We start from the raw sequence: 143,118 nt of genomic DNA on the forward strand, positions 1-143,118 counted from the left end.
AAACTGGAATATAACAGTGATTACACATCCGTTTTATCTTGAGAATAGAGGCCTTACTAGAGAGTTTGTGTTAGCAGTGTCTGTTAATAAAATCTACTTGGCTAGGTGTTGATGAAGGTTTAGTTAGCTGTCTAAGATACAGATTTGGACAACAAGAACTTCATGAAAATGAAACATCAAGATAGACTTACTTATTAAAAATAGTTTATTTTTCCACCTTATTTTCTCCACAATTTGTTCACTTGCCAATTCCCACCCACAAGCCAGCTCTCCCCGATCATACAACAGCTACCAACTGTAGAAGGCGAAGGCTAACACGTGCCTCCTCCAAGACTTGTGAAGCCAGCCAACATGTTTTTAAACTGCTGCTCATACTGCATCACAATGCACCGTAACACACTTGGAGGGAAGCACTATCTGCCCCATTCCACATACATGAGCTCACAGACGTGCATGATTGCCCAGTGTCATTGTGATTGACAGGGAAAAGAGTGTATGCCATGCCTCCCACCCAGACAACATGGCCAATTATCGATCCTTTGGCTCTCAGCCAGGGATAGCTATGGCATCACTGGGATTCAAACTTGCAATCTTCTGATGCTAGGGCAACTAGCCAAATGTTCCCACAGTGTCAAAACTGTCAGATATTCCCATCCTTGTAAGGACATCTGGTTCCCACCAAAATATAACCCCCCCCCCCACCCACCCACACACACACACACACACTATAACCCCCCCCACACACACACTATAACCCCCCCCCCCCCCCCCACACACACACACACTCACACACTCACACACTCTTCAACATCTTCTTACACATACACTCATAAATGCCTCGAGGAATTAAGCAATATGTACCATCTGTTACATTGTAAATGGATATTATAGCGTTATGAGTCAGAGTCTGTGATTCTGATGTGTAAGACCAGAGTTATCTTGCCCAACTACAGGACACTGCAGGAAACCAGTTGAGCTTTAAGGAAGATAAGTAAACACTGGGAGTCAGTGCTATACATGTATACCTTTTTAAGCAGGTAGCACAGGTGCTAGAAAAGTTTTACATGTTGTAGCATAGTTTAAATTATGGCAGTGTTACTGTTACTGTTACTATGCTACATTTTGTGAAAACTTAGAGTGTCTATTTTAATTCTGTTAAAAAAAAAACCTAGGCTACTCAGATGTGAATGTTAAATCTAGATTTCTTCATTTTATGACTCAATTTATGACTCTAAACATGACTCACTGTCACCGACGTTGCCATGTTAATTCCTCTTTGCCTGGACTGATACAGAAAAATAATGTTTCATCTTTTTAGCTTTATAAACACTGACAGGGACATTGAATTTGATTTCCAGCTTAACTTTATTTGCATTTAATTTGCCAATTGATAACTGATTACAATTACAGTAGGCACTAATTTTTTTTAATTGCATTTGGATAAACACATGTACATCACACACATACACACACATCAGAGTTTCACACAAGTCCTAAAAGTAGACAAAGAGAACCAAATTAAACAAATAAGACAAAAATATTATACTTGGTCATTTATTTATTGAGGAAAATACATATCTGTGAGTAGCAGAAGTATGTGAACCTCTAGGATTAGCAGTTAATTTGAAGGTGAAATAAGAGTCCATCTTATTTCCATAATTTCCATCGATCAGGTGTGAGTGAGCGCCCTGTTATATTGAAATAACAGGGATCCTATCAAAGTCTGATCTTCAAAACACGTTATGTGAGCCTTCCCCAATCCGTTGCCATATAGGTGGAAGCATACAATTGTATAGGTTTATCTTTGTATGCTGTAGCATTACAATTTCGCTTCACTAGAACTAAGAGGTCCATACATATCTCAGCATGACAGTGCCCCTGTGCACAAAGCAAGGTCCATGAAGACATGGTTTAGAGGTTATTATAACAGTAAATCTGGAATGGGATGTTCAGAAAGCACATATAAGTGTTATGTTCAGGTGTCCACAAACTTTTGTCCATATAGTGTAGGTATCAGAAGTCTGTACAACAGCTACAGAGATAGAATAATTATAATGTAAAAACGACAATTATAATTACTTGAATTCCATCCAAAAGAACTAATAAAATAAATTTTAGAGCATTCACCCTGTATGGTATGCCAATCCATTGCAGGGCACCATTCACACACATTCAAACAGTCATTCACATGTAAGGGAAATTTAGTGTAGCCAATCTGCCTATCTGCATGTTTTTGGACAGTTGGAGGAAACAGAAAACCCTGATGAAACCCACACAAACACAGGGAGAAATCCACTACTTTCTAATAGCTATAATGTAGAAGTACAACACAATTTCACAATGTTACTCTCATTAGTAAAGTTGATATGGGCAGCCATGGCTCAGGTGGTAGAGCAGGTTGTCCAGTAATGGTTGGAGGTTTGAATCCTGGCCCACGTGTCTCCACATACCAAAGTGTCCTTGGGCAAGACACTGAACCCCAAGTTGCTCCCTGTGGCAAGCTAGTGCCTTGCATGTTTGTGAGTGAATGGGTGAATGAGAAACAGTGTAAAATACATTGTAGAACTGCTAAGGTTCAGAAGCACTATATAAGTGCAGCCCATTTACCACTGTCATTTCATTAACATAGAGAATGTTAGACAAGAAACCTGGACTAAACTTTATGCTAGCTATGACTAAACTCCTGCTAGCTGGACTGCAGCATTAAAGTTTTATATTTTTGATTGTAGGCTGATAATGTCCTAACATTGTCACAGATACTCTTAAGTCAGTTTAGGAATGTGCTAGGAATTTGAGCTACCATTCTGTTACAGTAACTTTACATAATGGAGGTTGCAATGATGTGCTATATTAAGAGCTTTGTGGTTACAGTTACCAGACGTGATTCTCTCCATACACTGGGGAGAACATGTGCACCCTCTTACTCCACAAATCTAAACCCATTTTAACAGTGTCATAGAGGCTTAGCTCTGTATCACACACTCACAAGCACTGATGATGTCTGACTGAGTGGAAGTTTTCAGATGGGCCCACTCAGACAAAGCAGAGTTTTATGAGACGTTGACATGTTTCACACCTGATAAGTCAGTGATTATTTTATTTGCTTTGGTTTGTTAGGTCTGTATTTCAGTATTTGTCCTCGAGTGCTCAGTTGCTGTCTCGCAGCATTTGTAGGGGTACTGTTTGTTAAAAGGATTTTTGCCTTTGTGCTGCTTAGTCAGTGGGAATCTTTAAGACATTTGGGCATTATGTATAAGAAATCTGTCCATTTAAATATCGGTAAAGTTTGGTGAATTACAATGTATGATACAAAGAATGAATTTCATTCTCTCTTTTTTCTTTCATGTGGACAAATATGTTTATAAGGTGTGTGGTTGGCAGAGCTAGTTTTTAGTCTTACTTTGTAATACATTTGCGTTAGTTGTGGTACATTTTTTGTTAGTAAACAACTAAATATATTAGCTAACATTTATAGTTAACATACGTATAGTTAACATTTATTTGACCAGACTATTCAGTCAAGGGCAGTGTGTATGAGTGTTTGTGTTCTGGCTGAATCACTGGAAGAAGGCGGTGCGACGGGTGTGGTAAGGACAGGGTCATTCCAGTTATTATCAATTTAGTGAAGCTGTCTTAGACTAAGTGTCTGCTTACAATGTGTGTGTCCATCCTATCTGGCTTAGCTGATTCATTATACCTTTAAAAGGTAAGCCTACTGCACTTCCGAGAAATGAATGAGTGCCAAAGAATGGCTCTGCTGCTACCGGGCAATATTGCTCAGCAAATTGCCAGGAAATCTCTTTCTCTCTCTTCTTGTTTCTGTTTCTCTTTCTCTATGTTCTCTAGCAGCACACAGTCAAAGAGAGACCAACACCCACATACACAAACTCTATAATCAAGAGAGATGTCTTTGATGATCTTTTTTCAACATTGTTGTGGAGGCTTAGCGGTGAAGGACAAACAAACTTATGACGGCGCACAGGCATACTTGCATGGATTCGGAATTGGACACACAGACAAATAGACACATACACATGCACTCACTCACACACTTGCCCTTTTCCTCTCTACAAACACAACCATTTATGGTAGGCTCTCTCTCTCTCTATCTCATTCTTTCTCCTGAAGAGAGAGAGAGAGAGAGAGAAAGAGAGGGGTTGGGGTAGGGGTTGGGGTGGGGGTTGGGTGGGGGGGATGGGAGTCACTGATCTCCATGCACCAAACAACTCTTTATCCAGAAAAATTCAGTACGCATAGATTGCCTCACGTTTTCAAGTTTTACTGAATGGTAACTGAATGGAGAAAAAAATACATCTTCCTGTAAAACCATCTCTGGCCTTTTTTTGTTTATGTTGCCTATATGCCCCGAATACATGCAGTCCTGCAGTAAATGATCCATGGGTTCTGTTGACATCATTTATGATATGGTCAATCAGACAGCAGTGGAATGAGGAGAGAGCTGCAACACACTCAACACAGTAGAGCAACAGAGCCTCATCGCCCTGTGTTGTCGAAGGATCAGGCTAGCTTTAATCTAATCAGAAGATTCGCACACGCACACACACACACACACACACACACACACACACACACACACACACACACACACACACACACACAGCTGCATTGTGCACAGGACACTGTAAAAGCATGAGAATTTTCTTTAGTTGCCAACACACACACACAAACACTCTCTCTCTCTCTCTCTCTCTCTCTCTCTCTCTCTCTCTCTCTTGCTCTATCTCTAACACACAAACAGACCCACACACACTCTTGTTTGTCTTACTATCATTATAAGGATAATTATTAATGCACCCAATTGTTCATATACCTACACCTAAATTTAACTCAAACCTTAACTTCAGTATCCAAAAGGAAATCTTTTGGCTCTTTTAGTTTTTCCGACAAAAGCTGCCATTTTTGCAAAACAAAACTCATTGGGACAAGCCAAATGTCCCCACAAGGGCAAAACGGTCAAATATTCTTATTCTTGTGGGGACATTTGGTCCCCATCAAGATATAAAAATGAACACACACACACACACACACACACACACACACACACACACACACACACACACACACTAATGACTCTCAGGCCTTATGGGGGATTCCAAAATACAGATGAAACAGTAAAAGAGACAAAGAAGATTTGAAGGTGTATGCCCAGTTATGAGCCTACTGTTCTTCATGAGCCCTTGTTCTTCTGTGATTTGCCCCACATAATTGTTGGTTTCAATTGCATTCCTTTAATTGTGTCCCTGAAGTGCTTTGTTTACTGAATACTCTGTTCTAAAACAAACTCAGAGGGTGCAAAACACCACTTTGTATGCATTTTTTTTTTTTTTTAAATTCACTAAAATATGGGTTTTTCCTTATCACTATGGTGGAATCTTTAACCTTTGTTAAAGTAAATCTTTTGTACATTTAGTTAAGTAAATATTTTATATCTTTAAAACTAATTTGACCTTCCCAAGAACATTTATTTGTAGTTTCACTTTCCTAATGCTAGTTGGCATAATGTATTCCACTTAATGTATTTCCGTCGGGATCTAATTGTTTTAATGGTCTAATTATTTCAAAGAGTCCATTTATCGATTCAGTTAAAATCCCATACATCCAGTGTTACACAATTTAGTCTTAACAGAATTGTCTATTAAATGCTACATATGCTATTTCAGCATTTCTTCTTTGGTCTTTCATGCAAGACCATTACAGATGTCAATATCACAGTCCATTAGGTGCATTAAAACAGAACTCACAGATTTACAATCAGAGACAGGCCTGTGGCCATAGAGGACAATTAGGAACATTGGGCCAAGACATTCACTTACGTGGAGGTCTATTTTATTAAAATATTCATTAATTCATCTGCAGAATCCAGCATGATTTATCTCCAGAACCAGTGGATCTGGAGATTTTCAAAGGAATATGCATGAGGTGGGAATAAAACCTGGATGGAATGCCAGGCCATCATAGGGCATCATGTCGATATATTGTACTTTCATACATTCATGCACTGCTAAGGGCAATTTAGCATAGCCAATCTTCCTGCTACCATGTTTTAGGAGTTAAGAAAAAAATCAGAGAACCCAGAAGAAACCCATGTTAAAATGGGAAAAGCATGCAGGTCTCCACACCGATAGTAACCTGAGCTCAAGATCAAACTGGGTACCCTGGAGCTTTAAGGTGGCAATGCTACCTGCTACACTATCATGGTGCCCTTTAATCAAAATATGTTAAGCATGTAATGTGGAATTTGCCTGCAATGTGTGACAGGTCAGTTTTAAGACCGTTTACCGTATACCAGTTCTAACTAACATACTTTAAAGCAGGGCCACGATTGTACCTGACATACTTGTACCTTGGGGAATGAAAAAGTTCATGATACATGAAGTGGTGGGAAAAGAGCAGGAGTAATTAGAGTCACTCCATGACTGAATGTCATGACAGGATCAGCAGACTAGAGTCTTGGCCTCCCCTCTGAGCTCCTCACATCAATGCTCATGTCTTCCTAGACTCAGACAGAATGCGGCTCCACTCTTCTTTGCGCATCTAACATCAGCGCCCAGCCATAACACCATCTGTATATAAGCCTCCGGCCAGAGAAAGCCAACACAATAACAAGGGCTTCAGCTAAACAAGCAAACAGCAGTCTGCAAAATGAAATGGAGGCGCAGAGCTAAAATTTAATGAGAAATATCTTTTCAGTTGAATACAACAGTACTTATAACAAAAATGAGCCAATAATTACTCAGTTAATAAAACTATAAGGTTATTCTCTCTCACAGAGGGGGGATTGAGTGGGTGAGAGAGAGAGAGAGAGAGAGAGAGAGAGAGAGAGAGAGAGAGAGAGAGAGAGAGAGATCCAGTATTTTTCTCCTTATTTGGGAGGAGGAATGTGGAGGGGTTGATAGCAGTGCAGCTATGAATGACTGATCCCCTTCTGTAAAAGAACTGTCTCTCACCCCATTAAACAACCCAAGCACAGGCACACACACTGATACACTGAGGAATGTGGATAAATATGTACCCGTTAACCATGTATAACTGCTCCACATCTCTTTGGACCACAAAGCAGAAATAAAAAGATGGACTATTTTAATACACACTGAAGAAAATAATGAAAAGGTCTGATAATTCTCTGTTTGAATGTTGACTGTAACTGCAGATAACTATGACTGTAAATTATTAATTATAATAAACAGTGTAGAGGTGGATCTCATTATTATGCTTTGAAATGGTCCATTCACAGCTATAAGTGGAATGGAACAGGTAGTGGCACCTGCATCCGGAGAGCATCAGTGAAAACAGATGTTTAATTAAAACAATGATGTCAATTTGTATGACAGCGTATCCTAACACAGCTTGTTTATTTGGTATACCGCATGCACACCTCAGCACAGATGATCCAAGTACTCCAGCCTGCAGGCAAAATCACCTGGATGGGTGTATGTATGTATGCAATTCACTCATGTCCTTCATGAGAGATATAACTATTCCCAAGCGACTACTAGCCTGGAGTATTTGCCACCCAAGACTGTAATATGCTATTACAATGACCTCATGAAGAATGCCAGCAAGATAATTACGATCACACTATATCAGAACTTCAAGACAGCTCCTCTGTTATAGCAGTACACACGAAGGCTGGAAGAATTGAAATTGTGTAAGAAGGGATTGGATGAGAATCAAATAAGGTGTGGAGCATGAAGGCAGACATATATGTTTGGATATCTTCATTGTGCTACAATACAGTGAAAGATTAGAAATAAATATTTACCAAAAATTAGCAAAACTCTAGCACAAACATTTTTCTAATACATTTAAGTATATTGGTTTAATGTGGATTTTCACTTTTCTATATTAAGCTCTGATCAGGGAATTGTTTTGAAATCAAGGCCTTATTTCTCTTCCCCCAGAACTTTACATACACACACAGACACAGATACACACCGATACACACACACACACACACACACACACACACACACACACACACACACACACACACACACACACACACACACACATATCAATGTATGTGTTTGTAAGTGAACCTGAATGACATCATATGATCTCATGTCTGAGGCAGTCGGCTGTGAGGCACAAACTTGTGCTGACAAGCTGCCCCTCCTCACCTCTCACACTGTTACACAGAGAGAGCAAGGGGTGAAATAAAAAGGAAGTCATGGCAGAACACTTCTTAGTAATGGTTTGTAGGAATTTTGCTAAGCGCTGTGTGTCATCTGCCCATGTCCTACATATATTTCTGTTTACAAAACTGGCACCGATTGGCAGGGTAACGAGTACACATTCATTTCCTGTTATTTGACCACATTACAGTTTACAAGAGGATTTGTGCATACTCTGTGTGTTTATTTTAGGGAAGAAGTAACCACTAGGTGGTCTAAAGAAAGAATATTATTACAACCGTTTTTAGTTGTGTGTTCCATGTTTTATGTTTTACATAGCACTTATAGCTTCAGTGGATTTAAAAAAAATCTAAAGTAAAGTAAGTAAAAGAATGACACTAGGATAACTCATGTCAGATTTGTTCACACTCTTAATCTGCAATTAGAAAATATACAAATAAAGTTCAAAACAATCAGAAACTTTTTAGGGAAAACTTAAAAACTTACAATAAAATAGTTGTATAACTGTGTGAGTATTTAATTTTATTACACCATGTCTTTTTGGGTAAGAGTCTGTCAGCATGGCACATCTTGACTTGGCAATATTTTCCCACTCTTTCTGGCAAAAACATTCTAGATACATCAAATTGTGAGAGCATCTCCTGTGCACAACCCGCTTCAGGTCACCCCACAGATTTTTAGTTGGATTCAGGTCTGGGCTCTGGCTACGTCATTCAAAAACATTGATCTTCTTTTGGTTAAGCCATTCTTTTGTTGATTTAGATGTATGCTTGGGTCATTTGGTCAACGGGCAACTGTGGCTCAGTTGGTAGAGCAGGTTGTAGAGCAGGTTGTAGGGTTGGCGGTTTGATTCCCGGGCCACATGATTCCACATACTGAAGTGTCCATAGACAAGGCACTGAACCCAAGTTGCTCCTGATGGCAAGTTAGCGCCTTGCATGGCAGCTCTGCTACCGCTGGTGTGTGGGTGAATGATACACAGTGTAAAGCATTTTGGATAAAAGCACTACATAAGTGAAGACCATTCATTGTCATGCTGGAAACTGAAATTCCTTTTCATCTTCAGCTTATTAGCAGACACATGAAAATTTTGCATTAAAATCATCTGGTATTTGTAGCTATTCATGATTCACTACACCTTGATAAAACCCACAGTTTTGGCTGACGAAAAGCAGCTCTAAAGCATGATGCTGCCACCACCATGCTTTACCATGGGTATGGTGTTCTTTTGTTGATGTGCTTTTTGTGCACCAAACATACTTTTTGGAATTGGTTTCATCAGACCATAATACATTTTGCCACATGGTTTGGGATGATTAGTTTGGCTTGGATTGAGAAAGGGCCTCCGTCTTGCCACTCCATAGCCCGGACATGTGAAGAATATGAGAGATTGTGACATGCAGAAAGTAATTAGTACAGCTTACTTCCTGGTAAATTCTGGAGGAACATCCTTTTCTTGATGATGTTACTGTGTTGCTCCATTTTCTCCACTTGTTGATGATGGTCTTCACGATGTTCCATTGTAAATCTAATGTTTTGGATTTTTAATTTTTAATTAATTAATTAATTAATTTATTTATTTTTTACCCCTAATCAATTCCTTCGAAAGTGAGACTCTGTCAGCTTTTTGTAGACCGTGGCTTCAGCAGTCAGATGAAATCAAGATGTCAAGAAAATCCTACAGAAACAGCTGGTCTTTATTTTCGGTTAATCAGACTAATTTCTTTGATGACAGCTGTATGATAATTACTTTTGTACATGAGATTGAATGTGATTGGTTCATCCTGAAAACAGCTACATCCACAAATTATAAAAGGGTGTGCACACTTATGTAACCAGGTTATTGTATCTTATTTTTTAAATATTTTTTTTACATAAAATGGTTCTGATTTTGATATGTTGTAATTACATATTGAGGGTTTAAAAAGTACAGACATGATTTATGTTGGGGTTTTTTTTTCATCACAAAAACATAATTTTAACAGGGATGTGTAAACTTTTTTTTATATTCAGTGTATATTTAATCACACATTCCAATTATTCATGATAATATGAAAAAGTAATTTCACTCCAGAGTCCAGAGTCAAGAGTCTCTGTGTAATCATTGATTATAAGCATTAAAAGTTGTGTTTGTGGAAAACCTTAATTCAGCTTATGTGTCCAAGTTATAAATATGGAGAAAATGTAATGGTGACTCAATGACCAAGCACATCTTTATTCATTTTGTCACTCTATGCTTTGTTGTGATCTAAACAACACACAAAGATGGCTCACAAATACAAATTTACATTTTGCTGCTTTTCTTACTTGTTACTTTTGAAAAATATTTTTCTTGGTTTGCATTTCATTCATTCATTCATTCATTCATTCATTCATTCATTCATTCACTCATTCACTCATTCATTCATCATTAGCAACCACTTTATCCACATCAGAGTTTCAGTGGCTTCAGAGCCTATCCCAGTAATACTGATTGCAAGCCTGGGAGTCCACCCCATTTCTTTTAATTTTGCTGTACACAGTTAAGGTGTGTACATCTCTCACCAGATGTGAATGAAACTTACAGAGTTCCTCATTGAGTGATGCAGCATATCTCGATGAGAATACTTCACAGTTTAACCTATTTTTATGCTTTATCCTCTTCCTCTCATCATTCTTCTCTCTTTTCTTGCCTCTTATCATGGGTCTGTGCTTATAAGCTAACCTCTGTGTGACCTCTACCTCCCAATATACATATTTGGAGTCGATTTAAAACTACTCTCTGAGAGCACATGCACCCCCTCCCCAGTACACACACAAATTTACCAGAGACAGTGCAGCACATATTATAATATGCATGATAAGTGCATTTTTGTGCCCTGAACTATGGACTCCAGCTGAGCTAATGCAAAGGGTGGAAGTGTGCACTGCGCTCTACCAATGTGTGAATGGGTGTGGTGCAAATTGTGGCTCAGAAACGGAGCTAAAACTGTGACCAAGTTGAAAGATTATCATTGTAATGTTGCATATATCATTTGCACAATCACAGGTCAAACATGACTGCAGAAGAAACTTTCAAACTATACTTAATAGGGTGGTGCCTATCTTCTGCACACAAGACAAAATGTGTTATATGGGAGAAATGTGTTATATGAGAGACATTTCACAAAAATGTCATGAGACATATTAAAGAAAGTACAGAATCTTGATAATGAATATAACCAAAGATTTTAAATAACTTTTTTTTTAATTAGAGAAAACTGGAATAAAGGAATTCATCTCATTATAGCCCCATATAACGTGCTAGACTATTTAAGCCTTTCACTTGTATGACAAATGCAAGGTCACAAACTTCTAGACAATATCACTGAATCAATTCAGTTTTCACAATACATTAACACAATTCATTTTTGAGTGAACTGAGGTATTAAGAAAATTTATGGGTGAGTATGCTGTTGCTAACTTGATCACAGTCCCATCTAAGGCATGGAATATTTGTTTGCTCAACTTAGGCCAGGAATGCAGCAGCAGGAGGCAAGATGAATAGTTTGTATTGCTTAAAGAGCTTTGGTTATATAGCTCTAGTAAAGTTTGATTAATTACATTGCCTTGCATAAGAATTTGTGCCCTTGAACTTTTGTTAGATATATTGTGTAAATGAAATCGTAATTAATAATAATATATATTAGGTTCAGTGGCCTGTAAGAACCAAGTTTTATTTGCACCTATCTCTCCCTATTATGAGCCTGTTTGGCTTGCTGACTTTTTTTTCATCATTCTTCTTCTATATTATTATTTTTTAAAATTTGTCATAGATTACAAACATTACACAACTGACATCAAAGGTGGGCCAGAGGAAATGTTTGGACAGTCACGTCATTTCTGCATTGACCAAGAACAAATGTTAGTGATACCAGAGATTCCAATGGCCACCCCAACATTTGTTCTTCATTATCCAGAGTTTAGACATGTGAGGTCATTCCTCTTCTAGAAAATTAAGAGGGGAAAGTGTATTTATTTATTTATTTATTTACTTATTTACTTATTTATTTATCAGTGTACCGTTGCTGAAACAAAAGAGACATCTTTTGGTAGGAAAAGGAAACGACTGGCTTGAATTTCTCGGCCTTTGTCGCCCTCTTGTGTGTTGTTTTATAGCTTTCAATAGCCTATGGCTCGAAGGAGGAAAATATATCAGTTCAGATTTTTACATAAATTCAGCACACTGATTTTAGGCACTGATTGTCTTCCTCTAAAATTCTAATTCTAAAATTACATAAACCTATACAACTGGGAAGTAAACAACTGATTCTACAAGTATTCATAAATGGTAATGGATTCTACCTGGGAATTAGGAGAGAGTATAAGTGAGAGTCGACTCTTTAGTGAAACTGAGTAATATTCGTACATAGACGACTTAGAGTAGGAAACATAGGCTACATGTGAGAGCAGACCAAAGAGCAACTTATACCAATAAAGAGAAAAGCTTTTTGACTCTGCTATCAGTATACAGTTAAACCGACATCTTGTGTCTTTCAGGAACATTTGACGTGGTAGTAAACGGTAAACGAAGTTAACAATGTGGGAAGATCCCTTGTTATTCATTCATTAGTATAATTCACTTAATAATGCACCCCTGTTAAAAACAAACAAACAATCAAGCTTAAAAAAACAAAAACAAAAGAAACAATCACAGAAAGTTCTAATGGTCTCCACTACAAGTTACAAACCATCAGCTAACCATTAAAACCATTACCATTACCATTATTGATCCTTAATGGTATCCGCTAGACATAGCATGCCACCAGTAAAAGATAACAAATTACCAGATTTTTGAAGGATGTTGTCCATACTGCAGATTTACAAGACATTAAGAAAGATAAAAGGAGCAAATGAAGCCATGACATAGCAGTGATGATGGAGACATTTTCAGTAGAACATAACATACCAATTGAAGGCAACAAATTATCACAGGGATCATTACAGTTTCGATTAAAACCAATACAATTCCCATTCAAACCATTACAAATTCTATGAGGGTTTCTATTTGTTTATTTATTTTTTGTTGTTTTTTTTTTTTTTAGCAGGGCCATCATTTCGCATTTTTCTGCTGTTATTGTATCTGTATCATGTTTTGAAATTGAGAATCGAGTGAATTATTGTTGTAAATATTTTTGAAACTGACTCCATCATTTGTCTACAGCTAGAAACAAAAACTAAAATCGACGATGGTGGTCTGTTACAAATATAAAAATGCCACATTTGCAGTGCGTGCCATCTGGTGGTGATATACTGAACTAGAATTTGTTCTCTGACTTGAACCTTAATATGTAATATTGGGTTAGTGTATTTAGTAGTTTTTGCTGAGGAAAGTGGAAGCATGGCATTTGTGTTAGCTAATCTTCAATTGCCTGTGTCCATAGGAACATTCTGGGGTATAACGTGACTCAGCCATCTGACTAGGTGAAAATAGACAATGCTAATATGGTATACGTTCAATTTGGTACAAATTATCTATTTGAACTGTTTGTAACAAGAAATTACATTTGACCATATTATTTTGCAAATTTACGTCCCCAATACTAGCTTGAAACGAGAAAGTGTCATACATCTAGTAGCATAGAGTGAAACCAGGCAGGAGATGACTGTTGTTGATCTCATCCAGAAAATAGCACAGAAATCCAGCACCAAGTATTAAACATGGATGTTGGTGGTCCTCTGCAGAAGCCAGAACAGCTGATTAAATTAAACAGATATTTTTATTAAGAGCAAATTGCTTCTGCATGAAGTATGAAAAGTTGTACTGTTTATAGTCAGCCAGCTGAGGCATAGTTAAGATGGTGGCATCTATTTTATGGAGAGAAAACATGCCATAGATGGTAATATTTCCTTTAAGATGGAGTCCAGTGTCATAACAGCAGCTCCAGGAACAGAGCAACAGAAGAGTGTTAAACAGCATCTCTCACGCTGCGTTTTAGAGATCACACTCATTCTCTTTTTTGAAACACCAACCTTCCTTTTAGAATCAAAGCAAAAATTAATGTTAAATCTAGGTTCTTTCATGACATTAACAAATGACCAACACAGCAGTTATAAAATGATGAACATTTCATGATTAAGTCTTAGCCTGATCAACTAAAATAGGCTATAATGAAAAATAAGGATTTTTGAAGGATGTTGTACATACTGTAGATTTACAAGACAGTAAGAAAGATAGCAGTGGTGATGATGGAGACACAGTTTCGGTAGATCTGCCATTTAAATTGGCTTTAATCTCAATTTGAGACAGAATATGGACCACCAACTCCAGAGTCATAACATACAATGCCAGAGAGTGGTCCGAGATGCACCACTGTTAGGAAGTAAATGGGACCTTTCAACTAATCATGTGACCTTTGGCAACAGGTTGCACCTGAACTTATTCAGGGGTTTTACAGCAACAGAAGTTAATACTTGTGTACAACTTTTACTTCTGGTAAATGTAATTGACCAAATATTGACTCCTTCCTTTGTCATTTCTGAATAAACAGAGGTTCTAGAAGATGTAAAACATAGCAGCCACCATAGGGGCAAATTTAGCATGAACCTTTAGAGGCTTTAAGAAGAACCAGTTGGTTTTAAGCACGGTGATGTGTGAAGCAGGCCTCAACTTGTCCTAGTCATGGTGGCATATAAATAAGTCATTATTATGTGTAATGAATGTTTAATGAATTTAGATCAGTGATTCTAGTACAATGCCCTAAGATCTGCTATCTTGCAGGATTTCATTCACTCACTCTTCTACAACTGATCAGATAGAAGTTATCAAAACTGTGTGGTTTTCAATGGTTTTCAATTAAATCAGAAATAAAATGTGTATTGCATTTTTTATTCTTAATTACATGTAACAACAATAACAACAACAACAACATAATAATAACAACAACAACAACAACAACAACAACAACAATAATAATAATAATAATAATAATAATGACACTTGAAGGGTGACTTTGGTATGTTGCTGAACATGGGTTTGATTATCTATAGTTTTGTTCGTGTAACCATATTTAATAAAACATTTTGAGAATTGTATTGATTATATGATGTTATTATAATGTTTCTTGTTTGTTTAACATTAAGCAAAACTTATAGCCAAGGGTAAAAAATTAAGAAAGGAATTTCTTTGCGTTCTTTTCAATGCTCATGATTAGGAAAATAATTATTGAAGTAATGTAATTATTAAGAGACTATTTGTAGGACACATTAGCTAAATATATGAGTATAGCAAAGGTTTATTATTATTATTATTATTATTATTATTATTATTATTATTATTATTATTATTATTATTGTAAAGGTTACCGAAGAAGTGATACTTTAAGTGCTACAATCACCTTTCCCCACTACATTTATATTAATTATATAAACAAAACTATTGAAAATTAAAAAGGTACTTTCCCTTGCATTTGGCAACACCGTTAAGCAACAAAATGAGTTGCATGGAGATCGCGTACATATTAGATCTTTTTGCTTTATTATAGTACCTAAAACATTGTTGTGAAAAAGCAGTCTTATTTGTTTATTTATGGTGTATTAAAGCATTCCATTCGCTGGTAATATATATATATATATATATATATATATATAAATATACACACACACACACACACACACACACACACACACACACACACACACATATATATATATATATATATATATATATATATATATATATATATATATATATATATATATATATATTTACACACACACATATTAATCAGCTGTTCTGGACGACGAATGCGGATGTGACGTTTCTTTTACAATATGACGCGGCGGAAAGGCAAGTTACTTCCTTTCCGCCATTAGGTGAGTGCGTGGAAGGATGGTTTTCTCCCGCTCTTGACAAATTTATCGAAAATCTCATTCGATACAAAGTCTTCGTCGCGCTAGTTTTTTATAGAAGTAACCGTTTTTGTATTTGTTTTAGGTTGCAGCCATGGGGCGCCGTCCAGCCCGTTGGTAAGTCTATTTTTCTTTTATGTTCTCTGTAAAGAGCCGCGAGCTGAAAATGGCAGGACGCGCTAACCATGTGCGGTTCCTGGCCTGGCTATAGCGGCTAGCTAGCTAGTAACAGGCGCTCCTGTAACTGATCATACTGAGGACTTGCGAAGAAATACTAGTGAAATTGAGTAGTCATTTGAATAGTCATTGAATTACAACAATATATGGTCTAAATAATTAGTAACTTCTGCGACTTTCAACTAACTATACACATTGTTAGATGGTTAGCAATGGTGTGTTTGATCGTTTCCTCCATGAGTCTGCTTCAGATCAAATGTTTGTCAGCAGTGAAGAAATATGTACGTCCATCTGTTCGTATCCATAGTCCTTTAAACAGTTGAACTGTTTGACTGATCACTGTCTCCTTACCCCAGCTACAGATACTGCAAGAACAAGCCTTACCCCAAGTCCCGTTTCTGTCGAGGTGTACCTGGTAAGGACATCCACTTTTATTGGAATAAGATTTTTTTTTTTTTTTTTTTCCTCCCTCTGGATGATTTAATGTTGTGCATTATCTGGGGATGCAGCCTAAAGTTGTTTCTTCTAACTGTAGAAACAGATCCATCACAATATTTAATACAACAGAAGAAATTTTAGTTCCATTACATTTAAGACCTTCAGAAAAATGCAACAACAAAAAAGGCATGCAATGCAGAGGTGGCTTACCCACGGTAAAACTTATTTTTGTGTTAAATGTAAATAACCCAAAGCAAGATTTTTTTAAAAACACAAGTTCTGGGTCACCTCTCTATGGTTTTAACGTAACATCAACCTTTAAATGATTGATCAATAAATCCTCTACCTGAAACTAACCACAGAAGGGTCATAACTGAATCAAAAGATGAATGAAGACACACTGTTTGCATTTATTTCACAGAAACCACAAAGGAGGATAAATTCCTAATAAGCTGGACATGCATGACTTGAAATAAATATCTATTTATTGATCTGTTTATAATGAAATCTTGCATATTTTGTACAAACTGTTTGTAAATAATCTTTCTGCCTCTTTCCACTCTCCTCCCCCTTTTATCTTTTGGTGTTGATGTATTTTATTTACTTATTTATAGTATGGCACAGCTGTAGAGTACCTGAACCTCATAAAGTGTTTCAGTGTACAATTGTCAGACATTTTGTGAACATGGCAAAGAACCATGAAGCTTTCATGAATAAAATATTCACATTGTGTAGATAATGTAATTAAAAGTTCCTGTACTAGCAGTGGTGTAAACTAAGTTTATGTAACTGTATGATTGCTATTCTCTCTGCTTAACCTAGATCCCAAGATCAGGATCTTTGACTTGGGCAGGAAGAAGGCTAAGGTGGATGAATTCCCCTTGTGTGGTCACATGGTGTCTGATGAGTATGAGCAGCTGTCATCTGAGGGTAAGTGGAGGGATGGTGAAGTTCTAAGAATTTACCTGTATGTACTCAAATTACTCGAAGTTCACCTGACTGTTTTTGCCTTGACAAGTGTCTTGCTGTTACTTTACTAACGCTAAACTGTGTATCTGGCTTTGTGTAGCTCTTGAGGCTGCCCGTATCTGCGCCAACAAATACATGGTGAAGACATGCGGTAAAGATGGTTTCCACATCCGCGTGCGTCTGCACCCTTTCCATGTCATCCGCATCAATAAAATGTTGTCCTGTGCCGGAGCTGATAGGTGAGTTTGGTCAAGCATAAAACTACCAACTGCAGCTTATTAAGCCGACCAGCTTGGTTGCCTATACTGCTCTGGTGTGCAAAAGCTGCAGACAGTGCATCTTTGGTTGTGTATGAGCCCAGCTTGTGAAGTGCTGGGTCCTTTAAGGGACCATTGAGACAAAACCTCACTACAACTGGAAATGTGTACATGTGTGGGTTTTTTTTCTTTCTTTTTTTTCTCCCCATTTTTTTCTTTCTTTTTTTTCTCCACTTGTGATTTTTACTGTCTTGTTTCTTCTCTCCAGGCTCCAGACTGGAATGCGTGGTGCTTTTGGAAAGCCACAGGGCACAGTGGCCCGCGTGCACATCGGACAGGTCATCATGTCTGTGCGCACGAAGGCCCAGAACAAGGAGCATGTTATTGAGGCTTTGAGGAGAGCCAAATTCAAGTTCCCTGGCCGTCAGAAGGTACATCTCATTCTCATAATGGGGTCGATGTTTCATGTTTTATGAAAAAACAGGAATATTGTTTTCATTATGGTCTGAAGCAATTGTTTGGTTTGTATGTGCTGGGATCTTAAAGGGACTGTTGTGAGACTTCTCAATTATGATCTTTGAGCTAAGCTTTAAATTTCCTAATTTTTCTTCTTTAGATCCACATCTCCAAGAAGTATGGCTTCACCAAGTTTAATGCCACTGATTTTGATGACCTGCTGCAGGAGAAGCGTGTGATCCCTGATGGCTGTGGTGTGAAATACGTCCCAAGCCACGGGCCCCTAAGCCGTTGGAAGGCACTGCATGCCAACTAAGCAACTCCCCATACTTTTGGCTGTGTGAGACTGAGCGCTCAGTTATCTGAAGTAGTAAATAAAATCAAACTGTTTTGATTATGAAATGTGGTTTCAGCTTAATTTGTATTTAATACAATTTTATTTTCCATTTTATTCTAGCTCTGAAGACCAGTTGTGGTTGCACCAATAAGTATTAAAATTGTAGTTTGAAGCTAATCAAAGATGTTGGTCAAATTTAATTTGGGTTATGTTGCCCTGCCTAACTTGGCAAATGAACTATGAAAACTTGTAATTCACTGAATGATTTCAGTCTAAAACTGAGTTATTTTTTGTTATTGATTCTTCTGTTCCCTTTTAAGTGAAACTAGCATCATAATGTACTAGGGATCTCCAAATTGTTCTAAAATGTTGGTGCAATCTAGAGATTTCTTCTGCTAGTTTAGGATTAAACAAATGGAAATCGATGTCAACAGCATCAAGAGGGATATTTCCACCACCATCAAGTCTATTGTTAATAGTTATACCATTACAACCAGTGTGGATACATAACCCAATGTGACTACAGCCTTTAAAAGCCTAAATTTGGATATGTATTTGGCATACACAAAATCTGAAAACATTTGTCCTGCTGTTGGAACAGCTTGAATGTGTTTACATGCATGCAAAATTCCAATTATCTAACTTCAACAGATTATTTAATTGGGTGGGTAGTAGGGGCACTATAACAGCTTTAAATAGCCTTAAATTCAATAAATTAGTAGAACCAGAACAATAATAGATGTACCTTTATTGACCCCTTGTAGGGGAAATTCAAAAATCATCTTTTTGTTTTTCTAGGTCAGTGCACAAACTGGAGAGAGAAATAAAGCTTATTTTAAGCAGAATACAGATGCATTAAAGGTAGACAGTGTTTAAGGTCCTTCGACAAAATATCTGCATCCACCAATAGTAGTGAATTATCGTACAATGTCAGTAGCTGAGTACCTGGACAAACTTTGCATTCAACTGGATTGCTATTGGTACTTGGCAAGCAGTGAGCATGTCACTGATGCTTCATGTTCCAGGGTGACAACTTTAGGGGCCAAATCTGCATGACTGAACACCAGGGTAGTCCCCAATGAATGCTGGATGAATTGTTCCCCTGAGATGAACAAAATATCATATTTATTTCCTAAGACTTGGCTATGCTTTCCCTCACCTCAATAACAGCAACAACAAAAAATTATATATATAATCCTGCACAGATTTGACTTAATGCAATATGTAAGCATTTTGTTTTGCCTTGACATGAACAATAAAAGGTGTCCTCTGAATCTGACAAAAGGGTTAGTCTTCCAGTTGTGCAACCTACTGACACTGTAAAGTTGGATATTGCTGTTGAAGGAATCAGCAAATTTTATTTTGTCCAGGTAGCTTTGCTTGTGCCATTTACAAACCTAAATCCCAAAAACCCCAGTAAAGTGGCAAAACAGCTGATCCATTAGCAGCCAGTTATCTTAAATATACTTTTAACCAAAAAGAAGTAAGACTGTGTGTCCTATGATATTCCAGCATAAAATTAAAAACTTTGGCTAAATAAAGTGGTGTGTTTTTGAGTCTTTGATAAACTCGGTTACTACGTACAATCTCCTTGATTTAAAGGGCATGAAAATTTGTATCACGTTATTGACAAGAAATCCAGTACGTTCTTGTGCAGCTTTGGCTTAGATGATATTCATCATGCATAGTTAGCTTCTCTCAAACTTGCTGACTTAAAAAAGTGTCCACTTTCAAAATGGTGTCATTTCAGTTGGAGTAGCATGGGAAGGCCAAGAGTTATTTGGAACAAGATTATGCTTCTCTGCTCACTTCCTGACTTGATCTTCAGGGCCACCTCTACAGGATAGTGGTCACTCACACGTAAAGCCTGTAAGGAAAATGCTCTGCTCTGTGATTTGTCTTCAGCACAGAAACACTAGATATACAGGTTAATGCATTACCCTAGCTGTAATTCAAAAGTGTGTCTCAATGTGATTTTCAAAAACTAAATGTAATCTGAGAAGACACCGTTATGCAGGAAGGAACCACATAATTAAGATAGGTGGTATGAATGTTTATGTGGGTGTGTAAGATAATGATAATAAAACAGAAATGCACTTACCTCTTCCTCCGTGATCCGGTATGCGGTGGCAAAATTAAATGGTTGTGCTGAGAATGGCACTATAGCTCTGAGGAAGGAATCTCCGTGAACGACTATCCTGTACCATCAGAAATCAACACTCCATAAGACACCCTGTTAACAAGCTGGAATATACCATAAAACACTTAAACAGAACAAGGCTTACCTGTCATATGCACAGTCAGTGGTTCCTCTTACTGTAGTGTCCTGTTTGTCATCTATCAGCCAGCTGAAAGCATTGGAGTAGAGTCTTATGTTCTTCCTGTTTTTCTTGGCCACGTATCCACAAGCAGCATTGAAGTCACCAAGGAACATTATGTCCTATAAGAATGGTGGTAATGATGGAAAATATTTGTTGAATATCAAAAACCTTTAATGGTTAAAAAACAAATCAATTTTGTTTAAGCATTTTCTATACCACTGTATCTCACCTCTGTGGTCCACAAATGTCTAACATCCTCAAAGACATCATAGAGTTTATCGATCTCTTTGGTGGCGTTACTAGGTGAGGTGTGCATTGGGATCAGAACGAACTCGCCAATCACTGTAAAACATAACCAATCACAATCCAATCTTTTACAATGAAAATAGAAGAGTACATATTGAGAAATACAATACAGGGTAACTTTTGCTTTTTAGAACTTTAGTGTTCCTTAATAATAAAGCGACCTCAATAATCACCCAATACTACCACCCAATAATATCACCTAAAATCACCCAATAATAGATTTATCGAGTCTAATCTCACTGAGACCTGATTGCAATAAGTTAAGGGTGTAACACAGTGACACTGCTGGTATCGGTATCTATTTAGTGCTCCAAATATGTTTGTACCTGTAGTTCAACCTTAACTACATCACTTGAGTTTATAATTGTTCTCGACTAGAGATGTGTAGGACTGTTTTTTTTTTTTATTATTATTTTTTTTATACCTTCCTGTGGTATTTTCTAACAAATTTAGTTTGTACTATTTCCCAAATTATAAACAAACTAGTAGCCTAATTTGATCAATCTGATCAAGCAGTTACTAAGGACGAATGAAGAACATGGTCTTTGTTTGTCTCTCAAGCTTCACATTGACTTTTGACTTTTTCGTTTGGATCTCAGTCCTGATATACACCTCTAGTCTCAACAATGTCCTGTGAAACCTTTCAGACAAGCAAAAAATTAAATAAAAAGAATAGTACTATTTGTATCTGTCCTGTCATGTAATAAAAATAAGTACACCCCATGGAAACTGTTGGCTTTTTTGACCTATTTGGACAAGCAAACATTTGATCCTCTTTGAAACAGTGCCTATTAATAAAGTTGATACACTCTATCAAATGACACATAAAATTGACATTTTGTAGTAATGTTCACAATTTAAATTAACATAAAACTGATCAGTCATATGGAAAAGGTAAGTAAACCCCTACATTTATCACATTCATCTACATTCAAATCCATAAAATTCAAATCAGGTGTTCAAGATTGGGTGCCAGTGATGAAAGGAGTGCAGGTGGAACCTGTCTTATTTATTCCCCTCTCATATCTAGTGTCTGGTGTTCCCTTTGCTATTGATGTGTGTCGTGTCATCATGCCAAGAGCTAAAGAGCTCTGTGCGTCCTTCAAAAAAAATGTTGTAGATGCCTATGAGTCTGGCAAGGGATTTAAAAAGATCTCCAGATTATTTGAACTACATCATTCCACTGTAAGGAAAATCATTTACAAATGGTGCAGACTTCAAACGACTGCCAATTTGTCCAGGACTGGTCGTCCCAGCAATTTCAGCCCTAGAGCAGGCAAAAAGAAGTCTCCAAGAACCCTAAAATTTAATCATAGGATCTGCTAGTAAGTCTTGCAACTGTTGGTGTCAAAGTGCATGCTTCTACAATCAGAAAGAGATTACACAAATTTGACCTGCATGGGAGGTGTGCCAGGAAAAAGCCTTTGCAAGACTACAGTTTACCAATGAGCATATAGACAAAGACCAGGTCTTTTGGAATAATGTGCTCTGGACAGACGAATCAAAGATCGAGCTGTTTGGCCACAGTAACAGCAGACATGTTTGGCACAGACCAAAGACAGCTTTTCAGGAGAAGCACCTCATACCAACTGTGAAGCACGGTGGTGGAAATGCTATGGTTTGGGGTTGCTTCGCTGCCTTAAGGAATGGACAGCTTTCATTCATTGAATCAATTATGGATTCTGCATCATATCAAAGAGTACTTGAAGATAATGTGAGGCCATCTGTTAGAAAGTTGAAGTTGAACTGAAAGTGGACTTTTTAACAGGATAATGATCCTAAGCACACTAGCAAATCCACCAAGGAATGGCTCAAAAAGAAGAAATGGAGTGTTATGGAATGGCCTAGTCCAGTGGTTTTCAAAGTGGGGGCCGTCAGGGGGCGCCCGAGGGGCCTGAACAATTTGTGTGAAAAATAAATAAAAACATGATTTTTTCTTTCACACTCTGACAACCACACACACACACACACACACACACACATACACACACACACACACACAATCAATTCCTAATGTAATGTAAAGATGTAAGATGTAATTATTAATAAAAAAAAAAGGGGGATATATTCAGAAGTCTGTATTTTAATGTGTTTTACAGACATATTGCAAAAGGGGGGCCTCGGTCAAATGTTAATGCCATTTGGGGGGTCTTACCCTGGAAAAATTTGGGAACCCCTGGCCTAGTCAAAGCCTGGATTTGAATCTCATTGAAATGTTGTGGGGGGAACTTAAAACGGGCAGTACATGCAAGAAAATCCGCAAACATCTTGCAACTGCAAGAATATTGCATGCAACAGTGCTGAAAAAGTATAGCAAGCCTGGTGGACAATTATACAAAATGACTACAAGAAGTTATTTCTGCTAAAGGGGGCAATACTAGCTTCTATGGGTATACTTACTTTTTCCACAGATGAATAACACATCTATTGATATTTCTGTTGAATAAATGATTGAAATAGGCACTGTTTCAAAGATGATCAAATGTTTGCTTTTCCAAAAATGTCAAAAAAGCCAACAAATTCTATGGGGTGTATTTATTTTTTCACATGACTGTATTTGTATCAAATGAGAACACATTATCTGTTGATTCTGAAAAATGTATTCATAATCAGTTACGTTCCTACTAGTGATAATTTCATGTTACCTGTTTTAGGTGCTCGGAAGTGCACTACAAAAGGCTCCCTGGCAAAAGCATCCTCATCTCCTTTCTGTGTGTCTGGGTACTGATACTGGTTTATTAACCTGACTGAGTCAGTCCTGTAGGAGAGAACAGGAAATGATGGAGCACCAGTTCTAGTATTCACTGTCAGTAGGATTTTTTTTTAAATATTAACTCATTCATACCTGAACACAAAAACATATTGCTCTTGATATGTTTGTGTCCTGCCAAGACGTTCACTGGACACATAGTCATACTGGTGACCCCTTTCATAGCTGGAAAAGAAGAGGTGATGTTATTGATTACATTTGTTATGTGGTTATTCACAGTAAGTAGAGTGTTTGACAGTAGGGAACAGATCACACTCTGTGTATGAGAAAAACTGCAAAAACTGCTCATCTTCAATATATTATTATTCCAAGAAATAATTTGTGTGTAGGATATGCAGATTGCAGGATGTCTATCACATGTGGGTTGGGTTATCTAAATGACTGGAGGTGTAATGAGGGTAATGTTACTCATTGAGTCTATTAAGCAGACGTGGAACGGCTGTTTTCTTCTGATCTCTGACTTCTTGAAGCAAACACACATCACAGCGTGACACAATCTGATCAAAAATAAAATCAAAATGTAAATTTTAATCTAAAGAAGTTAACTGGCTTTTTAACATAATTGGCACTGTATTCAGCCATTAGAAAATCACTGACTGTACTAACAATCTGTATTCATATCTAAAGTACATTACAAGAATAAATAACATAGTTTCATTTAATTTGATTATATTGTTACTATTTGGGTTCCATCTTATGAAATGCCCACTAATGTGATATTTTAAGGCATTAAACATTCACACTTGACATCACTTTCTGTAAAATCCTCCTTACCTGTGTTAAGATGTGCAAAACTGTGCTGTCTGTTGCTTTTGAGTCTCCAAAACTCTGAACATTGAAGGCACAAATCTTGAATGCATGGCAGGCCAGTGGTCCAGAGAGGCAGACTAAAAGGAGCAGGGAATGAGGAAGAATCATAGTGGACCCCTGGAGAGAGCGAGAGAGAGTGAGAGTGAGAGAGAGAGAGAGAGAAATTTCTGCTTTGCTGTTGTTTCCCTTATTCTTTAGGTAACTAGTCTTATGCTTGTGGTTACAGTGGAAGGAGAAGTAATACTGAAACAAATACCAAAAGAACTAAAGTCATGTGATTATGATATGACTGCATGGTGTAAAACATAGAACAGAATACATCCTACATGGATTTCCTCCAGGGTTCTTCGGTTTCTCAAAAACATGTCAGTAGGTTAACTGGCTACAGTAAAACAAAATTATTGTACACTTTTGTGTATATTTACTCACAAGCAGCCCTGCTGTTATGAGAGCCTAATCCAGATGGCGACTCAGGGATCCATTAATGTGTGGAAGTCATATTTGATGAAGATTAATATATTTAAGCAATATCACACAAGTGCGAGTACACAAGAAATTGATTACCTACAGCGACTGACAGCCATGATGATATTTAGTATAACCACACAACTGCGAGGGCGATACTGCTTTTATACAACAAGAAACTAATATCAAGTAAGTGACATTTTGGACACAATATGGCCAAATGTTCTGTATATTTTTGCTCCGCTAGTGGAAATAGGTCCTGAAGAAGCCACACTCAATAGCTAGCTCACACTGATTTGTACATTCACGTTAAGGGTGCTTCTGGTGAAATTTGTGTCCCTTCTTCCTTTTTATCTTCAACTGACAAGCTTTCATATTTTAAGCCAAAAGAATGATGTATACCAATAATAAAACCTGCTTTACTAAACCTATTTTTAAGCAAAGATTAAGCGTGACACACTATAAAAACCATCATGCCATCACCCGACCCATTTGTTGCGAAATTTCCGTTATTGTTGAATTATCAAGTTAAAGGTTAAATGTTATAGATAAAGTCAGCTTTGCAAAGTTTGCTCTCACGACCACACTCAACTGTTATTTACGACACTGTCTTAATAGCAGCGTGTATGTGTAGCCTATGTAATTGGCTGATTATGACTGTACGTCATGGCATTAAGTATTTTGTTAGTCAACTTCTACTCTTCATTTATAGTCAGTATCCATGGTAAAACTAAATTCATTTACAAAATTATTTGAAACACACAGTGAAACTCTTGGAACGCCATCATGTATAATGGTACTTACAGGCTACACATTACAAGATATGCAGTCTTATCTGGCAGACAGATCTCATTATCCTACAGCTTCACTTCAGGCATTGGTGATTAAAAACACAGTTTAGTTCCAAACTTTGTCTCTCTTTCTCTCACAACCCACTCTGCTTTGAAGCATCTCTGAATAGACAGGACAGGAGATTGCAGAAGTAAGAACATGATGGCAACATTGACCATCTGTTGTTTTTTCTGCCTTCATAAACCTCACGAACAACAACAACCGTTTGCCCCTGTTGTACATGAGAAGACATAGGAGAGAAGTACTGAGTCAAAACAAAGAAAGACAGCTAAACAATATAAAGAGTATAAAATACCTGACAGCTGAAGGGGTTTCAACGGTTTTGGGAAGTTCTGAAGAAAGCTTTACTTCCGGAGAAGCGGGTTTTTTTTAAAGTCGTGTTGAGTGAAAGAGGATCCACCCTTTGCAGGCTTTAGACACAGAGGGAGGAGCATTGCTTCTAAAACCGGCCACTGCTGTGGTACTGCTTCTATTCATTAGAGACATATGACACAAACCCCATAGCCTCCCAGTGGAAACAGTAAATCAGTGTTATGTAACGTTTATTGTCAAGCTAACTTTATACCAGGCTGCTATATGACCAGCTTCTTCGTCGTTTTGTTGCATTGCTTATGAAGAAAACACACTGATGATACCAAAATAATACTGTATAGCATATGTGACATGTATTCTGAATTTTCTTCCCGTCTGTCATCTTATTTACACGTGGAGAACAGGCGATATTATCCTTTTCGCTACAGCAGTCTGAAGAGATGGTGTTACAGTAAAGTGGGTCGCTACATTTGAGTGCTGAACCACTTTTACCTCAGACTTGAACAAACGTCGTAAAATACTTAGAAAACCATTTGTGATTATTGTTTATTTATGCGGGTTAGTAGTTTTACCCGGTTTATAGTTAATCAGTTAAGTCAGTAGTTCTTTCACTAAAAAAAACACAGACAGTACTGGGGACTCGGTGTATTTAATTGCTTTACAAATAGAATATGCATAATAAATGGAAAAACTCCGCGTTCCCTCTCCCTCTGTATTTTCTTTTTGATGGGGGGGGGGGCTTAGCCTGCCATTTATCTAGCTGCCAATACAGACCAGTGTTGCCAACTTAGTGACTTTTCAGACCCCTTTAGCCACTTTTTTGCAAAACAAAAAAGCGCCTAGAGAAAAATCTAGTGATTTTTTGGACACACCTTAGCAACTTTCCAAATGTCGTCAGTACTGTCCTGCAAGCGCGAGGTCTTGCTTTCCCGCTGCACTCACACCTCTCTCTGCGTCTGCTCTGTTCAGTGAGGGGTTGAGAGCCGGAGATTTAACAATGTCATGGATAACGAGACGCAGACCTTCCTCCCAATTTACATCATTCTTATGCGAATGTTTTTAGAACGCAAGACGAATGTAATACAACATGTTTTATATGTAAAATAGTCCACGTTATTACAGCCTAGTTCTCATGTTCAAAGTAGTTACAGTGTTCGGAAACATTTTTGATAATTCATATTCCATACCTGTCCGTTAAAAAGTTTTATAAAAGTTATTTTAAAAAATCATAAAAGTTATGAAAAGTAATTTAAAAAAGTACAAAAACACAAAAGCAAACAACAACAACAACAAAACAAAACCTATCCATCTGTCTCTCTATCACATGATGGGGAGGCTTGGGAGGGCTTTAGTTACAAAAGGTTGAGAAGCTCTGAGTTAAGTGATAGAGTTTGATATTACTGGAAGCATTGGCAACCCTGAGAGCTAGTGAGGAGCTAGTGACAGGTGAATTATTTACCTGGTTAGGAGGCTTTGCACTGGGACAACTAGAGAAATAGTTTTGTTATGACGAGCTGGGACTTTGTCCAGACTTGTTACTGCCTCAGAGCTGATAAACAGACTGTAATTACAGGTAGCTGGTTCAAGTCACTTCAAATTCCAGTCCTTCTTTGTTCCGATAATAAGAGAATTCTGTCTGTAAGTCTTTCTTTTCTGAAGCGTTACAGGCGTATTTCCTGCCTGTGGGTTTAATCCATTGCCTCTGCTTTCTTTGTAGAAATGCTGCTCCTGCCAGGTGTTGTGTCGAACTCAGTCTCTCTGTCGGGATAGGCTTCACCTAGCCCCGCCACCGCCCCCGCTGAGACCGCGAAAAAAATTGCGCGTGAACAAAAAAACTCGCGGCCGAGATGCTGTGCTCGTACCAGTGAGGTATTATGCAAAGCCCTAAGGCTCAAGACTAGCGTTTTTAACTCCCTTTATATCTGCAAAATGTTGTATTCCTGAAGGGAAGGACATATTTCATGACTGTCTATTTATATTTTAGTAACAAAACTTTTTGTCGCGTTTTTATGTCTTTATTAACACAGTCACCTACTGCAGTTGTTTTCAAAGTGGGGGCCGGCCCCCTTGGGGGCCGCCAGGGGGCGCCCGGGGGCCTAAAAAATTTGGTGTGAAAAATAAATAAATACATGATTTTCTCTTTCTCACTCTCAACCACACACACACAATCAATTCCTAATCTAATGTAATGTAAAGATGCAAAATGTAATTATTAATAAAAAAAGGAGGGATATATTCAGAAGTCTGTATTTTTAATGTGTTTTAAAGACATCTTGCAAAAGGGGGGCCTTGGTCAAATGTTAATGCCATTTGGGGGGCCTTGCCCTTGAAAAGTTTGGGAACCACTGACCTACTGTACACAATCACCTACTGTATAGGCCGGAGGCCCATGTGCACTTGCGGCCCAAGCGTGGGGAAGAAAAAACATTTTTCTTTTCTTTCTTTCTTTTTTTGACATTGCCGAAAATGCAGGGCAATTTCTGGTTGGGGCACACAAGATTAAAAAAGATGCGTTCCACCCAATGTCTACCCAAAGTGCAGCGCCTGAGAGTAGCTTTTAACATGTGCGACCCAATTTCAAATCTGCCTAATGCTGAACTCTCTCTTCTCCCTTTACCATCAGATCGGATAGGCATTTATTTTCAATAAAAATGAAGAAAATATTTTTAAATGTTTAATAATAAAGTATTTATCGGTTAGGCGTAGTTGTAGGGAGGGCTTTATTGTCCCAATAAGTTGGCATCTATTTAATCATTTTAATAAATATATTCATTTACTCTCTATGTTATTACTGCATCATGTTAATGTATAACAATACTAAGGTGTGAATAGAATCTGCCACTATTGATAAGTATAAATAGCATTTAACAAACAACTATTTGCATTTATTGCAAAGAACTGTTACTTTTATATAGTGTAAATAGCATATCACTAAGAAAATGCTGGTATTGTTACTTAGTATAAATAGTATGTTTGTGTGTGTGAGTTACACTACGCAGGGAAATGTCTCGATATTGTTGCTGTTGGTTCAGGAAACCATTGTTGCAATCATGTTGTGTAAATCCTGTTAGTTAGGTGTAAATCTAAAGTAAATCCCTTAGGATTTTTTTTAGTGATCACTTGGGAAATTTCATACACTGGTGCTGCACTAATCTTGCAGGGGTTTGGTGGCCAAAGGTCACACTAAAGAGACCTTGTAGTTGAAATTGGGATTCTTGGCCAAGGTCATATAACCTAACTTTGTAAATAGGATAATTGACCTTGGTACTTTAAATGAAGGTGAGGCTGCAGAGGTATTCTTACAGTACTGTTTAGACTGGATGATGCTCAGACCAACTGTTCATACAGGATATGTCTTGGCAGAGGCAGGCTCACTGGAGGGTGGATGCCATCACCATGGTCTACAGCTGGGCTGGACGCCCTGCTGTTAGATGCTACTGTACAAATAGCGTCTAAAACAGACCAAGCTATACAAGAAATACACTAATAGGCTTGCCGAAACACTAAGGACACAGTTTATCTGTCTCTTTTGAGTTTCAAACATGCTTTAGTTCAAATAGCCTGCCAGTGTTAATATGGAAATGAGATCAATTTCCTCATTTCCCCTGCTTTACATAATGACACTGAATATCATTTGAGAATGAAAAAGAAAAACTTTAAACAAACTTCTGTAGAGTAAATTTGTCATGCAGAGTAAACATGCAGATGAGCATATAATGCACATCTTAAACGTGCAAGAAATGCATTATGTAATCACCTGTTAAAATTATATCATCCATATTTACTATATAGTATCCTCAAAAGACCTTGCTAAACTCTGTCATTCCTTATATATCAGTTTGAGCATCAGAATCATGCTGAAACAATTAATTCAATCATCAACATATTTGTCCAGGTCAGAGTCACAGTAGTCTCACAAGTCAGACTTTTAGCTAAATCATTAAAAGGCATGATTTCAACTTACCATTGCAGTCATTTGTCAAGCCTTAGGTTGTTACTATTCCTTATATGTCAGTTTGAGCATCTGAATCGTGCTGAAACACTTAATTCATCCAATTTATTTATCCTGGTCAGAGTTGCACAGGCCAGCTAAAATGCTAATACAAATACTAAATAATAAATATGCTAAATAAGTATGCTTTTAAAAAAGCTAAGTATACACACAAAGTTTATATGCATACGTACAAAATAAGTATGCAGACTAAAATTTTAGAGATGGGAGAAAACTAGAGAACCAGTAGGAAATCCACACAAGCCCAGTGTCTCCTAATGGAATTGAGGACAGAATTTGCTCATACACTGCACATCTTGATACAGGAAAATTCTTAAATGTGCCAAATGTACATTAAAGCTAACAATTTTAACTCTAATTAAAATGTTAATAATAGTAATAATAATAATAATAATAATAATAATAATATAGTGCTGTTTTAACAAGAGACAGTGTGCTGTAGTGTGATTCAGCACTGTTCAAAGAGTTTAATAGAAAAAAGACCAGACCTCCTTCATTGGGACTGACAGGCTCAAAGTTAACTAAATTAGGCATAAAGTCTCTAACATTCGTGTTCTGATAAAGCCTCTAACAGCAGTGTCTCGATTGTGTTATAGGTTTATCACACACTTCAAGTCCCGCCAGGCGCGCGAGGCTGAAATCAAGACAACTGCAAAGGAGGTCAACAGCAAGTAGGTGCATGAGAGCCAAGAGCAGGTATACACACACACACACACACACACACACACACACACACACACACGCGCCCGCACGTACGCATGCGTGCACACACACACACACACACACATACACATAGAGTAGATGTTTTGGATGTCGAGCGTTTGCATACATTGTTCTTACCTTTTGAAACCATCATCAATGCAAAGGTCACTGACAATTAAATAATCCATAAAATGCTTTCATTTCCTTATAACATGTGTCCACAGATTTTCCTCATGATTAGCCACATTAGTAGTTTATCCTAATGAGTCTCCCCACTGTCTTCTACAGGTGATGAGGGTCAATGGCTGCTCTAAAGAGGCTTCCCTCTCCAGTCAGGGGACACAGGCTGCCGAAAAGCCTGTGCTGATCCATCATCAACCTGCATAACCTTCTGGCAAAGTCACGGATGCTATTACGATGCAGGTACAAACTAAAATAATTATAAAGCCTTTAGTTTCAATATCATCAGCTTCTAACTACAGACCCAATCTTCTTCTCTTAAGCTACTCCAGCTAGTTAAAGTTACAACAAAAGATTCTTGCTAGCTCATTAGTGTAACTAACTGAAAGAAGGTTAAACAAATGTGTAAATGACTGTGCGTTACAGGCTCAGAATCCCACTGGAAATAACACAAGCATCCAGGAAGTCAAGCCTCGCCCAAGAACACACAGGGCTACGCAGAACTTCCAGCTGTAGAGTGAGTCACATCTGTCTGTTTGTATATCAGTGTGGCACAGTGTGTCCTCCAAACTCTCCACGGCTGCTTCACAAACCACATCCCACTCTACTAATGGGGTGTGTTATCTTGCTAGATTAGGGTTTAGCAGAATATTACTGAATTTGTCCTGTGGCTACAACCCAAACTGCTAGTATACAACAACAAAAAAAGGTGTCAAAACAGATTCCTTTTAGGAGTTAGCATTAGCCTGCTACTTAGCTACCTGACCATTTCCTGTGCCTGTGTTAAAAACGGCATCCTGCTTCTATGCTATGCTGCAATATTATTTATATGTGATTGTATATGTAATGTATATGTAAAATGTGTCATAATTTCCTGAAAAATAAACATATGGCATGTTTCAAATCCTGATTGCAATGTTAGAAATCTAATCCCTGCTGTGCCTTTAGCTCACATGCAAAATGAGATTTAAATAAGTACAACAGTGCATTTTTAATATGGTTTATTTTCATTAGTTTTAAGCTGTACATATTTTCTGCCAAGCACAATGTAAGAAATGGTACCTGAGGCTAAATAAATCACATGTTAAAACCAGTACAGTACATAGAGGTCAGACTGCGGAATCAAATCATCCCATCATCCAAAATGAAACAAAAAATAAGTGACAACTTTGTGCATGTAATGTCAATGGCACTTAAGTTGAGCTGAAAAAAAAAATCATCCTTTAAGAAAAACCATGAGCAAATAATAAGCTGTTTTAGATTTTAATGACATGCATCATAACTATCATCAGACTTTTGCTGCACACACATGGCTCCAACTGCCAATAATCAGATGTTAATTGCCTACTGTGGAAGTGCAAATACACAGTAAATTCTCTTTCACAGACCATTATGGTGTTGCCATGAGCTTTAATGCCAATTACAGTAATACTGATGTCCAGATTGGATGAATAGCAATGTGATGCAAATTACAATAAGGACTTTAGCTCATATGATTGCCTTTGACATTAACGTTTTATAGTAAATGTTATCAGCATATGTAGCAGGCAGAGGCAACGGTGAAATCAATGTTGTTCCGCTATTTGCTTTGCCTAAAGTGATCTTAAAAAGCTTAAACAAGCACATTCTTTTTTTTTTGGGTGGGGGGGTTATAACCTTCAGCCACTTAATTTGGGCTTCACTGTAACCTATTAGCAGTCAAATATAAAATAGAAACTGATCCTTCACAGTGAGCCTCTAATGAGCTCTAATTCACTTTTCAGTTGTATACAAGATGCGCATAATGGTATATGATGCAAAAAGTATCATATTTAAGTGATAATAAATCAGCAGATGTTATTGTGCGGGACTTAATTGGACTGTACACATACAAGTACATGGGCCTGTTTTCATGCATGTTTGGTGAGTGGTTTTGGTGGTGCTGCAGGTTTATGGCTTCATTAAAGAGCGTCACTGCTCAGCAGAGGGAGCCACTGGCCATACAAACAACACTTGAAATATTCAACCAGAAAAAAACAAGCAACTCCAATATGTAAACATTATTGTTGGAGTAAAAATCAATCAGAAAATCAATGAGAACCTCTTGAAAACATTTTTCTAAGTGTGCTTCAGCCTTATCTTTCAAAATGAAAAGACAAGCATAAACACTACCAGTCCCAAAAAGCCCAATCCATAAACACAGTAGAAAGGTTTGTTATAAATCTATGTTTGATATATTCATATGTGAAATATTTGATATTTGAAATTCATATGCGAAATGTGATATATTTAATGAGAAATTTAAAACATAAAATTACTTTAAATTTTGAGCATTAAGTGTCACGTATCGGGAAACTCTGGACTCCACTTCCCATCAGCCACTGCACTGCTCTAGTTGTCACATGACCACCTGCACCTGATTCATGTTTTGGTTAATGAGCACTCATGTGTATATATAGTCCTTGTCTGCACTATTAGCTTGTCTTTCGTTGTCTTAGACCCCTGTGATCCATGTTTCTTGATCTTGTTAGTTTATGTTTAGTTTTGCCACAGTATTCTGCCAGGTAGTCTTAGATTCATGTTGTTTAAGTCTTAGTGTTTGTTTCTTGCCACAGTGTGTTTCCCAGTTGTCATAGTGTATTCGTTTCTTAGTACGTTTCCTTCAATAAATGGCATTATCTGCACCTGCTTCTGGCTCAACCTCGAATTGTGACAGAACGAAAGACCTACAATCAGAAGCAGCAGATCGCCAGGATGGATAACTGGGGCGTCAGGATGCCACCAATGTTAGTGGAGTCCAGAGTTTCCCAATACGTGACATTAAGGCAAATCAGACAGTGAATTAATTAATAATACAAAAGGTTAATTATACATAATTATATTTCTCTGTATATTAGACCTAATATTAATAAAAGAGTATTTTTATATTGTATGTCCCTGCTAAATAAGCATCCCTATTTGGGTGTATTTGTGCTTCCAATATGTAAGAATAAGAGTGAAATAGAGGAGAATAGATACATAATAAGAATTCTTTGGCGTTCCCTCAGTGAACTCCGAGAAATGTGCATATAGTAATATTTAAGATGTTCACTTGCATCCTAACTACACAGAATGCAGTTACTGTCCAATATTTTTGCTGTTTCCACTAGAGCTACTTGTCAAGCTAGTTAAGAAATAAATTGTGATAGTTATATGCTAATCTTAAATCTTTATTTCAATCTGACTAATTTAAAAACTGTTCTACTCACATGATCCAAAGTTTAGGAATCTCTAATGGATGTAAAAAGGATGTGGCATCACTACAGCTGTTAAGGTTAAGCTTTAGTCTATGTATGAGAAAAGTATCCAACCTCCACCTCCATTTAGAGACACTGAAGAACAAAAGGTGAAAGGCATGAAATTTCTACTTAACTGTCCTTCACAAATGCACTGTTTAATTCCCCTACAAATTTACCAGTGGCTGAAATACACAACCAATGCTCTTAGAAATGATACAGTATACTAACTATTTTCTAAAAGCATTTTTTAAATGGTTATATTTCCAAGAGAAAGGACAAAAAGCATGTGTCTAGGCCTGTGAATCACATGCAATTTATAGAATACCTACAGACTTTCTCTGGAAACCTATGTGTTTACTAGAACATTCCTAAAAGGGAAAAAGCATATTTCAGAGGAGCCTCTGTGAGTTAAAGGAGCGTTCTGCTTGTCGAGCTGGTCCAGCTGATTTTGTCGATGATTGTTCCTCCCTTTGCAATTCTGAAGACATTTAATTCTTCTTAGTTGAGTCAGTAGACTCAGTGTGAGTTGGTATCTCCAGCACAAACTGCAACTGTGCCAGGTCCGGTCCCATGAGCCAAAGTCTCATTCAGTTAAAGCTCAAGCAGATGTAGGAGCAAAAGGACAGTGAGCAGAGAAAGAGTCCCTTTAGGACCTGTAGTCCTTTTTACTGTATGGCTTGTTTCCTAGAATACTATCCACCTCATGAATGATTGAGGATGACAACTTTGATAGAACCTGTATGACAAATGATAGATAATAGATTCTCCAGATTTATAAACAGTTCCACATTGTAATTGCTGTGACCACACCAGGAAATAATAATTTGAAAAAAAAAGAAATTGTGAGATCACTGAAACTCTGCTCCTGGGGCTCAATGCTACAGGGGAAGCAGTACGTTTTGGATCATCAAATCATAAACCATGACAAAATAATAATTTACATACCCTATGGACATGATATAGAACACAAAATTTAAATTTACAGCAACACAACGTGTGTTACATTGTCAATAATATATATTGTCAAAAATATAGTGTTCTAATAGTGTGTCCAGTACACGCTAGTATCAAAGAATAAAGTCATTTAAACCAGCTATAAAATAAACTTTACTTAAAACATATAATTTGAAACATTTCCACTGATTACTCTGTTCACTTTAGTTGAATCACATTATTGTGCAAGGCAGTCTCTGAAAACTCACAACATGAAAATCCCAAAATAAACTGAACATATACTCATTTGCAATCACTTCATTTGCATTAATCAGACATGCTTGCAATGCGATTTGTGGCTCATCAATAGCTTGGCACATGGTAATTAGAGCACCAGCTAATTACAAACAACACATGTGGTTTTAAAAAAAAACAGACGACTGAATATTCACCTGGATGGCTCCTATGTTCTCCATGAGTTGATCGGTGCTGGATGCACCTAGCAGCACAGAGCTCACTCCCTCGTTCCTTAGACACCACGCTGTGGAGAGACACACATGACACAGCACAACACAAGACAGCAGAAAAGGGAGACCTATTAGATGTTTTAAATTAGTTTCCTAATCCAAAGGTTGCTAATTTAGTTCCTAGAATCCTAGAATACAGTTTTACTCTCATCCAGCTGAAAACTGGAATACTGATTATGTGACTCAGGAGTGTCATGAACTAGAACTTTAGAAAATAGTGAACTGCTTGAATCATTCTGTCATCTATTTCGACTTTTAAGCAGCAAAAACATTTCGTCCCTATATGCACACAATAAGCATAAACAAATAAATGTATGCTTGTGGTATTAAATGTGTGGTACACACAAAGTACTGGAGATAGCTCTTATGAGTAAAATAGTTTAAATAGTTTAAATACAGTGCACTGAAATGCTGGATAATTTCTAGCAATAGCAAGCTCAATTTCACTAAATTGCCTGACAGGTATTAAGAAGAAAAGGAAAAAAGTCCAAATCTGAAAAATGTTTGGTGTATCAAAGTAGTAGGGAGAAAGCAGATACTAAATTTCTTTGTAATTGTAAAATGTAGTACACTTTTGCAAAGAAAGAAATTTTTTTACATCAGTTTTTACCAAACTTTCTAATACATTTTCTCTAATTACTGTGTACTCAACTCTAAGCCAACTCAGAAAAAAGGTATTTACACAAAATGACTGCTTGCTGATGGACACGTTAAAGACACAATAAAACCATAATAAAATATATATAAAAAATCACTTACAGGTTCAGCAATGTGGTAATAGATGGCTGCTTACTATATAAGCTTTTGTAGCTATATATAACAGCAATTACAGTGAAAGCTAATCTAATTTCAACTGTATTTCCATTAACAGAACTATTGAAAAAATATACTAGTTATGCACTTACAAACTAAAAATGGATAAGTAAATGATAATAGGTTTATGGTTTTTAAGGTTTTAAGTAATACTAAAATAAAGACTCTGTAATTCCAATTTATTTTAAGCTAGATAACTTCAAGTTTACAATACAATTTTACATTCCCAGTTTAATTGCTTAAACATGTAATTATAGTAAAATATAGTGTGAATATACATAATACTTCTTACCACTTTATTAATTACCATATTTTTAAGCTAAAAAATTAATCAGTAAAAAAAGAATCCTCAGATTATTTTCAGAATAATAAAAATCAACCTAAATCATATATTTTGTATGTATTCACATTGTAAAGTCTCAGCTATGCATTTGAGCTTTTTATAGACTTGCAGAAGGAATGACCAATGATGGAGTGCTAAGTAATAACAGACCAGATGCTACATCCAAAAACACCTACTACCATACATTTTTTTTTTAAATACTCTGGCATCTATAGTTACCATGGTAACATCATTCATATAATCTCAGAGACAGCAGTAAGCTATATTTATGTATGTGTGAGCATAAAAAAAAAGATATCACATCTCTTTTTTCTCCTCCTGTGGAGGAGACAGCTGATATTCCAGAAAAAGAGAGAAGTGGGTGACTTTGGTCTATGTGAGCTAAATGCTAGGGTGCACACATCATCTCTGACTGAGCAGATCCATTAAAACCATACAAATAAACAGATTTTAAACCATATTTGGAAGTACACTAAAAAATCTCAGTTTTTTTGCACAACCTTTAACAAACTTGCTAAAGTGAGAAAGGAATATTATAAATAGTATTTTAATAGGCCACATGGTGTGGAGAGAGACATGATTCATTTAACATAACCACAGGGACTGATATTATTAAGAGATTTATACCACGGCCTTGTTCAATTCTCAAATCTTCAGGTCAGAAGTTGTTGATAAATGTCCTTTAATTGAAGGCCTAAGGAGCTGATAAAGATCCACATCTGTGCATTCTGATTCACTTTTACAAATGACCAAAGCCAATTACTTATATTTTAGAATAAGTTTTCCTTGCACACAATTGTGATTATCAACATTATTTGCTATTTTTATCACTTATACTACTTACTATAGCCTACTTGCTACACTTATTGATACTGATACCGATTTTGATTATTTAACTGCAAATCAGTCCTTTTTTAGTTGTTTAAATATTAGGATAAACAGTACTGTACATGTACAATGTACTGTAACCAGATGTGAGTATGATCATACAGATATGCCAAAGATGAAATTGCTGAATAAGAAAAGTGTAGGTGGAATTTGCATACACTTGTTTTATCATAACTGACTGTGATGAATAAGGGCCATAGTCTCATTACAGTCAATGAACAATTTATGTGACATTTATGACATGATGCCAAATGGTAAAGCTAAAGAGAGGACCATTTTTGGAAGAAACACTGATTGAAGATTGAAAGTACTGCCATTAAAACTATATTACCGAGCACCAAAGACTCAAACACCGCATATTGTGGCATCTATACCCTAAACAACAAAGGCTTTACCACATACCAACAGTTCCCTAATGCAAAACCAGGCAAGAACAAATCCAACACCAAGATAAGTCCAGTAGACGCAAAACAAGAATCACTATAAGACACTGGGAATTGACATGAAGACAGTGTGCCCTGAGCTCCAGGCAGGCAGACAGACAGACAGACAGACAGAGAGAGAGCAGCAGAGCCCAGGCTGAATTACCAATGGCCAGCTGGGGTAACGTGCAGCTGAGCCGCTCTGCGATGGCCTGCAGCTCTTTCAGCTTTGCCTGCTGACGCCGGCCTTCCTCACTCAGGATCTTGTCCTTCAACCACTGGTAGCCCTGTTCCAAACACACAGCACACCTGCTCAGAGAGGCTACGTCTGACCAGAAACATAATGGGATTGCCTCAGGAAGGCTGAATGAAACCATAGAGTGAAACACACTCAGAAAATGTGGGACTGGGACAGTAGCTAATTTCTCACAAGGCTGAGAGATTACCTTCAGAGAGGCACGTGAGGACGGGGGCACGCCGCTATCATACTTCCCTGAGATTATCCCACAAGCCAGAGGGGACCATGTCATGGCTCCCACACCTGTGGGGAAACATGGACATCATTGTTCAACTGATCGCACACACACGCGTGCACACACTCGCACACACGCGCACACACCTATCTTGTGGAAAAGCTCAGGCAGCTGAACCTCTACTTTCTCCCTCTGGAACATGTGGTACTCAGCCTGCTCACAGATTGGGGGGATAAGGTTAAACTGCCGTGCCACCGAGTATGCTTCCTGAGAGAAACACACACACACACACACAAATTTCAATTTTACTGTCCTTGTGAGGACCTTCTGTTGACATAATATTTAATGCAGATAATGAATGAGACTAATTTAACCAAAAGTTACTTAAATGAAACCAAAAGTTACTTATATGAAACAGTATACACACACACACAATATCTCACAAAAGTGAGTACACCCCTCACATTTTTGTAAATATTTGATTATATCTTTTAATGTGACAACACTGAAGAAATAACACTTTGCTACAATGTAAAATAGTGAGTGTACAGCTTGTGTAACAGTGTAAATTTGCTGTCCCCTCAAAATAATTCGACACACAGTCATTAATGTCTAAACCGCTGGCAACAAAAGTGAGTACACCCCTAAGTGAAAATAGCCATTTTCCCTCCCAGGTGTCATGTGACTTGTTAGTGTTACAAGGTCTCTAGTGTGAATGGGGAGCAGGTGTGTTAAATTTGGTGTCATCGCTCTCACACGCCCTCATACTGGTCACTGGAAGTTCAAGATGGCACCTCATGGAAAAGAACTCTCTGAGGATCTGAAAAAAAGAATTGTTGCTATACATAAAGATGGCCTAGGCTATAAGAAGATTGCCAAGACCCTGACACTGACCTGCAGCACGGTGGCCAAGACCATACAGCAGTTTAACAGGTCAGGTTCCACTCAGAACAGGCCTCGCCATGGTCGACCAAAGAAGTTGAGTGCACGTGCTCAGCGTCATATCCAGAGGTTGTCAGTCTGTCAGTGACCATACGCCACACACTGCATCAAATTGGTCTGCATGATCAGTATGCAGTATTCCAGCACGATAACGACCCCAAACACACCTCCAAGAGAACCACTGCCTTACTAAAGAAGCTGAGGGTGAACATGATGGACTGGCCAAGCATGTCTCCAGACCTAAACCCTATTGAGCATCTGTGGGGCATCCTCAGATGGAAGGTGGAGGAGCACAAGGTCTCTAACATCCACCAGCTCCGTGATGTCGTCATGGAGGAGTATAAGAGGACTCCAGTTGCAACCTGTGAAGCTCTGGTGAACTCCATGCCCAAGAGGGTTAAGGCAGTGCTGGAAAATAATAATGGTGGCCAGACAAAATATTAACACTTTGGTTCCAATTTGGACATTTTCACTTAGGGGTGTACTCTCTTTTGTTGCCAGCGGTTTAGACATTAATGGCTGTGTGTTGAGTTATTTTGAGGGGACAGCAAATTTACACTGTTATGCAAGCTGTACACTCACTACATTACACTGTAGAAAAGTGTCATTTCTTCAGTGTTGTCACATTAAAAGATATAATCAAATATTTACAAAAATGTGAGGGGTGTACTCACTTTTGTGAGATACTGTATATAAAATGCATATATTTTTAAAATACCCAAGTTCTGAATTGTAACCATTCAATTTGACAATGATGCATTTATGATAAAATGTCGTAAGACACAAAGCATACAATGTCAAAATTTATTTGCAGGTATTTAAACAATGATTTAACAAAGCACCAGTCAACCATATGTTGAATTCTAGACATACTGAAAAATCAGGCCATGACTGGAAAAAAGCCGTTAAGTTTCTTTTTGTGTAAATTGTACTGCCATCGAATAAACATGTGACATTCTTCACCAATAACCCCAAATTCTATCAGTCTGGACAGTGAAGGAAAAGTTTATCACACCAATTTACATATTTTGTGACATCAAATCAAAGTTATTAATTATGAAGGCTAAATTCAAAATAAATTGATAATATTCTTTTTTCTTCAAAACTAGCTACAATTTTTTAATGCATGCAGGAATAAAAGGTAATACTTTTTAATGCCATTTAAGGCCTTAATTTTCACTGAATGCATTGAATGACTTTTAATGCTTTTCAGTGCTTTTCCAGCAGAAACCTTGTGTCAGATATTCCTGTCCTTGTGGGGACATTTGGTAGAAAGCGTCTTATATGTTTGTATTCATCTTCTATCCTGCATGGCTACTAATATGAAAGAATTTTTAGATACATTCAGGAAACTAGTAATAATATTAATTGGAATATTTAATTAATGTTGATATCAGTAGTAAATTCATTTGCATCACTGCACACTCACCATGATCTCCATTGAGCTCCAGCGAGATGTTCCCCAGTACATGGCCATTCCTTGGTTAATCACATGGGTCATGGCTCGGACCGTCTCTGCCAATCACAATATGAACAATTACAATTGATGAATGAACTAAAGCCAATACTGCTGGAAAGGAGAAGGGCAAAGCATGAACAAGCAAAGGTTGAGGGGAAAAATAATTTTTTACCAAACAAAAGAGAATATAAAGTTTGTATTTTGATCACTTTTTATTCTCAGGGGAAAATTGTGTTACATTGGTTACAAATACAAAATGTCAATATGAAATGGTGTAATTTTCAGATAACAAGAGCTGTGATTTTAATTACAGCCTAAATAACAAATAAATAATAAATAAATCACCCAATAACAATACCAACATGAACTACCTATAGATATGTTTAATAGGCAAAACACCACGTGTAGTGAATGTGACAGTACAACCTATTATCCAACCATCTTCAACAAGCAATGTGTGCTAATTGAGATTATGAATCACAAATTTTGCTGTATTTCTGGCTCAGTACAGATCTGCCTCAGGTTTGACTGAGTGTCAGTACTGTCAACTCCGCCACTTCATGCAGTGCTGTTAAAAAGTATTTGCCCCATCTTGATTTCTTCTGTTTTTGTGTATCTCGCATACTAAATAGTTTTAAATCTTCCAACGAAATACAACATAAAACAAAGGCAACCTACTGTTTTTATTCATTTTATTTTTATTGAAGAGAAAAAAAAGTTATCCAATGTGAAAAACTAATTACCCCTTTAAACTTAAAATTTGGTTGTGCCACCTTTAGCAGCAATAATTACAACCAAACATTTCAGATAACTGAAGATCAGTCTTTCACTTACTTCTAGGACTGGGATTTACTCCTATGGTTTGGATCATTGTTTTGCTGCATAATCCAGTTGCGCTTGAGTTTCAATTTACGGACATTCTCCTTTAGGATTTTCTGGTAGAGAGCAAAATTCATGTTTCCCTCAATTATTGCAAGTTGCCCAATCACTGAAGCAGCAAAGCATCCCCACACCATCACACTTCCACCACCATGCTTGACCATAAGTATGATGTTCCTTTTGTGGAATTCTGTGTTTGGTTTACACCAGATGTAACGGGACCCCTGTCTTCCAAGTAGTTCCAATTTCGACTAATGAATCCACAGAACATTCTCCCAAAAGGTTTGAGGATCATCAAGGTGTGTTTTGGCAAAATTCAGAGGAGCCTTAATGCTCTTCAAGGTTAGCAGTGGTTTTCGTCTTGCCACTTCTGGGAAGGCTACTGTGCCGAGTTTTTCCACTCTAGATTCATGACCAGGCCTTGCTTTTAGTTGCAAGATTCTCTATTCTCTATGCAAGATTCCTCTAGTAATCCAGTATGTTTTCCAGTAATCCAGGTTCACCATCTTTTTGTCTTCTGGTTGTGTGCCTAAGGAGCCCAGCATTTGGATGGTTGTTTGGGGGATTCTATATTGTCCATTCAAGTTCTGTCCAAAATGTCTTCCAAAAATTCACACAAACATTTTGACCTTTAGGGATTTCCAATTTCCTATTTTCTCATTATTCCTTGTCTAGAATGCTGTTTCCAGCTGTTTCTAGCATTCCCATATCTTTCTTATTCAGATTTGGCTCCTTGCATGACGTTTTGGTTGTCTTTTCGGCCATCAAAAGCTGCACTGTGCTACACTCAAGTTTCTTGTTTTTCACCTTACTTTTAATAGTTCCTGATTTATAATATGGAGTGTTCTGGTTTTGAATGTAACCTGACGTGGCAATTTATGACTTACCTGCATGTGCCTGTATTTTGACCAGTGAAATAGATATGAACATTGATTCTGGTAAACAAAAAACAAACCCTTAATTAAACCCTTTGTTTATTTTATTACTTTGTTTTATCAAACTTTGCACATCGATACATGTCACTCTCCTCTGTCTTTCAATTTACAGTTCAGGAAAATGCTCTCGGTACAAACGAGCATCTTTTACGAAAATTACATTTTCAGTGGAAAATGTGTTGTTAGATTTCATATTTACTGTTGTATGCTTAATTGTTTAGCTATGAAAAAGAAAATCAAACAAACAAAAAAACAATGCTAATTCTACAGGCAGACAAAAGCAAAATTCACAAACCCTGATATAAAACACTGATATAATCACCAGAATTCATACAGTTAATGTTAATATAGCCTATTTGTATTTTTAAAAAATCATTTGTAAGATTTGTGAACAAGTGCAAAAAAATACTCATTCAGACATGCAAAGGGTAAAATGCATAGTTAGAAAAGTATTCTAAATAAGAAATAAAAACAAAATAAGCATGCATGAAAATCACCCTCAGCAACACACTATACAAAATCATCTTGCAAAAATATTCCGGTGTGTTAACCAAAACTGACCTAAGAAATGAAAGGAGATGCACCAGGTAACAGGGCACATATGCTGGGCACATATGCACAGGTGCTGGGATGTGTAGCTTCTTAGTATTTTAACACAAAGACACAGGCAGACAGAAAGCTTTCTATTATCCTGGATAAATATTATCAATTTAGCATCTATACTGAAAGATGCCAATTAAGTATATTTTCATATATGTGAACTTTAATGACAGACATTAGTATAAATGGTTGCTGGTTAAAATATTCCAACTCAAATCAAATTAAAATGCATGGGTGGGGAAATTAACCAAGGCTCAGATGCAATGAAATTTTCCAAATTCACTTTGCAAGATGTATAGAATAATCAAATAAATCAATCATTCTAAAGCATATTGGTTTCTAGAGGTAATTCTAAAAAAATATATATATTTTTAAAGCATTTTATAGACATGGCCAGATCCTCACACCAAGAAAAACAGGGTGAAAAGTCACATTCATTACAATAAAATGCTTTTGGATACAAGAGATCAGGACTCTGACTGAGGCTACAGTATACCTTCTATGATGAATGTTCTTGTTTTTGAGGTGCTAAATGGATTTCCTGGTGACAAAAAACAAGCAAAATATTGTGAAATAACTTGATAAAATGATGAATGTAATGAACCTATGCAGATTCCTGGAAGGAACCGGCTCCTGCTCAACATGGTCGTGCAGTCATTTCTAAAGAACCTACCTCAGCAGCACCAACCTCAGCTATAAACCATTCTATGATTTTGCATAGCCACACATCAAGCCGGGCATCATTAGAGATTTAAGTAAAAGTGTAGCTCCCATACTACAGTGTCACTAATCAGTTCAGACTGAGAACGAAGTAGTTAGCTATTAATATGGCATCTATATTAGAAAGTAAATTAGTATATTGTGCAGTTTGCTATGGGAGCCATTCAAGAACAAAGTGAACATGCCATTGTTGATCAGGAACAAAAACCACATGACATGCCAAAAGCATGACATTATGAAATTCTAAGGTTATAAACACTATTATGAGCTGTATTCAGAGTTGGTGACTTAAGTCTGCAACTTATGTTGAAAAGTCAATATTTATGCTGAAAAGTTTTACTTATTCACAGTTGATTTAAGCAGGTATTCAAGTAAATTTTCTGAGTAGTCCATTAAGCTTATTAATATTACCCATGTGCAGTTCATGAGACTGCCATATTTTTCTTGTGTATAACTTCTGAGACTGACTTTTTCAGTTGTCTATATACCACTGCTTTAATAAACAAGTACTTTTCATTTCAGAACAAAAAAAATCTGGTGGAAGAAATGTAGACCGATGAAGCAGGTTACTTTTTCCCCGTTGTTGTCAAATGAAATACAATGTAAAATCAAGAGACAATTTTAAAAAATATGATTTAGACTAATATATTATAATATATAAAAAAGAAACAGGCAAATATTCCAATAAACATTCAGTAGTTGTCTAATATATTTGTAAATATATTAAAGAGACTATATGATGGTCCTTGCTATGAACCTAGTCATAATATCACATGCAATGACTGCAAATTTCTCAATGTATCGATGTCAGTTCCACCCACATTTATTGGCTGTCAATACTTTGTCCAGTCAGTGGCAGAATTTATGAAGCTTAGGCAGGAATGAAAAAAAAAATAAGTGACTGAATCCATCACAAAAATATTAATTGAGCTATGACATGACAAGCACAGTGGCTTTGATCAAGGACAGCAGTATTAGCATGAAAGTTGAGACTTTGAAACGGTATCTCTTTGATTCCGAGTGTACAGATGATTAGGTGAGCGAGCCGAACAGACTAAAGTATTAAAGAACTGCTGCACCAGTATGTTTATGTAGAGATGAAGCTAAGAACAAAATCTCACTGGCACCACTATCAGCAGGTAGTTGAATGGCATAGGGGGTAATATAGGAAACTGTTAACGAAAACAAAAACCAAAAATTCACAATTTCATTAAAATAAATATTGAACATCACTGAATATCACAGAGTAATTATAAATATTGATATGCAAGTTGTTCAGGCTGGAGGTCTGAAATGCTATATTAACTCATCACTACATGTGCTTAACTCAACTCTGAATAGGGCCCTAACAACCGTAGGTGCTATGGTAGCATGTGTGAGGTATCTCACTGTGGGATACGCCTCTCAATAGTATGTTTTCCTCAGAAGCCCATATTTCAATTATAATGTCTCTCCCTGAAGAACCTCCATTGCAGACTAGCATCCCAAAATAGTTTGTTGGACCAAGACCTATTGCTGGGGACCACACCAGGTAATTTGATGATGGGTGCAGAGGTTGCACAGACAACTACCAGTGCAAAGGGGATCTGTTGTGGGTTGGTTCAGAATGGACCCAATTGCAGAGTGAAAACCCCTGCTTGTTTATAAACAAATAAAAGCAGGGTTTATATATTGGTGATATAAAGGCTAAGGGCAGGGTTTGGGTGTGATTGGTGATGAAATAACAGCCCTACCAAGACTCAAACTGGGATCACCATACTTTGATTAATTACTCTACCACCATGCCACTTGACAGATTGGCTACAGGTGGGGCAGGCACAGCTACAATGCAAAGTTGGGGAAAAGGCAGGAAAAAACAAGCAAGAGATGCCAAAATGGTATACTTCAACAAAGGAATCTTTTTACTGAACTGTGACAAATAAAATATCAAAATGGGAATTTGCTCCCACAAAGGTAGTTTTCACTTCTTACATATCCTCTTCTTCTCAATTGGGTCTTATATCTTCAACTTACGTTCTCTTTCCAGAACAAGCCTTTATTCTATTTAGACCCTTATTTCCTCTGCTTTCTTTATGATTTTCATTTCAGTTCCTTTTCTAATTGTTTTAAATTAATTTTCTCCTATTTCTTTTGCCCTTCTCACCTTGCCTCAGGCAAAGCACTGACATACCATACAGGTCATCCCCCGACAAATGTGCAACAAAGGGCTGTGTCAAAGGCTGGCCTTATGTATCCTGCCTTGCAGGTGAAGGCAGTCCAGGTTAACCAACCTGGAGAATTCTGGGCAACTGAGTTCTCCTGAATGGCCACTTGCACTATGTGATGCTGCCACCCTCTGCTGGCTGCCAGCAGTGTAGCAAAGCCTCTTACAAGATCAGGTCGATGAAGCCAACCTGATAGTGTAAATGTTCAGCAATGGTTTCCCAGCCAGGGCACAAATTCCCACAGACGCAGAAGACTTGTCTCACTTACTTGGAGTGTGGACACACTTAAATTGAAACGATGACTGTGATACCATTGTCACTATGCCTCTCAACATGGATGTGCAGGATGTGTGCAAATGCAACACAGAGAAGGTGGGCATTTCCTGGCCAAATGCACTCAGAGCTCCACCAGCTCTCACTATGAAGGGAATCAGCTACCTAAAACCAAACACACATCAAGGCAACTTTTACCCAGCTGGAGTGCAAAGAGGAAATCACCAGCTTGTGGAATAAACCTTTTTCTGCCAAAAACCCCATCGTGGGGTTCTCTGCTAGATTGTGTGGACATCTTAGAAAATTTAGTTTATTACCTGCCTACAATTGAGGCAATTGGCAAATTAGGTCTGGGATAGAAGCTGAGTCCTCCTTTCCCTCTAAGTCAGATAACTTCCAGACAGAAAAATGTTACTGGTCAGTCAGCATGGCAGCAAGATCCTCTAAGATCTCCTTCATGCTTATGGCATATCAGGCTGAGCAAGAGGAGGACACTAAGTGGGATGTGATCTACAGTATATCATGACTGATGTGGGTATCATGGTGGCACAGAAGAGAGCATACTGGTTTAACATATCCAGCCTTTCTTACAAGGAGAAAATCCTGTTATTGGATGTTCTGGTAGACCCTAAGGACTTGTTTGGCCCTTCTGCAGCCTCCATGCAACAGCATTGCAAGGAAAAGAAAGGAGAGGGTGAAGCTGCCCTGCCCACTGGCCCTCACCAGACCTATGCACAGGTAGCAAGCCTCCAGTCTCTTTTAGGATCCCAGAATGCCCCATGGTAACACAAGTAGGACCTCTGGAGCCTAATCTCTTGGAGGCCAGAGTAGCATGGTCAAAGAAGATGGTCCCCATCCACCCCAACCCAGAAGAGTCAGCCTGCCAAGGCTTTCTCTCAAGGTGAAAAGAAGAATAAATTACATGCTACAGTGAGGGGAAAAAAGTATTTGATCCCCTGCTGATTTTGTACGTTTGCCCACTGACAAAGAAATGATCGGTCTATAATTTTAATGGTAGATTTATTTGAACAGTGAGAGACAGAATAACAACAAGAAAATCCAGAAAAACGCATATCAAAAATGTTAGAAATTGATTTGCATTTTAATGAGGAAAATAAGTATTTGACCCCCTCTCAATCAGAAAGATTTCTGGCTCCCAGGTGTCTTTTACACAGGTAACGAGCTGAGATTAGGAGCACACTCTTAAAGGGAGTGCTCCTAATCTCAGCTTGTTACCTGTATAAAAGACACCTGTCCAAAGAAGCCATCAATCAATCAGATTCCAAACTCTCCACCATGGCCAAAACCAAAGAGCTCTCCAAGGATGTCAGGGACAAGATTGTAGACCTACACAAGTCTGGAATGGGCTACAAGAACATTGCCAAGCAGCTTGGTGAGAAGGTGACAACAGTTGGTGCGATTATTCGCAAATGGAAGAAACACAAAAGAACTGTCAATCCCCCTCGGCCTGGGGCTCCATGCAAGATCTCACCTCATGGAGTTGCAACAGTGAGGAATCAGCCGAGAAATACACGGGAGGATCTTGTCAATGATCTCAAGGCAGCTGGGACCATAGTCACCAAGAAAACAATTGGTAACACACTACGCCATGAAGGACTGAAATCCTGCAGCGCCCACAAGGTCCGCTGCTCAAGAAAGCACATATACATGCCCATCTGAAGTTTGCCAATGAACATCTGAATGATTCAGAGAACAACTGGGTGAAAGTGTTGTGGTCAGATGAGACCAAAATGGAGCTCTTTGGTATCAACTCAACTCGACGTGTTTGGAGGAGGACGAATGCTGCCTATGACCCCAAGAACACCAATCCCACCGTCAAACATGGAGGTGGAAACATTATGCTTTGGGGGTGTTTTTCTGCTAAGGGGATAGGACAACTTCACCGCATCAAAGGGACGATGGACGGGGCCATGTACCGTCAAATCTTGGGTGAGAACCTCCTTCCCTCAGCCAGGGCATTGAAAATGGGTCGTGGATGGGTATTCCAGCATGACAATGACCCAAAACACATGGCCAAGGCAACAAAGGAGTGGCTCAAGAAGAAGCACATTAAGGTCCTGGAGTGGCCTAGCCAGTCTCCAGACCTTAATCCCATAGAAAATCTGTGGAGGGAGCTGAAGGTTCGAGTTGCCAAACGTCAGCCTCGAAACCTTAATGACTTGGAGAAGATCTGCAAAGAGGAGTGGGACAAAATCCCTCCTGAGATGTGTGCAAACCTGGTGGCCAACTACAAGAAACGTCTGACCTCTGTGATTGCCAACAAGGGTTTTGCCACCAAGTACTAAGTCATGTTTTGCAGAGGGGTCAAATACTTATTTCCCTCATTAAAATGCACATCAATTTATAACATTTTTTACATGCGTTTTTCTGGATTTTCTTGTTGTTATTCTGTCTCTCACTGTTCAAATAAATCTACCATTAAAATTATAGACTGATCATTTCTTTGTCAGTGGGCAAACGTACAAAATCAGCAGGGGATCAAATACTTTTTTCCCTCACTGTACCTAGTATTCTGCAGTGGGGAGTAAATTGTCAGTCTGGCCAAACACTGACACCCTCTTCCCCAAAATGGTCTTTGTTCTGGAGCTTGTTCCAACATGTGCAGTTCCAGTTGGAGTCCAGTTTACACTTCCCTGCAAAGTGTTTCCACTAGCACCTCCAGGACAGGATATGATGGTGCTATTACTACAGTGCCTCCTTGAGATGGCAAGGTATTTTCCTCTATTAACATGTACTTTGTTACAGTTGCCATGTGGGGTTCGATGACTGGATCAAAACCCCCTAATATGCTATTTTGTGAAGAGAGCATATTATCCCCATCTTGCATATTATCAGCATATTATCAGCTTGCTCCCTCAAGGGTTTTATTGTAGGTTTTGGATAATCTGTCATGTCCTCCTTTTGAACCACACTGGGAGGTAGATCTCAAAATATTGTCACGGATACATTGCCATTATTGATGATCCATCTTCAACCGCTTACTCCTTTTCAGGAGTTTTCAGTGGCTTAACCACTAAGCCACCGTGCGCACCCATTATTGATGATAGTCTCACCAAAACAAGTGAATAACATTTATGTTCACTCGGTGTATGCAACTTGCACTCAATTCGCACTACTGTAGGGGATCCTGGAGTTACACTAAAACATAACATGGCTCTTATCTTCAATAATTTTGAATCATTCCTCCTGGAACTGTTGGCTGTCCATCCCCTACAATTTGTTTCAGAAAAACAACAGCAGCCATACATGCTGTATCTGTTGCATGTGCCACACATCATGGACTGGCACAAAGGTATTCAGGAAGGGTGATCAGTTGTTTGTTTCATGGACTTGTCCCATTGGAGCTTGTTCCATTGGTTCATGGATACTCTCGAATTAGCATACACTAACAAACCAGCCCACAGCTGGTTTACATGCGCACTCTACTTTGGAATGGCAATGATTCAGGGTATTTCTGTTCTGGACATTTGTGCTTCAGATAATTGGAAAAATAATAAAATTGGAAGTACAGGGTGTGTGTCCCCTTCTCGATACATACTGTATGTGATGCACATCAGCCAATGAAAATTGGTGTATTAAAACAAGGGCTTCTGAGTACTATGCATAGAGGCATATCCCATGGTGAGGTGCCACATTCATCCTGTCAGAGAACCCGGGTTATGGTCAGAAACAAAAGTTACAACAAATGCAGTTTATGCTATTATTATATTTTTACAAACCATTTAAATCATACATGCTTCATTCCTCTTGTGCAATTACTTTAATGATTAAATGAGAATGCTACCTAAATTTAAATTCAGTCCACATATACAGACGCTAAGGATAATCAGAAAACATGCTACAAACTACACACAAAAAGGGCTTAGAATAATACAATTAATGACACAGAAGTGTAAAAATGTGAGGAGCATTAAGGGGTGGGGAGGGGTGGCTGTTGTAGCCATGCTGCATGTGAGAAGTGGCAGAAACCCTAAGCAAACCATTCTACCTAAGCAGACAGAGAGGCAGGATGGTACAGCATCCCAGCATGCATGCTTACCTTCCATCGGTGTGTTGGGATCCGGTCTATTAGCAAATACCACATCAACATATTCTAGCTGCAGTCTCTCCAAAGACGCTTTCAGACCTACAAAGTAAAGAAAACACGATCAGTTCATCCATGTACAACAGAAGCTCCTCAGGATTGTAAAGATTATTTGTAGCGACTTACCCTCTATTATATGCTTTCTTGACAATCCTCTTTCTGTTTCTGCTCTGAAAAACACACGACAGACATTGATGGTAGTACAATAACTGTGCAAAGTTTCAAAACTTATCAAGGTCAATTCAGGTATACTAATTCTGACAGCTAAATCCCAATCCCAAAATCTGAAATTGTTAAAATGTTAAATCAACAAACACATTGACTGAATAAATTATTTGATTATTATAAATTATTTTGAATAATGCTGCTATCAGTATTAACCTGCATGCCTATAATGTAAAGAAACAAGTGAAAAGCACATGAACTGTATACAGAAAATATACTATTATGGTGATTTTAAAGAAAAGCACTTAAAGAAGCACCCTGATTTACCTTATATATATATATATATATATATATATATATATATATATATATATATATATATATATATATATATATATATATACACACACACACACACACACACACACACACACACACACACATACACATATATAAAAAATTACTAAACATTTTTAAAGTTGAATAAGTTTGCTGGAGCAGAGAAGAATCACTAAACAAAGATCTGATCATTCAGTACATTCAGGCTCTCAGCTCACTTCATTTTATTGCTACATAATGTTGCTGAGCCTAGACCTGACCAATTGAAGCAACCCCAGATCATAACACTTCCTCCAGAGGCTTGTACAGTAGGCACTATGCATGATGAGTGCATCGTTTCATGTGCTTCCCTTCTTACCCTGATGCACCCATTGCTTTGAAATAGGCAAAAATATGGACTCATCAGCCCACATGACCCTTTTCCATTGCTCCACAGTCCAATCTTTATGCTCCCCAGCAAACTGAAGTCACTTTTATTTGATTAGACCACAAAGCTGTTTAGTCCCAATCCTGTAAGTTCACGTCACACTGTGTATGTGGAAATGCTCTTACTTTCACTAGCACACATAGCCATGAGCTCCACTGTCGATTTTTTATGATGTAACTTCACCGAGCGTTTTAAAGATCTCCAATCACGATTTTGAAAAGTAATTTTTTTGACCACAGTTCTTCCTCAAAACTGACAGTTCACCACTCTCCTTCCAGGTTTTAATAATACGTTGGACAGTTCTTAACCCAATTACAGGGATTTTAGCAGTCTCCTTAGTTGTTTTCTTTGCTTGATGCAGGTCAATATTTTGCCCTCTTCTGAAACACAATAACATCTTTTCCACGATCATGGGATACATCTTCCGACATGGTTGTTTAAGAATTAGAAGCTACACAATGTATCAGTGTGTAGCTGCACTGTTGCCAGCTGAAACATATTAATCACTGCAATAATGATCCAATCACAGGCTCTTAAGTATTTGCTTATTTAAATCTAAACAGTGACCTTCTTTTTTGGCTGGGCAGTGTACATCATCATTATTCACAGTGATTTTTAAAAAAAATTTCTAAATTGCTTAACAAATGGGAAATGTCAGCCCATTAAAATTACACCTCACAGCCTCTCATTAGTGTTGGCCTAGGACCTTTAATTTAGGTTGCGGAAAAGAGCAATGCTCTATGGGTGGGATCGATCCAAAGCACATTCAGGAAACAATTACAGCTGTGGTTCTGGTCACCTGGAGAGGGACTACACGGGGGGCAAGGTGTTCTTAAACCTCACTTGAACACACACATACGGTATACATAGTCAGACATTATATGTGAGAGCTCTCTATAATTTGCCAAATTCTAGCTTGAACTTCTAAGTCTTTTCTCAGGCACAAAGATACAGGTAACCTTCACCGTGACACATATACACAAACATACAATGACTCACTTTCCACCCCAGTAGATCTTGGTGGTAATAACCAAACTGGAGCGTCTGTGAAAGAAAAATAGAACAAGTGCAGTGAGACCTTTGTAGTGACATTGTGGAAGATGAAGTTTTAACACATTTTCCAGGACAGGTTCCAGGTAATGCCCCAAGACCCTTATCAATGAAAAGGCCAGGAAACATAATGGGTAATTGGATGAATCCAATGGGTAATTGGATTGGGTAATTGGATTGTATTATTCAACATTATTTCATTAAACCAAGCTGTAATTGTACATAGAGATAAGATTCAATCCCATGTTTCACACTCAACAGATAATCAAATTAAGACAGCAAATGACACCTTTAGCCACATTTAGGTTTCATTAAAGTGTAACTGACTGAACAATCATCAATCTATTTTTTCATTCCTTTTCCACATTGAGATAATGTACATGACTGGAAGATTTATTTGACAGCACCATTATGAAAACACCAATGAATGAATGCCTTATTTTTAATATAGAGTTTCTCATAGATGCTTGGCATTACTGCTTAATATGGTCAGGAAGAGACAACTGCAAATGCAGGTTTTTTTGGTTTTATTAAAACCAGTGTAACAGAAGGGTAGACCAAATGGGTAGACATTACTGAAATGTGCAACAGGATTAGACAAGACTAAATCAGTAAATGTAAACATTTGGTAAAAACATTAATCAAACCAGACAGATAACAAAGGTTTGAAATCATCACAGATACAATGATGGCATGTGACATCACTAAGAAACATCTGGACTGTTTAAAAGGAGTAGTGTGGATGCAAACAGTTGAGTTCCACTATTAATCAGTTGACTTTGACTGGGGGTAGGTGCTTGATGCTTGATCATGTGATAAGGTTGTGGGCTGAAGGTTGTGAGAATTGCAACTTTGGTAGTTGGAGATATATGAGGAATGTAGGTCAAAATGAAAGGAACCACAAGGTACTGTATATACAGTCTCTATTCTCTTCCATAAAGACCATGTCTGCAGTCCTCTTCTAGCAGAAAAAAATATCATGATCCACACTGACATGTCATATTTAAAGACAGTACTGTTACTGAAAACCCCACAGGGGAAAAAAGATAGAAATGAAAGACTCTACCTCCATCCTTTCTTCTTTATGATACTGCCAAGAACTACTTCGGCCCTTTAAGAAAAAAGACAATTATCACATTATAACTGTGAGAACAAAAGGTGCACTAGTTCATTCTTTAAAAGATTTTACTTCAGATATTACAGCATTAGGGACCCCCTGCTTTTTATTCCAAAAAAATCAGGCTAATGAAGCAGTGGGTAAAATGCAGTGATATTAAATAATCTCACAGCATCAAACACAGGCATAAACTGATTGCCTGCTGATCTGAGAGGATATTTTGAGTAAAAGGCAGGCTGGGCTGATGGGGAGAAGCTCTGTGTGTTTAATGACGGATGAAGTATCCCTGTCCTGTAAGGTGCAGAGCGTGTTCTTTATGAATGTGTTCCATTATTTCTGCATTCAGGCAAAGTAAGTTTTTGCAACTGAAGATTTATTGAAACATGAACGGATGCAGACAAAAAATGCTAGCGTATCCGGAGGAAAAAAAGCCCTGCAGTCTCCTCAGACAAACACAAAGTATTTATCTGGACAGTAGTCTGAAATAACAGAATTGTTCTGTAAGATACAGTTCATGGAACCGAATATTTTTTTCATATCAGTGGCAGTAGCAGTTCTATAGAAGCAAAGAAGGGTAATGTGATAAGGAGTGGGTGTCTTATGACTGATAAGGGAGAGGTGTGTTGATCTGTGTTGCTATGCTTACAATGGTATCCGACATAATTTGCTCATGCAACCAGGGAGAGAAGCAGGTGCCTAGCCCAGTATAACACAGATGCATAATGCACACAAAAACACGTGTATACAGTCCCCTCCAAAAATATTGGAATGGCAAGGTTATACACTGAAGATATTTGAGTTTGAGATGAAAAGATGAGTCGATAAATCAGAATTTCAGCTTTTCATTTCATTTCCATCAAATGTGTTAAACAATTTAGAATATGGCACCATTGTTGGCAGACCACTCAATCTTTATGTGAGCAAAAGTATTGGAACAGTCTTAAAGTAAATAGCACATATCCCTTGCTTGCAGTAACTGCATCAAGCCGCCAACCCACTGACATCTCCAAACTGTTGCATTCTTCTTTTGTGATGCTTTTTCAGGCTTGTACTGCAGCTTTGTTCAGTTGCTGTTTGTTGGGGGGGGGGGGCGCGTCCACTCTTCAGTCTTCTCTTCAGGAGGTGAAATGCATGGTCATTGGGTTATGGTCTGGTGATTGATTTGGCCAGTCTAAAACCTTCACTTTTTCCCCCTGATGAAGTCCTTTGTTAAGTTGGCAGTGTGTTTTGGGTCATTTTCTTGCTGCATCATGAAGTTCCTCCAAAATACTGCTACCATCATGAGTTACACCATAAGTAACCATCCCCCTCCCCCTTTATATATTAAAAAACACGCACATTCTGCACTTACACCTCTACTATGCTTCTCCAGAACTCAATTAAAAATCTTGTATGGTAGCACTACTTGTACTGTTCTCCACTTGATATATCGCTTTGCTTGTATTTCTTCATTTGTAAGTCACTGTGGATAAAAGCACCTGCTAAATGAATAAATGTATATGTAAAAGTAAAGATGTGTGAGCCCATTCCAGCAGCAGTCATGCAAGCCTAAGCCATGACACTACCTAAACCGTACTTGACGGATGAGTTGTATGTTGCGTATCATGAGCAGATCCTTTCTTTCTCCATACCTTTCCATCACTTTGGTAGAGGTTAATCTTGGTTCCAGAACTTTTGTGGCTCATCTTTGTATTTCTTTGCGAATTCCAATCCGGCTTTCCGATTCTTACTGCTGATGAGTGGTTTGCATCTTGTAGTGCAGCCTCGATATTTCTGCTCTCAAAGCCTTCTTTGAATGGTGGATTGTGATATCTTCAGCCCTGCCCTGTGGGGGTTGTTGGTGATGTCACAGGTTGTTCTTCACAGCTTTCATATTGTTTCTGTCCTCAACTGTTGTCATTATCCTTGGCCGATCTGTACGATGTCTGGTTGTTAGTACACCAGTGGTTTCTTTCTTTTTCAGAGCATTCCAAATTGTTGTATTGGCTATGCCCAAAGCTTGTGTAATGACTCTGATCGATTTTCCCTCTTTTCTCAGTTTCAAAATGGATTGCTTTTCTCCCATAGACAGCTCGCTGGTCTTGATGTGGGTTTATCCTTTTTTAACAAAAAATACAGCTGAAGGTGAAACCCATGGATCAAACCAAGAGTAGATATTCAGAGTTACTAACAGTTTTACTTGGTTTAACTATGATGACCAGCTTTATGTTAGGGCAAGCACAGAATGGCCGTAGCTCATTGGAACAAAAACTGATCTGATATAAATATCTTGCACATTCATGTTCCTTAGACTTAGAACTTAGAGTAATTCCAAATGTAATGCTCAAGATTGCTTACAGTTCCACCTTTAGGGTCATTTTATAATTGGAAGGGTTTGAGTCTCAATTTTTTTTTTTTTTTTTTGTGCATCCAGAACATTTCAGGTTTGAGACTTATCTTAATTTTTTAATGGAGCAAGGAAGTGCAATAATAAAAAAAAAATTCCCTTACTTTTGGGTTGAATATCTCTGGTGGGGGACCAGATACAAACCTGAAATGTTCACAGAAATAAGTCTATAGTATCATTCTGCTGTAAAATTGTGAGTTTGAGATTGGAGGTAAACTCTGAAGGACAGTGGACCTCAGGGGCCAGATTTGAAGAACCAGCCTGATCCATCATGTTGGTATGCATGAATAGACTTTATCCAAATATGGAATTACAGTGTTCAGTTGGGTGTTTCACAAATGAATAGTGTCATAAACTATGGTATAAGCTATGGTGTTGTTTCTCGTTTGATAAAATCAGTAAGTGGGTATAGCTCAGAAGCTGTCTAGGCATCACATTGTGATTTATACATATATACATTTACCAGCCTGCCTCTTATATTCTACAATTCATAAAAACACTGCTATCTTTGTTGCAATGTACCATTTTAATTTAAGAAAAAATGCATTTTTGTCATTCTACCATTCTTAGGTGTAACTTTTCCCTGAGGTTTTGGATTAAAAAAAACATACTCTTAAATTATATATTTAAATTAAATTATATATTATATAAGTGTCTTGTAAATCCTTTTATATAAAATTCATCACTCAGTGAATTACAGAAACTACATGTCCAGAGACAAAAGAGGATGACAATGAATTACATTGCTCTAAAGGCTTGAAAATAATTAGATTGTCCGCAGATCCTTTCTTCAAAAAACTGCAAGAAGATTACATTCATGGAAAAAACATATTGTGGTGCAAACTATACATAATGACACACTTAACTAATGTGCTAATAAAAACACACCAACATTGTTCATCACTGACGAAGGCATAGTCCATCATGCCTCCTGTTAGAATTACAGCATGTGAGCATTCTGCGCCTTAGAGGAGTGAATGATGAAGAAGATAAAGAAAGCACTCACTTGCCCGCAGCATACACCTCAGCTGTGTCAAACAGGTTGATCCCATTTTCATATGCCAGCGTCATTAACTGCTCTGCTATCTGGGAAGAGTGAGGATAAAAGAAAATGGAACAGATGAAATCCTGAGCAGAATGAATGGAGATAACCATACAGAAGATCTGCATAATTAAAGTAATTGGGAAAGAACTAAAAGTTCAGTCCTTCAAGGCCATATCCTCACAAAGTTGAGTTATTGTGTACATAACTTTCAAGTCTCATGATCACATTAAATTAAATTTGGTACACAAATTGCTCAATATATCAGTAATTCTTCTCAATTGCATGTCATCTTATTGATCTAAACTACACTTTTATTGTCCCTTGATTTTATGCTGTTTTATAGATGACAGCAAAATGATGTGAAGTATTTGCTTTAAATAGGGTAGTCTAGATATTATTGAAAAGCCCCAGCCAGGAAAGAGTTACACAAGATAAAATGGGCAACTTCAAATATGTGAAATGTGCTTACTATGTAATTCTAATAATGTAAATTACAATGAAAATCAAATTAAGTGTCTGTGTACTGCCACTGTGAATCTCTATGTACATATTTACATAAAACTTTAAGTTGCTAACTTAACAGTGTGTAGTGTACATTACAGATTGATGATCATAAAGAATTACACAATACCTCATCTGTGATTTGACCTCCAAAGGTTACCCATGTGCCTGCAAAGATCCCACAAACTGTCAGAACATGGAACCAAACTGTTTTCAGAGTACCAGTTCTACACATCTCCTACTCAATTACCCAAGAACTGTATTTAACTCAGCTCAGTATTACTTGCATAACATCTTCAAGCACAGATATTGGAAAGCTATGATGCAAGACATAAAACAGTATCAGAAAACACACGCTATACTCACCCAGCCCTAGACATGACACCCGTAAGCCAGACTTTCCAAGGTTTCTGAAAGCAGAAGGGACACCAGTCAAATTATTCAAATCAAATCCTACATCAATACTATCATGACACTATATGGCAATGTTAGTCATGGGGCAAAGGGGCAAACTGGGAGTGTTGCCACCCCACAGCTTAAGGGCCCTCAGTTAGATCTTGAGCTGAGGCTACTGTCTGTGTGGTTTGAATGGGTTTCAGTTTCTGTTGTTTTCCCCCACCTCCGAATAACTGGTAGGTGAACTGATTACTCTAAAATGCCCATAGGTGTGAATGGTTGTCCACATAGTGCCCTGCAATGGGACTAGCCCCCCATCCAGGGTGCATTCCCGCATCATGCCCAGTGAATCCCAGGAGAGGATTCAAATCCACCACAACCCTGACCAGAATAAAGCGGTTGCTGAAAACGAATAAAAAATGAATGAAGTATGCTTAACAGTATAGTTAAAGTAATGTTTACATATTGCATAATATAAACAATTATGATGTTTTGTGCATTGTCACCTTCAATGGATTAAGTATCTTGTAGTAGTAGCATTGTGGAGTCCGTTTATATTACATTCACTTATAATAACGGTGCAGTTTGCACACTGTAATCTGTGACCTGTGTTCAATGGCAGTTTAAGGATTGATTTGAGCTCTGTCATCTGAATAATGTCTATAAGCTCAAAGCTACATTTTTTTTTAAACATGGTCAATGTCCAGATTATACCAGATTCTGGTATGGCTACAATCAGTGGCTTCTACTGAATCTAGCTTAGAAACAGAGCTTTTTTTTTTTTTAACCAAGAACAGCCAATCAGAGCTTCTGCTGACTCTTTTGTTCAGCATCCTCCAAGATTCTATGGAGCCAAGGTTATATACTGTATCTTATAAATTACCATGTGACGACACTGCCAAGGGCACAGAAACAGCCGCACAGTGCTTTTATGACTAGTGCTTTTATTCAGTGTGCTGTACCTTCACACATGGAAGATAAGATGTGAAGATAACCTTCACATGCTGAGCAGTTGCCTCGTTAAAAGATTTGAAGTATTAAATGCGTTAGAGCATTTTATATTAGTCACAATGATGTGGGAATAATATAAGCAATTAGTCCCATGAGGATATCTTTAAGTGATATAATTTATGTATAAGTTTCAGTGTTATGTGATCAATAATAAATTACAACACTATGAGGTAATACAGATTAAATAACAGTAGTGAATGTGAGCAGACTGAGGCACACCAACAAAAACCGGCTCTGAAATGAACAGACACCACTTCACTGCTACAAAATATGAATGCCAGAAATGCAATATTCACAGTGCCACTGATTGCATGCACTGGATGGTACTGACCGGTAGTAAATCTCTTTGGCATCAAACTTTAGAAATGGCAATTTTGATAAGCACCATTAGATCAGATACCAGTAGATTTACAGTCAAAAGCAAGTTTGCATCAACCATGTTTTTTTGTTTTTAAATCTATAAATCTTTTAAACATGGGTGTACCCTTCATGAAATCAACAATTCAAAACCGCATGCAAGTTTTTGTGATCATCTTGGTCTTCAGATCTAATCTGAAAAAGGCAGTCTGGCAAATGAAGGATCATAAGGAAGAAATGTCTGTGAATTCATGTGGATTACAGAAGTGGAAATTAAAATGTTGATCAGCACACAAACACTTTTTTCCCCAAATGCATTGAAGAGAAATGTAGCTAGAATTACAAGGATGCTTGACATACTCTATAAGTAATGACAGCTTATCAACATACTCCAAATATTCAATATCTTATATAACCATCTGATATTCACAAGATATTCATGTCTAGTAAACATGCTGTCAGCAATGTCATCTCTTACTAGCTATTAGAAGGATATCCTCTTAAATCATATTATCATTGAGTATGGAGGCCTAGAATACCAGTGATAAATTTTTAACTGGTTAGATGAGATACAGTTACTGGGAGGGAGATCTGTTCAAAAAGGCCAGCTGCTGTATGGACTAAAACTGATGAGCATAGCCTGTTAACAATGCTGTACAGAGCCTTGTGTTCATGTTATACATTTGATCTGATAAAGCACAGAAACAATGGCTCCAATAAACAACAGAAACAATGGACAGACTCATAAGACCTGAACATTTTTGTGTGCATAGTGAATTATCTTGATAACTAAATACTATTTTCACACAGGAAGTAAAAAGTGATGTCCTGTTGTTCTCATATAAGGAACTCATGAGGATATACACATAAAAAATTATTCAGGAAAAAAAGTGATGCCATCATATTAAGACAGTTGGGGTGTCACAGGAAATCATTTTAGACTGTGAAAACATTTGAGAATTATGTGATCTTGTTTGAGAAATGAAAATTGCACCAGTTATGAGAAGTGGAGCCAAACTTTTTGACAGATTGCTTATTCATAGGCTAGAGCTTGGGTACACAGATTATAAGAACTTGGTAGCACAGAGGTATAATGAATGACCCTGCAGAACATTTTGCATACAGTAATATAAAATTTCAGCTTTTCCTTTTCCTTGAGCCAAATTCACTATAATTGATGGCGCTATTATAATTACAGTGGCATCCACATACTGCACACACTGAAGGAGAGTGGTGTGTTTTTCAAGTGGGGCATGTTGATGCCAGAAGATCTTAACTGAAATTCTAGAATGGTGCGACGCACATGGACATCTTCGGTCCCCTTTAATTATGGAAGATAGCAAATAGAGTATCACTCCAAGCAGACTATGTAGGATCAGTTGATTCTTTAGCAGTAATATTGGGTAACATTAACCCAGAAAGAAATAACACCTCTGATTTAAAATAAAGTCCAGTGAGTTATGACATGCAATGAAAATTAGGGTTCCTAGACAAATGTTCAGGGTTGAGGGATGAATGACAACTTCCTTAATGATATTTTCCAAGATGCTGAAGGAGAATTTTCTTCTGCAATGGGAGAAAAACTAGCCCTTCCTGGATTCTTGAGTTAGTCCACAACTTCTAATCGTAACTTCTTCTCACTATAGAAATTAATTCCTACAATTCTCTGCCTCATGTGAAATAACTGTAATATAATTCACTAAGGAAAACAAAAAAATGATGCGAGGAAAATAACAGCCCTAAAAACCCATTTGCTGGCTAAAAATGTAAGACACCTTTTCCCTTGATGGATAGGACAAAATGTTCTTTACAGATGCAGTTTGGTAAGCATCATTTTTTTATTATGCAAATGATTATAAGCAGTCAATTTTGACCCTGAAATAATATCATTACTTCACTCATCAATCAAGGATATAACAACATATCATGGACTGTTAGTCATGCAATTTAAGCTCACACACACACACACACACACACACACACACACACACACACACACACACACACACACACACACACACAAATACTAGTGTATAAGGTGTCTGAGCTAAATTGTGATAATACCACACTCGCACTACCCGATAACATGTGGGAATTCTTCTATCGGAATCAAAGTCCAGAGGGCCCCTAATATCAATAGTGGATTGACATGGGAAGGTCATAATTTATCCAAATATTGATGTTCCCTCATCTTCATAGAATGTCCTGTTACTGCTCATCATTGCCAGACAGGACAGTCTTGACCAGTGTGCCTACCTGCCTCATTTACAGTCATGACTAATTACAGTTTGTCAACATAAAACTGTAGGTGATGATGAATGGCCAGCGGATCATAGAGAATCACACCATCCACAACAAAACAAAAAATATGATTCCGTGCACACGAGGCACCTCATACACATCAATCCTGTCAGTAGTCCACTGTAACCTGAGGATAAGCTCGATCCTCAGGTTACTGTGAATTACTAACATAAATCAGCATATATCATAAATCATCATGGAGCCTCCAAATAGCCTTAAAGACTCTGAGCCAAATGTCACAATTGGCTGATGGTAAATATCAATGCAAATAGTGTTCACTGTATGAGCAAAACAGAAGCAGTGGGAGAATGGCTGTGCAATCTGAAAAATATAGACACTTTGTCTGGACAGACTTTCAATATGACTGACCTAGTATCATGTCTGACCTGTATTCTTTTTCACTACTACTACTATAATGTGTTCCATTATAAATATTGATCCACAACATATATGATCATTAATTCACTGTTACTCTAATGTCCTCCTGTATTCTTGCTTGCCTTGACTGTATAAATCACTAGAATAATAGTAGTAAACTTGTTAAAACACAATTTAAAGATCCATATGCACATAGATGTTTAAACATTATTCCTACCACATAAATGTTTCACTGTTCTGAGCACCATGGCCCTAACAGAGCTACTCTTTTGCATTAAGAGAACTGTGTCTAATCATTTGCATCTACTGTACAAAGGCAACTGACTTGGCTAATAGTGATGCTGATGCTATTTGTCTGAATACATTAATTCATGTGAAGCTGATACACATGAAGTTGTGGTTTCTTTAATCCTTAAGGTTGTTGTGTTATTTGTTTTTTTGCTTTTCAACTTTGTAGTTTTCTATAGGTTTATTTTGTTTTCCTAAATGCTGTGCACAGAACCCAGAAGTATACTTTGGCATTGAGTACAAAACTCCTTCAGACAAATTGAACATCAGCTGAAGTTCACTGCCAAATAATGAAAATGTATTTAAATATAGTAATTATATTTGATTATAGTGCAGATCAAGCTTTTCAGTTTACTGTTTCCACAACTCATTCATTTACACTGGCTGAGACCTCATTCACTGGAGCCTGAAGCTTCATTTAAGGGCTTACTCTCTATGAGTATGTATATACTATATAGTGTAAATTGTCTATTGTGCATTATGTGTATTGGACAATGAATTTATTATAAACATGAATAACAACTGTAAATGATCAATTGATATCTAAGTGTGCACAAATTCACTTTCTGTGCATCATGAACTTAATGAGGCTTCAGTGATTAGATTTTATTCTTAATTTTTGAATCTTTAGTGTCATATCTGCTTGGCTCTGTTGATTATAGGATTGTTAACTTTAGTATTGCTTTAGTGTGTCTGTTGGTAAATTGCTTATTAGTTGTCTTAAGGTGGTAGTCAAGAATATGGGCTCCCTTAAGGTGAGAACTGTGGCAGGGCTTACTTGGAAATATTGAGGATGCATCTGTACCCTCAAAAGAGAAACACTGATTAGGTAGTGTATCCCAATTTACACTTTCTAGCTTAACCCTTCCTAAGCTATCCTTCACATTAGACTGGACTTCTGTCTGACTAAGTATCACCTCAGCCTCGAAGGAAACTGACACAATACAGAGGCTGTACTACCAGCAATGTCATCTACACTATATTGTTGTCTCAGTCTCAAACACTCTTGGTAGGTGGGCTCTAGAACTGCCACTGTCATCCAAAGCTGACATCATCTCAGCTTTAGTTTCCCTTTACACTCTCCACTTTCTGGCACTGACTGAGACCTGGAAATAAACCTGGATCACTTCAGAGAATTCAGCAACACCAGCTGCTTTCTCTCATACTCCACAAGAAACTGGCAGGGGCAAATGAAATTTAATAGAATAGCTGGACATCTTCCATAGTCTCTGCAATTCTACTGGTACCTTACGTACTCTACCTGGAGATTTATACTGCCTTGACCTTCAACTGCCCTTCTGAAACACAAGAGAGGAAAAGTTCAGGACAACAATTACCATGATCCTAACCAGTATGGCTCTATAATGGCACCCTCCACAGAAATTATTCATACTGCTAGAGCAGCCAAACTATCATCAGTCCTCATCCTACTTGACCTATCAGCAAGCTTTGACATGGTCAGTCACAAGACTCTTCACAAGCTATGGAATTAATGCCACAGTGTTGTGGCAGTCTGCTATTTATCTGGAGGGACTGTCAGGAGGATCCAAATCTACTCCATACAGACTCTCCACTGGTTTTCCACAAGACTCAGTGCTTGGTCCTTTTCTGTTCTTCCTCTATATCTACTCTCTCAGTGATGTAATATCCTCACATGATTTTTCATATCACTGCTATGATGATGATACTCAGCTCATACGCTCCCTTTCTCCTTCAGACACTCATGTTTTTGCAGAGATATCAGCCCGAGTAGCCAGAGAATCTCAGTACTGGCAAGTAATCCTAGCAAGATTGAGCTGCTGTATATCCTTGGAGATTAATCATTGTATCAAGAACTTATCTCCCTGCAGAACTCTCAGATCTGTCAATGAACCTTGGGAGTAGTTCCAGACAACAATCCTTCATGTTAATCTGACTCATGAAGGGTTCTTCTTTACAACATTATGATTATCTGTCCATTTCCTACCACAGCGGGAACTCAGATCCTTTTCAATCCTTTGTCATCCTTAGAGTGCTACACTGCAACTCTCTTCTTGCAGGTCTTTCCCTGCATGCAATCCCACCCTTACAACTGATCTAGAATGCAGCTGCATGACTCCTTAAGATTTCAGACAACATCCCCTTGCTTTAATCCATCTTCTGGCATCCTGGAGCTGGCCACATAAGATTTCAAACACTTGCCTACAAAGCCAAAAATGGACCAGCTCCAATTTATCTGAAGGCACTTATCAAACCATGTGCTGCACAATGTTCCCATACCTCAAGATACAAGGAAGGTATGCATCAATCTTCTTCTCTGTACTGGCACCCAGGTGGTGGAATGAAGTTCTCCTGGCTGTCTTAACATGAATATTGAAGGCCTACCTCTTCACTAAGCACTAAATTCTTTCTAACAAGGTTTTACCTTGATAGTATTCTTAGACTCTTAGATATGCTTTTGATGGAGACTACAAAGCACTTCTGTAAGTTTCTCTGGATAAGAGTAACTGCCAAATCTGTAAATGTACATCTGCTCTATAAATGCACTCATATTCATCAAACCTTGTGTCTTATTATAACCATACAACTTATTATTCATAATCGGGCTGGGTATATTGTATGAATAATCGTCTAGTGGAAGATTATTCCACATACAAACAATGCAATAAGGCTGTTCTGCCTGATAGAACAAAAAGTGGGCAATTGATTATTTCCTCAAGGTTGGCACTATCAAAAGCTGGTAGATGTCTTAATTAAGCCCCAGCATGCAAACACACAAAACCTGTCCACATTGCAGATGGCTAAACACTGTCAGCTAAGTTCAGTTGGAAGACATACTGGCACACTTATATTCTAAGAAGAGGAAGACTCAATACAAAATCAATCAGCACTGCATAGCCAGGAAGCTAACCTTCATATGGTTGATTCTATTATCTGGATGTACAGATGAAGAAGTACAGTTAAATAAAAAATGCTTATGATCAACTGTGTGAAGTCTTAATCCAAGTGTTGGAGGGAGGTGTTAAGAGAGCTTCTATCAATGTTTTTTTTTTTTTTTCATTTTCTTGCGTCACGCTTATATTTCTGATTCGCAGTGTCACACACTGCTCACCCACATATTGCTCATTGTGGGAAGAGAAAGTAAAAACATAAGTGTACAAATATGCCATCAGCTTTTCAGACCATCCTCCAAATCACACCATATCCTATAAACTCTAGCTAAACTATGCACCATGTCCTACATACCACCACCGCCGATACAAGCCAAGGATCCATCCAGCCACTGGCCATCCCCTCTCCACTCTGACCCTGCTAACAGAAAAGAACTCCACCACAATCAGTGCCCCTAGCCTGTGGACACTATAAATTTAAAAGGTTGTAATGCTAGATCCCAATGAGTGATCCTCACATTGCCATCCTTAGAATCAGCAAGTTATTTTCAGGTGAAGAAAGCTCCAAACAGATGTAAGCCATCAGGATGTATTAGATTAGGTGCCACCCCAGGAACTGTCTAACCTCATTTTTTTGTGTAGTGACCAAATGCTCCTGTGAAATATCAGACAAGCTAGCCTATTTCAAGAACTTCAGGATCACTAACACATGCTCCATATATAACAGTCAATCTTTAATATAAATGATTTTATATTGTAAATAGGTGTAGAGGGGTGATGGTCCATGAGCTGGTGCTTGAAAAAGTCTAAATAAAAAAAAGTGAAGTGAGTGTTGAAAAAAAATTTTCTTTGAACTTTGGGGACAAAAGTTTAGTTTTCTCCCCTGCTCAGTTCCACCATCCCTGTGCATATGGCTGTGCATAACCAGTAGCCATATAGGTTGCCTAAAGCCAAGAGAAAAGTGGTTCAGGAGGAATTGGGCAAAATTGTTAGGAAGCTAGGGTCAGAGTGCAGGGTCAGTCATGTTAAGCACCCCTGGAGCAGAAAGAGTTAAGGGCCTTGCTCAAGGGCCCAACAGTGGCAATTTGGCAGTGCTGGGGCTTGAATACCCAACCTTCTGACCTCAGTTCTATATCTCATAATTCCTATGTTTCATGTTACTTGATGTCTTCAGTCTGTACATGATTAGTTCTCTGGCTTGTTGCGTTTCTTTTTTCCCTTTTTTGGGCCTTGGCCTGCATTCTTGATCTTCTTATGACTTTACCCACACTAAACCTTGCTGCTTGGTTTTTAATGCTATGTTGAAGTAACACAAAAAAAAACTCTGCGCATACAGCCTCAATGATTACTGAAAAAAACTATTCTAAACAAATAATGTTCTAGACAAGGCAAATCTCCACAGATAGCACTTGTAATAGAGAATTAAAGGGACATATGTGGCCCAGCAGAATCTGCAGTAATGTACTGTATATCTTCTGTTCTCACTAGCTCCAGTCCAAAAAATCTGTAGCCATTCATGCTTGACACAACTGCCTGCTGACTTGTTCCTATTTGTAAGTAAGTGCGACAGAATTCCCCAGTGAATGAAGAGTTTTCTGTTTCAGTGATTTATCTAAATACAATTTATTCCTGGTACTGTGTAATAGGTTTGATTCCACTCACTCAAAATGTGATGTTCAGCTAAATCTTTCAGGATAAAGCATAGACTAGGGAATTGGTAGGTGTAGGTAACCCTAGATATATGTTAACAGCTGCTCCAGGGCCTCAGAACAATGCTACTCCTTAGCTGACAGTCTAAGAGTAGCAGTTCTTCACCAGTATTCTCCAATATAGCCCTTCCTTACTAGGTCACAAATCGCACTCCATCTGCTTGACATAGCAGCACCTCCACAGTGTCATCTTGCACAATGGTCCAATATCAGAACTGATCCAGTTTACAGATATGGACCAAAACAGATTTACAACCACTCCAGTTTAATAAAGAATATTTTTATATATGATCCTAAGTTGGTGCAGGTCCAAATGTTGTTTCTGATATCTTTTCTAAATGTAGCAGTGCAGCATTTAGGAGCAAAATGCTCCTACTGTTCATCATTGCTTTCGCTGTCTCTTTAGCTGAACAGTCATGAGGTAAATGGTAATGCTTATGAGTTCAGTGATGATCAACACTTGGAGCAACTCTGATGAGCAACTCTAATGTCAAGCTGAACTAACTAATGGCATTCTTTTGTTAATATCTTCATTTGTAGCTTGAAAGTCAACTGAGTTTCTGCAAATAGCCTCTCTAGACTGACTCAGAATGTTTGTACACATACAGGTAGCATATACTTGCATCTAGTCAATGGCAACAATGGTGAATAAAAGCTTTAATTTACTAATATATACTGTATATATTGTAATCAGAACATTTGTGTCTTCGTTTTGTATATTACAATTTAGTGCACAAATGTGGCCCAGTAGTGTTCAGTACCATTAACAGCTGTTTGGTGCAAACTTGGTTTAACTCCGCATCATGGATGTGACTGCCAATACTATATATTTTGCCAGTACTATATATTTTGCAACTCTCATGGATGCATGCAGTAGCTCAATATACACTAGAATGATGTAGGCTATAGACATTAATTGGGTAAACATCTAAGGCAAATTAAATTAACAAGTTAATTTAATAACAAAAGACACCTTAGGACTCTAACTTTATCTTAACTTGAAGATCTTTTTCTCTTGTTTTGTCTAACTTGCTATTCTTTGTTCAATTATTGAATGGTCCTAGCACTGCAAGTGGAAGGGGTTTTGTGTAAGAGACCCCTGAAGAGTTTTATTTATTATTCTTCACCAAAGTGCTTATATAGCAAGCTCATGGGCACACTTTTAAAGAACTAAATGGGACATCCTACAGCCTTGCAAGGAATGCGCAAACAAGGCCCCTTAGGACCTTAACTGGTCCATTTGGGACAGGCCATCTGACGCACATATGCCTGTATGTATGTATACCATATGTATCCTTCTCAGACTTCAGAACATAACTCATTAACATCTATCAAAATAAAACCAGTTAGCAATGAATAATTTCTATGAAAACATTACCACCCTAGTAAGTTAAACCAAACAGATCTATGATATAATCTTGAATACATCACTGCACTCATCAGAGTAACTTTATTACTTTAGAACTGATGAAGACGAGTGGTAAAATGTCCCCAGGATTATAATGCAAAAGCAGTCACTTTAACTTACTACACAAAAGAAAAAAAAAAATTTGCGTGAAATTTACTCAAGAAAAGTGTGGTAACAATCTCCACACAAAAGTTTTAACTAAATTTAACTAAGGATATTTTAAGTAAGATTTACATGGCACGAATGATTATTCTCCTAAAAAATATAAGTAAATGTAATTAGTATTTTAATTATTTCATAAGTACATTTTGCTCAGATTTGAGCTAAATTAATTACATAAATCTCAACAACAATTAAAAAGAACACATCACCTAAACATTATCATTACTACTAAATGGTCATTAACACGTTCAATGGTTCCAAACAGATGTAGCAGGCCAATGAGTAAATGCAGTCATATTTAGTCATATTTAGTATTATCCACATATTTACATGAATTAATTTGGTACAGAACACAGCATTTAAGTAATTCTAATTATTAGTTAGTTTTTTTGTGTGTAAAAATCACATTTGTTTTTGTCATATTTACTGAACCACTGAATAATTTTTTTTAGTAGACATTCAACATTACTTGGTTGACTAAAAACCCTGAGAAAACATGGAATTTACTAAATACTAAAGCTAATTTGAATAAATCTTGAATAAATAACACTACTTCCTAATACTTTATTTAATCTCCATTAACCTCCTGGTCTGATATTTTCACTGCCTGAATTCAACTCTTTCTGCCCTAGCACTTGAAATTGATGGATTTGTGTCAAACAGACTGTGAAGGGCTTGTGTAATGGCAGCATGAATCCATCTTCATTGCTGGCCAGTCATATTGAAGTGACTCTACTATTTACAGCTAAAGAAGTAGAAGACAGGAACCACTGGTGTTTATATACTAAATTATTTGGTTTATAGTATGTACTTATACAAATTCCTTCTTAGTTCTACTTTCTCATCTCTTCTCTTTCTTCTCCACTCTTACAGATATAAGAGGTAAAGAAGAAAAGGGGCTTCTTATCATTTATTCATTCATTCCACAGTGGGGAAGAGGGAGCACTACAGAGCACACTTGTTTGCCTGGGAGTTCACAGACACACACACCAATCAGAAAGAGAGTGTGCAGGGGGTACTTTCAAATCACACTGCCAATTTAGGATGGAACACCATGACTGCATACCCAAGAGGGATCTCATTTGAAACTAAAACAGACACTGATCAAATATGCTGCCTGCTCTTCCCATACAAGTTTTTGTGCATATGAAAGAAAGCCATTTATGAGAATGTACACACAGTGACACTGAAAGCTATATCTTCATGTTAGCAAAGCAAAGACATGTACTCTATACTACTGAGGCTCCTGTGTCATTTAGGGTAGCTGTTCTGATCAGATTTCACCAGACTCTTATACATGTAATATTTAACACAAAGGCTGACGAGATAATAAAAAAGAAAATAAGATACTAACCTTAGCTGATTAAAAAGTAGATTTAATGTCCATAGTACCAATATCATAGCTTTAAAAATACATTTAAAGGTGGTGACAATAGATATTAGCACTAAAGGGTGCAAAATAAATGGATGGGGTGATTTAAAAGCTGCACGAATAGTGAAAAGCCACAAGAATGATTCATGTATAATATGATACAATTTGAATGCTGAATATCTGACATTCTGACATGGAAATCTAAAACATAACACTCCATAGAAGTTGAAAAACTGCAATTTGTAGTGATTCTTATTAACTAAAAACATACCATTTTGGAAAATACTGTCTTATTCAATGCATCACTTTTGAAATATGCAATTATGGAGGAATCAATTAGATGTGAAAGTGTGGAAGACAAAAGCCTTTTGGAATAGCAATACGTGGTGAGATTGCCTTTCAGAGAAAGGACTGGTGTTCAGTTACACATTAGGTTAATATGAAGGTAAGATATAGTGTACATTATCCTACGTTCTTACAAAGTGCTTTTGATGTGCTCTTAGTCAAATTACAGAACGGAAGAATGAGTGAGGAATAGATTTAATTTGAGAATGGCACACTGTACATCTATTGGGAAAAGTACTTTTTTTGTTAAGTACAATGTTTAAAAAAAATTACATGTCAGTGGTTGATCTCCTAGACCTTGCATTTTTAATTCTGTCCTATGCAAATTGGGTTTCATACCATTAAAAAGTCCCTTTTTTGTTGCTTGTGCTTATTCCTCTTTAGAGCTTTTGTGTGTTAATTTCATGTATTATATGGGAGGGTGCAGTTTGTGAATTATTTTGTAAAACAAACAAACAAACAAATAAATAAATGAAAAGAAGAAGAAGAAGAAGAAGAAGAAAGAAAGAATTCTGACTGGTTTAGCTTCATCTGTCTGGCAAGGAATGAATTTCCCAGAATTTTTTTTAAAATATATTTTTTAAAAACACTAATAAAATGACACTCTACAAAAAAACCACAAAGGTACACAATCACATCTGCCAGAAACAGCACCCTGTCCTTCCTTATAGTTTACCCTTAATATATATTGACTGCATGTGATTCCTCTTACCTATATTTCATGCCGTTCCGGACGTAGTGTTCACTGGATGAAGGAAGGTTTTGCACAGAGAGCTGGCCCAGGCTGCGTGCCACCATGGCCACAGTGCGAAACTTATTCTTGGTGCCCAGGCTGGGGCTACTGGCGTTCTGCCGATTCAACCGATCCTCTGTACTACGGCTTACAGCCCGGTGGTCTGTGCACACAAAAGAGACCTGCATGGTGCCGATAAAATACAATGGGCAGGCTTAACCCAATGAGGGGGAGCTCAAGATGTCCTAAAATCTCCTCACAGCAGGTACTAACGGGGTTTCCCCTCTTTAAATTAAATATTGTTTCTCCAGGTAATTCCCGTCCTTGTCAGCCCAGATGCTGACAGAAGCAGTTGTAGAGATAGTAGAAAGATATAATTGCTTTCCAGTAGGCAGGCATGACCCAGTGCTCTCTACAGAAGAGCAGTATTGGTTAGAAGAGATGTCATAATGTGTGCATGAGGGAGCGCTTCTGAGCGTGTACTGGAGACTGATCACATCGGAAGAAACTCCTCATTCTACCACGTCACGATTCAACTCTCCACGCGCTGCTGAGCTCTCGCTACAAAGTCAGGGTACTCTGATCCTCTCCGCTCAGCTCTTTTCTACACTCTACTCCCACTTTCCCCAATGGATCTTGCGCTCTTTTCCCCCACTCTCTCTTTCACTCACTGTTCATTTCTCACAGTTTCCTGATCAGTAATATATGTTGAGAGAGAAGAAAAAAGCCCACGAGAGCAGATGGATAGAGAGAGCAAGAATTTGGGAAGGAGTGACCTCGAGCTATTCTTTGAGATCTGTTTGCATCTTGATATTCAACCCTGCCTATGCATGACAAAAAGACTACAGCAGCCAGAAGGACACACATATGCACACACACACAAGCCAGGCATGACATCACAACAGAGAAATAGAATTAAGTACAGTGCAAAGAGGCAGCAGCAGCAGTCATACTGTGCTAAGGCTTTGTTATCATAGAGATTTTTTAGCAAATTATTGTATTATGTTTTTTTTTTTTTTATTCCAGTAGAGAGTTTCAGCTTGGTAATTATGTGTTGCAGATGAATAGAATTTTGAATTAAACAACTGGCAAGAGATTATGCAGCCTGACCTGCATTAAAATTCACATCAAGTGAACAAAAATGCATAATATCAGCCTTTATCTCTTCTTCTTCCCTCCACTTACACTCATTATTATAATCGCAAACTATTACACATCAAATCTATTCATGCACTGTAGCTTTATGAATTTTCAATAAAATAGTCACAGATTCAATAGTCTGTTAGATTTTATATATAATTGGGTTGTGACCAGTAGTATGTTAGCAAACTAAGTAATTAAAGGTTGAATTAAAGTTGGATGAATCTATGTCTTTGATGTGGTTCTGTATTCCCATATCCATATTCAATATTGCACAATGAGCTTTAGAAAGGGTACAAATGCCAGCATGAACGTTGAGGGCACAGTGTGTTGTGTTCTTTTGATGAAACATGGACTTTTATGGCATCCAGACACAACAGACCATAATTCAGTCAGAAAAAAACAGGACAGGGCTGTGCCTCCTAAATTTAGCAGCACTCCATTCACCCAAGGAACACAAAATGAAGGAAAGTGTATCTGGGGAACTACAACCTATAAAAACTTCATGAATTATAAATGCACTTGTAATAGAATTTATAGTAACCAGTTTATGTATTCATAAGTACTTATTATTATTATTATATATTATACGTATATATAACTCTATACAGTGCATCCGGAAAGTATTCACAGCACTTCACTTTTCCACATTTTGTTATGTTACAGCCTTATTCCAATTTGGATTAAATTCATTATTTTCCTCAGAATGGGCGCACAGTGACTTAGTGGTTAGCACGTTCGCCTGTCGGGGGTTCGATTCCCACCGTGGCCCTCTGTGTGCTTAGTTTGCATGTTCTCCCCGTGGTGTGGGGGTTTCCTCCGGGTACTCCGGTTTCCTCCCCCAGTCCAAAGACATGCATGGTAGACTGATTGGCATGTCCAAAGTGTCCGTAGTGTATGAATGGGTGTGTGAATGTGTAAATGATTGTGTACCCTGTGATGGATTGGCACCCTGTCCAGGGTGTACCCCGCCTTGTGCCCGATGCTCCCTGGGATAGGCTCCAGGTTTCCCTGTGACCCTGAAGGAAGGATAAGCGGTATAGAAGATAGATGGATGGATGGATTTTCCTCAAAATTCTACAAACAATACCCCATAATAACAACGTGAAAGAAGTTTGTTTGAAATCTTTGCAAATTTATTAAAAATAAAAAACAAAAAAAGCACATGTACATAAGTATTCACAGCCTTTGCCATGACACTCAAAATTGAGCTCAGGTGCATTCTGTTTTCACTGGTCATCTCAAGGATGACCTTGAGACTGGTGCCTGGTTTCCTCCAGACATGATGCTTGCCATTCAGGCAAGCATCATGTCTGGAGGAAACCAGGCACCAGTCATCACCTGGCAAATACCATCCCTACAGTGAAGCATGGTGGTGTCAGCATCATGCTGTGGGGATGTTTTTCAGCGGCAGGAACTGGGAGACTAGACAGGATCAAGGGAAAGAAGAATGCAGCAGTTGAATGTACAGCGACATCCTTGATGAAAACCTGCTCCAGAGTGCTCTGGACCTCAGACTGGGGTGAAGGTTTATCTTCCAACAGGGCAACGACCCTAATCACACAGCCAAGATAACGAAGGAGTGGCTACAGGACAACTCTGTGAATGTCCTTGAGTGGCCCAGCCAGAGCCCAGACTGGAACCCGATTGAACATCTCTGGAGAGATCTGAAAATGGCTGTGCCCCGATGCTCCCCATCCAACCTGATGGAGCTTGAGAGGTCCTGCAAAAAAGAATGGGAGAAACTGCCCAAAAATAGGTGTGCCAAGCTTGTAGTATCATACTCAAAAAGACTTGAGGCTGTAATTGGTGCCAAAGGTGCTTCAACAAAGTATTGAGCAAAGGCTGTGAATACTTATGTACATGTGCTTTTTTTGTTTTTTATTTTTAATAAATTTGCAAAGATTTCAAACAAACTTCTTTCACATTGTCATTATGGGGTATTGTTTGTAGAATTTTGAGGAAAATAATAAATTTAATCCATTTTTGAATAAGGTTGTAATATAACAAAATATGGAAAAAGTGAAGCGCTGTGAATACTTTCCGAATACACTGTATATGGGCATCCCTAAAATTGAAGATTTAGTAAACATGTAAGCTCTAAAATAAAAAAAAAAAGCACAAGGAGCACTGGTGTTACTAGTCTATTCTAGAATGACAAAATCAACACATTTTGCAAGCAGGTATGTATAGGTCAGTTTAAAATTGACTAGACAGATGAGATACATTTTACAATTTGATGCAAAAATATTTCTGCATTATTTAGTGTGAAATTATATTATGTCATCATTATCACTTAATTTGTGCCAAAAAAAAGCTCAGAAGTAAACAAAGTGGAAGTTTGGAAGTTACATTTTAAAAGGAATACTACCAGTACTTTTTTATTGGGTAATTTAAAATCACAACTTAAGCCCTGTTCACACCGGGATGATTTTCACAGCGCGAAAAACGGTCCGTTTAACACCCTAGTGGCGGTCAATGGGAGTGTTCACACCCAGACGTAAAATGCGTATCATCAAAGCATACATTTTTTTTATGTCGAGGGGTTTTTTTTTTGGCCGACCAATTAGATTTGTGCTTTTGGTCACGTGCCCAGAGCTGCTGAAGTTACATAAAAGTATGACTTGATGGTGCTTAAGTACAAAACTGTCTTACCAGCGAAGAAGAAGCCGAAAAGCAAGACGAACAAGAAGCAAGCACCCACCATTTTAGTGAGAGTGTATAAGTGACATACCCTAAATAAAATGCTCACTGCTAATAAATCCTTCGGCCTACACACATAAACAAGGTGTCCAATAAATACTGTATAAGTGTATTTATTATGCTGTGGCTATTTTTTGACGACACTGAGTTGCAAGTATATATTCTAAATGATCCATTTAATTCTTTCAGTGTTGTTTTCCACTGATTGATAGTCCATTGTATTTATTTTGTACCTGGCATATATATGCATATACGTATTCTTGACCTATAATTCAAATAGCTAAGTGCCCCATTATTGAGTCGTTGTATTATTGTATATTGACCACAAAAAAGACTATTCATATTCAACACTTCATCATTTTGCAGGAACATTAACATTTTGGGGCACAACAATAATACCCTTATACCCACCCCTCTCAAAAAAAATAGATAAAAAAAAAAAAAAACACAATCTGGGTCTTCCCATAAGTATGTGAATGCTATTGATCATTACTTATTTAAAAAAGAGTATACTGTTTAAAATTAGAACTTTAAGGATTTCGTTTTAATGAAGTATTTGCTGCAGTGGCCAAATTACCAAATACCTTACATTTTGCAAAAGCGCATACGTGCTTTAGCGAGTTTGCAAAAAGTGAGTGAGTGGCTTAAAGGTGTAAATACTGGCTCTCTTCTTTTGCTCAATGATAAGTAGTGACAAGCAGGTGTCAGAAACAGAAACTTGTGCAGTGCCACCTAGTGTACCAGGGTATTTCTGCTTTTCAATAAATGCCATCTACTGAATATTTGCACTTTCATTCAGCTCGTTGCTCATGTTTAACGCCTGGGTGTGTACACAATAAAATGTTAAAAATACGGATCATTTAATGCGCTGCGAAAAACGTCCTGGTGTGAACAGGGTTTTAATATTGGAATTAACAATGGCAGCAACTTAATGGATTAAAAGTCATGTTAAATAACATGACAGTTAGATTCATTCAATCAATCGTAATTTTACTTTTCTTTGCAAAACCAATTTAGAAAGGAAATATTGATACATGCATTTAGAATGCACTCTATTTTTAACTTCTTGATTAAAGCTGGGTGCGCACGGTGGCTTAGTGGCCACGTTTGCCTCACACCTCCAGGGTCCGGGGTTCAAGTCCCACCGGGGCCATGTGTGTGCGGAGCTTGCATGTTCTCCCCATGCCGCGGGGGTTTCCTCCAGGTACACCGGTTTCCTCCCCAGTCAAAAGACATGCATGGTAGGCTGATTGGCATGTCTAAAGTGTCTGTAGTGTATGAATGGGTGTGTGAGTGTGTATGTGATTGTGAGCCCTGCGATGGATTGGCACCCTGTCCAGGGTGTACCCCGCCCTGTGCCCGATGCTCCCTTGGATAGGCTCCAGGTTCCTTGTGACCCTGAAAAGGAGTAAGCGGTAGAAGATGGATGGATGGATAGATGATTAAAGCTTTAAAGTAGAGAACATGACTTCGTCTCTCAGATATTATATTAAAGCCAAATATACTCATCAAAAAAAGAAATGTTTTGTAAAATCCAAATAAACTTTACAAATCTTTATTGGAAAAGGTTTAAACAATGCTTTTCATGCAGGAGGTAGGCAATTAAAGTCACAGTTACAATAATTTAGGACACAAAAGAGACTTTTCTACTGACTCTGAAAAACACCAGAAGAAAGATGCCTAGGGTTCCTGCTCACCTGCGTGAACATGCCATAGACCAGCTGCAAGGAGGCATGAGTACTGCAGATGTGGCCAGAGCAATAAACTGCATCAAGGTACCATGAAGGTACCATCAAGGTAAAACCCTGTTAGAGGGCAGTTATTAGGAGTTAGTACAGCAAGAAAAAAAGCAAAAGGCAAAAATAATTATGGTCATTTAAGTGCTTAGTTAGGAGGCATGTCTTATTTTCTTTTGAAGACCGCCAATGACCGAGTTCCATAGTTGGGGTGGCAGTACAATTAAGGAAGGCCTTCCTTGTACCTTGAGGGACGGTGGCGCTAAGTGAGGTGTGCTAGAGGCTCAAAGAGAATGTGATGCAGAGCGAGTTTGATACATGGCTTTGGGTAGTTGGGGGATGTACTTTTTTTGGCTTTGTAAATAAGCATCAGTGCTTCAAATCTGAACTTGGCAGCTACAGGAAGTCATTGGAAGAAAATCTGCATTGGAGTGATGTGGAAGCACTTGCAGAAATTGAAAACAAGTCATGTAGCTGCATTCTGGATCAGTTGCAGAGGTCAAACTGTACGCACAGGAAAACCTTCCATGAGCAAACTGCAGTAGTCCAATCTCATGATGACAAAGTGGTGGTAGCTCAGTGGTTAAGACATATGAAATCATGAGTTCAAATCCCAGCATCATCAAGTTTCCCAACTGGAACCAGTTGTATAAATGAGTTAAACATAACTTGGCCTGGATAAGGGTGTCTGCTAAATGCTGTAAATGTAAATGATGCGGGACTGAACAAGCACCTGTGTGATGTGGCCTGGAGAGAAATGGAGAGAAATGACCACATGCTCCTGGTGTTATAAACCCATTTGAAACACATTTTCTCTCTTTTCTCTTTTGGGGGTAACCAGGCCTTAAAAATGCTATGACTTTACTTCATTGAGATATAGTGGAAAATGTGAAGGGTTTTCCCAGGCCACCAAACATATGAAATGTAGAAAATATGTTCAGGAAGGGAATACTGAATACTGTCATCAGTTCTGTCATCCTCAGAGATTACATCTATCACATAACTATCCATTGTCACAAAGCCGGTGAAGTCCGCATGAATAAGGGAAATTTAGAGATTCAGAGTATGGATTTAAATGTCAATTAGGTCAGTGAATGAGAAACCTAGGTAACTTCAACTACTGGACAGAGAACAGACATAGAGCAATTACATGTAAATCATTTCATTGTAAAAATCATACTCTATGGATGGAATGGACACACCATGAAAGACTTGAACTTTCTGATGGAGAATTGAGAGATGTGTAAAGCGTGAGAGGACAGAAGCTGTTGAACTAAATCAACAGAACCCAATACAAAGACCATGAGAATGACACACACTTCAGCATAGGAGTGTGTTTTACTTCCCCTACCTGAACTCAGAACACTCAGAGCACTCACAGCACTCAGCCATAAGTGCCACTGCAGCCATGTTCAAGCAAGAGAGCTGCTCTCATGGATGTAGATTACAGCCTACAAATGCTTAGAAACTTAGTCTATTGTACCACTGTCAAGCTTAGTGTCATCACTGCTGAGTGTCATCTATAGCATTCCAGTGTGCATACAGTACCAGTGGTTTCATGTTTATTGCCTTTAAGCTAGTGGGTAAAAAGTAGTGGTGTAATCATATACAAATTTCACATTGTGATATGTATTAACATTTCTGCACCAGGATGCAATAAATTTTTAATGGTGTTGCAAATCCCAAGAAGATGTTCAAGACTATTAACAAAATTCTTAAACCTATTAACTCACCTATTTGTTCTTCTGCACAGCAGTGTAATATGTTTCTCAATTTCTTTGTGGAAAAGATTGAGAAGATTTATATGTCTATCAGCTTTGTCCCTTTGTAATTCCTGAGATTCATTCATCCAATTTTCTAGTTTTTCAATAGTTACTATTGATTATATTTCAAAATTAGTGATGAACTCAACTGTATTCTTGACCCTGTTCCAACATTTGTTCTTAAGGGGTGTCTGTCATCAATCACCACTCATTTTGAATATTGTGAACACCTCCCTTATTACTGGTATTGTCCCCCATGCTCTAAAGATTGCAGCTATAACACTAGACCTTAAAAAGCCTGGGTGTGACATGTCTGACCTATCAAATTACAGGCCTATTTCAAATCTTCCTTTCTTGGCTAAGGTTCTGGAACGTGTTGTCATGGCACAACTATATTCTCACTTGTCCCTCAATAAGCTTTTAGATCCTTTTCAATCTGGGTTTAGACCAGGACACAGTACAGACACTGCTTTGGTTCGAGTTATGAATGACCTCCTTGTAACAGCTGACTCTGGAGCCCTTAATATCTTGGTGTATATATCTGAATGCAGCTTTTGACACGGTGTGTCACTCTATCTTGATTGATAATGTTTCGTGTTGCCTTCTTGAGCATCAGTGAATGTTTGCACCTTATGTAATAGTTGTGTACGGGTCCCTCAGTTTTCCTTAGTGTGAAAAGATGGATCTCAACATCATATAGCCAGTTTTGGAAAGGGGTCAAATATGCAGAATATGCTGGAAAAGCAAAGAATTTGCAGGACGTGGAGGACTTTTCTGAAGAACAGTGGGCAGTTTAACTGTTCAGGACAAACAAGGGACTCATGAACAACTATCACAGAACATAAAAACAGTTGTAGATAATCCAGGTACACACAGTATTAAGAATCAAGGGTATGTAAACTTTTGAACGGGGTAATTTTTAGAAATCCAGCTACTATCTTGTCTTGTGGACTATATGTAAACATCTGTTATGTAAAATAGCTTATACAGGACAGTGATAAATAAAAAAAACAAGATGGGATTTTTATGAGCCTTCTAATTTTGTTAATAGTATTAAGGTTTAGCTGATTCTGCAAGGGGTATGCAAACTTTTGGGCACAACTGTATGCTGCACTGCATACTTTAAATCAGGGATGTCAAATTCAAATTCTGCCCAGGTCACAGCAGCATTTTTGTGAGACCCTGAATTGTTTTCAGACGTCACTTTTAAGCGCAGCAAACAGGTGTTGATTTTAACCCATATTTCAGACCACAGTCAAGCCAGCTGTAGTAGAACCCAGAGTGTATGTATATATAGCAACATATGGTAACTGGTCTTAGGATCAGGAGCTCGTGCTGTACACTGGTGGTCACTATGCTACAGATCCGCTGTGAACTCTGGATAATGTGAAAATGTTGAGCAGTAGTATACTATAGGCCATTTCAGTATTATTTTTTCCAACCCCACATGAGCCAAATGATGCATGTACTCTGTTGCCAGTAAAGTACGGTAAAATGTACAATAATATTTTACAATGTATATTTTATTCACTTTCAGCCCTGGTAGGCCATCATAGAACTATATTGCTGTCTATGTGGCTAGAAATATCTCACACCTGACCTATAAAGTTCATGTGCAATTTCTGTAAAGGATTTTTGGGTTAATGTACTCTCTGATTTTTGCATGTCATGCTAAAACAGAAGGGCTGTTTCATTGTCCAGTAAGTTCTTTTCTGAAAGTCTGTAGATCACATCACAGAGTGCAACAATCTCCCATTGTTCTTTGCTTTTTCCTTCCCAGCACTTCAAACACTTCTCCTCCATTTAGTGTGCCAGACCCTCTTTCTTATTTCCTTTTAACAGAAGCTCAAGTTCAGAAGCTGCAGAAAATCCTCTATAGCCTCTCAGTCATTCTTCTTAATTACACATGCCCATTTTTCACTACGGTGAACATGATGACTCTGTCAGTGTCAGTGAACTAATATTGACAAATCCATCAAAAGGTCAATGTGCAAATGTTTTGAAAAATAGTTCAGTAGTATGAAGTCATGCACACATCTCTATTCTACATGAGTTTTCCAAGTACACATTTTTACTGTTTTGATGAGCTTGTGACCAACAAATCAGAATGCAAAGTCAAGATTGATTGTGGAATCTGGGAATGATATTGAATATCCAATGAGGTGTAAACACAAAAATTTGCCATTGTCAAGAAATACTAACCTTATCATGATATCTTATCCTATATATCCTCTTAGTGGTTGTACGACCACAGACAAGAGCGTCTAAGGGAAAGAAAATAAGTGGTGTACTAAAAGCACTTTGAGATTCCATTGTAAGGAACCTAGACGTCGAGTATCCAGACAGGACATGATTATCAACTTGAAACTCAAGGGCTTGGACCAAGATAAAATGGTTACTGAAAATGAATGAATGAACATTGTAAAGTGCATATTTTAGTGACTTCAGCCTAATAGGCAAGGATATTAAAACTAATTAAGGTTGGCACACAAAGAAGATACCTTAGTTATATCTGAAAATATATTGTTAGATACATCAGGTTGCTTCAGAAGACTGGATTTGTTCAATCGTCAGAATTTCAACAGAGTGGAAGAGTAATGCAGTACCAGAGACACAGATGGGCTATCACATGCAGATGCTTATGTGGCAAGGATGCACTGAAGAAGCCATGTCAATAGACTATAAACAGCTAACCTATTAATAAACTTGTTTGGGGTAAGGTGTCCTTTTTTTATATATATATTTCATTAGACTGTACCAACTGCAGCCCCCACTGCTTAACTAAAGACAGCTCAATATTTCTGACAAGGCAAGGACAATAGAGTGATGATAGAAAAAGGACAGCTGGCTTCCCTGTTAGAGAACCATGTGTGAAAAAAAAAAATCACTGAGCTGATATGAAAGTGATGGCAGTAGTTTCACACACATTTTAAGCAAATATGTATGCACTACAGAACGAAGCCCAACTTGATTAGTACATGATTTGTTTTCAGTACAATATTTAATCTTCTTTAAAGAAATGTGAAACTCTGAGAATGTAGTTTAACGCCAGGTGTGCAGTGTGGCAGTAAACAAAGCAAAATGCAAGTCCAACAAAAGGACAGCTGCTGCACCACAAGTGCGTGAATTTATTCAACACAGCAAAACAAAAAGGAAGCAATAATCAACAAATTAAACAGAACACTATGAGAGAAAACACAATCCCATATATTTGCTGACTCCCAAAGATACAAGGGTAAGCAAAAAATAATTCAGCAACTACCATACTTCTGCTTACATATAAAGTGTTCTACTGCTATCAGGAATGCTCAGATTGAGACCATGCCTTTTAAATTGCATACATCACTGCCTTTTCCAGGCCAGTTCCCAATTCAGTGCGCACTCGGGAATAAGGCTGGAAAAGTCCACATAAATTCAGCCACCAAAAATAGCACATGGCACCCACTCATGCCCTCACTGGGGCCAGGGACATGGAGGAAACATTTGTGGCCAGATTGCATGATGACCCTGCTGATTCAAGCTCATAAAATGTAAGCATATTGAGTCAAGTTGTAGAGCCTGAGGTAAAACACTTTCTTTCTCACTCTTCACTCACACAAACACACACACACACGCACACACGCACACACAAGTACATTATAGAGCTCCATGACAACAGCCACTAACCCCTGCAGCACAAGAATGTCTTTCCAAGTAAAGCTAACACAACCTTCTTTCAAATGAATCCACACATGTCTTTAACTGGGTATGGCTGGAAGGGAGTACAGGAAACTGCTGGTATTATTCATAAGGGCATAAAAGAATCCTCTTGATATTACAGACCTCACAGTATATTTAATAAATGTGCAGCATGTCAAAGAAATACAGCACCTTAAACATCAATCATAGCAGACTGTCCCCAGTTAGCTTTAATCAGACATATGAGCCAAGATGAATTAAATAAAGTGGCATGGTGATAGACAACCTATTAACCAACTTTACAAATTCACATTACCCAGACCCTCTAAAGAATATCTGAGTCACTGTGTTTGGTCTGCCTCTAACCCTTTTTTGGCAGTGCTTACTGATCCCAAGCCTATTTCAGAATGTTTATGCAGTTAGCCTGATGGCTTAAATCAGACTCTAACAGTTCTTAGTTACAATGAGAAGTCATGCAAAGGGCACTGATTTCCTTTAGATTTTCTTTCTCTTTATTATTATTATTATTATTATTATTATTATTATTATTATTATTATTATTATTATTATTATTGTTGTTGTTGTTGTTGTTGTTGTTGTTGTTGTTGTTGTTGTTGTTAATTATTTTTATTTACATACTGGTCAGATTCCAGTCTCAAACCAAATTAAATACAGACTTGATGAAAATATATCATTCATAAATTTAAAGGGAAAAACATATGAGGGTAAAAAGAGAAAACAGTAGTTCTTAACTGAGAAGCAAGTAGAGCAGAAAAGCTTTATATTTCATTAGCCTTGTCAAAGGGATGTAGCGCTGAGGGAACAGAGAGAGAGGAAATCCATGGAGAAACTCAATGCAGCATATTACATATTAATTATTACACTTGAGAGCAGCTAGAAAAGCTTCTGTTCTTGGGTGATCGTAGCACTCTAGGGCAAATGGCGCACATACATTATTATAAAAGAAAGTATGATTTTAATAAATTGGAAAAACTGCAAAGCTAAATAATTTGTTTTGGGTTTTTTTTTTTTTTTGCAATTGCAGTAGATACAAATAGTAGAAAAATGTAAATTAATTTGAATAATTTGTTGAAAATGCTAATGAATACATTGTGATTGGCTCTTCTGTGGAGCTGCCTTTAAAATAATATTCAAAAACTGCAGTTAATAGAAGTCCTGCATCATCTGTTTAAAGAATCTCCAGATGCTCTAATTTAACAGTATTGATGTCAGTAATGTGCATCCACCTGCAAAAATATATATGTGATTCTGATACTAGGCTAGACAGTAATTTTCAATGTACATACAACTACACAAATTAATCAGCAAATAAATTCATGTACCATCTGCCAACATTGTTGGGATTGTGGAGCTCCAAATAAGCTTAAAACTTGATGTAGCACTGAAATACAGCAATATCGCTGTCACTGGGTGTATTTAAGAAAGGGGACTTCATTGCAAGAAAGAGACAGAATGTCATCTGTGACAGCATACATATCATGTGTTGTTGATATGTGGATTATCATCCATATTTTCAGCAACATGATTACTGGTGACTTGTGCAGGGAGGAGAATAGTTACGAAAGTAGTGGCACACAGTGGGGAGTTTTGGAATAGCAGGAGTAATAGCACTTCTCCTTGTGTGTGACAGAGCAACAGTATATGTGTTAAGTTACAAACATTAATTGCCTTACCATTAACCATCAATTAACTTCATTGGAAATATCCATTATTGCAATATGCCCACATGTATAGGGTCTTAGCTAAATATAGTGGAATCATAAACAACAACAACAACAGCAGCAACAACCTACTTTACAAAGAGCTAGCTTATAAACAAGAGCACTGCGTTAGCTACACTTTGTAATAACTATCTTTACTAGTACATCCTTATACTCTTTGCACATTTAAATTATTTATGAGCTTGTACTTAAAAAAATCCTGTTATTATTACTATTATTTTTATTATTTGTTATTATTATTATTATTATTATTATTATTATTATTATTATTATTATTATTCATAATTGATACTCTCCCTAGTATAATAACATATTACAATAACTGAAAAGAAAAAATATGATAAAGCAGAAGCAACCTAGGCAAGATAAAACACTTCTTAGCTAGTACAAACAAACAGTAAACCTAGCAAAGCTTACCTACCACCTGAGCTTATCAAGAACAATTAGATACAAATAACTTCAGGTGTGAGACTAGTAAAGATTCACTCATGGGAGAGTCAACCTATAATGTAAGCAGAGAGAAGTTAATAAAAGAAGATCCTTTAATCCAGGCCACAGAGAAAGGGCTGGCTCAGGACCCTGTGATTAGTACCTGCTATTCTCTACAAAGCTGACACTCACATGCACACAGCCAAAATGCTCCATAGTTCACATTTAAAGTGTCAACAGCTGATAAGCAGAAGTATACCCACTGTGATGAATTAAGAACGATATGGAGAAAATATGTCCCAATAACAAAATTTAATGCTAGTCATGAGGATTAAATACTTATACTAGTTCAGCTTTGGATGGTTGACTTGTTTAAATCACTCTAAATATACAGTCAGGTCTCATATAATTTTGTTGAGTCATATTTCTCAGTTAAGTAGGCACATACAAGTTATATGTTGTATTTACATAAAATGTTATGTCGCGATAATTTTAACAAATGAAACATATTTTATGCAAACAAAAGGCTCCATATAAAGCTGACACAAGTCTGAGTTCAATGCTAAAATTTTGAGGCTGTAAAACAACCAAGAGAGCAGTAAAGTCCAGAAACATACTAACCTAAAGATACTGTATCAATTATTAACACCAGCCTTTCAGCAAAAGGTTCCATCCTCTTCCACTAGTTTGGTTTTACAAGCCAGCTTCTTTTCATACTGCTTCCTTACCTGTACTTCATGCCTGTATGATAGGCCACACAATCCTGCAGAGACACCTCATTGCTCCTTAGGAAGTCCTCCAGATTCTTGAGCTGAGCAGCTGCCCGCACTTCTCTTAGCCCCTTCAGGTCAGCGTGATTACTTCTTTGCTGGCGCAGCGGGCACAGACTCTGCTCAGATAGGTAGCGGTCAAATTCACTTCGCATGCTTCCACTGAAGGAGAGTGAAAGGAGCTGGCCACTGCTGCTGCTGCTCCTGCGCCCACTGCTGCCCACCTTGGGCACCTGTAGGGGTTCCGAAGGGAAACTCTGTTGTCGGCTGAGGCGGCGGCCACCATGGCTCACACGCAACTCAGTCAGACTGCTTCTGTGAGTGGCAAACATCTGCCCACCCACCTGGGTGACCTTGAACTTGACGCTGCCCCACAAGTAGTCACAATCAAGCACAAGCAAAGGGAAGAGTGAGGAAAGTACAGTAGCAGGACAGAGACTAATAGAACCACGTGGGCAGATACCCTGCTTTAAATAGCACCTGCCCCTTCTCCCACACACACCACACACACACTCATGCACTGTAATCAGTGCCAACCATAGCTCCCAGCCCATCTGGATGAGCTGGACGCCGCTAAGCAAGAAACACAGTTAAGCATATAAAGTGGCTTGTGGCATAGGGTGTGTAAAATTGTGGACTTTGACAGTTATCTGGGAAAAGACACTCTTTTGCATGCAGACTGTCAAGTCTCTTGTGGCATGGGCAAAGGTGAATGGCTGCCATGCAAAAGGTATGCACTAAGACTGGTGGAGAAATAAATAATTTTTAACACCGTGAAAAAAAGTTCATGTTCAGTTTTCACCACCAATGTGTGACTAAATGTTAACCTAAAACATGCATTCCAGACTTAAACATGTGCTTTTCACTCACTTAAGTTTAGCAAATTCATTATTCCATAGGTTACTTCTAACATTTAATATCAGCAATAAACTCAGTAAACTCAGGCTCAAGTAATGCACTTTAATTAAGATATCCAAATTATTTCTAGGAGCTGCAAATGTTGAAAAGAGCAAATGGGTAAACATTTTTAGTTTTCTATTTAATGTATTGGTAACTAATATTGGTGACATTTTTGTGTACTATTCATAACTATATCATAAATATTTAGCAACCTGACCTTTATCTCCTAAAATTCCTGACTTAATTTGCTCACTCTTATAACTATATACATTTCTTTAGTTTTGCAGTATTGAATAATTCACCGTAGTTATAACATGATTTAAGATGAATAGCTCAATAATTTACTAAGAGTTATGCATCTTGAGATTTTAATTCTGATCTAATTCGCAGAGTGCTTTGATATCAAGTGTTTTCCCCAATCCTATCCTGCCTACATAAATTATTCTACCTCTAAATGCTACCTTGGTCCAAGGTTCACAAGCTACTTTCTTAGATCTGCTTAGATCTTGTGTCAGTCTGAGTCTCAGCTTCTGTTCTTGGTGCTGTCTTAGCTACTGTCTAAGCTCATGTTTTTCCTCTTGTGTCAGCCTGAGACTGTCTCAGATCCCTTTTTCAAACTCTGCATCAGTCACTGGTTAGACTCCACCCTACATGCTGATGTTATGGTGACACCTGGTGTTCTACACAGCATGTTTTTACGCACTACATCATTTGCAATAAGTTTATCTTCTACTACTTCTGGCTCTTAAGTATGACAAATATATGACAGTACATTGCATCTAAAACATTCATTTTAACATGTAAATCAATATCACTGAAAGTGCATGCTCCCATATTATTATTGTTCGCACTGATATGCTGATAAAACACTGTACACAACATAATAAATCAGATATCAATATCACCATATGACAAAGAGAACATTCAGAGATGAACTGTTCCCATCTCTCTGGGTGCATAGGTGATACTGCTATGTGTTAAGTTGTGCAGCAGAGACAAAAAAGTATGCACTCCATACAGAACAGTTTCCAATTACAGTGCAAAAGCATCATGTCTACTAAAAGCCCAGCAAGTCTGCATGAGTCTCTGCTTTTTCATAAACCACTGCTCTAACCCTACTGACAGCAGAAACAAACTCAAATATCAGTCTCCATGGCCTGACCTATGCCACTCTAATCTGAACTTGCCTGGCACAGTACTCTGGGTGTGGGCAGCATGCCCATGCAGCATAACTGAGCAGAAACAATGCTCTTGTACTCACCCGGGTACTTGGCACTCGACCCATGTAGGAGTTTTGCATGACGCTGCTCGTTCAGAACAACAGTAGTGTTCAGCAAAATAGTGAGGACTGGTTTATCTAAGCAGCAGTGAACGTCTAAGAGTGCTTTACAACAATTAGCGTATGACCAGAAAAGCACCACCTCCTCCGCTGATGTGGGTTCCACCTCTCATGGTTGATGTCACAGAAATAAATATCTTTTTGAGCTTACTGCAGCGCAAGTATGTTCTGCTGAGCACAGCAAATAAATCATAGCCTAAATAATTCAAGAGGCTTTTCCCCCTAAAAGCCTTTCACAATTGTGTTTGTAGGACAAGACTGAGTACTACCAGACATTCTTTGTTTGCTATGCTATTTGTTTATGTATAAAACTCAAACATACAGTACAAGCGAGCAATAAAGGCAGAAGAAAACAAGTTTGAATGGCATACTGGAACCTCCAGAGCTACACCGTGGTACGTATTAAGCCACACACAAACCTTGTGCATCACTGGCTACCTCAAGTAATGTTTTACTGTAAGAGGAGTTCGATTTAAGTAGAGGTTGTTCAGGGTATCATTGTGAGGGCAATGCTCACACAGGATATATTTGGCTGTAGATGATCTTACAAAGCCACCATTACACAGTAAACCAGTTTAACCAGATAACATTCAGCATAAATGTGTGTCTTATTGTTAAGAATAAAAGCTGTGATCGATGCTTAATTAATAAGAATGCTTAGTTACACACTTAGTTCCCTTAAATGTACATCACATGTTTTGTTGCCTGCTGATCAGTAATGCTGTCTACTGAAAGTACACAAAGGTTCAAAACATAAGTGCATGTTAAAGCCACTGACCCACACACTGCATTAAAATTAAGCATGTGCCTGTGCTTCACTGAAATGTCAACATTAATAAAGAAATTCTTTTCCCTGTATTAAAGCTTCGTCTCCTATGTATTTTGTAATAACTAAGGACATGACTCGAAAACAGGCATATCTATTATTTAGCACAAACCATTCACCATGGCACAGCCTTTCTAAATATAAAACTCACATAACCAGCCTTGTGTTGTTCTCTCCCCTTTCTTTAATATAGTACTTGCTCATTGGAAAGCAAGCTTAACTGGGCCATCAGGTGGCTCAGGTGAAATTATTATAACGTTTGACTTTATGTCTGATGTACATAAAGAATATGGGATGGGACTTGCTACTTCATTCTACTGGACTTAACTACTTACATGATAAGAGCTATATTGTGGGAAGGAATTCTGTGTAAACTCTAGAGACTGAAATAATTTCTGAAATACTCAAATCAACACATCCAACACCAACAGCTATGACATGGTTAAAGTCACAGAAATCCCACTTTTTCTGCATGATTTTATTAAACACATCTGCGTTATTTTATGCACTGTGCTGCTGCCACATGATTGGCTGATTTGATAACTGCATAAATCAGCAGGTGCATAGGTGTTCCTGTTATAGTGGATGGTGAGTGTATGTCTGGTATAATGTCTGAGAATGTACAATATATGGTGTGTTAAAAGCACATGAAGGATTAAAAAAATAACAGTACCTGTAAAACTGAAGCTGTCTTTTTGGGCTCCCATATCGAGCACTGCAACAAAGAAGGTAATAATTTTAGTTTTTCCTAATTATATTTTTCAGTGATGATGAGAAGCATTAAATCCTCATTTCAGTACATGTGTCTAGCTATTGCAAACAGCCCTTGGCATCACTGGGTGCGAACTGCAGAATAATCAAATTTATAATGTGAATTATAGATGAAGTACAGTAATAAATGATGAAAATTGGGTATCCAGTGTGATTTTTTTTTTTTTTTTTTAAAGAAAGCCAAAAAAATGTAGCTGAAGCACACAACACAGTGCCTGGCTGATACATGGGACATTGAGTCACAGTCTGGAGCTTATCCCAAGAACAGCGGAGTAAAACCAGAGAATTCATGTCAGAGGGGACACCAGTCCATTGCAGAGCACCATGCACACACACTCATTCACAGCTAGGGGCAATTTAGAGTAGCCAATCCACCTACCAAAATGTTTTTGGATGGTGGGAGGAATCCAGAGAACATTTGCACAGTCAGTAACCCAAGCTTAGGATTGAACCAAGGACACTGAAGGTGTGAGGCAGTAATGCTACCTGCTGCACCACAGTAAGATTAAAGCTGTATTTAAAAACAAAAAAAGACAAACAAAAAAATCCCCTGCTGTGTAATTTACACTGCTAAACAACTTTTAGCGTTACAACGTGGTGCTGGGATTACGATTGCTATGTGATCTACTTACGTGTAGATCATAGCCGGGGAGCCAGTGTGTCTGGTGGAGAGACGAGCAGGAGAGTCTGAGTTGGCTTCAGGATACATGGAGCTGTGAAGAAGCCTTGAGAAGGACTAGCCACTTGGTCCTTCTCACACTCTCAGTCTCTACATATAGTAGGAAAAATTAAATAACATATTTAAAATAAAAAAAAAGCTACATATTAATTCAGTAGAATTGCACCTGCCTGTATTTTATTCTATTACATATAATCTGCTGTTTCCCAAAAATGTGTAATTGGTGCAGTGTCCAGGTATATTGACTACTGTCCAAGTATATTTTCTCCCATTAAAAAAACAAACAAAAAAAAAACACAAATTTTATTTATTAATCTATTCTGAGAAATTAAGAAACCTTCATTGTAATTTCACTGTGGCATGAACACAGTTTGGGGTCAGGGGGACAGAGTTTATAAAATGCTTAAATGTTAATTACCCTGTGGGTTTGATTGCTAGCTAGTAACTTCCAACTGTAAAAAACTTTTGTATTAGTAGTTCTGTGTAAATTCACAGTACAGGTAAAGTTTTTCAATATTAGCATGTGCTCAATTTCTACACACTTTGAAGCAACAGGAGGGTTCATGATGATATCCAACTATCATCAACAAAGAGGACATTCCACTAGAGTAGTAGGTTGCTGATAAAATATGGTTGCTTATAAAACAGTAGTGTTGGGCTCAAGACCACCTTAAAATCAAGTCAAGACGAAGACCACAGACAGTGGAGTCTGAGTCAAGACAGAGCATGACAGGGGGAAAGATCAAGATGAAAGCAACACCACACATGGCAAAGTCCATGTCAAGACCAAGACATGTGTTAATTTGCTGGTTGTGATATCTTCCTAACCTGACGTGAGATTTCCTTTGAATTCATTAAAATTACCCATCTACTTTGGTATTATCATTTTGTAGAAATAAACACACAGGACATACATAGGACTTATTAAACACAGCCCATTCTTCGAGCAAGCATTGCCGTGTATTTTAAATGATTGCTACATAAAACACATTTCTATAATTACTAGTTATACAAAATATATTTTTTTAAAGAAATGCAACAGGAAACAGTACAGCACATGTAATGGTTTACAAATCAATGCACATTGTCTTTGATTTAAAGACAGCAGATATACAAAATAATTTTTTTTAATTTTAATTAAAAAGTAAAAGAGTGGTAGGTAGCAGACCCCTTTACAGTTGTAATACTGGTGATGAGAGACAGAGTATAATTGCTAATTAAATCGTTTTTCGGTATATTTCAGATCTATGGAAAACACTGTAATCAAGTTTTAAGCTAAGCTATTATCAGCACCTGAGGATCAACTTTGAGTGTAGCAAACTAAAGTCATTAAATATACATTTATGATACGCTCTGACCAGGAGATGGCATCAAAGTTACATTTTCCCTCTGACAAAAATTCAGTCCAATTGTTAATTTAACCCAACATCAGCAGCTGTGGGTCATTAAACAGGTAAACAGCAAAACATAACAGGGCAAGCTGTAATATTAAAGATGGGGTGGTGTGATGCAAGAATTCAACAGCCCTGTTGTAGAAATGTATAATTTGCTTTTTGAAAGCCAATAAGAAGCAGGTCCACTGTGGGAAGAAGCAAAGTGACATTTAATCCTACATAAGAATACACTTAACAGAACCTGCAATATTTCCATAATGAGTAATGTAATCAATGTACACTCTTCATTTAATCAGTATTTTCCAAAAGTAGTCCTCAGAGGTCCATGTACTGTACTGATATTATTATTCTTGATCACTTATTTTGTGCATCCTGACAAGTTAATGCTCAACCTGGCCACTGTACTCAGAGGTATTTGGAAATATACTACAGTGAGGAAAAATGCTCTGATCTCTTGGACATCCTCAAACACCTGTTTAAATGACATCATAAATTTAGGGCCAACAATAGTTACACATCTATAAAAAGGATATTGTTTTAACAATTCTTGTCTTTACATAATGAATATTATAAGTTCTAATTATAATTTCCACTGGATTTAAAATATTGGATCAAGAAAGTGAATTTTATGCACTTTTGTGAGAATTATTCAGTTTGAAATTATAATCTGAAAATGGAACACATATGCCCAGAGACGATAAGAAATACTAAATCTCATTCTGAACTTAATGGTCATATTAAATCACATTATTGTTTAAGAATGCATTTCAATGTGCACAGCAGATATTTTCAGATTCAGTATATCAAAACAAACAAAGGGGAAATCCACACTGCTAACATGAACAAATTCAGGTCAGTTCTGATTTACTTGATTGTTTGTTTTACTTTTTCGTCCAAGAGTCACTTCACATAATTGTCCCCTAATCTGTGCTGTATTCAGTTGGGGCGAGCTGATTTAATGCAGGCCAGTGCTTTTGGATAAAACTGGGTTATGGCTGTCCCCTGTTAACCGGCAGATGGAGCCCGAATACCATCTTCACTTGAGTCATGAGGGAAATCCACTACATAATTGCATTATCAAATCCCAACAGCAGAAGGTCTATACTGCAATTGAGAGCTTAAATAAAAGCTTTATACATATGGTTGACAATGATATTAAAAATAATGACGTAACAATGATATGATATGAAGATGGGGCCAGTCAGGGGACAGTGAATAAGGATTCCACAAAATGATACATTCAGTTATGACTGTATCACTATATCCCAACCCTCAGCACACTAACCATGAAACACAACTATATGTCTTATTCATCCAAAATACTACCAGAAAAAGAGTTTCCTTCCAAAATTTCATCCCCAATTCTTTTCACTAGTGAGATTTTAAAACTAGCAATCTGTAATAAAACATTAGAGAAGGAAAGGGGGCAAAAAGTGAAGCGTCAACACAAGCAAACACACTCCTTGGCATGGAAGGAAAACTCCAGTCACTGCAGAGCACCACACAGCATCTGCAGCAAGGCTGAAATAGGAGGACTGTTTATAGCAAAGGGCAAAGAAGGACAATGGTTCACAAAAATCTGAGATAACAACCACTTAATCCTGCACGTAAAATGACTCAAATGACAAAATGAGAATTAAATTCTATTTAGATTACGTGTATATAATAATCATTTAAAAGACGACACAATCTAAAAAAAAAGTTAATTGATTTATGACTGTTAAAATAATTAACTTGCAGTAACCACTGATTTTAATGTTATAGGACTGATTATATATATATATATATATATAAAAAGAGAGGATGTTCATATTATGACTGTGATGTCTAAGAGGCTACAGGGCTACAGTTTACAGCATAGTAATATAATATTCTACAGAAATTAGCTCTCATCCACTAATTTGACTGGATGAGTGTTGTACCAAGAGTGCTTATATTTAGTATAATCTCACTGAAATGTTTCACTGTTTCTATCACTCCACTCATCTGTGTTCAAAACTAATACTACTGTAGAGTTAGTGACATCATCAGGTGACATGGCAAATGTTATGATTTTCATGAATATAACTTTTGACTAAAAATATGAAAGAAGGGAAGCCAATTTCACTAGAAGTACATTTAACATGAATGCACAAATAAATGTGAGCTAGCTAACCAGCTAGCCATTGGGATATAAAGTGAGTGTAGCTTTTTCGGGATCTATTTCTGCTTGCAAAAAAAAGGTACATTTGGCCATATTGTGTCCAAAATCTCACTTACTTGACATTAATTTCTTGTTTATAGAACTGTTGTATAAAAGCAATATCTCGCAATCGTTCAGTTATAATGAATATTGGGTTTATGGCTGAATCACAGCTATGCCTGTCAGGATTTGCCCTCGGCCTGAGAGAGAAGCATGCAGCACGCTCAGGAGCCAATGGCGTGCTTCCGGGTTTGCATTTGGCACTGCTTGCATCTGAAATCGTATACTATGACAGTACGTACTAATCGGTATGTGTGTGTATTATGACTACAATCTGACATATGGCATACGCCATATTAGCACTGTCATGTGAGCTTCGATGTCATCATGTCACGTAATCCTTGTAATGAAGGTTAGGATGCAAGTGCAGTTAAAGACTTTTATTAAAGAGAGGCAGGCAGACAAATCAAAATCATGATACAATAGCATGGTCGAAAAAGCAGGCAATGGATCAGGCAATCTACAAACAGGCATAAACTAGGCAAGGAACAGGTATAAACGCTTGGTACAGTGAGGGAAAAAACGTATTTGATCCCCTGCTGATTTTGCACATTTGCCCACTGACAAAGAAATGATCATTCTATAATTCTAATGGTAGATTTATTTGAACAGTGAGAGACAGAATAACAACAAAAAAATCCAGAAAAATGCATGTCAAAAATGTTATAAATTGATTTGCATTTTAATGAGGGAAATATGCATTTGACCCCTCTGCAAAACATGACTTAGTACTTGGTGGCAAAACCCTTGTTGGCAATCACAGAGGTCAGACGTTTCTTGTAGTTGGCCACCAGGTTTGCACACATCTCAGGAGGGATTTTGTCCCACTCCTCTTTGCAGATCTTCTCCAAGTCATTAAGGTTTCGAGGCTGACGTTTGGCAACTCGAACCTTCAGCTCCCTCCACAGATTTTCTATGGGATTAAGGTCTGGAGACTGGCTAGGCCACTCCGGGACCTTAATGTGCTTCTTCTTGAGCCACTCCTTTGTTGCCTTGGCCGTGTGTTTTGGGTCATTGTCATGCTGGATTACCCATCCACGACTCATTTTCAATGCCCTGGCTGAGGGAAGGAGGTTCTCACCCAAGATTTGACGGTACATGGCCCCGTCCATCATCCCTTTGATGCGGTGAAGTTGTCCTGTCCCCTTAGCAGAAAAACACCCCCAAAGCATAATGTTTCCACCTCCATGTTTGACGGTGTGGATGGTGTTCTTGGGGTCATAGGCAGCATTCCTCCTCCTCCAAACACATCGAGTTGAGTTGATGCCAAAGAGCTCCATTTTGGTCTCATCTGACCACAACACTTTCACCCAGTTGTCCTCTGAATCATTCAGATGTTCATTGGCAAACTTTAGACGGGCAGGTATATGTGCTTTCTTGAGTAGGGGGACCTTGCGGGCACTGCAGAATTTCAGTCCTTCACGGTGTAGTGTGTTACCAATTGTTTTCTTGGTGACTATGGTCCCAGCTGCCTTGAGATCATTGACAAGATCCTCCCGTGTAGTTCTGGGCTGATTCCTCACTGTTCTCATGATCATTGCAACTCCACAAGGTGAGATCTTGCATGGAGCCCCAGGCCGAGGGAGATTGACAGCTCTTTTGTGTTTCTTCCATTTGCGAATAATCGCACCAACTGTTGTCACCTTCTCACCAAGCTGCTTGGCAATGGTCTTGTAGCCCATTCCAGACTTGTGTAGGTCTACAATCTTGTCCCTGACATCCTTGGAGAGCTCTTTGGTCTTGGCCATGGTGGAGAGTTTGGAATCTGATTGATTGATGGGTTCTGTGGACAGGTGTCTTTTATACAGGTAACAAGCTGAGATTAGGAGCACTCCCTTTAAGAGTGTGCTCCTAATCTCAGCTCGTTACCTGTGTAAAAGACACCTGGGAGCCAGAAATCTTTCTGATTGAGAGGGGGTCAAATACTTATTTCCCTCATTAAAATGCAAATCAATTTCTAACATTTTTGACATGCGTTTTTCTGGATTTTCATGTTGTTATTCTGTCTCTCACTGTTCAAATAAATCTACCATTAAAATTATACACTGATCATTTCTTTGTCAGTGGGCAAACGTACAAAATCAGCAGGGGATCAAATACTTTTTTCCCCTCACTGTACTGTGATAACACTAATACTTTGCAAAGAGTGAATGCCTAGAAAGTCCTTTTAAACTGTGATGTGACTGTATGTGGACTTGGACGCAGGTGTGTGTGATTAGAATGAATGTGTGTTCTGGGAATTGCAGTCCATCGCGGCCATGTTTGTAGGCTGCAGTGCAGGATGGGAAAGGAAGTCATTGGTCGTGACATCAGTTTCAGGCATTAGGAGAACTTGGGTGGTCGTGTCAACAGACTCTGGCGTGAGCATAACTTAGTTATTTGTGACGTCAGTTTCAGGCATGAGCAGAACCTGGTTGGTTGTGACGTCGGTGTCGACTGGAACATGGCTTGGGAGGTCACCTCGTTCACCTCAGACGGAAACGTGGGTTGGGAGGCGGTCTCTTCAACCTCGGACAGGATCTTGGCTGAAGAGATCGTCTCTTCGACCTCAGACAGAAACTTCGCTTGAAAGGCCCCTTTTCGACCTCAGACAGGAACTTGGCTTGAGTGGTCTGCTCTTCAACCTCAGACAGGAACTTGGCTTGGGAGGCCATCTCTTCGACCTCGGACAAGAACTTGGCTTGAGAGGTCGTCTCTTCAACCTCGCACAGGAACATGGCGTGGGAGGTCACCATTTTGACCTAGTATGGGAACATGGCTTTTAGGTCGCCTTGTCCACCTCGGACGTGAATTTGGGGTTGGAGGTCGCCTTGTCCACCACGGACAGGAACGTGGCTAGGGAGGTCGCCTCGTCGACCTCGGACATGAACTTGGCTGGAGAGGTCGTCTCTTTGACCTCAGACAGGAACATGGCTTGGCAGGTCACTTTGCTGACCTCTAGCAGGAACTTGACTTTATGCTGAAGCTCTGGGGAGGAAGTCGCCACGTTGACGTCCAACTGGGGCTCTGGAGATGAGGTCGCCACGTTGACCTCCAAATGGAGCTCAGCAGGTGAGACCACCTCATGGGTCTCAGGTTGGAGCTCTGGTGAAGAGGTCGCCATGTTTACCTCCGGATGGAGCTCAGCAGCTGAGACCACATAGTGGGTCACCCAGTTTGCCTGCTCATAATAGGTGGTGAACGCCATGCCACGTTTATCTATGAGGCGGGCCTTCCCCAAACACTCCTCCAGGCTGGGGGCGTACTCTGGACTCCAAACTCTTTTATTAATAGTCCCACAAACTGAGTTACATTGTGCAGACCCTTGGAATCTGTACAGGCCAGACGCTCCACCCACTGGCAGGCTTGGAAAATGGGCCAGGAGAGTATGAACCCTAGTCACTGCCTCTGGTCAGGCTTGAGGTGCGCCGGGCTCAAAAAAATGCAATTGGCAGTCAAACAAAAAATACTCAGGGTAGCCACAAAATCCATCATATGGCTCTGGGGGATCCATGGCAACCCATTGAGGAAGCTTGACAGAGTTGAGTCTTGGTAGGGTGTTCCTTATTACCTTGGCATGATGTTTCCTCCTTCTTACTGCTGCATCCATGGTGAGGTGAAGTATTCTGTCACGTAATCCTTGTAATGAAGATTAGGATGCAAGTGCAGTTAAAGACTTTTATTAAAGAGAGGCGGGCAGACAAATCCAAATCATGAGATAATAGCATGGTCGAGAAAACAGGCAATGGGTCAGGCAATCTACAAAGAGGCATAAGCTAGGCAAGGCAAGAATCGAGACGAGAAACAAGAACAAAATCAAGGACACCGAAACAAACCAAGGAACAGGGTATAAACGCTTGATACTGTGATAACACTAATACTTTGCAAAGAGTGAATGCCTAGAAAGTCCTTTTAAACTGTGGTGTAATTGTGTGTGAGCTTGGATGCAGGTGTGAGTGATTAGAATGCATGAGTGTTCTGGGAACTGCAGTCCATGAGGCCATGTTTGTAGGCCACAGTGCAGGATGGGAAAGGTAGTCACTGATTTGCTGTGATATGACACATCATAAAGACAAAAATCAGAAACAAGTTAACAATTTATTCGGGTATTGTCCTGTTTAATCAAGGTTTAAATACTTAAAAAAGGGCCAAAGCTGTCTTCTGCATTTTTTTTCTGAGCTCGTCCGCACCAGTCCCGTTGTGCTGTGGGATTGTTTGACTTGCGTAGTGTGCATCGGTTACATACTGCAAAAACTCGTCGTAAGCAGTATTTCATCCAGGTATTTCTCGCCTACTGCTTCTCGCATACTTAGAATTCGGATATACTACCCCTCTGGCATACTGCTTTTCGACTACTATATAGTAGGTAAGTATGCAGTTTTGGAAACAGCCATTGACTTTGTTTACTTAAACACGTAGTCTGTTATCTTTCTGTCCTGTCTCTGCCCCTTTATTGTCATTGGTTGTTTCCCTTACGTGCCATCATTATTCTCAGCTGTTGTGAGTTTTTCACAATTTTGTTTAGTATTTAAACCCCTCTTGTTATTGTTTAGAAGCAAAGTATTAAGTGTTTACTGAATACCAAGCCCTGTTTTCCTCAGTTTGTGCTGCTTTTGATCCAGTTCTCGTTCTTGTTTTGATTCCTGCTCTAGCCTAGTTTATCCTGTTTGCCATTTGCCTGACCCTTTGCCTGTTTCGACCACGCCAGTATTTCACGTTTTGAATTTTTTTTTTTGCCTATTTTCCTTTTAATAAACCCTTAACATCAGTCTCTGATACTCCATTGTGACAGAGCCAATATACAGTATATCCACACTCTTGCTTGTGCTATCTTGCTAGATTATCTAACTGCACATGGAACTACTCTTATTGGACACCTGTTGTTTTCACTTAACAATTAGTGCATAGCTTTGAGTTTGATTAATGGTAAACAGCTGTATGAAATCTAGTGGGAGGAAGGAGAGAAAGGGATACAATGAAGTCATAATTTTTCACTGATAACATTTAAGTAATGTATATTCACAAAGTGAGCACACTGTGGCTTAGTGGTTAGCACGTTCATCTTACACCACACCAGGGTTGGGGGCTTGATTCCCATCACTGCCCTGTGTGCGCGCGGAGTTTGTGTTTTCTCTGTGTGCTGCAGGGGTTTCCTCCGGGTAATCCGGTTTCCTCCCCCAGTCCAAAGACATGCATGGTTGATGTGTCCGTAGTGTATGAATGGGTGTGTGAATGTGTATGTGCTTGTGCTCTGAGATGGATTGGCACCCCGTCCAGGGTGTACTCCACCTGATGCTCCCTGGGATAGGCTCCAGGTTCCCCGTGACCCTGAAGGATAAGCGGTATAGAAAATGGATGGATGGATAGATATTCACCAAGTACAATGTATGTAACTTTGAATGTTGGATACATCAATTACATTAAGAAACAGAACAGTTTAGAAGGATACGCAGATACCACAGAAATGTATAAATAAATAAATAAAAAATTTTCACTGAAACTTTGTAATAAACCTGTCCAACACACAAGACAGTGTCATATTCTTCATTGTGCTTTTCACAAGATTCTTAGGTAAATTCTTAGGTAAACTGATGCATTGTGTTAGTCTTTCTGGGGTCTTGTATCTTTGTCTGTAAGCAGCCATGCCAAATAGGGTGTATCAATCTGAAAGTGATCTGGAAGTTCTTAGAAAAGGAGTGAAGGGAACAAGTAGTGGACATTCTCGAAGAAGTTTATTGTGGCTGGATGGGTTCAGAACAGAAGGGTGAAAGTTGGTGTGGAACCAAATAAAGGGCATGAAGGTCACAAAAGTGGGACCTCTATGTTGCAAAAGGGTGTGATGAAGTGATGCTGAGGAGATGGGAGGAAGAGTTGCTTTTATAGTACTTCGGCAACTTGCAACTTCTTCCAGGCAGGTCTTACAGATGACAGCATCTTAACACCGGTGAGCAAGCTTCAGGTGCCAGTAAGGAGTTTTCCCATCCAGCTCTTTTATGCAACTTTTGAAAATGCAAATAAAAAAACCTGAACAGGATAAATGTAAAATATTTTAAAATTGTTAAGGGAGGAACCTTAGGAAGTCTCATCAGGGGCAGCCTGTCCATCTCTGGCTAGCACTGAAAACTGCCTAAGAATTAGTTTATAAGGATGAAAATCCTGGTTGTGGCTGTAGCTTTAACTGCAGGTATGACTCGTTTCAGGGTGGTTGAAGAGGAAAATTGGTCATGTTAGGAGGTCAAAATGCAGCAGGAGCTTGCTATTCCTCATAGGCTTCAGGATAGTAGGAATAGGGTCAGCATAAGACCGTAAGCCTGTTGACTTAGCTTGTAGCAGGGTCTAAAATTTAGGACAGGATTGGTAGTGTATAACCTCCAAATCAGGGAATGAGGGAATGATTGACTTCTATTGTGGCATATTGTGCCAAAGGTTTTGTAATAGACGCTGGAGGCAAAAGAGTATGGATTTGGGATGAATAGGGGAAAGAGTTAGGTTAAAGGAGGAAAGGTGTAAGGATGTGTGAAAGAAGGGTTGTGATAGATACTTGAATGAATGAGGAAGGGAGATGTGGGGACCAATAGAGGAGGGGGTTGAGATGAGTGACTAGGGAAAGGATGAATTGGGGGATGACTACTGGTGACAGGGATGAAGAGTAAAGAGGCTGCAAGAAAGGTGATGGGGCTGTAGTCATTCAGAAAGAGGAGCTGAGATCCTTGAGAGAGACTTAGAGAAATCTGCCTGTAATGGCTGGAAGTAGCTGAAAGAAAGAGGGTTGGAATCCTTGAGAGGCTGGGTGAAAGGGTTGTGATCTTTAAGAGAGGCTGACAAAGAGAGAAGGCTATAACCCTTGAGAGAAACTGAGAGAGAGATGTGATCTATTAAAGATGTTTGAAAGAAGCAAGATAAAGAGGCTGTGTTCACTGAGAGTGAGAGAGAGAGTTGGGCTGAGATCATTGAAAGCAAGAGGAAGAGAAGAGTTGTGATCGTTGAGAGCAAAAGAAAGGAGGCTCCAATCACTGAGAGTGATTGAATGAATCTGCAATTGTTAAGTTCAATAGAAAGGACTGAGATTACCAAGATTAAGAGAAAGGGGCTGTGATCACTGAGAATGAGAAGGACAATGATCATTGAGAGCAAGAGAAAGAAAAGAGCTGTGATCAGTGAGAGTGAGAGAGAGAATGACTGATCATGAGAACAAGAGAGAGAAATGTTACAATTATGGACAAAGAGAGCTGAGAACGAAGGAGGAGACAGCTGGGATAGGGGAAGGATATCACTGAAATGAGTGGGAGATTGACTGTAGAGACACGATCTAGTTTAAGACATTGTGGAAGAATGTCTCTACATGGGCACTGGAGGAATGTATGCAGAAGAGAGAAAGAGCAGGAGGTTGGGCGGTATCACTGGGAGAGTTCAGCAAAGCTTAACTTAGCACCGTGGCATTGACAGGATGCAGAAATCCCTGTTAGTCACAAGGTTTGAATGACAGATGGGAATTTATAGAAATTTAACATCTTTTCAACAGTGACACAGGAGTAAGTTTCTCACATAAGCGATGTATTGAAACAGACTAATGTCAGGTGCAGCCATGCCAGCTCAGAACAGCAAAACACCTCTTTCTTTCTCATCCCAAATAACCCTAGCTTTTTTTTTATATACTCCTCCCAGGGTTACTAACCACCACCCACTAAGCCATTATGCAACTGATGAGTAGTTCCTCCAATCATTGCCCATTAATATCACCCTATGATATCATCCCAAAATCCTTGTCCTCTAAGTCCCTGTAGGTCACTTCACTACCCTCCCACATCAAAGTTCCCTGTCCCCAGGGGAATGGACTGAAGTAAGCTGGAGATCTGCACTGAGAGAGAGCTGTTCACACACTGCTGGTGTGGGTGTATGATCATTCCCAGGTCCTAGTAAAGAAGGGGGCAGGAGGAGTGGCCCCATTGGGAACGTGGGCAGGGGATGCTATGTTGAGGCTGTGGTGTGGCAACTCCATGGTAGCGGACCAGTCTGTCCTTGTGCAAATGTCCCAGAAATGCCATGAGCACCAGGAGCAGATGTGAATTCCAGTCATGCTGGTGTTTTGAGGTGATAATGGCAAACTCTTCTGTAAGTGTCCTGTTAAACTTCTCCACTAGACCATCACTCTGGGGATGCAGGGGTGTTGTGCAAGTTTTGTGGTTCCCCAGACTGTCGCACATAATGGCAATAACTGGTTACTCAAAGTTACACCTTTGGTCACTGTGAGTAGTCTGTGGTACAACAAATCAGCTAACATTCCACTAATTTGGACTCAACCACTGTCTCTGCCTCTTGGTTGGGGAGCGCATAGGCCTCTGAGCAAAATTACACTTGGACCGGCTCTGCTATGCCGTCCTGGAGTGGATGCTGCACAAACATTTGACTCTAATCCAGTGTTGTACACTAAAGCTTAGGCAGTTCCTGATGGTTTAAGCTTTGGTTGGAGATAACACTTATGCTATGTGATAACAGTGCAGGTCAGACTCTGTATCTGTTTGTTAGAGTGGGAAATTTGGAATGAATAAAAATATATAAAGAGCTAGGACACTGTGAAATGTTAAACCTAAAGAAAAGCTAAAAATAAAACCAATATAGATGAAAGGAAAAGAGGCCCCATGATAGGTGCACTGGCAAAACAATAGAAGGGAGCAGGAGGAAAGAGGGCACAGGTCACATAGTCCTCTTTTTAACACGCCAGGGCACTTGGGTAGCTTGTGTGCATTTAAATGCAAATGAATACAAGGGCGTTTGTGTCCCACGGGACAAGTGACTGTGCCTCTGCGTGGATGCGTCAACCATCTTGCGTCCCATCGTCTTGGGAGGACCAGAGTTAGTGTTTGACCATATGTCTAACCACAGAAAAACATACAAGACAATATAACTATTAAGAGCACGAGTCTGGCCCTAACAGAATACAAAGAACAAAAACAGAGGTACAATATAGATAAACATTAGGATATTTACTCACCCATGACAAAAGATAAGGCTTTCGTTCAACCGTGGTAGAAATAGCTCAACAATAGATGAAGGAAGTAAATGCAAAGAAAGATATCGACACCCCTCTAGTGTAATGATGCAAATAATGATGTGAGAAAACAGACCAAGACTAAAGATAATGGGAAAATTTAGGGCAACATTAAAATAGAAAACCCAAGACTTCTTGGAAATAATGGGAATTTACATAATAAGGATACTTGTGGAGACTTGTGATTGGATGTGCAAAAAGGGGAAATGTGTGTAATTGATTAAAGTTGGATAAAGGAACATGCATGAAATGTATATAAGGACACTGTAGCCAGTATGACCTCGGTGCAAGTTACATTCTCATGTGGCATGCACACCTGGTATCAGCTAGTTTGTTTGCTCTCTTGCTTGACTGCTAATAAATCATCTGAATCCAGTCTCCATGAGTATGGCTTTTATATTTTCCTTAAGTGGAAGATAGATATTTTAATTGATTTTATAGTTTGAATCTGTGAGCTAGCAGAGTCAATGTATGTTGAAGAAGCAAAACATCCTGCATACTCAGTGACTAGCTGTCAAGTGGTGAATTCAGGAAGGAAGGAGGATGTTTTTGGTGTTCATATAGATTCTTTGAAGGGGAAAATTAGAGTCAGCTGGTTTCAATCAATGGGATGACAATCAGGTGCGAGTGAGCACCCTGTTTTATTTAAAAAACAGGAATCTATCAGAATCTGATTTTTACAACACATGTTTGTGGAAGTGTATCATGGTGCAAACAAAGATTTCTGAGGATCTCACAAACAGCGCTGTTAATGCTCATCAGGCTGTTACAAACCCATCTCTAAAGAGTTTGGACTCTACCAATTCACCCTCAGACAGATTGTGTTCAAATTGAGGAAATTCAAGACCATTGTTACCCTCCCCAGGAGTGGTCGACCAACCAAGACCACTTGAGAACAAGACATGTAATAATCTGTGAGGTCACAGAGGAACCCAGAATAACTCCTAAGCTACTAAAAGCCTCCCTCACATTGGCTAATGTTAATGAGTCCACCATCAGGAAAACACTGAAGAACAATGGTGTGCATAGCAGATTTGCAAGGAGAAAGTTACAGGTTAAGATTGGAGAAAGGAAAACACTGCATTCCAGCATAAGAACCATATCCCATCTGAGAAAGATAGAGGTGGTAGTATCATGGCTTAGGCCTGTTTTGAAGCATCTGGGCTGAGATGACTTGCCATCATTGATGGAACAATGAATTTTGAAGTATACCAGTAAATTCTAAAGGAAGACATGTGGCATCAGTTCATGAACTGAATCTCAAGGTAAAGTGGGTTGTGCAGCAAAACAACAACAACAACCCTAAGCACACAAGTTGTTCTACCAAATGATGGTTAAAGAAGAACAAAGTTAATGTTTTGGAATGGCCAATTCAAAGTCCTTACCTTAATCCAATAGAAGTGTTGTGGAAGGACCTGAAACAAGCAGTTCATGTGAGGAAACCCACCAACACCCCAGAGTTGAAGTTGTTCTGTACTGAGGAATGGACTAAAATTCCTCCAGGCCAATGTGCAGGACTGATCAACAGTTACCGGAAATGTTTAGTTGCAATTATTGCTGCACAAGGGGGTCACACCAGATGCTGAAAGAAAAGGTTCACATACTTTTGCCACTCACAGTTTTGTAATATTGGATCATTTTCTGCAATAAATAAATGGCCAAGTATAATATTTTTGTCTCATTTGTTTAATTGGTTCTCTTTATCTACTTTTAGGGTAATCTGATCATGTTTTAGGTCATATTTATGCAAAAATATAAACAATTCTAAAAGGTTCACAAACTTTCAAGCACCACTGTATTTACTGCTAACATTATAGGCTAGCTGTCACATTATAACTGCTACCATATCAGTCAGCTAGCTCTTAACTAGACTTAACCTGACAGAACTTTTTAAGTCTTGTAAATGTTTATAATCTTCAGTGCTATAAATAACAAGCTAACTTACCATGTTAGAAAGCCCCTTAAATGCATTTACCAAACTATGCCTACACAGAAGCAATTAAGAGGTGTTTGAGTCCATATATGTTATGAACTGCACAGAAGTTGCTCAGCACATATGCACTAACTCTTCTATGGTCACCATAATTTAACAATTCCACTAGAGCAGAAACAGCTGCCTGAAGAGATTGGAAAAAGCATGGGTCAATACCCAGAATAGAACAATAACATTGCTCATAATGTATGGAAGAATGTTCAGCAAGTGTGTTTATATAGGAAGTAGTAACAGAGAAACAGGTGAGACTTTGACTGACTGTCAAATTTACTCTGGTGATCATGACCTCTGGTGGACAGGTGGGATATTGCATGACATCATGGAACTCATTACCAAGTCCAAATCATCTAATTGCTCACTGGATCCCCTTCCTACCACCCTGGTTAAAGCCTGCCTTCCCTCAATTTCCCCAATTTTCACGTCTATAATTAACTCTTCACTGTCGACTGCCACTATTCCTTCCTCGTTAAACACTGCTTCCATTACACCAATTCTGAAAAAAACTGGTGCAGAACCTTGTGATTTTAATAATTTCTGGGCCATTTCTAACCTCCTTTTTACTGTGAAAATTCTTGAATGGACATTGGCATCTCAGCCCCAGGCTTACCTGCAAAACAGTAATCTTTATGAGCTATTTCAATCTGGTTTCCATCCCAAACACAGCACTGAAACAGTCCTTGTTAAAATCACTAATGACCTCCTATGTGCTGCTGACTTTGGCCTTCTGACCATCCTCATCCTCCTCGACCTCAGTGCCGCCTTCGATACCACTCCCATTTACTATTGGTTGACATTGGGGTTAACAGCACTGCACTTTTCACAACAGAAAACAGTTTGTTCAGGTAAAGAATGTCCAGTCAGAATCGGCCTTGGTTAGTCAGGTGCCCCACAGGGATCAGTGCTGGAACCACTTGTCTTTATCATCTAACGTTTACCCCTTGAACATATTCTCCGCCATCATAGAGTGCATTTTCACTGTTATGCCGATGACACTCAGCTTTATATCTCCACTAAACCAAACACCTCCCTGCCCCCACTGTTCTCACCAGCTGTCTTCAGGACATCAAAACTTGGATAGATAATTTCTTAAAACTCAGTGGCAATAAAAATGAGGTTCTTCTGATTGGCTCTAAGTCCACACTTTCCAAAGCTCCCCCTCTATCACTGACAACAGCACGGTTAACATTTCCTCTCAAACAAAGAGCCTTGGTGTCATATTTGACAGTTTACTCTCTTTTGGTCCTCACATCAATAATATCTCACGTAATGCCTTCTTCCACCTTCGCAACATTGCTAGACTCCACCCTCTCATATCACCACACTCAAGCACTTATTCGTGCTCTGGTAGCCTTCCGTATTGTATTGACTACTGTAATGCCATCCTTTTTGGCGTGTCTGATAAACTTCTCCACCAATTCAAAATTATTCAAAACAGCTGCAAGAATTATTACTCACACAAAGTCCACTGACCATATCACACCCTCTTTTATTCAGCTCCACTTACTTCCTGTCCAACAACGAATTCACTATAAAATTCTACTGCTCACATTCAAAGCCGTTCATAATCTGGCTCCCTCCTACATCTCAGATCTTCTTCATCCTTATACCCTTGCCCATTCTCTACAATCCTCCACAGCTTCTCTATTCTCTGTTCCAGCTTTTAAACTCAGCACTATGGGTGCCAGAGCTTTCAGTTGCTCTGCACCCAAACTCTGGAACTCTCTCCCACTGCATATTCGTCAGCTGGACTCACCTGGACAGTTCAAATCACAGATTAAAACACATCTGTTCAAATTTGCTTATTAATTATAATGAACTCCTCTATATTATTACTTCATCTATTTTTGTGTATCTATTTTAGCTATGCTGTTCTTATTGTATGTTGTCTTTTTGTAAGGTGTCCTTGAGTGATTTGAATGGTGCCAACAAATAAAGTGTATTATTATTATTATTATTATTATTATTATTATTATCTTTAATAGATCTAACCTTCTTTTAGATCTCGACCACCTTCCTCGCAACTTCACACTCTCGACTACCTCACTCTCTTTCTCACCCCACAGTTGCAGCTCTTCCTCCTTCTTTCACACCCAGACCCATTAGCTCTTTCTAACTCACCTGTCAGTTGGACTCTTGCAAGTGACAATAGCACTTAAATTTCCACTTTATTTGCATTCATGACAACAACGGTAATAAAACAAAATTAATACTGACAGTTTAATTATAGGAGTTGACTTCTGTTTAAGTGTGATGTAGCAAAGGAAAATAGTCAGCAACTACTGCATATTGTTTGACAAATCAATTAAATACATTGGTACATGTTACTGTTTTATAAGCAACTTTACTTTATTCCAGTGGACTGTCCTCTTTTTTGGTGATGATTGGGTATCATCATTTAACACAGTTCAGCCACTCCAGCTGGCTTAGAAGCTTTCTGGTGGACCAGGACCTGGATTACAGACTACCTTACTGACAGTCCCCAGTATGTCAGGCTGCAAGTCTGCTTGCCAGACGTGGTGACTAGCAACAGTGGAGCACCCCAGGGAACTGCACTGTCTCCATTCTTGTTCACCCTCTACACCTCTAACTTCGGATTCAATTCGGGAACATGCCACCTACAAAAGTTTCCGTGTGACTCCTCCATTGTTGGCTGTATCACAGATAATATGGAGGAGGAGTACAGAGACCATATTGAAAGCTTTATAAGATGGCGCGACAACAACACCTCCAGCTCAACATCGGGAAAACCTAGGAGCTGGTGGTGGACTTCCGGCACAGCAAGTGGCCCCCCCCACCCCTGACCCATAAGAAGGGAATGAGTGGAGATATTGGACACCGTTCCTAGGGGTGCCGCTCAATAACAAACTGGACCCGGTCAGACAACACTGAGGCCCTATATAAGAAAGGACAGAGCAGGATGTTCTTTCTGAGGAGGCTCAGGTCCTTTAATGTGTGCACTAGGCTGCTACAGATGTTGTGGTGGCCAGTGTTATCTTCTTTGCTGTGGGGTGCTGGGGAGGTGGCATTGGGTGGTACCAACAAACTGAACAAACTGGTGAAAAAGGCCAGCTCTGTGGTAGGCGATGGAACTGGACAGGATGGTGGAAGTGACTGAGAAGAGGATGAGAGGGAAGCTGAAAGGTATCATGAACAATCCTTCTCATCCTCTCTATGTTGAGCAGAGAAGGCTTAGGAGCACATTAGGCCACAGATTCATCCAGCCATCTGCCTTAAAACATCTGGGGGGCTTCTTCGTGCCATCAGGCATCAGACTCCACAATGCAACAATACCCAGTACCTCCTATTCCACTGAGGAATTGAGTCCATTGAGTTCCATTGAGTCTCACAGAAACACGCACTCATCAGTTAATTGTCATTTCACAGATCTTGCACATGTATATAAACAAATAGAACTCTAGCATATGTACGTACACACAGACATGTTTTATTGTTTCTATTATTTCTATTGTATAGGTATTCTTTCTTTGATATTACTCATCCTACTTGTGCTGCTGTGTCAATTAGAATTTCCCCTTCCAGGGATCAATAAAGTACATCTTATCTTATCTTATGTGCACCCATATTTTCTGCAAAGTGCATAGATAGTGAGAACACAATAATATTAGGAGCTCTTTTGACAGGCTGTACCTGTCACACAGCAGTTTAGCAGTTTCTTTACAAATGCAGGTTTTTTGACTAGTTGATTATCCTGGTCAGGGTCACTGAGTGGATGACAGGAATACATCCTAGATGGGATGCCAGACTATAGCAGGGCACCACACACACACATATATATTCACACACTCATACACATTTAGGGAAAATTTTCACTAGCCAGAAGTCACTCTACAGTACCTACTGTGTACAGTGGGAGGAAACTGGAGAACCTGGAGGAAACACACATGAACATGAGGAGAAATGTAAAACTCTACACAGACAGTAACCCAAGCACAAGATTGAACCGGGAACCCAGCAACTATCAGGGAAAAGAGACATACCCATTGCACATAAGTATTATTGGTAAAGGAGATCCAACAGGGACCAGGTGAGTACATATGCACAAGTGTCTAAGATCACATACATTTCTTTGTATCATTTCACAGACAATATAATGGCAATAACCAAATACATGACTTCTTATATTTTACACAAATCCTAGTGGTTTCCTGGTAGGCATAATGCGTATAACTGCTTGAAATATTGATTCAATTTCTGTATAATATATTATTTTAAATTACAGAATGATACTATTGCATCGTCTTGAAGTGACAGGCAAGACGTTTATGTTCATATGTAGGGAGAGACTGATGCAAAAACTGGGGTTACATAAGGTATTAATGAGCATTTACTTAACAGAATGGAAAAATAATCGGAAGAGCACAGCCATTTTCATGGTGGACAAATCAAGAACTGTGATTCATGTGTTCAAGAGTTTTGCTCTGATATCTTGATTTAGTACAAGTTCCCTTTGAACCTAACTGAGGCTCAAATAGAGAAATATGGTGCAGGGTGACTTTGTACTCCTGAGAAAATGCTGCAAAACATCTGATCCTCATCTGATCCCCTGAGCCCTATAGAAAACTACTGAGTTTCAGCATCACTGACTGTGTGGGCACGTATTGGTTCTCAAAAGCAAATTCCCAGCTAATAACAACTGAGCTGTAAGAAATACACCAAGTAAATGTGTGATTTGTGTGACATCGACAAAGTTTGATTTATAACACTCAGCTCACATTTCTGCTGTCTCATGCTGTTATGGATTGTAGAAAGAAGAGAGTGCTGCAGAGCTGGGCTTTAACATACCATCACACACCACATACAGTCTCAGTTTGCTTTCACATAAGAAAAATTTGTCCTGGTGTGTGTTTATACATCAAACACATTTAAATCTGTACATTTAAATATGTACAGATTGACTAAAAAGTTCAGTGAATATTTAATAACAGCAACAAACCCACACCAAATTCACTATTTATTTAACTGAACATGCATTAAGCTCAGCTTCTCATTTTCATTCACAATTAATCAGTAATCTTTCAAATGAATGTTGCGTAGAGGCAAGCACAGATTTCAGTGAATGGAATGACAAATGAAGATATCTGCATCTGATTCATGAAATTGTCATGCTAATGAATGGTGATTTGAGTTCAAATTGTGAATCAGCTTTATCTGCATGCTCCTTCCTGCTCACTAGTCTATATACAATTCATATGCAAATGTCATGCCCCAGTTTATATTCATATCCATCTAATTTACATGAAACACTCCCTAATTTAGGCACGAATGAATATAACTCTACTTTTGTACTTTTGCTAAGTACACTTTATGTAAAAACAGAGATGCTAACCAGACAACATATTAATTAGCCAAAGTCTTGCTGCCATTAATTTTAATCAAGAACACAAATACAGTAGTTTAGATATAGCAGTAAGTCATTGCAAGTTCAGCACGCCAACCCCACCACCTGGAAACTGGAGTAATTGCTATTTAAGTGCTCTGTCAAATACTTGAGCTATGGGAATGACCCAAATGCGCATCCCTAGTGAATCTAAGACACAACTTACATTAAAACATGTCGCTGTCAAGCCTTTTATGTTTTTATGTTTCCTTTTAACTTCTTCATCCCATTTTTACTGACCCTAACTGAATCTGCAAACTAGATCTAATCCATCTTCCAGTACAACTGCTCTGAGGTGTGTTAGCTAGATTAGAACAAGACTGTGGAATGATGGAGTCTTTACCGATAAGGCTAAACACTACTTAAGCAGTACATCGCAGTTTATGTTGTACTGTGGAATAAAGTGAGTGGGAGGCTGGACTGGATTATGTTCACGCTGAGAGAGAGAGAGCGAGAGAGAGAGAGAGAGATAGAGAGAGAGAGAGAGAGAGAGAGAGAGAGAGAGAGAGAGAGAAATTAGCAAGACTTTCTCTGCAGCAGAGTTTACGTGATGCCCCTTCAGGAGTCTGAGCAGATTTCTGCGTGTCAGCTCAGACTCTGTCTCTGTGTATCTTATTTCTCTCTCTCTCTCCCTCTCTCTCTCGCTCTCTCTTTCTCTCTCTCTCTCTCTCTCTTTCTCATGTCTCTAGCTGTGCCACAATAATCTGTTTATGCTTGTGTGTGTGTGTGTGTGTGTTTAAAGGGAATAGAGTGAGTGTAGTCCTCTATAGTGGATGAATAACACCAGAACAATTCACAGCAGGCAGGAATGCCGGTATTCATTAGGGATTCACTGTGTTTTTGTTTTCTGTTTTCCACCATCAGATCATGATTACTGTCTTCTAATATGATGTCTCTAATATGATGCTAATATGAAGTAATATCAGATTTAAAGTTAAATTGAGTCACATTAGTTTGTGATCCTTTATTGTCCTATTAGGACAAGATAATCCTACAACCTATTTGTTTGTGTCTATTTTTGTTTTCAACTAAGTGAAATGTGAAGAGTACAGATTCTAAAACATACAGGAACACATATTCATATAAGTGATGTTTAATCCACACATGACTGGGAGCAAAGTCAATCAATCAGAACACTATCACAACCATTAACTGGTTAGGAAAGAATAATAATATTAGAAAATCCCAGACTGAAATTAGAGTGCACTGACAAATGTCTTTAATTCCTCTCGAAAATGGCAGAAAGCAGCACAGATATCATAGTGGACCTCAACCTGTACTATGCGTAGCTGATAGCCTTCCACATAAACTTTCCCTGCTTCACATTACAAAACACTGTCAAGATGAAAAATCCTGAGAAGAATATTGGCACAGCTACCCAGTGTTGCAGATGGCTGTTGTTTTGAAAGGAGAAAGCCATCATCTCACATTTGTCATTATTCAGTAGGCAGCTAAAGCCTCAGGTACAGAGAGGTCCTAATGCACATACAATTGACTGAGCAACAATCTCAAGACTGACAGGCTATGACCTCATGCACTGATATCATTGCTGCAGAGTATAGATGAATAATAACCATAAGCAGTCCACTCACCACTCTTTTGATATTTACTGTCATAGAGAGAATAACAAAAAAGAACTAAGCCCATTAACACAGAGAAAGAGATTACACCCAACCCGATGCAAAACAACAGCTCAGAGGTGTCTCCTCAGTTCTGTCACAAGCATCACAGCACTTCCCATCTCTCCCTAACTTCATGTTCCTGAGACTTCAGACCTGCACCTGAGACAAATGTGTTGGTGAGCCTGTACTTCCCGTGAAAATAACCTGGCTTGATGTTCTGAATCCACTCAAGTTAGAACCACTAAACAGTATTAATAAGTATTTTTAATATCAAAAACAGGGGAAAAAATAATGATATACTATACTATACCACCACATAAATATACAAGTTTGCATCTAAAACATACAATGACATGGTTCCAGTATTAACTATTATTGTGCACTGATGTTAAGAAAGATCCAAATTATTCTAAATATAAAAAGCTACAACCTAATTTATAAGATGGGTGCTTCTGGAGAAAGAAATAAAATTGAAATTGAAATGAGAATAGTATATAGCTGTAGTGGTGCATTGCTGCACTGCATAAATTCTGATACACTCACAAACACACATGCACACACATACAGCTACTCAATATGGCAGAGGAGATTGAAAGCAATATTGCAGTTGAATGCTTACCTCTGTCCCGTGCTTTATCCCAGTCTGTCGACCCCAGCTTGGTGCACAGTGTGGAAACACAGATTGGCAGAGCAGAAATCACTCTGAGAGGCGCAGAGAGAGGGAGAGGAAGTGAGAGAAAGGAAGGGGGAATGTGTGAGCAAATGAGAGAGAGTGAGAGAGAGAGAGAGAGAGATAAGGATGTATCCGGTGGCTTGGCTTGCAGTGGTGTATTCCTAGTAAATCTTTCTGGTGCCCTGACTATGCAGATCACAAACACGTGTGTGTGTGTGTGTGTGTGTGTGTGTGTGTGTGTGTGTGTGTGCGCGCGTGCCCGCACGTGTATGTGTTGCAAGAGTGAAAGAGAGGATAACATAGAGTAGATTATACACATAGTGTAGATTATTAAGATGTGACAGGTGCTTGTAATGATAATGTACATATGTGAGTAGTGAGCAAGTTCAATGAGAGTAAGAACAGCCATATAGATCTGTATCTTCTTTTATTAACCTGAGATAAAAACACAAATACCTATTTAAGGGTCAACAACAAATACACTTCTAAAATTATTAACATAGCCAAGAAATCTTTAAAACACTCCAAAAGGCATGCTGGAACCTTCAACTGACTTGTCAAGCAGTTGGAAATGGTTGCAATCTTATTAAGTTTAGACCATTACTTCAGTTACACACCCTCCCTGCAACAGTCTCTAACATCCCAACCCCTCACCAGAATCCCTCCCTTCAAAGACATACAGCACATGCATGTTCCCAATACAGTTTTACCATGATGTAACATCATGATCCAGAAAGTCCACACAAGCCCAGACAAGTCCACACAAGACGTTACACACCTGTTGGTTTGTCTTACTACAGTTCCCTTTATCCTTAAAAATAATAAATAAATAAAAAGCCAAATGTGTGATTTAACAATTATCCTGGAAAATAAGGAGAAATATATATTTGCTATTATTAAAGATGTCTTGTTGCTATAAATTTAATTGCATCTTAACCATATGGAGACTTTTGCACTATATTTTCCTTTCACTTTCACTAACTGCTTATCCTGGTGAGGGTCGTGGTGGATCCAGAACCTATCCCGGGAACACTGGGCGTGATGTGGGAATACATCCTTGATGGGATTTATCACAGCGCACCATGCACACACCAATGTAAGCCTGGAGCTGTGAGGTGACAAGCTACTCCCTGCATCGCCATGCCAAGCACACCAGAATCTACCATGAAAAATGCTTTCAGAAGCAAAGCAAGCTGAGCATTATTTTCCAGGCCATCTGAAACTCTCAGATCCCTCCAGCATTCTACATGATCTTAGGCTGTTTTGATGGAACTGGAACTTTTCTTCAAGTGTCAGCTTTCTCTGTCACTGCTTCCAGAAGATATATCACTAACTCCAACATTTTCCCAAGATTATATTGTACTATATCAAGTGAGTGCTTTGCTTCTTGTTCATTTATATTCTGCCTACGTAAGAGTAAATTAAATGACAGCCAAGGTCAACCAGCTCCTTGTAAAGAAGCATTATACTTAGTTAATATAACCAGATTGTGTTGATTTTTATGCTGCTGACTGTAGAGTTCACAATACGAATACAAATATCTTTACTGGCATTTTAAAAGTATAACAAGTTTTCCTAATAGCCACATGGACATTTTTTCAGCACATTCATTTTAGTGATAGCTATCTGGATGGAAATACAGTTTAGCAAATGTGTTCTTACAGCAGCTTTAAGGTCTCCAAGTTTTCCATTGTGCTCTGTTATGGAAAGAATGCCCTTTCTAAGGATACCAAAGCCAGAAGAGACTAACGTAATAAGCAGGGACAGTGCTTCTCCTCTGCTCTCCTTTCCTCATGTGTCCCATATAGGCCTGGTGCCAAGGTTCCAAGGTGCTCCCCCGATAAACTAGGGGTGCAGAGGTGAAGGCTCACTCTCTCATGATAAGCTCCAGTTTCTGCCTGTGCTGTATAAGGTGACATTGCATCGGAGTGATCCTTCCATCCAGCTAAACATTCAGCACTTTACTGGAGATCACAGCAAGAGCCAGAGAGATATATCACTGTCCATGGAGGTGATACATACTGGAGGGGACACAGACTCAGTCACATCATTTGAAGTTAAGCATCAGAAAGAGAACATTATTCGCAGTGATTTTTTTTATTAACAGTACAGATTCACACATAACCAGACTAAAGACTAAAGCATGTTACAGCAGACTTCAGTTAGTCACACTGCACTATGTAATTCATGTTGTTCGGGATAAAACAGTGAATGTATGATCAAAGAATTAGCAACAAGGTGAAAAGGAAAATGGATATTACAGTGCCCTAGCATTAACTTTTAATATTTGGTTTATATGTTGCCAGTATACAGTAATTATACAACAATTTCATACCTTTATATCAAATTAATTAAAATAAAATTAATCTGGTGGAAAAAAAATTATAAGCTGCAATAGTCACCCAAAAAGTAAAGTAAGCTGGAATGTACTGGAGGGAAAAACAAAGAGATCATTCATCCAAACTGACATCTGTAAACAGTTATGCTGTGCACTGATTAGGCCTGCATATCAAGTTTAATATACTGTATACATTCATTCACTTGGGAAAAAAGACAAAAGCTCTTTGGAACATTATAAGGGATTTGTTTACATTTCTTCAGGAGTATGTAGTATAAACATAAAAATGAAATAATCTGTTATGGTAAATGGTCGAACCTTAGTGGTTTTACAAAGTGCTTTACACTGTTTCTCATTCACCCATTCACATACACACTCACACACCAATGGCAGCAGAGCTGCCATGCAAGGGGTTCAGTGTCTTTCTCAAGGACTCTTCGGTTTGTGGAGGTATGTGGGCCAGGAATTGAACCATACGATTAGTGGGCATCCTGCTCTACCACCTGAGCCACAGCCATGTTATTCACTGATACAAAAATACACATAAAATTGTTATCACCTCATTAAAGCAAATTACAATTCAACATCATACAGTACATAGACAACACATTTATCACTGGAAAATATCTAAGTTACCCAAACCAAGCTCCCAATTTTAGAGAAAATTAATGATTTATATTGGAACAGGAGCACGGCAGATAACAGAGGTTGTTCAAGGGTAAAAGATGTGAAAGTAATGTGATGTGCTGAATGGACAACACGCTTTTCACAAGTGTCTTTCACTCAAGGTCAAAGGCACTGAGAACAACAGCCTTGTCTGACAATATATTTCCTTTTGGTCCCTGACATTGAAGATTGAATTTCACTGATAGGACCACTGCTTTAGGGACATTTGCTCCCTCCTTTGAAAAGGGAAATCTGACCCTCACTATTAATTGCATAAAACTCTAAGAATAGTCCTTTAGGAGGAGAAAGCTAAATATGGCAGTCATAGCAAATCAATTAATCAAGATCAAAAGAGGTGAGTCATTGTAATAAAGGGAATGAAAGATTTATACAGGTCTCATCAGAACCTGCAGGCTTGAAACATAGGTTATTTTATTACAGTGCTTGAGCATTATGGACTCTTCATCAGAGATCACATACTGTACATCTGATATACTGTAACTCTCACCAACATTTAATCATCTCAGATTTAATCTGAAATAGTTCACCATAAATTCAGCAAACCTGTTTACATTAAAAGAATACTTCAGGCAAAAATCTTACTGAAAAAAAATTATTCAAAAAAAATCCACTTACATAAAATATTCAAACAGTCACCCAGTCTTGGCTCATCCATTGGGGCAAGTGGGGCAGATTGCCATCATATATATTAGCCATTTACCAAAAGTCAATCTTTATAAAGTCCTCATTCACATTTTAAATTCCACTGAAGTACTAATGACCTCTTTTGAGTGACCAGTGCTTTAAGGCATGCAGTTGTTATGATCATTACGTTCAGTGAAAAAGAAAAGTTGAAAAATCTGGATACCATACATGTTAATTGCATTTGAACCAAATGGTATATTTGTTCAAATATAATTTGCTGAACAATTTCCTTCATCTAAATTTATTTGACTGCCACTTTCGTGGAGGTAGTTTAATTCTAAACTATATTTAATATGGAGTTTCACTGGTGAGTAAATATCACCAAAAGTTACTGTACTTCACATGTACGATCACAGACCTAAAGAGAGGTCATTTAAGGAATCAGTTACTGCAGAACAGTACAGAACCTTCAGCACAGCACACAGTTACTCCTTTGGCCATGAAATGTGATGACAGCCTGGTAACTAATACAGCAAGGCCAGCAAGTCAGTGGGGCTCAGTGGATAATGTTCAGATAGAACCTTGCACGTAAACCAGTCTGACGAGTGAATTACTGCCTGTTTACAATCTGCCAAATCTCTTCAGGCTTTTCCAATCAAGCTACAGTGTTACGTAAGTATTTACTCCTTGAACTTTTACACATATTACAACTTGGAACTGAAATGGACTTAACTGGAATTATACATCATGAATCTGCACAACATAACCCATAATATTGCTGTATGAAGAACATTCAATATAGTCTGCAAAATTATTTACAAATAAAGAAAGTAAAAGTTGCGATTGCATTAATATTCACCCCATTGTTGTAAACCCCTAAATTAAGTCACAATCAGTTGAATCATCCTGTGTGCAATTAAAGTGCCACCCCACAGAACACTATAAAATCCCTTATTAAAATAATTGAAAGAATATAGTATAACCAAGGAAGGTATTAGTAAGAGAAGCAACCAAGAATCCAAGGGCACCTCTGAAGGAGCATGAGAGATCCAAAGGTCAAATGGGAGAAACTGTTCATAGGGCAACCAGACACTCCAGAAAGCTGGGATTTATGAATGAACAGTGAGATGAAAGCCAAATTTTGAAACAAAAGCCATATGAAATCTCATTTGAACACTGAGCAAACATGTGGAAAAGTTCTCTTGTCTGATGATACCAAATGTTTAATTTAACCTTAGTGTTTGGTGTGAACCCAACACTACTCATCACAGTAAGAACATCATTCTGAAGTCATAGCAGAGCAACACATTGACAACTGACGATATTATTGTCGATCATCCTAAGCCTAAGGGATCATTGAAAATGTCCTGGAAAAGTCCTGGAAAATTATGTCTTATTACCCTAGATGCAGCGGGAACACCGAAGCTTAATGTGTTACAGTATAACAGAATGAGCACATCAAATTCCACTCAATTCACTCATTATGGAAAAGACCGAGCAGGGGTGGATCTAGGATTTTTTTTTATGGGAAGGCCAAGGGGAGGGGCCTGCATGGTCCAGAATGGCCCAGCTGAGGATGTACAGGTGTGTGGTGGGCTCATACAAAAAAAGGCAAACACATAAGTAATAAACAACAAATATTGGCCTACATGGCTGAAATTGCAAATCCATATCAAAAGAATGTCAGATTAAATGAGCACATAAGTAAGCAATTAAGTAATGATCAAGAGGTGTTTAGTGTAAGGCCTTTGCCTGTCAATTCTGTCTTTTATAAGATTGCTTATACTTTCATCAGTAACTTTGACTGAATACTTAAATGTCACGTGAAGAGAGTTGAGACAGATGCAAATGCAGTTAGGGAAGCTTTAATAAAAATTCATGCAACAAATTCAAAATGCAAGCCAGAGGCAAAAACTTGAAACAGACACAGGTCATGAGATCAACAAACAGAATATCAGAGAGGCAAAAACATGAAAACAGTAAGCAAAGTCAAGGTAAAAACCAGTATAAATCAGGCAGAGAATACAAAGGATTGGTAAACTCAAAGACACGAAGGAATTGAGTGTTTACTTCATAAACAACTGGTGGTAGAAAGTCACTAAATAAATTGGTGAATCCGAGGGGTTGGCATTCCATTGGAACAGGGGTGGCTGGTATTCGATCATACATTGGAAAGTGGTAAGTTGGGTGGTTAAGTGGCATAGGGAGTTTTGGGCATACTCAGCCCAAGGCAGGAACAGAGTCCAGTCCTCTGGATGAGAAGAGCAGGATGATGCAGGAACTGGACAATCTCCTAGTTGGCTCTACCTGGCCATTGGCTTGGGGGTGAAATCCTGACCCTAAGTTCACTGTTACCCCCAACTTCACCATAAAGCTGGACCATACCCAGCATGTAAACTCTGGGCTCCAGTCACTCACTATGTCTTCGGGAACCCCAAATTAATGGAACACATGACTAAAAAGGAGTTCCACTGTGACAAAGGCTATGGAACAGAATAAGGTTGAGGGACTTAGAGAAATGGTCTATGACCACTAGGATGGTTGTTTTGCCTTGGGATTCTGTGATAAAATTTATGGCTAAGTGGTACCAGGGCCATTGTGATCTGGGCAGCAGCATGAGTTTGCCAACAGGCAGGGTTCTAGGTACCTTAGCTTGGGCACAGGCAGTACAGGAAGACGCGTCTTGGTAAACGTCAGCAAGCATGTTTGGCTACCAGTCTTTATCTCACATACAGGTGATACATGCACTGGGTTCCAGGGTGACTAGTTACAATAATAGTGTGAGGCTAAGTAATGAGTCTGGTTCTCAGAGGAGTATGGACACAGGACCTGTTAGACAGGCATGACAGGAATTTCTTTTCGGGGATACTGGCGATGGCCTGATCCAGTTCAGTTAAGCCCATGACACAGGAGGGGGAGAGAACGCATTCCTCCAGATCAATCCAGGGTTCAGTGATATGAATGTGGGAAAGTGCATCCGCCTTGGTGTTCTTGGTGCCTGGATGATAGGACAAGGTAAACTGGAAGCGGGGAAAAAAGAGGGACCAGCAGGCTTGTCGGGGGTTCAGGCATTTGGCAGAACAAGAATATTCGAGGTTCTTGTAGTCGGTGTAGATGACAAATGGGTGTTCGGTCCCCTTGAGCTGGTGTCACCACTCCTCCAAGGCTAGTTTAACAGCCAGCAGCTCTCGTTTCCCAATGTCATGGTTCCACTCAGGTGGGGAGAGTTTTATGGAGAAGAAGGTGACAAGTTGGAGTTTAGGTTTGTCCCCGAACTGCTGTGAGAGGATGGCACCAACCCCAGTTTTGGATCTATCTCCACAATGAAGGGTTTACATGGCTCAGGGTGCTTAAGGGTGGGAGCAGTAGTGAAAGCAGTCTTAATGGGGGTCAGGGCTTTTTCTGCTGCAGACTTCCAGAGTAGTTGGCAAAGTATTCTGTCATGTTAAAAGAGCTGAGACAGATGCAAATGCAAATAAGCAAGCTTTAATAAAAGTTTACGCAACAAATCCAAAATGCAAGGCAGAGGCAAAAACTGGAAACAGGCATGGGTCAGGCGATCGACAAACAGGAAATCAATGATAACACAAAAACAGTAAGCAAATTTAACGTCAAAACCAGTATAAATCGGGCACAAAATCGAAAGAGGTGGTCCAACTGGTAGAAGATCACTTGGTGGTGTATCCAGGGACAGGCAAGCCCCCTCCCCCTTCTCTCTCTCTCTCTCCCCCCTTTTCTCCTCGCCCTCCCCCATCCCTGCACCATGGAAAAAGGGGCTAATTCCCCAGAAACCAGTTCCACAGACCTGGGCTTTCCCTCCTCCTCCATCTCCCCATGTGTCTACCTCATCTCAGTTTGTTGACTCTGGGGCCACAGGTGTGGGAGTAAGGCCTGGGATAGTGTGCTGGCACTGCCAGGAACCCAGGCATTTCCAGGACTAATGCCACATGATGGAGGTGGGGGCATTGGTCCGGCTCCCCAATGCTCCACTGGCCCGGCTCTCCAATGCTCCACTGGCCACCCCCGATCGAGCTGGGATGTACCGGATACTAGAAAGTATTCAAGGGAGTACATACCATGTGGGGCATTCCCAAGTGGAGGGAAACGTTTATCCCAAATTTAGTAAATCCAACTACGCCACCCTGGGGGAGAACCAGGGAAATACTCCCAAATAAAAGCATACAGATAAATTCTACCAATTGGGGCAAAGAACATGAGAATGAGACACGAGTGCGAATATAAAAATTAGATTTTATTATGACACTTAAGCATTGTTAAAACTTAACATATAAATATAAAATCGCTCACCCATGAAGCACACTAAGGATTTTAGAACTAAGCACTTCTCTAGGCCCAGGCTTGTCATGAACAAGGCAGGCCAGCTACAGCTCAGGAGGTCATCCAAACCCACCTCAAGTCAAAATAAAAACAAACACTACCTACACCGTAAGGAAGTCGTTGTGTACGCTGAGCATGCTGTGAAGCATACACCACCGAATAAATGCAGCTAGCCTCCACTTCCCACCAAGACTCACTGGCTCCTGGAGAGAAAGAAAACACCAGTTAACCCAAAATTACACAAACAATAAACAAAGAGAAACTAATTACAGACACCATGAGGTGGTGGCTAGATCACCCAGGCCCACTGACACCATCACATGAAATAGAGGCAGTTAACAGCACCTATGCAGAATCAGAATTATGGTAGACAGTACAAAGGAAAAATATAGCCACTATAGCAGGGAGACAATAAGGCACAACATACACCCTCTCAATAGTAAGGTGGTTATGTGGAAAAACCTGAAACAGGTTTGAGGCTGGAAAACACTAATTTACCACTTAGCCACTCATACTATATGTGGTTGCAGAACATAAACCAAACCTACATCCAAAACTAAAGTAAATGAAAATAGCAACAAAACATACACTAGCACAATGAACAATACTAAACCAAGCAAGACATAAATAACAAATCAGATGAAGCAAAACACTAGATAAAGCAAAACAATAAATAAAACCATAAAGCAAAACAGTAAGTAAAGCAAAACAAATCAGATGAAGCAAAACAGATCGGTAAACAGCAGCGGCGTCACATGTAGCATCTTCGGCTAGAGATTTGCCTTAGAGAAGATTTAGATGCTCAACACCCCACTCTTACCTTAATTCAAAGATCGGAGTGTCAAACTAAATCTACCAAGTCCCAATGTGAAAAAGGGAGAGGTGTATTTACCATTGGATTGCACAAACACCAGACACGAAGTTGTGTGATTACTCACAGGTACCGCGGCTCGACATACATATACATATTCAGCCACCGGCTAAATGTTGCGATCACTGAACGCGATCTCTGGCGAGATCTCTGCCGCCAACTCGCTACAATGCCCACGCCACCAGCGCTGCTCTAAGACTATAAATAAACAAATTAGCCTTGAGATGTTCACCTCATTACACCGTGAACAAAGCTTGAACATACCTGAACGGAAATGGGAACCCGGAAATGCCAGGGGAGCGAGGAACTCTGAATCACCAAGACATCTCTGCGCCTACCAAAATAAGGGTCCTTAAATAGTCGGGTAGCTCCCACCCTATTGGTCTGCCAAAGCCATACTCTGAGCAGAGCCAATAGGATAGTTAAATCGCTTACCCTGCCACACATGCATTGCTAGATTCAGGCTGTAATCAGACCTCAATTCACCAATGCCTGGTTCACTGTGAGGCATTGGGTACAGCACACTGTTTGAAGGTGGTGTGCGCATGGGGATGTGCACGAATATTCCTTTAATGGCGGTCACGATCCAATTCAGGGGACAAAAGCAGCAGTTAGTCCTTTACCCATACACTGATTTTGGGTACAAATTGGCCAGCATTACAGATATTGTTGAGGGGAATGTGTGTGGATGGGCACTGCAACAGTGTAGCACAGTGTGGCATGTGCGCAGCATTGGCTGGGGAGTCATTGCCTGGGTTGTCTTCATCAACTCCACGTCAGGGAGACGCAAAGGGTGGGGAGGGCCCAGCTCCCTGCCCTCTAGGGAATTTCCCTCAGGGATTTAACTTTGTAGAAGACACAGACTCAGCTGGTATATGCCCTTTCCATTAATTGAGGTCCCCTTTGAAAGAATTGGCATGGACCTCATTCGGCCATTGGAACAGACTGTATGAGGGCATCACTTTGTGTTGGTTCTGGTGGATTATGCAACGCAATACCCTAAAGCAATGCCTCTTCACAACATCTCATCATGCAGAGTTGTGGAGACACTCTTCAATTTCATCTCTTGGGTTGGGATCCCAAATAAGACCCTGACTGTTAAAGGGTTTATGTCACACACCCTTCATGAACTTTACAAACTCTTAGGGATTAAATGTCAATTTGTACTAGCATTTACCATCCTCAGACACATGGTCTGGTCAAATGGTTTAAGCAAACCCTTAATTTGAAATATGTTCATACATGAGGATGCATGAGGATGCTTGAAATTGGGATAAGTGGCTCAAACTCAAATTATTATTCACAGTGCGAGAGGTCCCGCAAGCCTCCATGGAGTTTTCCCCATTTGAGTTGCTATATGGGCACAAATTCAGTACATTCTTGACCTGAGAGCAAAATTCCACATATTAGGGCAATCAGCACAGGCACAGAATTTGCTACAGGCACAAGAATGTCAGTCTTAGCTGTATAATGGGGTGATTGGCTATGTGAGTTTTCATTGGGAGATAAAGTGCTTGTGTTATTACCCAAATCAAGCTCCAAATTACTCAGCAAGTGGCAAGGACCATTCGAGATCACATGGCGAGTGGGGGACATTGACTATGAGTTAAGGCAAACAGATAGAGGGAGGGTGCAACAGACATACCACCTCAATCTTCTTAAACCATGGAGAGAGGAGGTACCCATGGCTAGGACCTGAGGTAATTCTAAAAACCGCAAGTAAGTACAGCACGATCAAGAAGGAGTCTGTCCATCAAGTGGGCAGTCCTCACCCTCCGATACTATCTGTTGGGATGGGCCTTAAACCTTTGTTTGTTGATCCACACCCTGCTCCAGTGACTCCACCACATCAAGGATGCCAACATGCCAATCACTTGTTGTTATCTGGCACTTTGGCCATTTAAGTTTGAGGTAGTCCACAGGCCAAAGGTGGATGGCAGTGGCGGATATCGTCTCTTGGCATTCTGGGGTGGGGAATGTCTGTTGCAGGCCAGACATCCCCGGCCTGAGTCGGGCAGTGGGGGTATGTAGTGACAAGGGCATGGTCGAGCACTGGTTTGTGAATGGAGGGCGGAGCCAGGAAAGGTGAGTGGTAAGGATCTACATCTGTGCGGGATTGCTCTAACACGTGTTCTGTGTTTCAGTGAGGTGCACCAAGGATAAAGTGGGGAGAGATGAGCTCTGTGGGAGAGTGCTGGGCAGCACAGAGGCATGTGTGGCATGCATATGTGCAGATATATGTGGATTGTAAAATAAAGCTGCTGTAAATGAAAAGAAATAGGTGCAAGAAATAAAGAGCTCTTTTTTGAGTTTTCCCAAGACTTCTTCCCGCCTCCTCATTTCTGACACACCCCATGAAGTGTCCTAGTGTGCTTCAAACTTTGTGCCAACAGCTTGGGGGAAGGCTCACATTTGGGTGTGATGATCAGGTGTGGTCATCTTTTGGTAATAGTGTATATCAACACTGTTTTGAGTTTGTTTGTCACTTATCTCCTTTCTTGGAGCCTGCAGCTGGTTCATTCATATAAGATGCATTGCCATCAACTCCTTCTTTCTGACTCAATTGAAACATTTATTCTGTTACTCTTTTCCATTGGCTTTAGGCTTTTATTTCCTGTTATAGTGTTGCTGTGGGTTGGCTTTCCATTGTACCCACAAATAAATAAAATAAATATTTTAAATGGATTATTCAGGCAAATACTCTTACTAAAGAACAGTTTTGGTTCTCGATTACTTACTCAAAAATAGTAATCCACTACAGATTACTAATTACTAATGTAAAATTGTAATTTGATTACATTACTGATTACTGCATGTAAAAATTTATCAGATTAGTAATTACTTTACTTTCAAGTTACTTTCAAAACCTATCAAACCTACAACTATACTCAAAGTGAAACTCATAGTTCTTTCAGTAATTTTATCATGCAATGTATGACATGATCAGAAAAAATTGAATTTATCATAAAACTTGCCTCAGGTGTTGTCACTGTTTGAAGGATTATCGGACCAATAAAATATAAAACTTTTTGGCTATCTAACACGAGACTAGGCTAGTTTGGTGTCGCTAACCAAGGGAGGCACAACTACTGTAAGCTATCATTGTATGGGTTTAACTGTTACAGTGCCATGCAAAGTACATTATCTTTCCTTGTGCACTGCTCATATCATGTTCATGTAAACTGGAACTCATATAGACATTTACACACCTTGTTTTATTGCTCAGCATGAGAGGATGCTACTGTTTCAGTTTCAACCCCTTTACTGGTTTAAAAAAAAAAAAAGCATTGTATATCTGTGTGAGCTAGTGTTTGGCAGAATTGAGAGCTGTCAGCCAATAAGACACAAGTGTTTCCACATATTTTCCTGTAAACCCTGTCTGATTGGTCTCGCCTCTGTTCACTGAAGATATAAAATTACAATACCGCCATCTTCTTTTACTGATATTCAGTTACGTAGTGACAAACCATTCTAAGTGGAGAATTATTCAGGGCTAAAGAAAAAATCTTTGGGGCTACAGCCCCTAACGCCCAGGCTAGGTTACACTCCATGCAATACGTGATTTATTTTAAAAATGCATTTTACATAATATTGTTTTCTTAGCAATAAATTTGTAACGCAAGTAGCGTAATTTTATTGCCATCATTAACTAATCAAATTACATAATTTTAAAATGCAATGCGTTACATTACTGCATTATCAGAAAAAGTAATTGATTACAGTAACGTGTTACTTTGTATACCCAACTCTGCTGAGGAACCACTCAGCAGTGAGTCCTCTGTCGCTTTATCCTCCCTCAATGGCTGTCACATGTCTTTTTGTTAAAAGTACGGCATGTGAGTTTTCTGAAACTTTCCAGAATCTCTGGGTTTTTTTTCCCATAAACTCTTTTTTCTGGGTTGGGAATTTGTGCTCTAGATTACGTTGTGGTCTTGTTCCTGTAAGCAGTAGGACCACTGACCAGATGGTGTGGTCAGAAATGAACTAGTATTAAAAATCTACAAGATTATTAACACAGATTGTGCATGGAAAAGGATAAGGCTCTGTGTACTTACAATGTATAAAATTAAGAGAGGTGTATAATGAAGTATTCAGTAAGTGCACAGGGGGTTTCAGTATTCCAGCATCAGTGCTGTGCCTGATACTCTCGTAATGGCGCCATACATTTTAACATGTAACTACAATCTCATGTCAAAGGAAATGCGGAGGGTGAGGAGGGCCCCATGCTGCACTGAGAATGGCCCATCACCCAAGTAATATGAGTATAATGTACTCTCTTTCCTTGGTTGACAGGGAAGAAGGAGGCTGACAAATTTTGCAGAGCAATATATTGGCTACATTTTCTAATTCTATACCTACATGTAAACCCCATTGCACATTATTTGTGAAAGGTAATTGTGCCCTCTACAGGACACCACATTTCCACTCTAAAAACTTTACACAATAGGCAATTGCATCCTAATCAGTACTGTGCGGTTATAATGACATACAATATACACTCGTTGGTCAGTTAAATAGGAACACCTGTACCTGTGCTCGTTAATGCAGTTAACCAATCAGCCCATCAGCAGCAGTGCGTGGTCTTTTCCAATCTTCAATTGTCCAGTTTTGGTGAGCGTGTGCCCACTGTAGCCTTAGATTCCTTTTCTTGGCTGACAGAAGAAAGAAGAACCTGATGTGGTCTGCTGTTGTAGCCTATCTGCCTCAAAGTTCAATGTGTTGTGCATTCTGACCTCACTCATCAACAAGACATTTCCAGCTGCAGAAATACTGCTCAGTATGATTTTTGTTTGTCACATCATTCTGTGTAAACTTTAGAAGTTGTTGTACTTGAAAATCCCAGGAGATCAGCAGTTTCTTAAATATTCAAACCATCCCATCTTGCACTAATGACTATGCCATTGTCAAAATCACTGAGATCACATTTTCCCCAATTCTGATGTTTTATGTGAACATTAACTGAAGCTCTTGACCTGTATCTGCATGACTTATGTATAGGTACAAGTGTTCCGTGCTGTGTTAATATTATATACTAAGTGTTGCTCAAGGTTTAAAGACATCACTGGCTATGTGTCCTGTACCATTTAAAAGTTATAGTTAGTAAAATTCCAAAACTTAATCATATAGAACCAAATTACTTGCACTTTTATGAAAACTATGTATTCAATGTAATATAACTAATAAAACAATCAATAATATAATAATAGTAATTTTATATATACCATATGTAATAATTTTAATACCCACCTTGAATTCCTTAACCAATGACATATATTTTCATAAATAAAATCAATGAATGAACAGCTGAGGAATTTCTTCCTCCTAAATAGGCTAGGGTGAAGTATGGACAGCCACAATGCCCACAGTCAACTACAGCAGAAATTTGGCCTGCCAGAAGTTAACCAAAACCTGCCCACATATAGATACATGCCATGCTATATCCATGCCACAAGTGCTTTAAACCTCAATTGCAAAGGTGATCCAAAAGAGAAATCCCAATTTTGTAGATATAATTAAACAAATATGATTAAGATTTTCGTCAAGTCTGTGCACCCGTGCCATAACTTGGCCAAATGTACCAAATAAGAGCACCATATGTTGCAGATATGCATGCTAATGGGCTTTGGTATTTAGGAGTTGATAGGCCTATTACTAGGTAAAAATGATCTTGTACTTGCACTAAATATTAAGTTTTTACATGCTTAATTTTTTGGACAATAAGAGAAGGAACAGTTCAATTGTGTTGATGTTTTTATCTTGTACTAGAACATTTTGAACCTGAAATTGCATGAAATTCTATGTACTGTGGGGTTGCGATGGATCCACATGCCTAGTGTTGCTTCTCCTTTTTAAAGTGGTTTCTATGTTATTACTTTACAATATCTCATACCACTGTAAAGTTTAAAGCATGCAACTGTCATTTTTAAAGCCACCAGTCGATGGCAGCAGATGTTCACTTGTATAAGAGCTGTGGTCGAATTTCATTTTTGTATCCATTTTGCTGGCCTTAACACATAATGTGCCGAAAATATTGCTACATAGTATAGAGTATGTACAGAGTTTGATAGATTAAATGTTTGTAAGATATCTATCTTGAGGACACAGAATAATAGTTCATAAATGCTGTATTCATAAATAAACTGAAGGAGGCGTTATCCATGTCAGGCTCATCTCTGGGTGTAAGCAGCTCGGCATCACTCAACACAGAACCCTAGGAAACTGAGGACTATAACTCAGGATGTAAATCCCACAGAAATGGCTGAAGATTTAATAAGCAGTCACTTGTTCCATTTTAAAGCAGCACTATTGCATTGTGCTGTGTCGATTCATTTCATGAGTATGCTTCTTAATAGAACTCAATGAAACAACGGATTAAGCTTAGATTTGGGAGGCCGCAGCCAGCCTATTTTCTGTGTGATGGCGTGCAAATCCATGTGCAAAAGCATTTCTTTTTCTTTTTTCTTTTTCTTTTTTTTTCTTTCTTTTTATTTTTTTACAAAAAAGATGTGGCCTGGGCTGTCTCATCTGGGTGCTCAGAGATTCTCTAGCGCTTTTCACTAACAGGCATCTGTTTATTGTATTTATTTTTCACACAAGCAGCTTATATTATGCATATGATCATAGTGAGGGAAGGCTTACTAAACTTGCTTGTAAACCAGGTAACCTCATAAGAATAGGGATTAGATTATGAATGCATTGACAATGCAAATTCCCCCACTATGCCATATATGCTGTGCTGCAAATTTAAATTGGGCATAGCAAGCGCATCCTCATAAATATAAAACTTTCTATTCCAGTGTTCTTTGTTACTGTAAAGCAGGGGAAGCCACACCAAAGCCAGATGAGACAACAAGCATTGTAAACTAATTACTCTGTGCTTTTCTTTTCCCTCTTCCAGGGATCAATTCAGATTTGTTTCAAAGAATTTTAATTTGTCTACATAAGAAAAATTGAACAGGCATTTTTATACTCTCCAGCAATTCACAGAAATTTACCCTTTCTGGTGCTCAGCATAATAAAAGTTGTATTTTAGTTTGCTATTTTTCATAAGGACAAATAGAAATACAACTATACTATATGTACTAATCAGCAGCCATAAAGGTCAGTATGTTTCACTGGAAAATACAATATTGAGTTATATTTCAGTGGATTAGCAATAATGTATCTGACATAAGAAATGCCTAACCTTAGCATGCTCAGATAAAATGTTCAAGTCTGAATAATGGCCTCATGGATGATCTGGACTTTGCTCCATTTATGATTCTCAGAGCTCAGAGGTGATAATGTGCTCCAGATTATACTATTACTCTCACACCCCATAAAACCATGAACTGATGACAAATCTTCAGCCATTCCATTCTGAAATTCTGGGCATGTTATCAGATTGTCTTTGAATCCTGTGCTGTAACTGTAACTGTTTAATACAGGGTGACATTTTATATAGTATTTTTTTTTTTTTTTAATGCAGCTTTCATTTTAAATTTCATGTTGCTACTAAATAATATGGTAACACAATCACTGGATATTTAATAATAATAATAATAATAATAATGATAATAATAATAATAATAATGTATGTAATAATTATGTAATAAGGACACAAGGATTGAATCAATGAATCATACCTTCATTGACCACAGTGAGCTTCTTCTTTACTTCCTTCACTTACAGGTGAGACCAATGTCTCTATGAGTTAATGGTGATAAAATGCTGCAGATTATGGTTTTCTTATATGCAGAAACAAGAGAAGGTCTTGAGGGAGGAAGCCAAGGAATGCTGAGTAAGCTCACAGTTATTTAGTACAGTAGAAGCAGGGATTTTAACAGAGAAACATGAAACATTTTGCTTTTTTGTCTCATTTATATTACAATGTTCATACTGTTCTCCACAGTACATGTAGCACCTGAGTATTTAGGTTAGTGCTAAATTAAACCACATTACAAACCAAAGAAACGAAAAGAACGATTGATATACTGAGAACCAGAAGTGACTAGATCCCTAGCAGGTGTAGTCTGCTCAAGTCTGACCTGCCAGAGACGGAAAATGCCCCAGATGCTGGTGAGCCATGGATGTGCAGCTGTGGCGTGACGGATGGCCATCCCATCCACTCATTTCACACAGTAGCCATCTAAAGATGCAGTACCCTTTATCTATCTATTGGCTCAGGTTGTGTATTAGGTGATGTCATTTACTAAAGACATCGACATGCACTGACACATGGATGCCATCAATTCTCATTTCTTCCTCTGAACCGCTTCAGAAATCCTTCTGCACATAGAAAGATTTATGAAGAAAAACAACATGGGAAATTTTTCTTTGTTGTTATTTCACTCTTTTTTCCTTCCTTACTTTTATGCTGGGCCAAGATGCTTGCTTTTCAGACATCGGTCACAGTAATAAGCTACAGATCTGGTATGTGATGTACATGGTAAGAAAGTATTTCAGTTAAATCTTGGCTTAGTTTACATGTTCCTTCACACCTCATTAGTCAACGTTATAAGGCCTTGCTTTGTAGAGGTAGTCAATGCAAGAAACCAAAGAATCCTCAGCTGTTGATTCAGTAAATGAGTGATAAGTTATGTTCTAAAATATTGTATCCAGTGTACAAATCAAATGAACATTTTGAGACTTGCATTGGGGACTTTATACATTCATATTATTTCCTTACTGTATGTATGCTCAGTGTTTACAGAATAAGCTAATATTCCTATTACAAGTAAATCCCATTTCCATACACTTTTTAATTACTCTTTTTCTCTTAAACCACTCCACATTATTTAAAACTAAAAACTTTTAATGTCAAGACAGAGGGGATAATTTGTAATGTTACCCACTAATAATAATAATAATTTTAAAAAAAAGCTAAATGTTAATGCCCTGATGTGAAAATACCCTCCAGCACCAGTAACTCAAACAATTAACTGTTCTTCAATCTATTATAAAGGTTTGACGAAACTAAGCCTATTATTCTGTGGAAAAATAAAGAAAATGCACCTTGATATAATTCCTTTGGCACTATAGCATCAAAAAGGTACAATTTCTTCACCACCGTCAAGAAACAACAGTAGCCAGACCGCTGCTACAATCAATTATTTATACACAATATCACACTAAGAAATTAAGTGGAGATCAGTTTCAGCCTTTCTTCCTATGAAGAGGAGTTCTTGTGCTCTGTCACTGGACATCCATGAATGAAAAACAAATGTGCATAGCAAGTAAGGATTGGTTTTTCATTTAGGTGAACAGTTGAAGAGCAGGACAGATGTTTTTCCATCTATACCCCTCACATTCCCCTGCTCTGTCCTACATATAGCATTAATCAAATGGGCACTCTTTGTGTCTCCACAGACTACAGCAGTACAGTCTTCATTATTCACCAGGGCTAAATATTAAACAGTATATGTTATTTAATTACTGTATTCATATTACTGAGGTTTTGGAATCAATTTGGAAATCCACAGTATTTATCAGATCAATTTGGTGCAAAATTATGTGTCAAAATTAGGTGCCAAAATAAGCCCTAAATAGTGGCCAAGTGGTGTGAAATAGAACAATAGGAATATGATGTTAATATCATGCTAAAATTAAACATTTTCAAGTACAATAAGTCAGCGTATGTGATTTGGGATTAGTTTTTCCAAAACATAGACATTAGTGTTACAGAAAACTCCATTTCTGCTGTTACAGTATGCCAAATTGTAATATGTTTTCTCCACATACACCCACATGAAAATGCAAACAAGCACTTTCACTGCCTCATAAAGCCATGGAATTTGGAAGTCATTGGTGGTTTCTCCATGATTTATGGTGCAACGTTACATCATATAGAGTTGCATAATGTGAAGTAGCTGGGGAATAATAAGAGTACTACAGCACACACCCTTGAATACTGGTCATTTTAAGAATATCAACATGCATATACTTAGCAGAGCTGGAATGTTTTCTTAAGGAGCATGAAACAAGATTGACATTGATTTTTGTTTGTTTAAAATTTTAACAGGGTTGTGTCCTTTTTAAAAGAGCGAAAAATTGATGTTTAAGCCAATTGACCAAAGCAGACCTACATTCCTGGTCTATCCATTCCAGCTTGTGTGAGCTCAGTAATGCTAATCCTGCACAGCATTTCTGCACTCTCACAGGGTGCAGAGAGACAAGATATGTCCTCAACATGGACAGTGTGAGGCAATTTGGCAGCTGATTAATGTTTTGTCTCCCTCATAGTTTTAAATCAATCATTCTATATACATTCTGTGGAGTACTGTCAGTCAAGGTTTCTATTCACTTACTGCAGTTCAGCTGTGCTTGAGGAAAAGAGAGGAAATATCTAGAGGTCGAAGAGTAGAGTAGAAGATAGCAGAGATTAAATGAACAGCATATTTAACCATTTAAATTTTTTAAATAACATTCTTTTTTTAATTTATTTATTTATTTTTTATTTTTTTGTCAGAGCTAGGCTTTCACTGCAACAACTGCTATTCAATATTATGTCAGCAGGGGGCAGCATGATTAATTATTAGAACAGTAAAAAGTCACGTTAGGCGCTAGGTCTTTCTTTGTTCAAGCGTTTTGAAGGCAAGAAATAAGAGATGGATTTTTAACTACATATATTTACACAAAAATAGTTTGTAAAACCAAGTGATCACAGACTTGCAATGTGTTTTGTGTGTTTTTAACTGATACAGAGCCATGAGAATTTCAAAACATTGGATAGTATACATCATGGAGTAACAAAAAAATCATTCATGGTCTCAGAGTGCCTGGGCGAGAAAACTGGTATTCCCAGAGAACAGACTTTACAGAGAAACTATGTGTTGCTCTTATGCTGTTAAATAAAAGGCAGACTACAGGGGGTGATTGGAGCAGAGAGTCATTGACAAGCTTCCTTGTCCATCTTTATTAGACAAATCCAACAGAGAAAATAGATCCTTCTGCTTATCAGCAAGGCACTGTGTGTGTGTGTGTGTGTGTGTGTGTGTGTGTGTGTGTGTGTGTGTGTGTGTGTGTGCGTGTGTGTGTGTGTGTGTGTTTGTGCTTGAGCCAGAGGTCGATCAGAGACATGCCACCAAATTCTAGACAGTGTAGCATTATTATAGTGATGGAGGAGGTGGAGGCAGAAGGGGGAGGTTAAGAGGATACCGCAGATTAGAAAGAGAACTGCTGCAATACACTGCTTGCTTTTGTATACTCAGTTACCGAGGGAAAAATATGTCCTGGGGCGAACGCTTTCAGTCAAAAACAGCTTGTCCCATTATAGATACAACAACTTGTTTTCAGATGCAGTGAATGCTGAAGCGTGAGGCCATGTGAGCAAGGTCAAGTAAAATCACAAAAACGTCATGGAGCACAAATAGAAGATGAGGGGTACATTGTGTACAAAAACAGAAACGCTGAAGAGAATTTTTAGTCACTGTGTATAAAAACTTTATTAGCAGGAGGACTTTTATATTACAGCACTGCCAGTGATTCAAGTAATACTAATTATTCACTAGTTTCTATGGTCCATTCCAGTATGTTCATCAGTCTTTAATATATTGTCTTCATTTCAGCCAAAGATTCACATCTTAGAAATATGGCAAAACAAAATCCCATAAGGGTTCAATTGCATTGAGATATTGTGACTGTGATGCCTAGAGCATATGATTGACATATGTTTTATAATCATTTAGTGTGCCTTTGTGCCCTGTTGATGGGGATATTATAATCCTGGGGGAAAAGCATTCCCTTCGGAATAGAAATGTTTCATCATAGGATAAAGGTTAGATTAGTCAGAAGAATGTTGTCAAGTGACCCTTCTAAAGAGACAGGTAGACCCAGGCTATGGTAACAAAATGCCCTCTAGAGTATAACAAAGCCATCGGCTTTTCCTTAAATGCAGGCTCCCTAAGGTGGCACAGCAATGAAGATGTTTGGTTTATGTGGTTCTCATTACCATGAGTGATGATATAAGCCACATATTAATATCCTTGATTCTCTCTCAAATATAAGAGCTCATCACTCACTGAAACCTCATATCACATCTCTCCTGAAACACATTATACAGAATCATGTGCTCTTCTTCTGCCAAGCACAAGAGGTCAACGGATCTGCAATTACAGTAATTTTCAATATAATCAGAAGACCCAGGCCTTTGATTGGACACCACCATGATACACGAAAAATACACACTCCATATTAACCAGCTGAAACACAATGCATTAATCACAGACTGTTGTAGACAGGTTTAACTATGCAAATATACATTTGTGTGCCATGTCTGTTTCAAAGAATGGCCTTCAAACTATATTCCAAGCTTGAATACTTGGGAGCAAGACACTCATGTCACCTTACATAATTGCCAATTCTCTTTCTCTCTCTCTCTCTCTCTCTCTCTCTCTCTCTCTCTCTCTCTCTCTCTCTCTCTCTCTCCTTGTATCCTTTGCTGGAGAACCAGCTGCCCACTGATGACATCACACTGCTTTCCAGCTGCATTAGCACAGTGACAAGAACAGATGTTGACTTTCTGGAAGCTTTCTGACAAGCAGAATTTTCCTCCCCACCTCCAGTTGCAGCGGTCTGAAAAGCTGTTGACATCTGTTCTCAACATTTCCCGCATAATAAAGCCAACACTTCACTATAGCCACTGGGAACTACCCACCAGCAGTGACACATCGACTGAAGCCAGATTTCTGGCAATGTAAAACTGGCAGTTAAATTTTGGATGTGTTCTCATGATGCACCCCAAAATGTATTTGGAACGATAAGATTCAGCCTGCCAGATCATAGAGTAGAATAAGTCAGTTACAAGAGCCAAGAGTATTGCCTGTACTGCCTATGTGAATATGTAAACCCTGTTTTCATTATCAAAGAGCAGCAGAAGAAGATTTACTCAGGTTCTTTGCTTATCAGGGTTCATGTTTTATGACCTGTCATTGGCAGGAATAAATTACAGTATATGTATGTACAGTATATTGTCAAAACTATATTAGCTTTATCAGAACAATATCTGTATTGCTGTTTTGATAAATATAAAATAGTTCTACAAGGATTGTTTGGATACTTTGGGAGTCTTACTACATAGCACCTTTAATATGACCTCTAAGAATTACTTGCATATCAGACTTTAAAACAAGTGAAACAGTAAAAAAAAAAACACACACACAAACAAAAAAAAAACCCTAATGCTATCCAAGATTAATTTTGTAAAGGAATTTCTTTCATCAACATGTTGGTGTGTTTTCACTTGGATTACCAGTTACCCACAATGCCATTCAACTACCTGCTGATAGTGGCACCAGTGGGATTCGCACTGCATTTGACTAATGCTTGTTACTCAGAATTTCCTACCTCCGACTAGGAAAAAACAAAGAACACGCCTCCCTCAATTCCAATTGGAATGCAAATGACATCATTTCAACATGGCCACTCACACTGTCTAAATATCACTTCACTTCTATAACTGAGTTTATAGTAGTATTTACTTCAATATCCACATAGACACATTCATTGAGTAACTCTATAACACTGAGCAAACAGTTGCTGTTTTGAGAAAGTAAAACTACCATCAACTCATGATCACTAATGTTGGCTAGATTTTGCTAATAAAACTTGAAAAACTGTGAAAAACTAATACAGTGGCATAAAACAAATTACCACAAGACTCATTGTGTGCTCAAGACTCATAAGTGCTTCACATATATAGCGCTTTCCTTTAAAGGTGCTCATCACATTATTTGAGTGCTAGTTTATCTTATGTTGTAAATAGGTTCACAAGCAGGTTTTCTGTTTACTTCTTTTTGTACTGATTGGAACATTAAAAGGGTTTTCAGATTATTGTTTGCCTTGCTGGCCTACTAATGATATCCAATAAAGATTTATACACTATTAATAAAAATAAAATATATAAATAATGATATTATCTGAGGATTATTCCACTTAATACTGTGAGTAACCACTTTAGACATACTTGGAAAGGTTGTAAATCCCCAGACTGAACTGAGCTCAAGGCTGGAGCTCCTGGATGCAGCTGTTAGTGTAACCACTCTTTAAGCACGTGGGACAAAAACATTATCCATGAACGGGCACTGATTCTGCTTTTCTCATTGCACAACATTCCCTATTCTGGCACAACATCACAACCTCCCATGCCTCACACACATCTGTTTAGGCAGAATGAGTTGAGGGGTGGAGGGAGAAAGGAATCTCAGCTGTTGTAGTTGTCAGAACCCTGGGAAAGTGATCTCTCTCAATGGCCTTGTAATGCCATGTTCCCCTCCCTGTCTGATGCCCCTTGAACCCCAAGGTCTACACTCTGATCATATTTTTGGGTGAGTCTTGATGAAGGAAAAAATGAAGTGTGCCACACAGCTTAAAGCACCATTTGTACAGCGGAACAAGATTCCGTAGAGTTTGATTGATGGCAAGACCTGAAGTGAGTTGTGACAGAGCTCCAACGAGATACCTGCATGTTTAGAAAGCTGTTTGTTGCTTCTTATGCAAAAGGCCATTTGGATCACAACTAGTGAACTCTGAAACAGTGAAGTCAGCAAAAGGCAATGGATTTTACTAAAACTAATCAAAGATAGAGGAGGTTAAAACCAAGCATATGGACTCCTACACTGTAAGTGACTTCCAAACACTCTGTATGGTATCACAGAATCACGTTATGATTTTAATATGCTAGACACTGAACAGACAGAGGTCCCTCAGTCCTCTCTGAAAATGAGCACCCAAGCATCAGTAATCCCACTGCATTCTGAATCATTTCAAATGATCTGGTAAGACATAGCTATGTCACTGTGTGATTTCAACTTTCTTTTAAAATTATAACTGGTAACAAACTGTATGACATGATCCCAATAAAAACTTTGCCAATTTCTATAACAGAATGTGCAGTAAATTGTGTGCTCCAGTGTGTGCTCCATGTCAGATCATATGATGTTGATCCGATTAAAGAAAACATTACAGGCTGTTTACATCATCAATGAGCATGATCCATCTCATGCAGAAAATACCCCTATATAAACAGAAACAGTAGCATGTTTTGATTATGTTTTTACATTTCCACTTTTTGTATACATAGCTGTGTCATAGGTTTCACATAATATGTCATAAGTCATCTTCCTATTTGTGGCTTTTAGATGTGAATGTCATAGCAGCGATGCCATTTTAATGAAATCTTACCCGAACATTTTCGTCAGCCATCTTTGATCACGATGGCACTAAATGTTAGCTGTCAATTAATTTATGTGTTCTACAACCACTGATCTCAACTCATGATCAAATAATCATTTTATAAACTGCTATTTTTGTCTCTGACAAAATCATACAAAATAAACCCAGCTTAGTTAGTATCAGATCTTGAATTGCCCATTGTAATGAAAGTGGAACCGTTCTACTGCTAATATAAGGCCTTGTAATCCTGCGCTAGCCCACACAATTCTATTGTAATTGCCAAACACAGGTCTGCTCAAATACAGACATTCCCTGTTCCATAGGCAAGGACATCGAAAAGAGGATTTTCTCCTAATGGGACTCTCAAGAAAGCTGAATGTGTTTAATACAGGTGTTCAGGAGAGGACACAGACTGCTGCTATACTGAGGATTAACTAGCATATTCCTCAATTATATGGTAGTCATTTTTCCAGGAGAGTGGGATTTTTTGTAAGGGAAATTGTGTGGTTTTTTTTTTTTTTTTTTTAGAACATAATGGAAATCATATTTAAAAGGTCTACCATGCCAAAACAACTTGTAGAGCTTTTTGATGATTTAAATAAAGCAAGTCTGTCTGAGTATCTTGCAATCTGTTTTTCAGAATAGTCCTAAAATCAGAGCTCATGAGATATCCAAAACAACACTTTCTAATTCCTTTATAGCATTTATGCAAAGCTTGAAAAGTCAATGAAAAAATTACAAGACACTGAGTAACAAGACATTCTGAGAGGATGGTCAGTATTATAAGACGCATGGGATCTCTTTATGATATTTACTGTTGTAATACAAACCAATATCTAAACAGAGCTCTGAGGATGGTGTACTATCAGTTCTATACTCCAGAGTCAACATACAGCAAGTTCAGTGAAAGACAGTGATACTATAGGCTGCAATGTCTGAGAACTCACTGGTTCAACACACAATGTGTCCCTGCAGTCTGAAAGCAGCCACATTCATCAACAGCTTTCATGTTAACAAAGATTCCTCAGACTGGCAAAGGCTTGCTGGCAGAACACAGCCACCTTTTATTACCATCATAATTAATGACCCGCAGTGGAGTACCTCTGAAAAGCAGCTTTTGAAGCCTGTCTCCTTATAAAGGAATTAGAGAGTCAAAATGACAGCCAAAAAGAACTCAATTAATAATAAAATGTGCCCAGCGCTGGGAAAACATGACAAGCAGGGCAGAACATTGCATTTGGCATCATATGAATTCATCAGTCAAACACTGCGACATGTTAGATAAACAAGTGCCTGATTCATGTCTGCAGCCTGATGGCTCTGATGGGACATGTGATGAAATTAGAAGGCTCTGGAAGCTGCTATCAGCATGCTCGAGGATAAACAATAACAGCTCGCATGCACAAGGAGCCAAGGGAGAAAAAACACAGAATACCATTGAGTAGCTTTGTCTAATAATTTGTACTTCATAATCTCTTAGTCATTCTGTACAATTAGTGCAACAAATGACTCAAACCTTTCACTCGGAGGGGACCATTTCCACAATAAATGGAGCCAAGGTTTTTCACATACATATACTTTAGAGTAAAATTAATCTGTTTGTTAGTTGATAGATTTGTAAGTTGTCAGTAGAACCACTGACCACCGGGATGCCAGCTGAAATGGCTAAACAAAAAGGGCACATATTGTTTTCACGTTTCACCTAGAAGGCACCTAAGCACTTTAGGGCATTCACTCTATGGGTCATGCCCTAAATCAGGAAAGGAAGCATGTCCACGATGTAGGACACGTTACAGCCAAAAACAATACTCATACAAACGAATTATTGAAAACGTAGACCTCACAGCTCAGAAACGTTCTACCCAACATACTTCCTAGTTCAGAAGAAGAACAGTGGTTTCAGTCCACTTCTGAATTTAAGAGGCCTGATCTGGTTGATATAATCCCTCCTGTTTTGCAGCCATACCAGTATGCACCATACTGCAGCATTTGTACTGGCAAATCTATCATCAGATCAACTGTTCATCTGTCATAGAGGAAAAAAAGAGTAACTCCTCTGTCTAAGCAGAGTCAGGTCCACAGGGTGATATATGGCTCTTACCTACAAGGAGCATCTCCTCCTTGCTGGACATTATAGTGCACCTTCACCAGGTTCTGCAAGAGTAACATCACCCCTCCCAATTTCATGAGGGCGGTGGTCATCTCTGAACACCTTTCCAGTCAGTACTTAGGTGGTTCGGTTCCTCATGACATTGTAGAATATGTTATCCATGTGATTTTTACTTCCCTTGGTGGTTATCCATTGTTAATAAAACTACGGTTAGAAATGTAGCTAGGGGTATACAGAACAGAGACAACTGATGCCTAATTAAAAATGGTGTGATGTATGGAAAAATGTTCAAAATAGGACATATTTAAAATATGTGTACAGTATGTGTTGATTCATTCATTCATATAACTGCTCTATCTAGGTAAGGGTGCCTATCCTGGGAACAGTGAGCTTGCACACACTATGGGGCACCATGAACAGCGCACCAAGAACACACGCATTCACCCCTAGGGGCAATTTAGCACAGTCAATCCATGTTATTGCATGTTTTTGAATAATGGGAGAAAACCTGCAAAACCCAAATGGTTTTTACAATCAACCTACACTACTCAGAAATAATTTACTAGGCTGTCTGTGATCTTTAAACAAATGCTCAGCAAACAAATCTTATTTCACAACCTGTTAAATTATTCTGGATTGTGCATGACAGATAAATATGACAAAGGTGAAAGTAAATGGAAGACAAAAGCAATGCAAGAATAATGTAAGCTGTTAATAATGGACCTTAAAGTGATAATATTTTACTTGAAGGTACTCAAAACAGACATACTTTTCCTATGGTGTATCCCAGGTTTTTTAATGCATATTCCGTACAAGAACAAACTAGATAAATAAATAAATAAATAATATCAAAATGGTAACAAATCTAAACCCACACATAATGGTTGGCATTAGTGTGCAGTAATATGTGTCAATCTTCCTTGCAGGAGGCTGATTTCTCTCAGGACTCATGCTGGGCTTCTGAGCTCCTCTGTTCTCTCATGCAAGAGCGATTCTGCTCACTCTCCGCCTTTCATGTTTAGTTTGCAAAGTCCAATTTTCAGCTAATATGAAGGTCATGACAGAGGCCACACAGGTCTTGGTAGGACATAATATCAACAGAATTGTAAATATAGGCTTTCTGGAGCGCCATGCATGGAGGCGGGGTTAAGGTGAGGGAAATTTCCATTGAGCACACGGCACAGATGCAGCGGATGAAATAGATTTTTCATTCCAGTGTGTCACAGATTTTCAGTGGTGCTGTATGGCAGGTACATGTCATTAGTAACACGTTAGCCCCATAATGAACCTTTTATTTATCTGCTGCTTCCCTCATGAATGCAAAGGAGCTGCTTCCAGCTGTGCTTATGAACAGTGATATGAGAGCAAAGGAGAGAAGTCAAGAAAGTTATGGGACTGGAGAGACATCTCCAGAATTTTGGTGTTTTGGTAGATGTTGTATTCATTGTTCAGTGATATAAAAATCATGACAATTTGCCATTGTGGCAACAAGCGAAAAAGCATAACTTTGAAATTTTATCTAAACCAATATATATATATATATATATATATATATATATATATATATATATATATATATATATATATATATATATATATTATTTTCGATTTACAACAGCTTGCCTACCATAGCGCCTAAAAGTCTATTAGTATTATTACTAGTATTATTTGGTTATTCATCTTAAAGCATATTATTTAGCAAATTTCATCAATTATATTTAGTAATCACAGTAAGACTTAGAGCAATATAAGTATTTATGAATGTGAGAGATGGACAGTATGTCTACATGGTCGAGTACAAAATCAAAAATATATGATGCAAAATTGTTTTTTAGTATCACAAACTCGATTACATTAAATTGGCCCTTAGGGATCTATGTAGCATGGTCTGGGGGTGCATGATTATTTATTTTATTTATTTATTTATTTGTTTGTTTATTTATCCATCCATGCATCCTTCCATTTTCTATACCCCTTTTCCTACAGGGTCATGGGGATCCTGGAGCCTATCCCTTGGAGCATCGGGGCACAAAGTGGGGTACACCCTGGACAGGATGCCAATCCATTGCAGAGCACACTCACATACATATTCACACACCCATTCATACACCATGGACACTTTGGACATGCCAATCAACCTTCCACTTGCAAGTCTTTGGACTGAGGAAGGAAACCACAGTACCCGGAGGAAACCCCCACAGCACGGGGATAACCTGCAAACTCCGCACACACAGGGCACTGGCGGGAATGACACCCACAACCCTGGAGGTGTGAGGCGAACATGCTAACCACTAAGTCACCGTCAGCCCTAATTTATTTATTTATTTATTTATTTTTGACAGAGATGGAAATTCAACTAACCATTATCAGAGTTATCATATTTATTAATAAGTTCTTTTATTTATTAGCTTGTTTCACTGGTCTTTTGAATTGAATGGGTTTAATCCAAATGCCAACAACTCGAAAACTAGTCATAATTAATGTCAACTTGGATCTAATGGCTTCTGTTGGTGGAAAGTTAAGGAATGAAAAACTCAGTGGCTCTAATCACTGCACAAAATAATATTGTACAGTACACACTCATAATGAATATAACATTTTAATAGTTAGATTGTGTTCATAAGATAAAGCTGTATGGGGGGGTGGCTCTAACTACGAAAAGTTTCAACTGCTGGTACTGAAACCTACAAATAAATGTTAATGAATGAGACTGCATTGCAATTGCACTTACAAAAATATAGTTTTATGTGATTTATACTGTAGTTCATTTTTCTCTTGGCAAGTTTTACCTGATTTTTACAGGATGTGTTTTTACAACATAATCCTTAGGAGAGCACAGTATACTATCTATATACTGTCTATATCTATATAAAAAGTCACTCAGGTTGTTTTTAATACCTCGTTTGTGCTCTGCAGCAGAGAGCTGTGCTCTCATCCTGACACATGTGTCCCAGAGTAGTGTGAGCCAGTGGCTAAGCCTCCAGCAGGAGCAGGCTGAATTCCTCCAGCTCCCAGCAGCCCCTCTCCTCACTCCTACTCTTTGTGGCTCTCAGTGTGCAAGGGGCCAGAAGAATGTGGCCAAAGGCGGGTGGGGCCCGGAGCTGCTGCCTTGGACAACTTCAATGTTAATTTCCCTTTCATCTTGTGTGTGAAATTGGTGCTGGTGTGGTGCTGACCTCTGGCATTATGAGGTCAAGTGTTGAAATCTGATGTGTGCCTCTCAGACAGACTGGAATCACACTGACAATGCTCAGAGATAGATGATGAGGAGGGCAGTTGGAGAAAGCAGGGTCACTTTACAAGTTCTCTCACAGTATTATTGAGGAAATGTGGCTGGATTTCACAAATGGAAAAAATACACAACGTCACTAAATAAGCGCATTGTGGTCATAAAAACAAGAATATATATATATATATATATATATATATATATATATATATATATATATATATATATATATATATATATATATATATATATATATATATATATATATATATATATATATATATATATGTATATATATATATATATATATATATATATATATATATATATATATATATATATATATATATATATATATATATATATATATATATATATATTCATTCTCCTTTTAGCAGAAAACTACACAGTTTTTTTATTGACTTCCAGATGAGCTTCCAGAGTATAGGAATGATTCAATGCAAAAATCTTTCAAAATAAATGTGTTTTCACCTTTAATGTTTTTGCATAAAGAAGCAAACCCATCAGCATGCATCCTCATAACGTCCATAGTCTCTAACTTCTGAATTACATGCTTCTCCTGTGATGCTGTCTGAAATTCGCCACAACTTCTAAACTCAAACACACACGTTAGCATTTCTTATAAATATATTCATAACTATAAACAGCAATAAATGCAAGTGAAGAGTGGAAGCAGAGAGAAAGGGAATGGGGGAGAAACAAAAACATCAGAGCAGATCACTATTAGATATGATTTTCTAGATAAGGCTCGATAATTTGGCTTTTACAGATAACTCCAGACGCTGGCAGGCTGAACAGTGTCAATTTACTGTTTGTATTTTTCCTCATCTTTTTTATGTTTTTTTTTTTATCTTGCCTGTTGGAGGGCTTTTCATCTCTGCTGATTTTCACTCTCTTTTATTCCCAGAAGGTGAGATCACAATCCAGCAGAAGGCAAAGCGGCATGCTTTAAAGCGACGGGCAAAAAAATACAAATATTTCAAAATGTATTTCATGGTAATTATGTCAAGTTTCATGGCCTGAGCAGTGCACTGAGGCGCCGCCTAGATGCCTTAATTTGTATAGAAATTGTAATCATTTGTTCATTTCAAGGTGAAAATTGCATTTTTTAATTTAAATTGTATGCTGCGTGATAGGCCATTATCTAGCAAAATTGTCTCTGTGTATTAGAGTCTATGCCCAGGCGTCATGCATGTTAGGTGCTGACTGGTTTTCAAAAGGAGACTTTTATGCGTGTATCTCCTCATAAAAATGCACTGAGGCTTGTGCATTATTCAGTGTTGCAGGTCATTTCCATTTTTTGCTATTAACATGAATTAGTCTGGAAGCTGAGCAGTTTTCAAAAGTAAACATACAAATAGCCTTCATGATTTATGTCTAGCTCATGTCTTGGATTGACAAG

General features: G+C 38.5%; 3 protein-coding genes, 1 long non-coding RNA gene and 1 other non-coding gene across 12 annotated transcripts; 3 read left to right on the plus strand and 2 right to left on the minus strand.

Annotated features, from left to right (window-relative positions):
- Positions 1–15,970: 15,970 nt before the first annotated feature.
- rpl10 (ribosomal protein L10) lies at positions 15,971–18,724 on the plus strand. Of its 2 annotated transcripts, XM_053686049.1 has the most exons (7): positions 15,971–15,989; positions 16,111–16,142; positions 16,559–16,617; positions 17,463–17,570; positions 17,710–17,848; positions 18,135–18,297; positions 18,483–18,724. In XM_053686049.1, exons 2-7 carry the CDS (start codon positions 16,120–16,122, stop codon positions 18,636–18,638), a joined length of 648 nt encoding a protein of 215 aa, XP_053542024.1. In that variant the 5' UTR covers positions 15,971–15,989; positions 16,111–16,119; the 3' UTR covers positions 18,639–18,724.
- LOC124628992 (small nucleolar RNA SNORA70) lies at positions 17,878–18,012 on the plus strand. The gene has a single exon (XR_006983825.1). It is a non-coding gene; the product is annotated as a small nucleolar RNA SNORA70 (small nucleolar RNA).
- A 663-nt stretch (positions 18,725–19,387) lies between the features above and the next one.
- dnase1l1 (deoxyribonuclease I-like 1) lies at positions 19,388–28,204 on the minus strand. Of its 3 annotated transcripts, XM_053686287.1 has the most exons (10): positions 26,479–26,666; positions 26,136–26,284; positions 24,831–24,983; positions 24,465–24,553; positions 24,132–24,221; positions 23,932–24,044; positions 21,210–21,322; positions 20,945–21,099; positions 20,761–20,857; positions 19,388–20,526 (listed from the first exon to the last, which is right to left on the minus strand). In XM_053686287.1, the coding sequence occupies exons 3-10, from the start codon at positions 24,972–24,974 to the stop codon at positions 20,401–20,403; spliced, it is 927 nt and encodes a 308-aa protein (XP_053542262.1). In that variant the 5' UTR covers positions 24,975–24,983; positions 26,136–26,284; positions 26,479–26,666; the 3' UTR covers positions 19,388–20,400. The 3 variants fall into 3 exon arrangements, with proteins under 3 accessions (XP_053542262.1, XP_017342260.2, XP_017342259.2); XM_017486771.3 differs by lacking the exons at positions 26,136–26,284; positions 26,479–26,666 and adding an exon at positions 27,955–28,204; XM_017486770.3 differs by lacking the exon at positions 26,136–26,284 and having other exon boundaries at positions 26,479–26,660.
- On the plus strand, positions 28,204–32,208 carry LOC108275787 (uncharacterized). Its single transcript, XR_001814763.3, has 4 exons — positions 28,204–28,364; positions 31,104–31,203; positions 31,498–31,632; positions 31,816–32,208. It is a non-coding gene; the product is annotated as an uncharacterized LOC108275787 (long non-coding RNA).
- A 162-nt stretch (positions 32,209–32,370) lies between these two features.
- On the minus strand, positions 32,371–112,529 carry kcnab2b (potassium voltage-gated channel subfamily A regulatory beta subunit 2b). Of its 5 annotated transcripts, XM_047160234.2 has the most exons (16): positions 112,295–112,529; positions 89,952–90,088; positions 89,222–89,263; positions 58,559–58,602; positions 58,323–58,360; positions 57,653–57,732; positions 54,210–54,254; positions 53,093–53,137; positions 51,289–51,332; positions 51,118–51,204; positions 41,417–41,502; positions 39,192–39,312; positions 39,019–39,113; positions 38,739–38,859; positions 36,032–36,120; positions 32,371–35,382 (listed from the first exon to the last, which is right to left on the minus strand). In XM_047160234.2, the coding sequence occupies exons 2-16, from the start codon at positions 90,026–90,028 to the stop codon at positions 35,293–35,295; spliced, it is 1,104 nt and encodes a 367-aa protein (XP_047016190.1). In that variant the 5' UTR covers positions 90,029–90,088; positions 112,295–112,529; the 3' UTR covers positions 32,371–35,292. The 5 variants fall into 5 exon arrangements, with proteins under 5 accessions (XP_047016190.1, XP_017343695.3, XP_017343697.1 ...); XM_017488206.3 differs by lacking the exons at positions 89,222–89,263; positions 89,952–90,088; positions 112,295–112,529 and adding exons at positions 44,357–44,401; positions 85,442–85,969; XM_017488208.3 differs by lacking the exons at positions 89,222–89,263; positions 89,952–90,088; positions 112,295–112,529 and adding exons at positions 44,357–44,401; positions 71,502–73,304.
- Positions 112,530–143,118: the final 30,589 nt, after the last annotated feature.

Source organism: Ictalurus punctatus, chromosome 15, assembly GCF_001660625.3.
Source record: "Ictalurus punctatus breed USDA103 chromosome 15, Coco_2.0, whole genome shotgun sequence".
In the NCBI taxonomy this organism is placed as follows: domain Eukaryota; kingdom Metazoa; phylum Chordata; class Actinopteri; order Siluriformes; family Ictaluridae; genus Ictalurus; species Ictalurus punctatus.

Excerpts from the sequence above, each read along its gene's own strand:
- kcnab2b (XM_017488206.3), bottom strand. The coding sequence starts at position 85,815 with ATGTTTGCCACTCACAGAAGCAGTCTGACTGAGTTGCGTGTGAGCCAT. Across the intron at positions 53,138-54,209 it reads ATAAAGAAGAAAGGATGGAG|ACGCTCCAGTTTGGTTATTA; the intron begins GTAGAGTCTTTC and ends TTTCTTTCACAG. Across the intron at positions 51,333-53,092 it reads AAGATCTACTGGGGTGGAAA|AGCAGAAACAGAAAGAGGAT; the intron begins GTGAGTCATTGT and ends TGTGTTTTTCAG.
- rpl10 (XM_053686049.1), top strand. The coding sequence starts at position 16,120 with ATGGGGCGCCGTCCAGCCCGTTG. Across the intron at positions 16,143-16,558 it reads GGGCGCCGTCCAGCCCGTTG|CTACAGATACTGCAAGAACA; the intron begins GTAAGTCTATTT and ends TCCTTACCCCAG. Across the intron at positions 16,618-17,462 it reads TTTCTGTCGAGGTGTACCTG|ATCCCAAGATCAGGATCTTT; the intron begins GTAAGGACATCC and ends TGCTTAACCTAG.
- dnase1l1 (XM_017486771.3), bottom strand. The coding sequence starts at position 24,974 with ATGATTCTTCCTCATTCCCTGCTCCTTTTAGTCTGCCTCTCTGGACCA. Across the intron at positions 24,554-24,830 it reads TTTTGCACATCTTAACACAG|ATTGTGTCACGCTGTGATGT; the intron begins GTAAGGAGGATT and ends ATTTTTGATCAG. Across the intron at positions 20,858-20,944 it reads ACTGACTGTGCATATGACAG|GATAGTCGTTCACGGAGATT; the intron begins GTAAGCCTTGTT and ends CTGATGGTACAG.